We start from the raw sequence: 144179 nt of genomic DNA on the forward strand, positions 1-144179 counted from the left end.
ACTGATCTTTGTACTTTTCTTCAAGTGTTTATTTCGCCAAACTCTTATGGAGTTTTCCCAAAGCTCTATATGCCTTTGCTAACCTGTTGTCTATCTCTCTGTTGATCTTACCATCCAAGGAGATGAGGCTACCAAATAATTAAACTGCTGGACTGACTTGAGCTCTGATTCACCAATGGTGATATGGGGATGATGGAAGACTTCCTGAGGTGCAGGGTGATAGAAGACTTCTGTCTTCTTTAAGCTGACTTCCAGCCCAAAAAGCTCAGCAGCATCTGCAAAGCAGGATGTTAAAAGCTGCAGAGCTGCTTCTGTGTGGGCAACGAGGGCAGCGTCATCAGCATAAAGCAGCTCCCGGACAAGATGGTTTAAGGTCTTAGTGTGGGCCTTCAGTCGCCTTAGGTTGAAAAGGCTTCCATCAGGACAATATCAAATGTAGATACCATCTTCTTCATTGAGGTCTGCCATGGCCCTGTGGAGCATCATGCTGAAAAAGACTCTGAATAGGGTTGGTACAAGAACACAGCCTTGTTTCACACCACTGGTAATCAGAAAGGGCTCAGAAAGTGCATTGCCATATCTGACTTGGCCGTGCTGATCCTCATGAAGTGAGATGATCATTTTAAGGAACCTGGGGGGACATCCTAAACCTTCCAAAATCTGCCACAGACCTTTTCTGCTCACAGTATCGAAAGCCTTGGTGAGGTCAACAAAGGTTACATAGAGACCTTTATTCTGTTCCCTACACTTCTCTTGCAGTTGTCTGAGAACAAATACCATGTCTGTGGTATTCAATAGGAGGGTGGTAACTTAATCACTGAGAAAAATATTTATTGGTAGGCTAAATCTGTGAGGTTGTTTAAGACTAAATGTAAAGGATCATCCTGAGATGACCTTCTGATAACTTTTTGGCTCTGTTTTTCCTTCCTTTTCCTACTGTTTTGAATGCCTTTTTTTTTTTTAAGCAAAAAGTGAGCAGTTCCAAATTTGGTTCTTAATAAACATACATTCACTGCTAAATTGCCATTAGCTACACCAAATCACAGTAACTTTGTGCTAAAAGTTGTTGTACATTCCTATTTATTGTTATCTTTTGTTCACAGAAGATCTTCGGGATAGTTAATTCTGTCATGTGATGGTGTTCCTATCCAAGATGATTTGAATTCAGAATACAAGAATTAAGAAGACAATATCATCAACATTGTGTCATTCCATTTGAGTTTTTTGCTACCTAGCCATTGTCTCTTGTATTACAGGTTCTTGAAATCTGCGTTACTACAGTACTTTACAAAAATTAAGTTCGTGATAAGGATTGCTCTATAATACAGTAATACATGGTGTATATGTAATAGAATATCTTAAATATGCAGGGTATATATGTTGCATCAGCTGTTACTGATTTGGCAGTTCTGTTGAAAGCTGTATCTAGAGGCCAGATGTGGCAGGTAAGAGGCGAAGAATCTCAGGTGGTGTAAATAATGACAGCTTCATTGCCCATAATAGAGCCATGACAATTTATTCTGGTGGAGCAACTGACTGTAAGAGCTAGAATCCCTGAATTATTCTGATCTCAGAAGCTTCACATCTCTGTGAAAGGGCAATATTATTATTCCTGAATGACAGTGTCAGGTGGATTCAATTTGCTCCAATCAGGCTGGGAGATGTGTTACAGTCTCTTTGAAATTAAGGTCCTGGAAAAAAGACCTTAGGATCAAGAATGGGGCAGAAGTAAATGACAGATATTTCCTGCAAATTGACATGTGTAGATTCTTTATGTATTTGCTTTATTTAGAGTTTTAGGGTCAAAGATTTTATGGGATGGATTATTCTTAATTTTTCATCATGTAGTTTATGTGTCTTTTTGTTTTGTTTTTTGAAACATATAGTCAGGTATTTTACAGGGAAACTACTCTTGCAGTATAGCAGTGTGTCACGTTTTATTTCACTGAAGAGGAATACCACATTTGCTTCTCTGACTCCTCTGATATTTCCACTGTTTTCTATGATTTGATGAACTATTTAGTCAGGTGATGAACTATTTGATGAACTATTTAGTTATTGAAAAAACTGCAATGATTCTTCATGTTTTGCTATTAATTAGTCCAAATAGTCTTTTTTATCTTTTTGTCGACAGCTATAGTTGCACAAATCTTCGTTTCGTTTGATTGCACTTCCTGCTATTATTGTTCTTTACAACAGTTTCCCATGGGTTGCTTCTTGCAGGAGCCCCAACCTGTGAGTTGGACAGTACATTACAAAAATAAGTGTTGGAGAACACTGAGGAGAAGATCAAGACAGAGTAACAAGATTTTTCTACTACAAAAGCTTAAATCAGCAAAAATTTTTATGGAATCAAAATGGAATCTTATCTGAATCATACTAAACATCTACACACAATACTTCTCATCTTTGCATTGCTCACTAAAAGTGGGTGATTTACTATTATATCTTAATATAGTTGAATATATCCACCTTACCTATTAGAGTACTTGTGGTGGTTTGAGCAGCTGGCTGCCAGGCACCCACCCAGCTGCTCTTTGACTCCCCTCCTCAACAGGACAGGGGGAGAAAATAAGACAGAAGGGTTCATGGGTTGAGATAAAGACAGTGAGATGACTTAGCAATTAGCACTGTGGGCAAAACAGGCTCAACAAAATTGATTTAATTTATTGCCAATTAAAGTTGATGTGTACAATGAGAAACACAGACAAACTAAAACAACACCTTCCTCCACCCTACCTTCTTTCTTTTGCAATGTTCAATTTCACTCCATCATTGCCAATTCCTCTACCTCTCCCCACCCCAATCCCTGCCCCACATGGTGCATGAGGATGGGGGAATGCAGGCTGTGGTCAGTCCATAACAGCCCCTCTCTGCCACTCCTTCCTCCTCACACATTTTCTCTGCTCCAGCATGTGTCCTTCCCATGGAGGACAGTCCAGCAGGCCAGAGTGCTCCAACATGGCTGCACTACAGGCTGTAGGTCCTGCCAGTAAACCTGCTCCAGTGTGGGCTTCTCTCTCCTCAGGTCTACAGGTCCTGCCAGGAGCAGGGCTTGCCACAGGATCACAATTTCCAGCATTGGTCCTGCACAGGCTGCAGGTGGATCTCTGATCCACTATGGACCTCCATGGGCTGCAGGGGCACATCTGCCTCACCATGGTCTTCACCATGGGCTGCAAGGGAATCTCTGCTCCAGTGCCTGGAGCACCTCCTCCCCCTCCATCTGCACTGACCTTTGTGTCTGTAGAGTTGTTCCTCCCACATATTCTCCCCCCTCTCTCTCTCTCACACTCTGCAGCATTTTCCCCTGCTTCTTCAATAAATTTCCCCAGCTCAGCTGTGGGCTCAGCCATGCACTTCGGTGGGTGTGTTGAAGACAGCAGGAATTGACTGTGTTCACAGCATGGGGCAGCCCCGGCCTCCCCTCACAGAGCCCCAGAGTAGCCCCTGCTGCCAGTGCCTGGGCATCCACATCCAGTACAGGTCCTCTCTTTCTGTAGTATTTTTCTCAATGCTAATAGAAGTTAGAGATCAAAAGTATCTTTAATTTGTATTATATTATTGAGATCACTTAGTTAATATTTTGGGGCTTTTCTTCTTCTGTAGCCTTCTTGACCTCACATCCTCATGCTGAGGAATGTGTTCTGTGAAAGTTTTAAGAGATTTTGTGGACAAATCATGCCTACTTGGTCATCAAGCAAAGCACACCATGAAACTATTTCATCACTTCAGGTCTCTCAGGAGGCTCTCTGGATCACTCCATGCCTTGCCCGTGTCTTACAGTCTCACCAACATAATCAAAGGGATCGTGCCCATCACAAAAACAATTTTATGAAATAAGAAACTTTCTTGATACTTATTCTGAGCTACTGTCATGAAGGTAGTTGGGATACCATGGAGCATGTCTTGCTCCATGGATGTCTTCACACAGAAGATAAAAGAATAATTAATTTCTCTCTAAATTACTTTTCTCTCTGATTCACTATAGACCTTGGCTCCTAAACTACTACTCTTAGTGACATTCCATGATATGATACCATACTCAACCTTGAACCTTGATTTAGAGCTACTTCTGACCTTCAGAAATAGGATTTCAGTGACACTTCTAAAGTATATATGTGTGGAAGAGCAGGAATCAGAATGGGAACGGTTCCAGGAGTGCAAAAAGATATACAGCAATTGAAAGGACTTTATTATATGGACTTTACAGTTATTATGTGTTTATAAATATGCGCATTGTATGATTCCCCCTACACTTGTAATACTCAGGCTTGCCCAGACATGCCTCATGGTGCCTATTCCCTGCTTCCCTGCTTCTCCCTCTGATTGGCTGAGAAAGCTGCAGTGTGGAGAGAGCTACCATTCATCCTTTCCTCTCCCGGTTCCTCCCCGGTTCCTCCCCAGTTCCTTCTTCTTCCCCTGAGTCCCTATCCCTATTCGTTCCCTGGTTGTCTGTCTCATGCTCCACCCCATTTTCTGGTGCATTCCACACCAGAGCTTATAAAACCCTTGCACACCCTCATTAAACCAGCATTGCACCTCAAAGCTCGCTTGAACCCCTTTGTGCAGTGCCGCGATCCTTTGCCCCTCCCCTACAGACCGTGGCATATATGTGAAAATGCTGTGTGTGGTTATTCAAACTTCTTTGGAATTCCGTCTATCCATTTAGTCATCCCTGACAAGTCAGTCTCTATTACCTGTATCTAAGATGTGTTTTAATGGTGAAAGTAACAGGTTGAGTTAATAAAAATTCTGGCGGTGACACCAAGGAATGCTTAGGTGGTGAAGCACTGGAACGGGTTGCCCAGAGAAGCTGTGGATGCCCTATCCTTGTAGGTGTTCAAGGACAGGCTGGATGGAGCTCTGGGCAACCTGGTCTAGTGAAAGGTGACTCTGCCCATGACAGAGGGTTTGGAACTAGTTGATCTTTAAGGTCCCTTCCAACCCAAACCGTTCTATGATTCTATGACTTTAATAATCTAAACAATAGTGACCTTAGGAGAGCTTTGCGTCTCTCATGGGTCCCTGCTAGGATCAGCCAAATAAACCCAGATGAGGGATATTAGTAGGAGACTCCCTGAGCTAATCTGGCCCTCTGATTATTATCCACTGCTAGTGGCCCAGGCTGGCAGCAATGAAATTAATGAAAGCGGTACCAGGCTAATTAAAAAGGACTTCAAGGCGTTGGGTCAATTAGTTAATGGGACAGGAGCACAGGTGGTGTTCACCTCAGTTTCTGCAGTAGCAGGGATGAACGAGGAGAAGAGTAGGAAAATTCATCTTATCAATAAAGATTGGTGCCACTGGCAGAATTTTAGTTTTTTCGATCATGGGGCAAATTATATGGTACCTAGCCTGCTAGAATCATATGGGCTTCATCTATCTTGCAAAAGCAAAAGGACTCTAGCGCATAAGTTGTCGGGGCTGATCAGGAGGGCTTTAAACTAAGTTTGAAGGTGGAAGGGGTTGAAACCATCTGAATCTCTTTCCCCACATGGTGTGGGGTGCACCAGTTCTAGTTCCATTTCCATATGAGGTACCATTTCCGACGGCTGAATGTGGATAGGGAAGGGGAAAACTCCAGCGCCAGGGGTTTCTTCTGGTCCTTACCCTCCCCCAACAAATTATAAGTCTCAAGGGGCTTACAGGAACACCCAATCGCAGGAAGGGGTTAACAACCAATAGGAAGGGGTTAACAAGGTCCAATGAGAAGACCTCAGGACATCTTCCCAGGACACTCCTGTATGGGAGATAACTGAGTCCTTCACAGAAGGTGTCAGGAAGAAGGAGCAGTGACTTCGCAGAAATACAAAAACCCATTTTGAAACATTTAAACCACAGTTTCTCATATAATGCAGATTTACTGCCATAAAACCAGGCTCTCCAGAGATGAGCCTAAGGATGGAAAGTCAGAGTTAGAAGGTCCTGGTGGGAGTCTGTTACAGACCACCCAACCAAGATGATGAGGGTGATGAATTATTCTACAAGCAGCTGGCAGATATCTCAAAATTGCCAGGTCTTGTTCTTGTGGGTGACTTTAACCTGCCAGACGTCTGCTGGAAACTCAGCACAGCAGAGAAGAGGCAGTCTAGGAGATTCCTAGAATGTATAGAGGATAATTTCCTAGTCCAGCTGGTAAATGAGCCTACCAGTGGTGGGACCCCACTAGATGTTCTGTTCACAAACAGAGAGGGGCTGGTGGGAGATGCGGTGGTTGGAGGCCGTCTAGGGCACAGTGACCATGAAATAATAGAGTTTTCAATACTCAGGGATGCAAAGAGGACCATCAATAAAACTTCTATCCTGGACTTCCACAGGGCAGATTTCGGCCTACTCAGAAGACTGGTTCACAAGGTACCTTGGGAAACAGCCCTTGAAAACAAAGGGATCCAGGAGGGATGGACATGCTTCAAGAAGCAAGTCTTGAACGCACAGGAGCAGGCTGTCCCAGTGTGCCAAAAGGCAAGCCAGCGGGGAAGATGGCCAGCCTGGTTAAACAGGGAGATTTTAAAGGAAATTAGGGGAAAAAAGAGAGCTTATCGACTAGGGAAAAAAAGGGCTGGCTACTCATGAAGAGTTTAGGAATATAGTTATGACACGTAGAAAGAAAATTAGAGAGACAAAGGCACACTTTGAACTCAATCTAGCCACTTCTGTTAGGGATAAAAAGAAGTGCTTCTACAAATACATCAATAGCAAAAGGAGGGGCAAGGAAAACCTCCAGTCGTTGTTGCACATGGGGGGAAACATAGTCAGCAAAGATGAGGAAAAGGCTGAGGTACTTAACATCTTCTTTGCCTCAGTTTTCAACAGTAAGACAGGTTGTCCTCAGGACCACTGACCTCCGGAGTTGGTAGACAGAGGCAGGAAACCGAATAACCCCCTGTAATCCAGGAGGAAACAGTTACCTGCTGAGCCACTTGGATCCTCACAAGTCTATGGGACCAGATGAGATCCATCCTAGGGTGATGAGGGACCTGGCCAAAGAGCTCACCAAGCCACTCTCCATCATTTATCAACAGTCCTGGCTCATTGGGGAGCTCCCAGATGATTGGAAGTTGGTGAATGTCACGCCAATCCACAAAAAGGTCTGCAAGTAGGACCTGGGAAACTTACAGGCCTGTCAGCCTGACCTCAGTGCCTGGCAAGCTTGTGGAGCAGATAATTCTAAGTACAATCACACAGCACCTACAGGATGGACAAGGGATCAGACCCAGCCAGCACACATTTAGGAAAGGCAGGTCCTGTCTGACCAACCTGATTTCCTTTTATGATCAGGTGACTCGCCCGATGGGTGAGGGGAAGGCTGTGGATGTGATCTATCTGGACTTCAGCAAAGCCTTTGACACTGTCTCCCACAGCACACTCCTGAAAAAGTTGGCAGCCCATGGCTTGGACAGGGGCACCCTGTGCTGGAGTAAGAACTGGCTGAAGGGCCGGGCCCAGAGAGTGGTGGTGAATGGGGCTACATCCAGTTGGTGGCTTGTAGCAGTAAACCTGCATTATATGGGAAAACTCTGCTTTAAACATGCTTCAAAATGGCTTTTTGTAGTCTCTTTGCTAACACATGCTTTCTTCTTCCCAAGACCCCCGCGACAAGTGTTATCCCATGCAGGAATGTCCTGAGGAGATATCCTGAGGTGTTCTCATTGGCCCCTTTTAACCGCTTCGTATTGGTTGTTAACCCCTTCCTGCAACCTGTAATTGGTTACTCTGTGAATCCTCCGAACCCTTATAAATGTAACCCCCCCAAAAATAAACACTCTCTTGCCTCCTCTCCATGCCCGGTGTGGTGTCTCTGTGCCTGCCATGAGACCACATGGGTGGAGGGAGGGGAAAGCACCTCTCCCCTCCAGGCTCAGGACCTGAAGAAACCCCTGGTGCTGGAGTTCCCTTTCCCTATCCACCTCAAGCTGTCGGAAATGGTTCCTCAGATGGAAATGGAACTAGAACTGGGCCACCCCACGCCATGGGGGAAAGGGATACAGAGTGGCTGGTCACTAATGGTGTCTCCCAGGGATCAGTGTTGGGCCCAGTTCTATTTAATATCTTTATTGATGATCTGGATGAGGGCATTGAATGTACCATTAGGAAATCTGCAGATGACACCAAGTTGGGAGGGCGTGTTGATCTGCTGGAAGGCAGAAGGGCTCTTCAAAGGGACCTGGACAAGCTGGAGAGATGATCTGATTCCAACAGGATGAGGTTCAACAAGGCCAAGTGCAAGGTCCTGCACTTTTGGTCACAACAACCCCATGCAGTGCTGCAGGCTGAGGACAGAGTGGCTGGAGAGCAGCCAGGCAGAAAGAATCTGGGAGTTTGGATTGACAGGAAGCTGAACATGAGCCAGCAGTGTGCCCAGGTGGTCAAGAGGGCCAATGGTATCTTGGCCTGTATCAGGAACAGTGTGGCAGCAGGACCAGAAAAATGATTCTTCCCCTGTACTCAGGGCTGGTGAGGCCACACCTGAAGTACTGTGTCCAGTTCTGGGCCTCTCAGTTCAGGAAGGATATTGAGGTGCTGGAGCAGGTCCGGAGAAGAGCAATGAGGCTGGTGAAGGGACTCGAGCACAAGTCCTATGAGGAGAGGCTGAGGGAGCTGGAGTTGTTTAGCCTGGAGAAGAGGAGGCTCAGGGGAGACCTCATCACTCTCTACGACTATCTGAAAGGAGGTTGTAGCCAGGCAGGCGTGGGTCTCTTCTCCAAGGCAGCTATCAGTAAGACAAGAGGGCACGGTGTTAAGCTGTGCCAGGGGAGGTTTAGGTTGGATATTAGGAAGAAATTTTTTATGGAGAGAGTAATCAGACATTGGAATGGGCTGCCCAGGGAGGTGGTGGATTGACCGTCCCTGGAGGTTTTTAAGATGAGACTGGATGTGGCACTTAGTGCCATGGTCTGGTAACCACAGTGGTAGTGGATCAAGGGTTGGACTTGATGATTTTGGAAGTCATTTCCAACCCAGTTGGTATTTTGATTCTATGAATTATTAAAGGGAGCTAACTCAATAAATACAGTGGCAACTATTGTGGATGAACCGAAATTCCTCTGAACTATTGAACTACAGTTTTGAGCACATAGATTTCCCTCTGAACATGCATCAGGCCAGACTTCGTTTCTAGTGTATCAGTTCGTTAGAATATTTTCTCATGTCAGAATAGAGTTGTGAGTCCTCAGTTCAACTAACACAGTGTTAATCATAATTGTGTAATCAGTATAGATGGAAAAGATACAAACATAGCAGGAAACAGTCAATTGAGATTAAACCCTATGGAAATTATGGGGTTAATCACAATCAACACACATCTTGATAGTAAACTCAAATTGTTCCCGTTGACACTGATTTTCAGTCTGATAATTATCAGACATGGCTCCCTTTTTTTCTTTTAACCTACTTTTCTAGTGAAAACATTTCCAAAGAGAAGCTAGAGGCTGTGACAAAGAGGTCTTAGGGAATTGGCCACTGAATTAAAATTTGCCTTTATGTAAATAAGCCACATCCTGGGAGAACTACCTGTATCTACATGTAGTATCTACGTGTATTACTTTTTTTTTTTACCAGTGCATGTCTATTTTATTTAGAGGGCAAGAAGCTTTCTGTTTTGAGTGACTTAGCTGAGACTACTTATATCTGTGACAGATATGCTGCTGTGAGGCAGAAGAGAAATTGTCAAGCAAATGTATAGTCAGGATAGAAGAGCACCTATATTCTGTTTTCTTCACTATGATGAGCTTAAGAGGGCAAAATCCTTCATGTCCAAGCCCTGCCTCCCCTGTACATCTGACACATATGCCATTTCACTGAGCAGATAACAGAGAACATGGTTTTTATGGCACCATTTTTTGCACCATAGTTCACATAGTCACTAATGGTTCTGTGAACATGTACTATTAAGAAAACAGATTTCAGTCAAAATCAAGATGTATCAATTTGGGGAACATTTCATGAATCACTTCTATTTGAAGTCAGGGTTGTGGACAAGTATTATTGGAATGTTGTACAAATACCATGTGTTTACACAGTAAAACCTGACCAAACCAACTCTTTCAGTCTGGCATCCACATTTGCCCTAATCCCCATGAGCACAGCCATATTCCTATCATACAACCTGTGGCCTCCATTGTCCCTAGAAGACACATGAAACTGAATCTGGTCTTTGCTTAGAGTAGACTGTCCCCAGTGTAAGGGAGATAAATCTACCCTGAAATCTACCCATCCATACGTTTGGAATCAAATACGAAATTGTATCTGAGTTTTGTTTTTTTGTGCAGTTCAAAGCCCTTCATAAATATGACTCATACAGTATTTGGCCTGTAAGATTCAGGTAGGGGTTGTTTTAGTGTTCACTTGAGTTTTTTTTAAAATCCTTGGTAATGCAAATTGAAGTAGTGATACAAAAATTTAAAAATAAAAAAAAAAAAACAAAACCCAAAACCAAACAGCATGAAGAGTTTCAGAAAATTCATATCCAAAAAAATCAAAGCTGAAAAATATCTATAATGCATTTATATAATAACATCCACAATACTTCCCACTGTGTTTATTGAGTTGGCTCCTTTTTATAATTATTTGGCTGTTTCTAGCAAGGACCCATGAGAAGGAGGAACAAAGCTCCCCTAAGGTCATTATTTTTCAGATTAGTAAATTCCCAGCATTCCTTGGTGTCACTGCCAGCATTTTTACTAAGTCAACCTGTTATTTTCACCATTAAAACACATCTTAGTAGATACAAGTAATAGAGACTGACTTGGCAGGGATGACTAAATGGATGGATGGAATTCAAAGGAAGCTTGAATAACCGCCACGCAGACAGCATTTACACACACATGCTTTAGAAGTCTCACTAAAATCCTACATCCAGGTGAATAATAAATAAAAGCATTTGTTCTTTTGGTGGTTGCTGGTGGCTCTGTTTTATTATTTTCGTGATGGATGGCTAAAAAGTAGAAAGCGTGACAGCAGGACATCGTTATGATAGGTGAACATCTGAAAATGTACAGCTTTACCTAGGTATGCCTAAGCTTCTTCCTTGCCCAATTAAAGGTTCAGCCTTTGGTATCTACTAAAATTTGGATGAAAGTTTCATGTGAGCAGGCTGTCTCTCAGGATTTCTATACAGTATTTTCTGCTCTCGCTTAGGCTGAATAGGCACAGAGAAGAGTAAGGGATAATAAAAACAACAGGGAGAGTAGCACTGGCTATATAAAAGCTATATAATTTCAATAATTGAAATGGAAATTAACTAATAATAAAAATAATAATTAGCATCCAAATGCTTTCTTTCCTTTGTCCTCCACAAATCCTTGGAACTCCTTTTGTCTTAATTCCTTGTCTTACTCTTACTTTCCAGTGCTCAGTAATGTATGTTTCCTTTGACCTTTATTTGTAAAGCTAGGCCAATATTTTTAATCAAGTGTTTACAGTCAGATGCCTAAATCTATACTAAGCATCGAAATAAGGCTTGCATTTTAAATGAGCCAAGCACCCAGTCAATAATTGTTGTGGCCTCTCACTACTACTGAAAAATAGCCCAGCTTTTTAGGTGCCCAGTACTCTGCCCAAAAGCTGGAAAATGTTTGAAGCCATTTTGGTATAATTCTTACCTTCACTGTGCAGTATAGTCCTTATGTTAAGAAAAATTCTGCTATCGTGCTGTACCTTTGGTATAAGAACACTGGAGCCTTCATGGCTAACCCACGTATTAGAAATAACTATACATCTCACAGACATTTGTGTATTTTGTGGTTACACTTGCTGTTACAAAACCACTCGAAATCTTATAATTCTGTTGTGTTCAGTGCATGATAAAAAGCTGACTATACAACAAGAAGAAAACCATTATATTATTTTGCTTTTTGTTAGGGAAATAACGTATTATGGATAGGCGCTCTGCTTCTGCTGAAAATGTTTGTTCACCTCTTGGATATGATCCTCATACTACCTGTCTTCCAGCTGTCAGTTCATGATTGAGGCAGGAGCTTGCAGGGATATGTGCGTTGGCTGGAGGGGATGTCTGGAGGAGCTGGGAAGCAACCAGATGACTGACAGCGATTCAGGCGAGACTCGACATGGAGGGGGTAGGTACAGAGAAAAGCTAATCCTATAGAGGGAGTTGAAGGCTTTTTTGAGGGAGGATGAGGGAGGTAGAAAGCATCTGAGGGATTTGCTTTAGAGAGAATTTAAGGTTACATCTGCATCTCTCTGCAGCTGAAGGAGCCTGAGAGCAAGTTAGCACAGCACATATTATCAGTTACACCGCCACAGTGAAGCTGATATGGTTATGTGAGCGTAGCAACCCATGTGAACACTCTTATTCCAGAATTATTAATTCTCTCTTTTCCAGTTTAATGTAAATATTGTGTAAAGCTGAAATGTTGATATGGGCTTTTCTTTAAAAAAAGAAAAAGGAAAAAAACAAGCATTTTTGCCAGTAGAGTTAACGACACAGGAATTTAATTTTATGTAACTGAAGCTGTTTAATTCAGCCCTTGCAGTATCTTGGTGTATTTCCAGCATGTGGACAGCTCTGAGTATACGGTTTTCCTTGCAATAACGTTAATATTAGCTAGAAATGGAGACCTGCTGGAGATAAAACCGATGGCAGATGAGCTTAGCTAAAAGCAAAAGCTACAGTCTCTCAGATAATACCACAAGACAGCTTGAAAGGCTAATATATCATGCAAATGGTGGACCAGAATCATTTAGGCATAGATGGTCTGTGGGCTGTACAGAAGGAGTGAATCTTTCTGTATTCAGCTGTGCGTGTGTGTGTGTGCGCGTCTCACTCCCCCTCCACCCGCTCCTCTCCCTCTTTCTCTCCCAGACAGGCGAACAGACCTGCTTCTTCCTTTGTGTTGCCAGTCAGGTCCTCCCTCTGCAGTCTTACACAGGAAGAAGATTTATAACAGCTGCATGCAATGCCAGTGTCTCAAAGAGACAGTATCACGCCATGTGGAGGATTTTCATATGGGGTTTAACTTTGCTCCACTGAATTGGAAAGGTACATTTTTTTAATCTTGATTATTTTAAACACTTAATTCCTGTGACTTTTATCTCCTGCTAAATTGTGACCTCCAAATACTAGCATCTTTAAATCACAATCTGTTGTCACAGTACTGTAATGGCTGTGATGTCTTAATTGAAAACATGGGGATGTAAGGATTTCAAAAGTATAATTAGGGCACATTTCAATGTGAAGCTGTGAATGCTGTTCTGTGAGATGGGCATCTGATATTTCTGCCATACTGTATCAGAAATATAAGATTCAAACTAGAAAATGAAAATACAGCACACATGCAATGCAACCGTGTACCATATGTTAAGAAATGTGCACCTCGTAAACAGCGGGCTAATTAGCTAGAGAAAACAGAGATGTCTGAATGATGATGCTAGAAATAAAAAGGATAATGAAATATCGAGACAGACTTGTGTAGGAGATCCACCTGGCAGCAACTTGCCAGGTTTATCAAATTAAATGAAATCAAAGGAAAAATTATAGGTGAGAAAAAATGAAAATAACAGCACTGTTTCCCTTTGTTTTAAGCTCTCAGTTGCCTGCTTCTTACCTCCCTGACTAGTGGCATGTGTTATAATTAACGATGAGTGAAGCATCAGAGTCAGAAAAGCCCAAAAGCTTAGACATGTTCCCTAGGCTTGGGGAAAATCTCTATAAAATTTGACAAGGGACAGTTTCTTGGGTTGTCTCTCTTCTATCTCTCTAACAACAAGAATACAAAATTAAAATAGACTTCCTTTTGGCATTCCACTTCTTAGCCTCCGTGCTTCCCAAAAATGAACACACAAAGTTGAATTATTTGATTTCGAGAAATTCCTAAAAGGGCTAGCCACTGCCAGTGTCTGGGTTCTATGTTAGTAGCAGATTCCGTCTTCAGAAGTACCTAAAATCAGAAAATATAAATCCTGGATAAAAAGATCAGGAACAGAGGCAGTTGCACTATGAGTCTTAAAACACTGCACAGCAGGCCATGGTAGGGAAGAGTCTGTATCTAGTTCTTCTAACTCAAATACATACACTAGTTTCCTGTTTCCACCCTGTTTTCCCTCATCCCACAAAAAGCATATATAAACATGTTGTATGCGATTTGCCTTAGGAATTCTCTTCCCAGGGTCAATGAGCTCCAGAAGAGTGTTCACTGTATTCACTCCCTGTTGGTTTTCAGCAGCAGGAGGTCCAAGATATGCTTATTCTTCTTTTTGGAGAAACATAACCAGGATCTAATTCCACTATTCACTCAAACATCTGGTTTTCCTCAAATATTGTCCACCCAAAACCACTCTTGTTGTATTGCTCTTGAAATCTACTATTATCCAGTGTTATCAGTACAATGCTTGCTTTTATTCCTCCTGATTACCAGAGCCTTTTGCCTCCAACTTCTACAGCTAGTCCACTGGTAGTTTTGGTTGATGAAGGCTGCAGGTGGGCTGGCATAAAAGATTCCTGCCCAAGTGTCAAGTTAAGTTCATATGCTGACAGCTGTTTAACCTGTAACAGTGACTGTATCCATTCTAGTGTGCTAGGAATACTGTGTTACACAACTCGGAGTAACATTAGCAAAAGTCCCATGACATCAGGGAATTCAGTCTACTACCTGGCTATTATAGAATTGTTTGTTATTGTTTAAAGAAGCTTAGAGCTGGTCAACAGAAAGGCTTCCACAGAATGAGCTTAAAACCTGACAGCCTACAGAAATTGTTCATAGCTGTGTGGTCTGCTTTTAGTGTAGGATGTAGCTTTCTCCACTGCTAATTAAACCTGTACTGTCTGAACTATTCACATGACATTCTTTCTGCAAATTACTCTGATGCAACAGATAAATTTATGCACACTGTTTACATATGAAACGAAACCTCAACATTTCTTAAGTCTACATGTACATCATCACAGTGAGATGTCATTTTTGATCTGGAAAACAGTATCCATAGGGTTATCTTCCCTTATCTCTGGTCCACTGAGGTTTACGCTGCCTACATACATCACAACTTTTGAGATCTTTTGGGGACAAGATTTGGACAAGCGTCTCATTGAAATCTGTACAGAAAAGGTGACTGTACACAACAGCTCACTTGAAAAGTACCAAACACAGTAAACAATGAAGAGGGACAGAAGTTATACACAAGGCTTCAGCATGCACGTACAGAGACACAATGTCTGTGCATGCATTTGCATTATGCCTACATAGCCATAATGCTAAATAAACAGAGCTTGAATTTCAGCACTGGACCGCTGGTTTTCACACTGCTTGACTTTGTTCTGCTCAGTTTGCCTCGTGCAAACCAGCACCCTTCCAGACAATGCCCAGGCATGGGGATAGCATTTGCCAGGAATCATTCCCAATACCCAACATCATCCTTGATGGTTTCTCTAAAACTGTCTTGGAAGTTTGGCACCATGACACACTCCTCCTGCCACACACCACAGTGTGCTGCAAATTCTCTGTTTCATACTAGAAAAACCCTGTGCTAAAAACCTGCAATGTGACCCTCACTTTATTTCAGACACTTTGTCCCCTTGAGGCGACACTCAAGGCCAAGTGTTATGCAGTGTGCCTGCAGCCACTCTGTGCCATTTAGCCTCACGGACAGAAAGCAGCCCTTAGTCCTATTTTATTTAGTGACATATATAGCCAACAAGACCTTCTGAGTTAAAAGTTACGGAACACTGAATGAGTGCAGTGTTGAGCCACGAGAAAGAAATAAAACTAAGACAAATGGCATATGTCTCATATATTTGTCAGAAAGGTTAAAAAAAAGTATAGACCATATGAGAGACAAATGTTTGCTTCCTTTTGTGCCTTGGAGCACCAAAATATCTCAGTGGGATAAGTTGAGTTTTTCTACAGACTTGTCACACCACAACAAAATGCTTAATCTCCAGAGAAATCACAATCAGACATCTAATGCTCAATTGACTAGGAGAATATTCATGCTGATGTACAAGAGTATATTCACAGAACCAGAACAAAGACCTTCCTATGCAGTTTATGTTATTGAATGAAACTATACAAGTTTCCTCTTTCCATGTCAGAGATAAATCTGGTGTTTATAAGGGGGAAACAAAAGAAACAAACGAACCACCCCACAACCTTAAACCTTATCCCACAAAGAGTTGGGATTAAAGTATAGGGTTGAAGTATTCTGTTTAAATGAATACAACTGTAAGAACTTTGGTGATGCCAACAACCCACTTTATATGAGATGTGGAAATATTTAACCAGGATTAGTCTCAACCAGAGTATGTGCATTTTGCAGCAACAATAGAAACACTGGGAATGCATATAGTTCTAAGAATTCCACATAAGAATAAAATCTCTTCTGATTCATGTCACATATAAAGAGGAATGCTAGCAATAGAACAATGTTTGCAAATAGGGTTTATAAAAGAAATGAAGTTGTCTAATAGAAGCTATCAGCCCACCAAGCTAAACTACCAAGACTGGAAGCCCAGAAAGGATTTAGCTGATTCCATTCAGCAAACCTACTGTTGGTAATGACTGATGTAGATGTATTAAAAAATGTGTTAGATGATGGCCAAAAGACAAACTATGTCAGAAGTATTAATATGTTCTTGAGGACAAATAGTATTAAATAGCATTGTAAAAAACACTGTAGTAACATATCAATTCAGCATACAATCTAGAATTCTCATAAATAAAGCTTCAACCAGTGTTCATGAAACTGCTAAAAGTAGCATGACGTTCTTCATGTTCTTTTTGTAGTTAAGACAACATTTGTGTTGTAGTTGCATGAAATCTGTAACCCGCAATTGCAGAAGTTAAAAAATGCTTCTTTTAGAAACAGCCACAGATAATAGTTTAAGACTTCATCATCAAAGATAAGAAGTTCAAAATCTAGATGATTTCAATGTGTTAAAATAGCTGGAAACACCAGGGCATTATGGAGTTTTGGAAAATAACACCAATGAAACAGCTTTACCTGAAATAAAAGAGTATATTTCCTCTTGTTTCAGAAATAAAAGGATTTTTTTTTTAATAGTGTCATAGGATACTTCAGGTTGAAAGGGACCTCAGGAAGGATTTACTGTAAACTCCTGCTCTAAACAGATTTGCTTAGAGATTTACACACCCTGGTCTTGAAAACCTCAAAGTAGAGGCTCAGAGCCTCTCTGAGCAACCTACTTCACTTCTTGGCTGTCCTTATGCTGAAAAAGTTTTGCCTTGTAATCAGCTGGAAACATTCTTTTTCTCATTCATGTCCATTGTTTCTAGTTCTCCTGACATGTATCACTGGAAAACCTGCTTCCTCCTTTTCATAACTTCCTCCTGGGTATTGGAACGCTGCTCAGAGTTCCCCCCAAAGCTGTTTCTTCTTCAAACTAGACAAGTCTATTTCCTTCTATCTTTCCGTAAGGGGCTTTTATCCCCTGACCTTGTTGATCTGTTCATCCCATAGGTTCCTCCAAAAGGCAACCTGCCCCTCAAGCCCTCCAACTGCAACCTCCATTTGGGTTTCATCTGAAAACTTAATGAGAGTACTCTCCATTCCGTTGTTACTCTGCTTCAGGTTGCAAGAAATATCTTCCTAGAGGATTTGCTCTGGTTTTTTGCCAGACATTAAGACAAGTAAGGCTGAGCAGCTTGTAATCCTCTAGGTTGTCCTTTTAGAACCTTTATAAAGATTTGATGCAGCTTGTCGGGTACATGAGCATTTACGAGTTGAGTTCTCATAAGTAATTCCTGACTTGATCCTTATCTGCTGCTAGTAGTTCCTCTCTTCTCTCTCATGCACAGAGACCTCAAAGAACAAGGCATTGAGCACTTCAGCCTTACCAGAGTCCACTATTGCTGAATCATCCTTTTCATTCAGCAACCATTACATATTTTCCTTGTTCAGCCTTTTATTAGTAATGTACAAGCTCTTCTTGTTGCCTTGATATCCCTAGCAAGTCTCAATATCATCTGAGTTTTGGTTTTGCTGACACTAGCACTACATACTAGTGCAGTGTTTCAGAAATTCCTCCATTGTAGCCTGTCCTTGCTTCCATCTCCCTTATGCTGCCTTTTATGGTGGATCTCTGCCTTGAGTTGGTCTATTGTTGAGAGTACTTGACTTCCTGAGCATCAGGATGAACCACTCATGTGGTTGAAGGAAGAAGTCCTTACAGACCTGCTAGATTCTCTGCATTCATTTGCTTGCCAGAGCTGTCTCCCATGGAATCCCACCTTTCAACTTCCCAGATAAGCTGAAGTCTGCCCTCCCAAAGTGCAGGCTCTGTGCTGCACAGCTTGCCTTCTTCTACCTCCTCAGGATCTTGAAGTCCATTATTTTGTGGTCACTACAGCCAAGGTTTCTATTGATTATCACATTCCCAAACAGTTATCACTAGATAGTGAATGACAGGTTCACCTGGCTGGCCCCTCCAGTGTCTGTATCATAAATTTACCCCCAATACAATCCAGAAGCCTCCTGGATAGCTTGCTTCTTACCACAGTGCCCTTCCAATAGATTTTAAAATTCTTATAAGAACCAGCGTCATAGGATCAAAAGACTTCACTGAGTGTTTCAAGAAGACTTTATCCACTTCCTCTGACCACATTGATCAGGTGGTTGATAACACACTTTCTCCACAGTGGCACCTTCACTGGCCTCTCTGAGACCCACAAGCTCTCATCCATCTCCATGTATTTGAGCTGCTCCTTCACATAGACAATAATACTCCTTGCCTTCTCTGCCTGTCTTTCTCGAAGATCTTGGATCAGTCTATCCTACCACTCCAGCCACCTGAGCTATCCTGTCATGACTCATTGCTTTGATCACAGGTCCTACCACATTATTTCTGTAAGAATAAAACTAAAGTCTCACTTTATAAATGGAACATCACACAAGGATCAGAATAAAACCACTTTTACATGGGAGACTAAAATTACATGAATCCATAAGTTAAAGTACTACTGCAGTTTTGAATTAGACTGAAAATATTGCATATTTATAATATCTAATATCCCTAAATATCCCTACCAGTAAACAGTCAGTGGCATATAACACAAATAAAACAGAAAGGCAGCAATCAGCAGAGACTTCTTCAAAATTTAATAAAAAAACCTTTTCCTCTGAATGATTCATGAAAAAAAAAATAATTTAAAAATTCTAAGCAACTTTTCAATGTACATTTGTTAGTAAAATTATGTTATAATGATGTCTATAGCTGCAAAACTATTAAACTTAAGGTTATATAGTGCTACCATCATCTTGTTTGAAGTAATTATATGACACCCAGCATTCTGTTTAAGTATTTTTAATAAGTTATTGGAGGGTGCAGAACAGGCTCTACACAAAGTGCCTGTACCACCAAGTCCACTTGGTCTTGCAAGTCTAAGCAAGAAGATCCTTTCAATACTGTTCAAAGGCAGGTTAGTCAGCACTGTTAGCATAGAGAAGTGGGAGGGTTGGAGTATGGCAGAGTTGGTAGAAAACTTGATATCCAAGGGCAAAACAGTGTCCTAAGTACTTTGCCCACAGCATTTTTGTCAAGCAGTAAAACATGTGATAAAGAAGGAGAAAACCACACCAAGTAGTGCTTTAGTGACTTCCAAATACTTTCAAAAAAGGGCAGGGATAAACTCTTTCTACTTTATTATGAAATTGAATACATGAGATACTGAAATGTGCCAGCTTAGTGTGCCAGTCTGCAAGAAGGTCATACAGGCAGTAAGAAGGGGATTACAGGCCTAAACCTTAGACTAACTATCATAAGCTCCTGATTTAGCCAGAGGAGACTCAGATATTTAACAGATTTGCAGTGAAATTAATTGAGAAATTAATGTAGAGGCTATCAGTGTAAGGTAGGATATAAATGGGAAAATTAATATGTACTCTTGTTTCATTTTCATTTAGGTTCTGTGAGTGGATTAGTCTGGCTTATACATAGCTGTGTATATTTAGGTATGGTGACAAATATTTCCTAACAGAGGAATATTTCAAATGAACACAGCCTCTTTCCCGAATGGTAGGCCTTATAAATGTAGAAAAATTGGCTAAAGAATTCAGATTCGTTAATATTGCAGGAAGAAGGGAAGTAAACACAAGTGTTCATGATCCTGGACTTTCAAGGACAGGCTGGCAGGTTAACCAAAGGAACAACTAATCAGTTAGGGTAGCCACTTTTACCAAGACTCTTGTTTTCTTGATCACAGTGTGGCTTCTGTTATATAAACTCTCTGCCTTTATAGCTGGTAAGTTATGTTTCTCTTGAAGCCAAGAGGTTCTCAGTACATAATTAAAGGTGAGGTATGACAATAGACTTCAAATACATGAAAAGCTAACACAAAGAGGAAAGCAACAATTTGTTCTGTGTATCATCAGTAGGTGAGGCTGAGAAGTAATGGACTTAAATTACAAAGTTAGGTGCTAGGAAGCAAATTCCAGTCCTAAGGACAGAGAGAGCCAGGAAGATAATGGCATGGGAGATTGTAAAGACTCCATCATTGGAGATTTTTAGAATAAACACCAGTCAGACAGATATAAGCACAGTTTAGTTTGCATTAGAGCTGGAAAATGGAAGAAATGTCCTCTTGAAGTCCTTTCCAGGCCTGTGATTCTATTATTCAAAGTCTGCTTCAAAGAGTAACAGTCTTTAATGTGTTTCAAATGGAATTACATCTCATTCGGATATTTGTGAAATAGTGAAATTAAACGTAAGACTCACTAAAACCTGAAAACTGACATGAGTGCACTACATTAATCTCTCAAGTAGTTCTTTGACCTCTTATGTTTTTCCTTTGGCTTATTCCTGGCATCATGCTTGAGAAAGCTGCAACTTGATAAATACGTAGATAGCTGGCAGTGACTCAAGCTCCTCCAGCTGTGCTCATGCTCGGCCTTCCTTTTCTTAAGAGTTTCATTTCATTTTTAACCAGTCATTAAGCTCATTGACTAGTGTTTAGAGACTAGTAAGTGACAAGCTTAGAGATGGTAAATCATAAAGAAAGTCTGTGTACAAATAAAATGTGTTGCTTATTCATGGTAGCACTTTTTTTTTCTACAATATCTGGCCCCATCTTTGAACAGTGCATGTACTGACACCCAGCATATTGCATTTGAAAGCTAGAATTTGAATAGATTGGGCCAGGTAATGAAATATCAGGAAACTGGACATTTCCTAAATAAAGATTCATACTTGCTTCCTGGCCCTGAGTAAGACATAATCCCTTTCCTCCTGTTTCCATTTTTCAGTCAGTAAACTGCTTTGTAGTTTTCCTCCAGATTCAGCTGTAGCAGTCATGATTGACTTCTCAGTTGAAGTCAGTAGCAGGCATGCAAGCTTCTTCCTCACCATTAGATAACACTGTAATCAATAGAAATTATTTGTCTTCTTAAAAAGAACAAGGCTTTTCTAAGAAAAAAAAATTAACCATCTATACAAAATTGAAAGGAAATGAATAAGCTCTTTCCAGGTCAGTTAAGCACAGGGGATTCTTCACCTTGTACCAGAACACAGAGAAGCTCCTCCTCTTCTACCTAGCCTTGCTATCCTGTAGATAACATCCTGTTGTTCTAATGCAGATTTATTTAATTTTTACTTTTAATACATTTCACTGAAACAGAGTGCCACTGAAGGAGAAATAATAAGACAACTCTTAAAAGTCTAAATAGAAAAGAATTTTCAACTTATTAATGTTAATCAGGAAAAATAATCACCTAGATTTAAAGCATTATGAAATAAATCCTGTCATATTGAAATCATATGTTTAGTATAATGCTTCATGCTATAGAACGTTTAGGACTCACATATTATTGATCCTGGTTTTGTGAACAGCAGAATAAGTCAGAGAGACTTCCATTAACAGCAGTGAACTTGCACCTCTGTTACAGTGAATGAATTTATACCAGAAGAAAATCAGGAAATTTACAATAAGAGCCAAGACAATTAGTTACACAGTGAGTGGTGATAAAGATAGCAGCCTGTGTGTCTAAGTGTGGACTTTACAGAAGAAATGTGAGCGTTCTCACTTCAGTTAAACTATTTAGAGATGTCAAGATTCAGAGCATTGTATTAACTCAAATCTAAATCAGAAAAGTAGGTTAAGACAAAGTAAAATATCAGATTAAAAGAAAATGTTTTGGAAAAAAAAGAGTAGATGAGACAAGCCAGAAAGCCCTATATTCTTCAGTTCTACCATATGCCATAAGAAAAATATATTACGGAAATACTGTGGAAAAATAGCAATTTGGAGAATAAGAAAACATGGAATCTCCCCAAAAGTGAGAGAGGCAGCATTTTAGAGGGAAGAAAAGATCTGAAATATCTCATAATTAAGGAATCTTCACCAGAAAGTATAAAATACACTTTTCCTAGAAGGCATCCACCACTCAGTGCACAATGACTTCTGGATTCTATTTAGCATTCTTCAAACAAGTCTTTTCAGTTAACCAACAAGGGTTTGATTCAGACCAAAAAAAACCTTAGGTTTCTTTTGTTAATTTAAAAAAAGAATTGGCCAATAATCTAGTCTAGAGTAGATTCCTTCTCAATGGACACAAATCAACACTTCCAGAGGGTAGTACATCCCACTTTTCAAATTCCTTTCTTATACACCTCTAAAGATTGATTTGTCCCATCTTTGATCTTTCCATGCCCACTGAGGAAATCTAGAAAATTAACTTAACCAAGACACCTATACTACTACTAAAGATCACCCTAAAGATCAGCTTTGTCTAAAGGTCTTTCTATAGATACAGCCTCTTGAGGTTCCGCATCTACAACATGTAATTGATTTCCTTCTAATTAATAAATATGCTAAACCTCTGAGGTAAAAGAAAAGTTGGATTTCCATCACTAACAGTCTTTTGGACTCAAATTCATGACTGTCTCATTGCAATGGGATTTATTCATTGTGCTGGTACACCTTTGCAAAGGCAATGTGCAAACTAACAGGCATGCTCCAGGAATTGAACATGAAGGGAATTATGATCCCTTCTATAAATTAGATCTACAGTAGTATGAAAGACTAAAGATATTCGAAAACAGGAAAATATAATTTCTTCCAAGTAATGCCATGGTATGGATTCTTGTGGTATGGAGCCCCTCCTTGCCACACCACGTGCACAGTAATATTTTTATTTGCTTCACAGTAATATTTTTATTTGCTTTTGGGAACAACTGAAGAGACAAAGTATTGTGAGTTTAAGTTTCTCTGTATTAAAAGTCTGTAAAAATCTGTTCTTTGCTTGAAGTCTGTAAGAAACCACAAGCAACTCCATATGTCCCTTTCTTTTGTGCTACTTTTGTGCTTTTTATTTTGCAGTGTAAAAAATCATCACTGGAACCTAGTGACAAACCTTGATTAACTGTGCTTAATCTTTTTTCCAGACAAAATTTGAACGAAGAAAGTGTTCTAAAACAAGATAATAAAATGTTATCATTTCTTCATTCTCATTTTATTAAATATGCTCATCTTATTTGCAGAGTCAATCTATCCAGTTGGCATCTTTGTGACGAGACAGAATGCATAAGGAAAAATGGTTTTGAAGCATATGTTTACATAATCTATCTGCAATGGTAATCTTACTGACAGACATTTGTCACTGATCGTTCTGTTGTGGTACAATATAATTTGTGCTCCTTTTCTCTTTGTTACTGGAAGTTAAATGGGAAAACAGATAACTGTAGAAAAGCCTGTAACTTTTTTTTTTTAACTACCATTCATCTCTTAAGTCAGGAATTCCTCCCAATATCCATGAAGTCCTTTGTGACTGTACTTTTTGTTTTCTAGCACAAGAACAGAAATACTCAATGAATTCAAAAGGGGACAAATTTTTGCTGATAAAACAAACCGTTCTCTCACTCTGTAACAGGGCTTTAATTTTCATCAATGTCACAGAATGCTGTTGAAGGTTATAGTTGAGTAAGTTTTAGAGGATTGTTAGATGTTTATATGCCTAGCAGGAAAATATAATATCAGAATATTTACTAACAACAATAGAGTATTTGAAAGGGAGATCAAAATTCACACTTCAGGCCTTAAGCAAATCACAAACTTAAGGAATAGAGATGAGCCATTTAATGAAGCATTTTTCCCATGGTTTACTTCACATATCTTCCTGTGGGAAGCTTGTTGCTAGTCCTCAGACTCTGAATGGCGGACCTAGATAACCTGTTCTAGCAAGATGATTCCTGTGTCCTTATGTAAAACTCTGAGAAGGTGCCATTAATGGTCTCTGCCATTATCTACCCTTGCGCACGCGATATTTTGCCCTAGGAAGATGATAGATGTGTAGGGGTAAGAGAAAAGAATTGAAAGCCTGGAGCTGAATTGGTCTTCTTTTATAGTCAATGGGATGCAAAGGAGAAAAAAAAATTCAAAGGATACCTTTCAACAGACCCAAAAGTCACATCCTTTTTTCACTCACAATAGGTAAGAAAAGCCCTTGGTATATCTGGTGGGTTGACCTTGTCTAGCCACCACATGCCCACTAAACCTCTCAACTTGACTGTGGACTGGGGAGAAGAAAATATGATAAAAGTCTAGTGGGGCAGGGTAAGGACAGGGAGATCACCGTAACAGGCAAAACAGACTTGACTTGGAGATATTAGTTTATTTTATTGCCAGTTAACAGTGAATTAAGATAATGAGGAATAAGACCAAATCTAAAAGCACTCTCCTCTCACACCTCTCTTCTTCCTGGCTCAGCTTCACTCCCGATTTCTCTATCTCCCTCTCCCAAGCAGTCCAGAGGAATGGGGAATGAGGGTTGTGATCAGCTCATTACATTTTGTCTGTGCTGCTCCGTCCTCCTTGCACTCTTCCCCTGCTGCACTGTGGGGTCCCTGCTACAGGAAACAGTCCTCCATGACCTTCTCCAACCTGAGAGCCTTCCTATGGGTTGCAGTTCTTCACAAACTGCTCCAGCGTGTGTCCCTTTCATAGGATGCAGCCCTTTCAGGAGCAGATTGCTCCAGCGTGGGCTCCTCTTTCCACAGGGCCATCTTTTGGGCACCCACCTGACCCTACATGGGGTTCTCCATGGGCTGAAGGTGGATTTTGCTCCATCTTGGACCTCCATGGACTGCAGGAGACAGCTTACCTCACCATGGTCTGAACCACAGGCTGCAGGGGAATCTCTGCACTGTCCTTGGTGTCTGCAGGGTTATTTCACTCACTTATTCTCACCCCTCTCTCTGGCTGCTGTTGTGCAGCAGGTTTTTTCCCGCTTCTTACCTTTGTTATCCCAGAGACACTACCACTGCTGCTCATGGGCTCAGCCTTGGAAAATGGCAGGTCCGTCTTGGAGCCGGCTGACATTGGCTCTGCCAGACATAGTGTAAGCTTCTGGCAGCTTCTCACAGAAGCCATCCCTGTAGCCCATCCTGCTACCAAAAGCTTGCCACATAAAGCCAATACAATACAACTTTTTAAGTACCCCCTGATCTTTTCATGTCCATATCCTTTTCTATTACAACCATGTTGCTGTATAGTCTACGTAATGGCACCACTTCAACTGTCATACCTTGTCTGTTGCACAAAGGTTTCAAAAGCTTCATTTGATACATTTCCAAAATGCTTTTTCTTGATCTATACAGTATTAATTTAGGACTAATATAACTTGATGTATTTAAGAATTTATGTGATACATTATATATTCAAGGATATATAAAAATTAAAATATAATTTGTATATATGTATATAATATATATATAGTTTCTTCTTTTCCCTTAGTTGTATGTAGATTTCTCTAACGGAATAGAGAGCTTTCACTCCAGATGGAATAATCAGGTAAGCCAGAAAGCCACTTAAATTATAATATATTTGTAAATAATATATTTATTTGTGCATAATTTAATATATTATATATTATATGCATTAAATATAGAATGTTTAATATATTATATAAAATATAATCATGGTAAGAGTTTGGTGGGACAACTGGGAAGCTAATCTGTAGGCATAGGTCTGGAATGCCATCTGAAGCATTTCTTGAAGTATTCCCTAAATATTGAACCAGGTTTAATTGTGTAAGCATGAAATTCCCTCACAATGTAATCAAGAGGTAGTACATACTTGGTTAGAAAATAACAGCCCAGTGACAATAGGACCTTCTAACTGGCTTCTAACTGGTTGCTTGAGCTATACTCTAACTTCAGCAGTTCTTCCAAGCTCTCTATTCATTTTTCTTTGATTTTTTTGGTAAGTTTATACAATGCAGATATTCTATCTTTTTCTATCCCCATATATTTTTCTTTTTAAAATTGTCTCTAATTCTTTTCATTGCTATAATTTCTCTTTTTAAAATTAGCTGTTTTTCTTTGATATCAATGCAAAAAATGGTCTAAACTTGATCTTCAGTTGCTTCAGCTGCATGCTTCATCACTGGCCTTTCTTGCTTTTCCTTTATTAATTTAATCTGAAATGCTGGTCTAGTAATCATCTACATTATGGACAACCTCTATTATGATCTATTCATTAACCTCTCATTATCTTCATTCCTGACTTCCAAACTCTGCATAACTCCACTCTCATTATTGGCAATTTTCTCTGCAGTTTCTTAGCTTTGTCCTTGTCTCCTCTAAGTTGTGTCCCCTTCAGTTTATTGTTTTGTTCTTGTCTGTAGGCCCCAAAATTTGGGGAGTCTTTGGATGTCTGAATCAAGGGTGAACAACAGGTCAAGAGTCAAAGTGCTTGCAATCAAATAAACTCTCTATTAGGAATAGTCATGGAAATTTTTAAAGATTTTCAAAGATTCTTCACACTTCACACACACATCTTTTCTGCACAGTTAAAATACTTAGCATTTTTGGTTTCTGTAGTTCTCAAGGTGTTACAAAAGGTGGGTAGAGCTTGTTAGCCTAATTTTTAAAGTGCTAAGGTAGGGTAAACCTAGCATAAGTGGTGGCAAGATCAAGCAAGATCATATCTTGCGAAGGGTAAAATGGCAAAATAACAGTAGAAATTAGATTAGAATATCAATTAGTATTGTAAACTCAGATTATCTACCTGGGAAGATAATCCCAGGTTAACGTTTCCTATCAGCTGTTCATGTCAACTTAAATACATCCTCTTTTACTTTAAAGTAGAAAGTTATGAAAGCACTGCTCATCCTTCACTGGGATACAGTGATATTATACTCAGAGAAGCAGAGAGTATTCCTGTGTTCAAAGTTAAAAATATTTTCCTTTCAAGATGCTGCCATGGAAGACAATCAGGATCAAAACTCACTGCTGAGCTCAGTAATAGAAGGGAGTACTTTCTTACAGTCAAAAGGCTTTTTTTTTCCTTCACTGCACCTGCAGATGAGATAGGTGAACCAATACTGGCCTTCAGATATATTAAATTATGTTTCATTGATGGCAAAATCCAGTTCCCAGCTAATATTCCATTTAGTAGATGGCTTAAAGTGCACCTTAATCTGCATCATGCCCCAGGTTTGACATTATTTGTGTAGGGCATCACAGGTTGATAGTATTTTTTTTCTGCTGACAGGCACAGTTCTCTTCTCCATTAAAGCTTATGGATATTTATAACTCAAAGTGTTCTTGTAGTAGCTGGTAATATAGAACACTTCTCTGCAGTCTACTATTTGACAGCTTCTATTTACTGAGATCTTACTGATGAGAACATCCACAGCTCTCTTAGTTACCAGATAATTGTACCAAGGTGATCCTGATCCCTGAACTGAAGGAAGCAAAGAAACAAAAAGCTGCTTTCTCTGCCCAAATTCTTGTGTCAGATTCTTACTAGAAGTAATAGACACCACCTTACTCAGATAAATAACAAATCAGTTCTAACTTCTTCACCATTTTTTCCTGTTTCTTCAAAATAAATGTAGACTTCCACCATCCCAGACAACAACACTGCCTACATAGATACAAGTGAAAGTACATTTTCTTCATTCTTAAGAACATGGAAACAGTATAAAACTCCACTGCATTAAGAAGTAGAAAATTAGAATCAGAACAAGGGAATCATTGGAAGGATCTTTGGATTATTTCATCCAACCTCCTACTCAAAGCAGGAATATTGCTAACACTAAATCAGATTCACTTTATCGTGTCCTGAAAACCCATACGAGTGGAAACTCCACAACTCCTCTGTGTAATCTTAGTGCTGTGCTGAACTACCATTTTTCAGCATTCCAGTGCTGGAAAATATATTCATAATGCCCTTCTTGAACCTCTCAAGCTGCAGTTTGTGGCCATTGCCTGTCAGCAAGTCCAGGTACAGAATGAATCATAGAAAGACTTGGTTTGGAAGGGACCCTAAATATCATCTAGTTCCAACCCTCCAGCCATTGGCAAGGGATACCATCCACTAGATCAGGTTGCTCAGGGCCCCTTCCAAACTGGCCTTGAACACTGACAAGGATAGGGCACCCAAAAGTTCTCTAGGCAACCTGTTCCAGTGTGTCACTACTCTCTGAGTAAAGAATTTCTTCCTAACATCTGATTTAAACCTGCTCTCTTTCAATTTAAAGCCTGTCCTGTCACTATCTGCCCATATAAAAAGTCCCTCTCCCTCCTTTCTTATAAGCCCTCTTGAGGAACTGGGAGGCCACAATGAGATCTTCTCTTCTCCAGGTTGAACAACCCCATCTGTCTCATCCTGTCTTCATAGGATAGGTTCTTTCTGACAGGGACTCTCCAGTTTCTCCACATCAGCCTTGAATAAGGGGACCAAAAGCTGGATACAATGGTTGAGGTGTAGCCTCACAAGGTAGTAGTGAATAATAAGTTCCTTCAAAAATTCTCCTAACTTAAATCAGTACGCAGTTTGCCTCATCTCTAATGAGAACACACTGGGGCCTTAGATTCAGCCACGTATTTGCTACACCTCCATGGCCATTTGGTCAGCTCACAGCTGTACTGAGTTATTCTGTTCCAGAAACAGAACTTTGAACTTGTCAAATGTGAGCTGCATGGCCTTCCTTTTGGCCCAGTCCTCCAACATCTTAAGATGTCTCTGAATTGAAGTTTTAATATTTACTGTGTGAAACATTTACTTTGATTTAATATCTTCCACAGATTTACTGAGAATTCTTGTCTCATCATTGAGGTTGTTGACAAAGATACCAAATAGTCGTGGAGCCATTGTCACCCCACTGGGTCTAGTGCTGATTACCAGCTTCCACTGGACATCATATGACTGATTACTACCCTCTGAGCACAGAAGTCCAGCCAATATTAAACCTACCTAGGTGTACATTCATACAACTCATCCCTCTTCAATTTACATGTGAGAGTGCTGCTGAGGGCCCCAGCAAAGTTAAGGTGTATTACATCCACTATTGTCACTTCATTCACATCACTAGTCACTTTATCACTGAAGACAATTGATTTAATAAGCATGATCAGTCCTTGGTTAACCTTTGTTTCTTGTTCTTCAGTGTTGTCATGGTTTAACCCCAACCAGCAACTAAGAACCACACAGTCATCACTCCCCCCACAGCGGGATGGCAGAGAGAATAAGAAGAGTAAAAGTGAGAAAACCTGTGGATTGAGATAAAGACAGTTTAACAATAAAACAACAAAAATAATAGTAAGGAAAAGGAAAAAGATAAGAGAGAGAGAGAAAATAAAACCCAAGAAAGGCAAGTCATAAAAATGAAAATGATTTCTTACCATCAACCGACCAATGCCCAGTCACTTCCCGAGCACTGGCCCCCCTGGCATCCTCCCCCCCATCTTTATGTGCTAAGCATTATGCTGTATGATGTGGGATATCCCTTGGATCAGTTGGGGTAAGATGTCCTGATTGTGTCCCCTCACAACTTCTTGTGCACCCCCAGCCTCCTCATTGGTTCGGAGGGGTGAGTAGCAGAAAATACCTTGATGCTGTGCAAGCACTGCTCAGCAGTAACAAAAACATCCCTGTATTATCAGCACTGATTTGATCACAAATCCAAAACATGGCTCCATATTAGCTACTCTTAAAAAACCTGTCTATCTAGACCCAGCACAATTGTTTAGAAATACCATCTAAGAATCTGTTTTCAGGGACTGAGATGAATCTGACCAGCCTGTAACTCCCAAATGGTTATTCCTGACATTTATATAGCTGGGCATATTATTTTCATTTGTAAGAGACTTTTCCAGATTGCTTCAATTTCTTTGGCCACAGGTAAGTAGCAGCTTTACAATCACCCCAGCTGTGTGCTTCAACACTTTCAGATGAATCTCACCCAGGCCCAGGGATTTTAGCACATCAGGATCCTTCAAGTAGCCCCTAACCTGTGACAATTCCACTCTTGACTGCTCTTCTCCTTCCCAAGCATGACTGGCTTGTGCAGTGCTCTGGTCTCAGGCTTTTCCTAGAGGGACTGAGGTAGGGAGGTGGAGAAGGCATCAAGTACTTTAGTTTTATCCATGTCATCCATCACTGCGCTGTCTTCTCCCTTTCATCAACAGTGCCACATTTCCTCTGAACTTTTTGCTCTGAACATTTTTCTATCAGCAAGCTGACAGAATTTCTTCTTATTACTCCTTGTGTCACTGGGCAATTTTAAGTCTAGTTGGGCTTTGGCCTTCCATTACTCTGTGAGTAATGTTTCTCTCTCATATCCATCCTTCTTTGCAATTTCTTGTGTGCTCTCTAGGGTAGCTAATATCAATTTGATAATCATGAAAAAACAATGGTTTCCTGTGTTATTGTATTGCTATTTGCATTGCATTAGTTCTGTGCAGCCTGTGTTTGGTCACAGTTTATGTTCTTGTGCCATGTTTAATAAAGTAATAGCAGATTAACATAGATATCATGGCTAGGCTTTGCGAATGAAGATTTGGAAAGGGCTCTACCCACTTTTGTTACAAGAACGCTGGTGGCTAAAAAGGCCAATACGAGATAGGCACATCCAGTTGGAAAAGGCACAGCAGAAAGACTCCATAGGTGGTATATTCTGCAAGGCACGATTCTTTCTGCATTGTCTTTTCTCCTCAAGAGTGATCCTGTGTGCTTTCTCAAAAGAAGCAGCAGCGTTATAGATGGTGTGTCTCCAGGCCTCCCGATTGGAGGCCAGAGTAGACCAGTTATGTTGATCAATATGGCCAAGGCTGAGATGTTGTTTCAGGGAGTCCTTGTATCTTCTATTTGGGGCTCCTCTCGTGCAGCAGCTGGTGGCGAGTTCACCATAAAGCAAGATCTTAGGGACGCGGTGGTCCTTCATCCTTGAGACGTGCCCTTCCCAGCGCAGCTGTGTTCTCAGCAACATGGCCTCAATACTCGTAACTGCTGCCTGTTCTAGAACAGATGTATTGGTCACATAATCTGACCAGTGGATGTTTAGGATTGTACGGAGGCAGCGTTGATGGAAGCGTTCTAGGAGAGGCAGGTGGTGGCGGTAGATGACCCATGATTCAGATCCATATGAAAGAGTAGACAGTACAATGGCTTTGTAAACACTGATCTTTGTACTTTTCTTCAAATGTTTATTTCACCAAACTCTTTTATGGAGTTTTCCCAAAGCTCTATATGCCTTTGCTAACCTGTTGTCTATCTCTCTGTTGATCTTACCGTCCAAGGAGATGAGGCTACCTAGGTAATTAAACTGTTGGACTGATTTGAGCACTGATTGGCCAATGGTGATATGGGGATGATGGAAGACTTTCTGAGGTGCAGGTTGATAGAGAACTTCTATCTTCTTTAAGCTGACTTCCAGCCCAAAAACTCAGCAGTGTCTGCGAAGCAGGATGTTAAACACTGCAGAGCTGCTTCTGTGTGGGCGACAAGGGCGGCGTCATCAGCATAAAGCAGCTCCCGGACAAGATGATTTAAGGTCTTAGTGTGGGCCTTCAGATGCCTTAGGTTGAAAAGGCTTCCATCAGTACGGTATCGAATGTAGATGCCATCCTGATCATCGAGGTCTGCCATGGCCCTTTGGAGCATCATGCTGAAAAAGACTATGAATAGGGTTGGTGCAAGAACGCAGCCTTGTTTTACACCATTGGTTATTAGAAAGGGCTCAGAAAGTGCATTGCCATATCTGACTTGGCCGTGCTGATCCTCATATAGTGAGATGATCATTTTAAGGAACCTGGGGGGACATCCTAAACGCTCCAAAATCTGCCACAGACCTTTTCTGCTCACAGTATCGAAAGCCTTGGTGAGATCAACAAAGGCTACATAGAGACCTTTATTCTGTTCGCTACACTTTTCTTGCATTGTCTGAGAACAAACACCATGTCTGTGGTACTCCTGTTGGCTCTGAAACCACACTGGCTTTCGAGTAGAATTCCTTCTGGTATAGCGGGTATTAGTCTGTTCAAGAGTATTCTTGCCAGGATTTTACCAGCAATGGAAGCAGAGTAATACCACAGTAATTTGAACAGTCTGATTTAATTCCTTTCTTTTTATATAAGGTGATGATGACTGCATCTCGAAGGTCTGATGGTAGTTCACCTAGTTCCCAACAGCGCACTATAAACTCATGAAATTTAGCACGGAGTGCAAGGCCCCCATGTTTCCAGACTTCAGATGGAATTCCATCAACCTCAGCTGCCTTGCCGATTTTCACCTGCTGTATGGCCTTGAGGGTTTCTCCTAGAGTGGGGGCAGTATCCAATTCATACTTCACCAGTTGTTGTGTGATGGACTGAATAGCTGAGTCTTGGACTGCATGGCTAGTGCTGAAAAGAGTCTGAAAGTGCTCAGACCATCAATTCAGAATGGAGGTTTTATCTGTCAGAAGCATTTGACCATCAGCGCTGAGTAGAGGACTTTGAGCTTGATATGTAGGCCCGTATGCTGTTTTCAGGGCTTCATAGAACCCTCTGTGATCACCTGTGTCTGTGCATAATTGTGTTTTTTCAGCTAGATCGATCCACCACTTGTTCTGGATGTCGTGGAGTTTCTGTTGGAGCTTGCTGCATGCAAGACAAAAGGCTGCTTTTCTTAGGTGACAGGATGGCAGTGCAAGGTGTACTTGGTGGGTGGTTCTCTTCTTCCTCAACAATTCCTGGATCTTTTGGTTGTTTTCATCAGACCAGTCCTTGTTTTTCTTTAGGGAGAACCCTAAGGATTCTTCAGAGGACTGCAGGATGCTGTTTTTAATATGGTACCAGAGTGTTTCAGGAGAGGTATCTGTAGAATCTGTGGAATGGTTTTCGAGCCTAGTTTGAAGATTTGCCTGGAATTTGTTTCTCACTGTGGCTGATTGGAAGTCGTTAACTTGGAGTCTCTTCCTTGGGATACTGCCCCTTTAAGGTTTGAATTTAAGTTTGAAGTTAAACTTACAGCGCACAAGACGATGGTCTGTTTGGCATTCTGCACTGGGCATCACACAGGTGTGGTGGACATCACGGACATCTCTCTGTCACACCAAGACATAACCAATGAGGTGCCAATGCTTAGATCTAGGATGCATCCAGGTTGTCTTCAGACTATTTTTCTGCTGAAAGATAGTGTTGGTGATGGTGAGCTGTTGCTCCACACAGAATTCTAGCAGAAGTTGACCATTATCATTGCAGCTTCCAACACCATGCTTGCCTAATACTCCTTTCAAGGCTTCAAAATTCTTTCCTACTCTGGCGTTGAAATCATCAAGGATAATGATCTTATCATCTGCAGGAACCTTTTAGGTAAGGCGGTGCAGGTCAGAGTAAAATTTATCTTTTTCAGCAGGGTCAGCTTGGAGAGTTGAGACATATATACTAAAGAGGACAATGAGTTGCTTGTTGTGTAGTGGAAGGCGTAGGGAGATAATGTGGTCAGAATGACCTGTTGGCTTCATTAATCATGAAGCTGACTCCTGAGAGATGCTTTTCTGTCCTGGGTTTACCTGACTAAAAGAGTGTGTAACCAGCACCATGTTCTCTAAGGCTGCCTTCCTCGTGAAGGCGAACTTCACTGAGAGCAGCAATGTCGATGCTGAGATGTGACAGTTCATGGGCAATTAGGGCAGAGCGACGCTCAGGATGTCCACTATCCACAGAATCGAGCATGGTTCTGATGTTCCAGCATGCAAGAGTCAATTTGGGTACACCTTTGGAGGCAGGTGCATGCCTTTGTCTTTTGATCTTTGTGTGACTGCATTAGTAGAAGATGTCGCTACAGGGCTTTGCAAACGTGTGTAAGGCCTTTGAGCCTGCACAATGGATTTTTTAGGTGAGATGCAGTGTGCGTGGAACTGAACCCACCCTTTAACCCTAAGGTTCATCTACCAGGGTCTAGCAAGCTTGGACAGTAGCAGTGAGGTCCTCAGGATGTAGGTTTAATTAGAGTGACCTTCTCTTAGATGGATGGCCTTACAGGGCTAAGTGAGCTCCGTCTGCCCGGGTTTAGAGTTGTCCTTCTCCTTTGTGTGCTCCGAGATTCCCCCTCTCATCTCCCACGTGGGCACAGTCTGCGCCGGTGAAGCGCTCCCCCTCTCTCTCTCTCTCTTTCCTTTCCCCGCCTGGGGCTGGGGCCGGACACGCGCGCCCCAACATAGGTGTATATATACAGATATATACAAAGACAGGCAGATACGTAAAAACTCATTTGTTAAAGCTGACCAATTTAAGGGTCTACACCAAGCCTATAGGCCACCAGCAAGTCAAACTTTTCCAGGTAGTAACAATGCTTGCATTCCTTCTTATTAGGAAGAAACTTATTTGTAATATTTTAAGTAGTTACTTTCAAATCAAAACATAGTAATTGTGTTCTAGTGCTGTGACTTCCCTAAAACCCCTACTCGTAGGAGCCTACTGTTCAAAGCTGCATGGCAGTCCAGTCGCCCTAATTTATTTTTCACATTCACCTTAGAGATATATGAACCATTATTCTAGATATTTTCTCTTGATCCTGGTTCCTGCATTTCTCTCTCTAACTGACCAACTTGTTTAGAGGCTTTCAAGTTTTTTCTTGATCCTTTACTTAAAAACTAGCATCCAAAGGAGACACTAAAGATCCCTTCACCTTTTAAATGTCAAAACTACAGTTTCACTCTATCTGCAACATTTTTTAAAAATCTTCTTACTATATAAGATAAGTTGGATTTTTTTTTTTTTTTGGGGGGGTGTGAAACATTGGTTTAAATGTTTTATTTTCTTATGTTTTAGAAAAATGCATTTTCTATTTTGAAGAGACATATCATGTCTAGAAGTAAATCTATCACTATTTTAGAGTGTAAAGTTTGAAGACTGAAATGGAGAGAAAATGCTTCAGTTTCTCTGAGCTTTTTGTTCATTCATTTGGCTCTTAGATATAACATTTGTGAAAATAAATACACTTATTTTGTCTCTTTCCTCCAGTTAAGGATCAAACTTATGGAAGAATGAGAAAGTATTTTCTACTCACAGCTTAAAGTAGCTCTGCCACATAAAATCATCTACTCATAGAATCGTTACAGTTGAAAAGGACCTATAAGATCATTGAGCCCAACCATAAAACTTCAATTATTTCTTAACGTCTGTGTTTAATTTGACAATAATTAACATAGGAATAGGAAAAAAAAATTACTTTCCCTATATATTTAAATAGAACCACCTAGGAAAGAGTGTTTTCTGTACTCAGTTTATATCTGAGTCCCTCAGACACTAGGCATTTTCAGCAAAGTGTGCCATAGCTTCTTTCCACATCACCAGAGAAGATGTAAGACCACACTTATGACATCTCTAATGACACACAGAGGAAAACAATTCTTGGAAAGTTACAAGGCCAGGCTAAAATTCCAGAGAGCCGGTACCTAAAAGATGTCAAACATGATGACATAATGACAATATGCAAGAACCTATTCTTGGTTTATATTTACATGTTTTTTTCCAACATTATTAATACTATTTTAAAGTTCTATTTGTTTTACAGGCATGATTAAATGTTATTTACATACAAACTACAAGGTTTTGTAGTATTTGTAAGGCCTTTATCCCACCTGGCTTTGAGATATTTGACAAGTTATTAAAAAGGAACTTAAATCCTATAGCCTTATAGTAAAAAGAAAGAGGTGGAGACAAAAAATAACCCTTTCATACTGACTTTATACTACAGAAATGAATTTTTTTTTTAAATTTTGTTTCCATACTCCTTTGATAGGTGCCAGAGTTGGCAAATGGATGTTAATTACCAGTGTATGTCTCAGCAAAATTGAATGAAAATCAATGTTAATGTGTCTTCACCTAAACTTTTAATATTGTTCCTCTGGAGGATCAAATTCAAATAGCTCCAGACAGCAACCTCTGCAGAAACAGGTTAATTTATGACTCAAATGTGTAACTCCACACAAATAGATGTGTACAGAGTTCAGGAGCAGACTAGCTGTAAATTTATACTTGGGAGAAAAATACTCATGTAAAAAAAAAAAAAAAGGAAAAGATTGAATAGTTTTCTCCTATCCTATCTCTGTTTGTCAGTGGAAAATGCAGGATCACTGGGACTACACCACTATATGAGAATTCCAGACAAATCACCCAAACTCCAACTTATATGCTTTCTTTAATTTTAAAGGCTTTGGAATAAAGTGAAATTGTAAGAGTTAATGAATTTGTTTAACAAAACTCTGTGGGAATGGTGATGGGTCACAACAGTAATGAAAAAAATAAAAACACAGTGACCCTGATTTTTCTCGTATCACAAGCAGTTTACAGAAAACAGTGTTTCTTACTGTGTCCATGGAAGTTTACATTCTAGGTATTAAAGGCCTTGGCAAGGTGGAAGGAAAAGCAATACAAAAAGGTTATTCTTTAGAAAAGAGACCATTGAGGTGTCAACCGGAAGCAGTCGAATATTGAGATCAGGCTGAAAATGCAGTGTGGGAGCCTTTTGAGGAGAGCAGATTTATTATTATTACAATTTTCACATATTGCCAAAGGTACAGAGAAAATGAGGTCACAAGAGACAAGAGGCACAAAACTGTGGTTTCTTTTATACGAAAATGACTCTCAAAGGCTTTCTTAAACAAGAGTGAAAAATGATGTACTTATTCACTGAGCATTGCTTTAGGATCCCAAGCAGGAAAAGAGAAGTAGCACATAACTGAAGATGGCACGTAACCTTTCACAGAACATGCGGATGTTTTTCATCTGCATTTCATAGTGTGATGGCACACTCCTCAGGAATGCAGCCTAGGCTCCTTAAACACCTTAGGACTCCACATCTTCAAAAAGGGATTCCTAAGGAGAGATATGGGGAGGGTCTATAAGTTCTTTTTCACCTGCTCCATACAACTCATGAAATAATTATTGTCTAATTCTCATCACAATGACTAGGAGTAGATAATAAAAATACCAGCCAAAGCTTGTAGAGTCATCATCATCATCATGGCTGGGCTTCGCAAACGAAGATTTGGGAAAGGCTCTACCCACGTTTGTTACAAGCGCGTAAGGCCAATACGAGATAGACAAGTCCGGTTGCAAAAGGCACAGCAGAAAGACTCCTTAGGTGGTATATTCTGCAAGACACGATTCTTTCTGTGTTGTCTTTTCTCCTCGAGAGTGATCCTGCGTGTGTTCTCAAAAGAAGCAGCAGCGTTATAGATGGTGTGCCTCCAGGCCTCCCGATTGGAGGCCAGAGTAGACCAGTTATGATGATCAATATGGCCAAGGCTGAGATGTTGTTTCAGGGAGTCCTTGTATCTTCAGGGCTCCTCTCTTGCGGCAGCCAGTGGCAAGTTCACCATAAAGTAAGATCTTAGGGAGGCAGTGGTCCTTCATCCTTGAGACGTGCCCTGCCCAGCACAGCTGTGTTCTCAGCAACATGGCCTCAATACTCGTAACTGCTGCTTGTTCTAGAACAGACGTATTAGTCACATAATCTGACCAGTGGATGTTTAGGATTGTATGGAGGCAGCGTTGATGGAAACGTTCTAAGAGTCACAGGTGGTGGCAGTAGATGACCCATGATTCAGATCCATATAAAAGAGTAGACAGCACAATGGCTTTGTAAACACTGATCTTTGTACTTTTCTTCAAGTGTGTATTATACCATACTCTTTTATGGAGTTTTCCAAAAAATACCAGCCAAAGCTTATAGAGTAAACAGAAGACAATACATTTTTACTGAGGGTATATACCTTCACTGGAACTCATTTTTACAACTTAGTGACTTTTGTGTGGCAAAAATATCACAGAAAAATCAGATCCATTTGGATGAAGGCTGCATAGAAGGTTGTTAAACAGCCTTTAGCATCCCTAAATGACTTATTCTTGGAAAGGGGGGAAAATGCTAGTAGAATTATACTTGCTGTCTTACAGTGGATCCCTTCTTTAGCAGTCGCTATTGAAAACTGGTGAGATGGACCTTTGCTCTCACCCAGTGCAGCTGTTTTATGTTAATTAGCCTTTCTCTTTCTGCTTTTATTCTGCCTTTTCTTTACTTTTGATTAGGGAAGAATTTGTCAAGAGAGGGATGAAAATAGGTGTCCAGATCTCAGTGACTGCCGGTCATAGTGTCTTTTTCACCTTTGAACTTTTTTCCCCAAATTTTTATTGATGAACAATTGTTATTAGGTCAAATTTGCTATGGTTGCTGCTTGTGTAATTTAACTTCTCATTCCTTGTTTGAAACTTTAAGCTTATTTTTAGGATTGCTTGTAAGTAAAAATAATGTCACAGAGAACAAAATTAGAACTACATTTTTTGTCTAATAGCAACATGGCCATTCAGTTTGGCATTATAATTACTGTCTGTTTATTGACCCTTTCATTTTTTAATATGAGTATCTATAATTTCCTGGAGGAGTGAACGACAAAAAAGTCCTCAATGGCCAACAAAGAACCACATGTTTATGCTGAGCTTCTTGAAATGTTTCTGTTCATTGTTTTTATTTGAAAGGTTTTGAAATAAATTGTTGCAAAAATGTGCTTGGGTAAACTTTTGAGAACTGAATGTCATTGTCTTTAAAATACTTCTGGCCAGGGAGAAGGAGAAAGACATGCTATTGACAAATGCAATAATTTTACAACTGTTTTTCAAAGAAATAATTTTTTGAAATATTTCTTTTTCAAAATATTTTATCAAACCAAATTTTTTTGAAAATATGGGCTATTTTTCATAATTACATGAGGCTTATTCTCCCAAGTTATTTATGCATTTCTAATTCGCAAGGATTTTTATTCAGCTACAGTCAACATTACAGGGGGAAAGTTCAGCAAATCATCTTGAATGCTTTTTTAGAATATATTTAATCTACTTAATTTTAAATGTTTGCAGCTCATAAAACTTGATCTGGCAAATTTAGAATCCTTTTTTATGAGCTTTTGAGGAGAAATCACAGACATTAAAAAGGAAGACTTGGAGGGGAAAAAAAGGAGACATAGTTGTTTTCTCTGTTATGCAATATAGCCTCTCTCTCTTTAAAAACATCTGTGTCCCAATTTATCTCTAAATAGTGCTTATTCAGTATTTAATAGATTTCAAAACACTTTGCAAGAGGGATCAAAATTATCAGATAAAAGACAAGGAAGTGATTTGTCCAATCTTCAGCACAGAATAGACCACATATCGCCTAAATTTAGTCTACTAGTCAAGTCACTAAATGACACCAACTTTCTGAATTGTCTTGTAATTGTAAGTAAATTCCTCATTCTGACTCAGAAATATTGCAACACTGTTAAACCCAGACTGAAGTACTCTTCTGTTTTATAAGGGCGGGGGTTAGCAGTCTGCAGTGTGTCTGTGATACCTTATTGTGCAGTAATATTCGTGATTGGTTTGATTAAAAATGTAACATACAGGTGCCTGATAATTCTGAAGGGTTAACAGTGGCATACAGGCCCAGAGTGTTTGAAAACTCTGTATGCATGAGTTTTTACACACATGCATATGACTGTACATATATATGTCTATATATGTGCACGTACGTACATACAGGAATGTACAACAACATATAGCACAGTCATATAAATAATGAGTGATATCTGTGGAGAAATTTGGAAGCCTCAACTGAAAATCTCAGTATAAGTCAAAAGGATTATTATAAAGTTAGAAAAGATGACAGAGGGTTATTTTTAATATAAAACTGTCAATTTTATGCTAAAATCTAGTTTCAGGTTTCTGTAACAAATCTATCATTGACAGTTTTACTTTTTTGTGATAACTCTGAGAATTTCTGACATTTTTGTGACTGTTTTTTTCAACTTCTTTTGAGATTGTTGAGACACTATTAACTATGATCTGCTTTTAGGATTACTTAGAGACATATTCTGTTCCTCTTTAGAATAAGAAAGCCAAAGGATAGTCAGTCTTCTTCCAGGAATTCAAATCCCACTTTCCCTAGTCTGAAGACACCACTGTCTTTTGAGATCACTTTTAAAACAATAGCACCCTGAGGCAATGGGCCAGAAGCAATAGTGTCTGCAATTAGTGTCACATTCAATCCAGACCAGGAGTATAATGTGTTTTGTTTTTACAGAAACCTTATGGGCTATGTAACTCAATTTTATGATGATGTTTTAAGAATTCCCCAGTCATATACTCTGAAAAGGTCTGTATGCTCATTAAAGAAAGGGTCTTTGGTATCTTAAGGAATTTGGACAGAAATTGAATATACGTTTAAAGTCATCTGCCAGAGAAATTTAGCATTTTTAAAGAAAGAAAATTTGGTGGTGAAATAAGACAGTAATATTTCAGTGGAATAAAACAGTGGCTCTAGAGACATTAGTATAAGATGGCAGTACAAATAGCAGGTTAATTTCTATTATTGATAAATTATTTTAACTGCTGTGAAAGCTAAAGTTTTCCATCATGATTTCATTCTGTAAACACTTGTGAAGAAACTGTTTTACACCATAAAGGATAAAGCCATTCTAAGCAGCAGATATCCAGTGCAGAAGCAGCAAATTATAGACTTCTAGAATGAAATTCTGGCCCTAGACAGGATAGGGCAGAAATTACTTCAGTGGAGACTACATTAAGCCATGTGCTTCAAATACAGAGGAGGCTTTTACCATAATTGAGGCTGACCCTACTTGCAGTGAAAGTCCAGTTTCTGTATCAAGCCCAAAACATCTACACCTGCTTAAATGATAGGCTTCAGAGTCTGCTGACATTTTTGCTGAGCAGCAGCTAATTGGTTCAATTGTTAATGATTACCACTAGTGATGGCATTTGCCTTAATGGACTTTCAACGTTTTCATGTGGAGCTTCATCTGATTTAACTATCACTTCTGAAACTCTCTGTGGGTTTATCTGTGCTTCTGTGAATATCCTGGCATCCCAAGCTCTTTAACTGTTTCTGTCCTTCCAGTTCTCAGGTGGTCTCAGGGAAGGAGCACCCTCTCTCCTCAAGACTCTACACGATCCAAGGTGCAACACCCGAAGTCATGCTTAGTGTGCAGAGCCAAATGAAGGCATGTGTTCTGCATATGCCAAAGTGGCTGTTTGAGTTTGAGCCTTACTTTGCTTGCAGTTCACACTGTCAAACTTTCTTGTCCCTTGTCCTTACCATTGTAGCTTTTGGTTGCGACTTTCACAGCCAAGTGCCATACCTTTTAGTATGACACCTCTTGTGAGGACACTAACAGCACAGGAATTTAAGTACTGGGAACTAAAAAATTTGTAGTGGAGAGACAGTGCGCAACTTTTAAAAGCATTTTTCAGATTTTCTGACTCCTTAAATAATCTTATACTCTCATAGAGCAAAGTCAGTCAAGTTAGGTCAAACATTTTCAATGATAGATTAATTAACCTGTGTCATTATTTTGAGTGGAAATAGGTTAATAAGCACTCAACAATAGAGGCATCTTCCATATCTGAGCTTCCAGCTCCATCATGGTAACTGGCTGTGCTTCTAGTCCATGGTTTAAGAGACCTAATTGAGCTTGCACTGAAATGAACAAAAGAAAAATTAGCATGGTGTGTACTCAGTTGAACAACTTAACTGGAAAGTACCCTTCGAGTACTGAAAGGCAACAATAAAGTCTTCCCAGTACCTTCTCTTTTCCAGGCTAAATAACTCCAGCTGTCTCAGCCTATATATAAAATCAGTTTATAAGAGCTACAACTTTCTTTTTTTTGTGGCCTTCTCTAGACTCGCTCCAAGAGGTCCATGTCCTTCCTGTGCTGAGAACCCCAGAACCAGACACCGCACTTCAGGTGGGATCTTAGCATCTCACCACAGTGGAGTAGAGGGGGAGAGTCACCTCCCTTGACCTGCTGGTCATGCTACTTTTTCTGCAGCTCAGGATTTGGGGCTGCAAGTGCACATTGCTGACTCATGTCCAGCTTTTCATCCACCAGCACTCCCAAGTCCTTCTCAGCAGGGCTGCTTTCAATCTGTTCATCCCCCAGTCTGGGTTGATACTCGGGGCTGCCCCGATCCAGGTGCAGCACCTTGCACTTGTGCTTGTTGAACTTCAGGATACTCCCATGGGCCCACTTTCTGAGCTTGTGCAGGGCCCTCTGGATGGCATCCCATCCTTCAGATGTGTCAACTGCACCACTCAGCTTGGTGTTGTCTGCAAACTTGCTGAGGGTGCATTTGATCTCTTTGTCTATGCCATTTATGAAGATACTAAACAGTACTGGTCCCAGTACAGACTCCTGAGTGACACCACTTGTCACTGGTGTCTGTCTGGACATTGAGCCTCTGGATGTGACCATCCAACCAGCTTCTCATCCATCAAACAGTTCATCCGTCTCTCTCCAATTTAGTTGTGGTGGACCATGTTAAAGGCCTTACAGAAGTCCAAATTAAATATTTGAAATTGTGTAAAGAAAAAAAAAGAGATGTCAATGCCAAATAGAGCTCAGTAGTGAATACACTTTTTTTATTTTACATATTAGGAAACATTTTCTTTTACTTTTTTAACTTTTTAAATTTTTTAATTTCTTCTTCGTCTTCTTTCTAGGTGCTTATATCACGTTTTAAGGTTCTTTAAAACAAAGAGTGAAAATGAAGTAGGAGTACTCCTGTCTGACAAGCAATATATGAGTTCATTCATTTGGTATTTTTGAGGATACTTAGGAGTAGTCCCAAGAATATGTGCAAGAACTAGTTACTACACAAATGCATTGTGAAGTGAGCTGCATTTATTTGTCATTTATTGTGTTCAATGATCAGAAAATGTGCTCATTTTGAGGAACCCACTGATTGTGTCCACTGTTGATAAAGTTAACATTACACAGATGTCCCTGGTAGTGCTTCAGAAAAAGGTCAGCTATATCTTTCTCACTGAGTTTAAAAATGACATCAGCAGAGATGCTAAAGGTAAGTCACTGTCAAAGTAAGAAATTAACTTCTTTAAAAGATTTTAGTGATTCCTAGTCTTGTTTTTATTCCTATGAAAGGGTGTTGTTGCTTGTAATTTCCCGGTGGAAACAAGAAAAGAATGAAAAGGAAAGGACTTACTTTAGTGATAATACAAGCAACTTAGGTTGTATGTGTGTTGGCTTTTTTTTACAAGACTCAAGAGGAGCAAAAAAGTAATGTATCATAGCCTCAAGGGAAAGCAAACCAACTGTCAGCTTGAAGGAAACATTGGTTAAATTATTTCCTATGAAGCTTTTGTTAGACCTCAAGTGCAAAGAAGCCACAACATGCCTTTGCATACACAGATTCTATTACAAATCATCTCTGCACATTTATTTATGTATAGCATGGACCTATCTCTTGAGTCGTAACCATGGTCCTACCTCAACTGCTAAATTAAAAAGACCCTTAGTCTCTCAGTTACTACCAAATAACACTATCCTCAGTAAAGTTCTTTGTTTTTCTGTCCCTTTTCTGTCCCTCACTTAGCCATACCATTCTTCTGCTTTGGCACTTTTTTGCACACTGTGAACAGTCTACAGTTCTGTGCTTGCTATCCCTTTTTATTCCAGTTTTTCATTCCCCATAAGCAAATTCACCAATCAATGAGCAAAACCCCAAGGTGATACAAACCAGATATCTTCTAAAAATAGATAAAATAAATCCAGATCATCCACATCCTTAGTTTCTCGAACACTAATCCATACAAAGTATCCTATATAGGTGATTGCTCTCAAAATGAAAAACTAATCTTCTGTTTCTATTCTGTAAAGGATTTGTTCTGATATATGTTCAGCCTTGCCTCAAGCATATGTTTCTTCTCATTCCTACTTACAGATATTTTTCCACCCTAGATGAACCAAAACCCATGGAATGATGCAGTCCAGAACAGAGAGATTTTCATTCTGTATGTCTTCAATTGGACCAAGCTTTATATTGTGTCCTAGGGAGCCACAGGCTAAGATTTACCCCAGGCCAAGTGCCTGCTCTGCCTTCAGCGAGACTTCTCACAGGCAATTACAACTTCCTTGTGGACATCTTTTGTCTTATCTTCCAAGTCATATGTACCGCATGCTATTCCTGAACCTGCCTGGGAATGTGCTCCTGTAAGGCTCGGGAATGTGCTCCTGTAAGGCCCATGAGCATGGTACCATGCATCTCGACATAGCCTGGACAGCAGATCAAATGAGGTGATCTGCCCCTCTGCTCCTCTCTGGTGAGACCCCACCTGCAGTGCTGCATCCAGCTTTAGGGTCCCCAGCACAGGAAGGATGGCAACCTGCTGGAGTGAGTCCAGAGGCTGGCCACCAAGTTGTTCAGAGGGATAGAGCGCTTCTCCTATAAGGAAAGGCTGAGAGAATTGGGACTGTTCAGCATGGAAAAGAGAAGGCTTCATGATGACCTAATTGTGGCCTTCCAGTACTTGAAGGGAACCTACAAGAAAGATAGAGAGAGACTATTTACAAGCACATGTAGTGACAGGACAAGTGGAACTATCTTCAAAATGAAAGAGATCAGGTTTGGATTAGGCACTAGGAAGGAGTTCTTTACTGTGAGGTTGGTGAAGCACTGGAATAAGTTGCCCAGAGAAGTTGTGGGTGCCCCATCCCTGGAGGTGTTCAAGGCCAGGTTGGACAGGGCTTTGAGCAATCTGTTGTAGAAGAAGGTGTCTCTGCATGTGGCAAGGGGGTTGGAATTAGATGATCTTTAAGGTCCCTTACAACCCAGGCTATTCTATGGTTCTATGATACCTTGTTTCAGTCTGCCACAAAAGGCCCTTTGCAGGTCATGCTGAGACATATCTTAGACAATGGGTTGCATTTCAGAAATCTACCACTCATCAAAGCCATGCATAATCCATGATCAATGAAAAAAGTAATTATTCAGGAGATGCTGCTTGCATTTCAATAACTGTATAGGCCATTTTCCTTCTAGGCTGTCTCAATTGCTGAATATTTTCTCCTCATGCGGTAACAATCACATGTTCAGCACTCTTTCCAGCAGCATGAAGGCTGCTTGTTGATATTTCTAGCACTTCTCTTTCGTGTATGTCCAATTGAACAACTCACTGTGTAGAGGTGGACATATGTTTCTCTATGAGTATCATAAAAGTTTATGCTCAGGCCACCCTCTAAGCTATCATCTTCAGGACCCTAATGAAGTTTACTGCCAGGGTAACTAGGGTGAAAATGTTCCAAATAATCTGTCTAAATTATTCTCACAATGTTCAGGAATAAAACTACCTGCCTTTTTTTTTGTTCTCAGGATTGCACCATGAGATAAGTCAGCATCTGAGTCAGAAAAGGGCTATCTCACAAAGAAGAGTAGCACATTAATCATGTTGACAGTGAGAGCTGTGCTCCATAGATAGCAGCTCTATGTTTACTGCCATTACAATTGGTACTCATCATTTTAGGTACAGAATGCATCCTTGTCTAAGGAGGCAGCTGTTCACGGACCAGTATCCTGAGGCAGAATGCAATCCATAAACTTCTGAAAGAGGACCATCCAGGCCCAAAAAGCATCCTTTGGGAGCAGAACAGGTCATCCAGGGATTTTGTTGTGTAACCATGGAATTGGATCTTCCACAACTTTTCCAAACATATGACATTCAATTTTCTGAATCAACAGCAAAACAATTTATTCCACCTTTATTTTACAGATTTCTGCATTATCCTGAACCATGAGCTCCTATCCAAAGTCTATAATTACCCAGGCTCCACAAGGGCCAAAGCACACTGCCGTTTGCCAAGCACTGAAAAATTTATTACCTATCTCAGTTTGGGATTTGACAGATCTGTTACTGTTTTAGGCCACACAGGACACTTCTGTGGTAAAAGCAGAAGCTTTCTCTGTACAGGGCTGCAGAGAATCAACCTCTGTTTGGAGCTGTGTTAATGTGATGGGCTGATATTTAGAATGACTTATTGATTGTGAAAAGGAATTCCAAAAGCATAAGCAAGACATGTTTCTGCTCGCACCCAGGTGACCTAGTGTAGCCTCCTTCAGGTAGTCAAATACCATTTCCTCACCTATCCGAAAGGCAGACTGAGATTTGCTTATCTATGAGGGAAATAAAGATAAAATCTCTTGCACCCAAGGGTCTCGAAAATAAAAGATACTAGTGTTTTTATCTGCTATTCTCTTGGAGTAGGCATGTCAGATACATGCATTCAGGAAGCCCTTAATTTCCAGCAGCACCTCACAAAAATGCAAAACAACAGCCTGTGGATTTTGTTCAGCTGACTGTCCATGGGCTTCATCTCATCTGCAGCTGTCCTCAAATCTCCACAGTGAGCATGTCCTCACCCCACACAGGATATGAATTGTTATAGCTCGCAGGCATATAACTATGACCCTCTACCTTGAGCAATTTACAGGCCATCAGCTTGGTTGGCCAAGCAGATGACTGTTACACTTAATCCACTGAGATGGAGAGCTGTTTCCCACAGCATGCAGGGGATATACCACTTTCTGCTCAAGTCTCCAAAATCTCACTTAGCAGAATATGTTCCATTTGTTTAAAGAGGTAGAGAGCTTGTCCTCTGTCTAGCAATAGTTCTTTCCTCCTACTGGCTCTGTACAACTCAGGTGTCAGGTGTTGGGTTGACCTTGGCTGGATGCCAGGTGCCCACCAAGCCACTCTGTCCCCTTCCCAGGCAGACGGGGGAGAGAAAATAAGATGGAAAATGACTTGCAGGTTGAGATAAGGCAGTTTACTAAAGCAAAGGCAAAAGCTTGTGTGTACACAAGTGAAGAGAAAAAAAAAGGTTTATTCTCTACTTCCCATCAACAAGTGATGTTCAGCTACTTCCTGGGAAGTGGGACTTCAGCACCTGTAGTGGTTGCTCCAGAAGGCAAAAATTAATTGCAAAAAGGAATGCCCCCTCTTCTTCCTCCTTCCCTTAGCTTTTATGTCTGAACTGATGTCATATGGTATGGAATATCCCCTTGGTTAGTTAGGGTCAGCTGGCCTACTTGTGTCGTCTCCCAGAATCTTGCCCACCCTTGATGGCAGGGGCGTAAAGTTGAGAGACAGTGCTGATCCTGTGCTCAGCAGTAGCCAAAACACTGGCGTGTTGTCGGCACCTTTCCAGCTAACAATGCAAAGCACAGCACCATGAGGGCTGCTATGGGAAAATGAACTCCATTGCAGCCAGACCCAATACAGTAGATCATGCAGCACAGACCCATTTGTCTCAGAAGCAGCTTTGCTGTTTTCACTAAAAATATCCTCAAGAAAATTCAGCCAAATATTAAAACAACAATGATTCTGCCAGCAGTTTTTTTCAGTATAACAAAATTATGAGCAACTGATCTCCTCACCTTCTTTTGAATAGTTGAAAGTCTTTTATAATAACAATTACTCTTAGTTCCTTGTGTAATAAGAGCAGATTTTCTCTCTACACATATAATGTGCTGTGGATCTTCCTACTCCTTCATATTAAAACGTCTCATTCATTTTTTTTAAATCTCCATTTTTTTTCCCAATTCTTTTAAACTTTCTTTGGAGATCTAAACTGAAATTTCAATGGAAGCTATACCAAGATATTTTTTCAGCTTACCTACTGCTAATCTTACTCTTAATTTAGTTGATGAGCTTCAGTACTTAATGAAAGGTGGATTGTTTAAACAATTGTACTTCTGAGACTTGGTGGATATTTCGCACCTGGCTTCCTGCTCTAATGCCTGCACACAAAGGGTTGGGTGAACTCGAAACCACTTGATACATCTGCATTTAAACCCATGGTTAGGCTGCTAAAGAAAAGTGACTTTAGACTGCCAAGAACTAAATTTTAGGCAGCTAAGCTTGCAGAATAGAATGGGCCATAATATGTAGTTTATTCCTCAGAAAATGTCAGTATAAATAAGTAATGTTTGGAAAACATATAGCATGAGGATAAACAAAGGTCTGAGTTTAAAAAAATCAGGAATTTGACAAAGGTTCAGACTTGAAGGCAAGTAGTCAACACTTTCCAGCAGCTGTTTAATTCTGTTTCATAAAATTGTAACTCAGATATTTGTGAAAATTGTATTAATCACAACAAATTTTTTCCAGCAGTATATATATAAATATAATGAAAAATAAAATAAAATGAAACTAAATAAGATTATATTTTTCAGAGAACTCCAAAAAGTTTCTGTAGGATCCACCCCACTATATGTTGATTATATTTGTATTTTCATTATTAGGGGCCTCTGGTGGTCTAGTGGTTAGAGTGCCTGACTCTCACCTCTGCGACCCGGGTTCGATTCCCGGCCCCCTGGGCAGGTGGAGCTCGTCAGCCTTGGTAGGCAATCCACCTAAGAGAAGGTCACTCTAAACAAACCTACATCCTGGGACCTCACTGCCACTGTCCAAGCGTTGCTCGGCCCCGGCAGATGAACCTCAGGACTAAAGGGTGGGCTCAGTTCAGCGCACGCTGTGTCTCACCTAAAAATCCACTGCGCAGGCTGGAAGGGTTAATGACCTTTCCCAAAATCTTCGCTCGCGAAGACTGGCCATTATATGTATCAGAGATATTTTGGTTAGCTAGATTAAATTTCTGAGCAATCTGCAAGGCAGTTAAAAGAGCTAATAAAATGACCACATAGAACAGAAACCAAAAATACTTCTCTTGTTTGAACTACACATATGTTAAAAATGAAGGTACACTTCTTTTATGCATACTTCCAGTTATACAGAACAAACCCCCTGATGATTTCAGGAAACAGCATATGGTCAGCTTGATTTCTTTTAATCTTATTTTGCAGCTCAAAAAAAAGTTATCAAATGGTAACTACTATTTTTGCCTCCATCTTTTTATTTTTTAAAACATCCTGTATTCAGATTAATTTTACTTGCTCTGTGTTTCATTTGCTAACAGACAAAAAACTTCAAGAGCTCTAGGAAGTGAACTGATACAGAACAGAGTGTAGTCACAGATTTGTAAAAAGAAAGAAGCCAAATACTATTTGATACAATTAATTTCCAACTATTGTTTCTGAAACTCTCTTCAGTGCCCTTTCAGCAACTGCACATTCAGGAAGCTATTACTCTTCAGCAGTTAGAGAATACCACTGCCACAAAGTTTTGCTCAGTGAGGGCAAGGCTGCTTTCTGCAATGATGTCAACAAACAAGTGCTGTTCTTCAAATTCTGACCTTTAAAAAACATATTATTAAAACTAATACATTATCTTACAGAGACTGTAGAGCAAGCAGGAAAGAGGCTTCTCTTTACTAGAAGAGATACCACAGCTCTGTACTGAAAGCTTCCAAACTTTGCAAAAGTGCCAGTTTTTCATATTTAAAACTGTTTTGCGCTAGCCTTGTTAGCCATGCCTGGGTAGGTGGATCTGCACTAAGGAGCAGGTTTTATCCAATTCCCAGATGAGCTGAGTAGCACAGCTGGTTGAAGACAGTTAATTGCTCTTCATGATGATTAGAATGTTGTTAGGGTTTTCTCAGAGGGAGAGAAAAGAACATGCATGTGGTTTGAAAGGTCATGGTGGAAACAAGATATAGCAAGCACAAGACAGTGTTATATTGACAAGTGTTTATCATAAGAAAACACACTCAGCGTTAAAACCTGCTAGCTCTTCCAGTTGATTACAGTGTAATACAGTTTCATAAAATAACACTATGATTATGTGTCCCTTTGTAAAATCACATTTTTTCTCTTCTGAAGAAGTTTGCCATTTTTATGGTTTAAAAGCAATGCAAATACGCTAGAAACATCTTAAAAAACCCAAATAGTTTGCTACCTTCATTAATTTGCTTCTGGAAGTGAATGTATTATATTCTATTAAATATTTTGTCTGTATACGTAGAAACCACATATATGTTATATTAATTACCATTTTATCATACACAGTCATTAGTAAGTCTCATACTATTGATTTGGCCATGGATTATCCTTTACAGAAAGGACACATTTGAACTGCCTCAACTAACATTGAGAGCTGGGCTGCATTCAATGCCCTCTTCAATATCCAGGCACAGCGGTACATCCAGTTCTAGAACTGGAAAACAGCACTCATGATCTAACGGATCTGCGCGGATCAGTGGACTTCAAATCCAGAACACATGCAGTACAAATGATTAATGGAAATGAGAAGAAAGATATTGCTATGATTATCCCATATACAGTAAAAGGGTAACCTCTGTAAATAGGCAGAGGCTCTTTATTCCATTTGACCATCCTACACATTAAGAAAAGCTGGTCATTCTATTCTTTCCAGATGTTTATGGTGGATCATATCTGCTTTTTCTCCAGGATACCATGGAATCCAGCAAAATAACATGCACTGTTTTGTTCTTTTACCCCGGATGGCCAATAAATTCCAGTGAATATGAAAAGGAAATTCAAGGTCATCCTTTGAAGGATGCTTGCTCAATCATACCTGTTTTAATTGCTCTTGATTCTCTTTGTCTCCAGATACAAGTACTTACTGAGCTGAGCAGTTTTATCTACTTTGTCCTGAAGGTTTCCCTTAGGCTGACCAGGTTTTCTTACTCAGCACTAACATCTCTAATTTCTGCTATTCCTGTGTCCCTGGAAGGTTGCACATAAATAATTTTGAAGAATCCGTACACTATAATATGAGCCAAAAAGAGACACGAGACACCTTTGTATGCACTAGCCTCCTTGTCCTGTCTTCTGACTCGGCCTCAGATTAGGCAGATATGATGTGGGTTTTTTTTAGCCAATGTTTCAGAAAATCAGAATTTAACCTAGTTTGTGGCAGATTTGTCTTCCACACCTTTTCTCCACACTGTTAAACTGAACTCATACAACCCGGCCTTCAAGTCGCAAGTCTTTTTCCTTGTAGCTGTGTGTTGAAGAAATTACGCTATTAGTTCTAAAAGCACTGAGTTCAACAGGTCAAATTCATCTCGAGGGTGACTTTGACTTCAGTGAGAATGCCATAGGGAGGCATTGGCTCAGCATGTCTCCCATGTTTACTAATCACAGGAGCAGCAGCAGTCCTCTCCATTTGAGCAGTGCTGCACAGAACTTTCATTACAAAATAACAAAGCACAGCTAACTCAACTTTGAATTTAGTTATGGCTTCATTAAAATTTTGCAAAGTTTCTGACCGAGCATGAATTTTTATAGTGGATGCTTTATGGATTCAGCTGAGTTTCAGTGTGCATTTTAATCCTAGACTCACAGGGAAATACAAAGAAATGCAAATGGCAAACAAACTTCGATATAAATGCCAAGAAGACAAATGCTTGAAATTTTTCAGTTCTAGTGCTGCGAACATTGACCTCATAATAGTGATTGTTAACCAGATTCTGCTTTCCTTCCTCACTGGATGGGGAAGGTAAGGTTGGTTATCTAAACGAAAATGCCTAGGTTAGGAATGTAGGTTCCTATATAATTAAAAGTAAACCATTTTGGTGAATACTTAGTGCCCTTAAGTTAGGAATCAATTCCCGTCATGATGACCCATATCACGAGTGTCCCTAGAGGCACCTCCTCTCTGTCCAGTATCTGCATTTTCAGATATTGTGGAGTGCACTGGACTTGCAGTCTACAAAACATTGTGCAGCCTTGGTCCCCACATATATCCTGTTCATGTCCAGATTTGGAGACAGACCTGCATACAGACTCTGCTTGTCCACCTGCGTTTCTTTGGGTTGTGTGGGAAGCCACAAAGGCAGGAGTTCTGTGCCTATATCAGGACTCCTTGCCTCAAGTAGTTTAGGACCTGAGATCTCTTTAGATTTTATCGGATCTCTTTAGTCCTTCTGAGGCTCTGTCTGAAGACATTTTAACTTTACCCGAGATTCCCTGACTTTCTAAAGAAGTTTAATAATGTGCAGGAACAAATCTTCCTACTAATGCAGGATCACATGCACAAATTTTCTAACCCTCTACTCCTGGTTGAAACTAATAAGCAACCACAACATAGTATCAAGGACATCTCACAAACATAACAGACACATATTGCTTGAAATCGTTGTAATAGTCTGGAGCCATCCTGTATCTTTAGGATGATCCCTCATTTCAGCATCAGCTTACTGCTCTCCAGGGATTCTGCATCCATTGTTTCCTTTTCTGCTGGGGTCTGTGTATGTATGTGGTTCCCTTGGGAAGGAATCAATAGAAGGTTGCAGACAATGCTTGCGACAGGGAAGAGTGTCCTATGGGACTTCCTCAGCACAGCACTTACTCTTCTGTTTTAAAGGAATGGGCATGGAGTAGGTTTCAGTTGGTTTAGTGCACATTTCATTGTGTTTGTATCTGCCATGATCTTATTCTCTAGAGACAAAAGCAAAGCTAACTTAGACCCAAAAACTGTGTCTTGTGAGCTCTCTTTTCTCCACCCTAAAGCCAAACCAGATGCCTCAAGAGATCTGTATCAGTGAAGTTTATATGCTGTGCATCCCCTTGGCAGGTACATGTGACTCTGGAGGGGACTGAATCAACCAAAAGAGAAATGGCCTAAATGCTTGCTTTAACGAAAAAACGGAGTTAACCACAAAAGCAGAGTTTTTGAGAGCACTTTAATGGTTGCCTAGCAAAAGCCTGTACGACTTGAGAAAAGGTATGTAATTAATAGTGCCTGTATCATATTTTACTTTTAGGAGGCCTATTCCAACATGCCACAGGTGTAAAAATCAAGCAGGTATTTGACAGGGAATACTCATTCAAAAATGGAAATTATAGTAAACAGCCAGAAGCTTAGTTTCTCACTTTTGGTGTTACAAGGAGGACATCAGGTGTTAAAAATTACTGTTTAGTTCAAGAGCCCCCGGTGGGGTCAGGGGGATGTCATAGAATCATAGAATCAACCGAGTTGGAAAAGACCTCCAAAATCATCAAGTCCAACCCTTGATCCACTACCACTGTGGTTACTAGACCATGGCACTAAGTGCCACATCCAGTCTCATCTTAAAAACCTCCAGGGACGGTCAATCCACCACCTCCCTGGGCAGCCCATTCCAATGTCTGATTACTCTCTCCATAAAAAATTTCTTCCTAATATCCAACCTAAACCTCCCCTGGCACAGCTTAACACCGTGCCCTCTTGTCTTACTGATAGCTGCCTTGGAGAAGAGACCCACGCCTGCCTGGCTACAACCTCCTTTCAGATAGTCGTAGAGAGTGATGAGGTCTCCCCTGAGCCTCCTCTTCTCCAGGCTAAACAACTCCAGCTCCCTCAGCCTCTCCTCATAGGACTTGTGCTCGAGTCCCTTCACCAGCCTCATTGCTCTTCTCTGGACCTGCTCCAGCACCTCAATATCCTTCCTGAACTGAGAGGCCCAGAACTGGACACAGTACTTCAGGTGTGGCCTCACCAGCGCTGAGTACAGGGGAAGAATCATTTTTCTGGTCCTGCTACCACACTGTTCCTGATCCAGGCCAGGATGCCATTGGCCCTCTTGGCCACCTGGGCACACTGCTGCCTCATGTTCAGCTTCCTGTCAATCCAAACTCCCAGATTCTTTCTGCCTGGCTGTTCTCTAGCCACTTTGTTTCCAGCCTGCAGCACTGCATGGGGTTGTTGTGACCAAAAGTGCAGGACCTGGCACTTGGCCTTGTTGAACCTCATCCTGTTGGAATCAGATCATCTCTCCAGCTTGTCCAGGTCCCTTTGAAGAGCCCTTCTGCCTTCCAGCAGATCAACACGCCCTCCCAACTTGGTGTCATCTGCAAATTTGCTAATGGTACATTCAATGCCCTCATCCAGATCATCAGTAAAGATATTAAATAGAACTGGGCCCAACACTGATCCCTGGGGGACACCATTAGTGACCAGCCACCAATTGGATGCAGCCCCGTTCACCACCACTCTCTGGGCCCAGCCCTCCAGCCAGTTCCTCACCCAGCACAGTGTCCCTGTCCAAGCCGTGGGCTGCCAACCTTTTCTGGAGTGTGCTGTGGGAGACAGTGTCAAAGGCTTTGCTGAAGTCCGGATAGACCACATCCACAGCCTTCCCCTCATCCATCGGGCGGGTCACCTGATCATAAAAGGAGATCAGGTTGGTCAGACAGGACCTGCCTTTCCTAAACCCGTGCTGGCTGGGTCTGATCCCTTGTCCATCCTATAGGTGCTGTGTGATTGTACTTAGGATGATCTGCTCCATAAGCTTGCCAGGTACTGGGAGCTCTCCAGTGAGCCAGGACTGTTGGTAGATGATGGAGAGCAGTCTGGCGAGCTCTTCGGCCAGGTCCCTCATCACCCTAGGATGGATCCCATCTGGTCCCATAGACTCATGGGGATCCAAGTGGTTCTTTTGTCTCTCTAATATTCTTTCTACGTGTCCTAACTATATTCCTAAACTCTTCATGAGTAGCCAGCCCTTTTTCCCATAGGTGGTAAGCTCTCTTTTTTCCCCTAATTTCCTTTAAAATCTCCCTGTTTAACCAGGCTGGCCGTCTTCCCCGCCGGCTTGCCTTTTGGCACACTGGGACAGCCTGCTCCTGTGCGTTCAAGACTTGCTTCTTGAAGCATGTCCATCCCTCCTGGATCCCTTTGTTTTCAAGGGCTGTTTCCCAAGGTACCCTGTGAACCAGTCTTCTGAGTAGGCCGAAATCTGCCCTGTGGAAGTCCAGGATAGAAGTTTTATTGATGGTCCTCTTTGCATCCCTGAGTATTGAAAACTCTATTATTTCATGGTCACTGTGCCCCAGACGGCCTCCAACCACCGCATCTCCCACCAGCCCCTCTCTGTGAACAGAACGTCTAGCGGGACCCCACCACTGGTAGGCTCGTTTACCAGCTGGACTAGGAAATTATCCTCTATACATTCTAGGAATCTCCTAGACTGCCTCTTCTCTGCTTTGTTGAGTTTCCAGCAGACATCCAGCAGGTTAAAGAAACTCACAAGAACGAGACCTGGCAATTTTGAGAGATCAGCCAGCTGCTTCTAGAATAATGTCACTGGCCATTGATTGTGTGTGGAAGATCCTCAGACACTGTGACAATTGCACACAGGTACATAACTCATGTATTTGGTAAAGATATCAAGCGAGTTGTTGCTGTTGCATATGCAGCCAGCACGAGGGCACATTTAAAATAGGGATACATTTAATTTGTACTGCATGTATTCATTCAGCAAAACCATTGTGATGACAGCAAGGTGTCAGGATGTTCTTTTACAATGATCAAGAATCCCTCTTTTGCCACCTCTTTGTGGTGAAATATCTCAGGTTGCACTGGCTGTGCTAACATAACAGTGTCTCATGGCTATGCTGATGGCTCAGTCATTTGGAATCCCTTGTATACGCAGAATTTTTTCTAGTATAAAAAACCTAAAATGGTCATTTTTATGCAGGAACATGATAGAGGCTGTACAATTTCATTCAACAGAACCACCTGATAAGTTCACAGGAGATTCCCAAACTGTCTTTTCATAGCAGCCTTCCACAGTCCCATCACTCTTCTACCCTGCTGGCACCAGCCCCTGCCTGGGATCCTACCTCATACCTCCCCCTTGGGTGCTCTCCCAGCTCAATCCCAAAGACAACAAAGTTCAGCCACGTATCCTGGGTACCCAATAGGCATTTATCAAAGAATCATACAATCAAAGAATAATTTAGGTTGGAAAAGACCTCTAAGATCATTGAGTACAACCATCAATCAGTACGATTGTGTTCACCACTAAACCATGTCTCCAAGTGCCAGATCCACACACCTTTTGAATACTTCCAGGTGATTCCCTGGGCAGCCTCTTCCAATATCTGACCACATATAGTAGATTGACTCTGATTCTGTTTACACCAACTACAGCTTTGCAGAATTATTTTGACTTGCAAATGTTGTATGTATGCTACAAAGGACTTGATATAATTTTGAGTTTACTGCATTTTTTTCACTGAAAAAAATGAAACCGTAGCATTACACTAGTGATGAGCTTAGAAGGCATTGGCTGGTTTTTCTTCTCACATGCTACAGTATTAAAATATAATAATGTAGATGGCCCACCCTGTGGTTTCTGTAGACTGAGCCCACTGAGCTCCTCATGTTCCTACTTCATGCCAGAAAATCGAGAAGCTACTAGGACTCAGAGGCAGTCCTGTACTCCTACCTCAGAAAAATGTGATTTCCCAGGGAGTCAAGAATAATGCATGAGCCAGTTCTTACACCAAGTTTAGTAGTATAAATACATAATAGTGCAAAAGAAAATCTTGGATTTTCTCTCAACCAGACTATAAGAATAAGAACCTCATAAATGTTTATTTGTATCCAAACAAAGCCACCATTCAAAGCTGATATTTTAAACCAATTTCCAGAACCTCTGGTTTATAGCTAATTTTCGACTCTTTCATTAATTTTTCTCCTTTTGAGTACTACACTTTTATTCAAGTATTCCTTGACTCAGTAAAATTCTGATGTATATGGTATAATTAAGGGTATAGTTGTCAGAGTATATCTCCATAGTTCATGGCCAACAACAGTGATGATATAAATCAGTGACAAAGAACAGTATATGTAGTAGCAACAGGAGCTCCAAAAACACAAAAACTTTAAATCATGAGCTGAATAGCCAAAACTCAGAGCATACTGGCAACTGGAAGTTCCATCTACAAATTCAACTCAACTGTGAATTTGAAATGCAATGTAAATACAAGTCTTTGGTTAAAATGCTTAACATTTACCAAGTTAGAGAAAAGACCACAGGGGAGTAATTAAGAGTGTTTTTAACTAGATATTTTTCACTTGTTATGCTGTATCTATAACTGTTAGTTTCAGTGAAAATTAACTAGTTGAAAAAATAAAATATTTGAATAGCTGTGACATCCATGAAAAAGAAGAGATGGTTCTGTTTCAGCCAGAATTGTGAGCAGACAGCAATCAAAACTTCTCAGTTTCAATTGCATCTTTATACAGCTTTGGAAATTTCTTCTCAAAACACATATAGGGTAAAGGCCTTAAAAAGCCTGTCTGAAGGAGGTGATGAAACAGAGGAGAGACATGAACGATGGCACAGTGGAAAGAGATGCAACAGGTGAGACACAATGCTAATCCTCTCTTAGATTCTGAAAATCACAGGTCTTCCTAAAGTAGAACTTCAGTCTAAATTATTTAAACAAACTTGCTGGTGAAGTTTTGCTGGATTTATATGGATGAGCAAAAATAGTCCATATGTGCTTATGCCCAGTTTAAGTGAGAAATGGAGAAATGAACCATATGTCTGAGCACATTCAGAATTGCACAAAGATCCTCAGCAACACAACTGTCACAGTTGTCTCCAGCATCCTGGTGAGCAGTTACATTTTACTGCATCTTACCTTGCACCTAAATAATGTAGGTCAGGTTCTCCACTGTTTAAAAAAATTACCAGAAAATGACTGAGTGGTGTTTTATCACATTTTATTTCCTCTCCATTTAGAGGGATTGTCATTACAGAAATGAAAATAGCAATATAAACCTTCAATAAAAATAAACATAAAAATCAAAATGAAAAATATCAGTGGAAGGAATGGAAAGCCTTGATAATTGCACCATGAACTTTCTCTACATGAAACCCTTTCCTGCCCAAACTTTGTAAAAACAGCCTTGTGGTAATACAAGAGTGGTATATATTTATCATATCCTACAGAATCGGAAGGGAAAATAGATCTATTTGTTTCAATTAAACACTCTAAATTGTACCAGGGTGCAGTAGTACACAATTGTATGTATACACCTGACACACAGGCAGATCAGTTTTACCATTTGTTAAAAAACTGTTTATTGTCAGAGATGATGGAATTTCTTATAGCAAGAAAATATAATGGTCCTCTATGGCTGTGTAATTACTTTGTGACGTTCAAGAACTATACAGAAGATAAAGTAACAACAGAAGATATCTAGATAATTTAAAGAATTTCTTTATTTAGAAAGTACAAGGGCTTTTAACTACCTTTAAGTTAAAGGTGTCTTTTAAACAAGTACATGCAGAATGAATTCAGTTTGTAGTAGTTACAGTTTCCTCTGGCACCCCAGGAACAGTCAGATAAGGCAGTGTGTCCAAAAGCAGCATTTATGCTAAGGAATATGGCCAGTGAGGGTGGCTGTGCTGTAAAGCTCATGCAGTCAAACATGGTCAAGGCATCTACTCACCAGCAAGGGAGGGTGCAACAACCCCCCAGGTTGTTTTCCACTCTGTGCTGCAAACCATGGTGAGCTTAAATGGAAGTGAATTCAGCACATTTTATCCCCTAGCGTGTACAGTAGGTTTTTACCAAGCTTCGAACAGACTGTTGCATTTTCTAAAGTCCATGGACTGATTGACATGCTTTGCCTGAAGGTTGTGAATATGGCAGAACGAAAGAGCCATTACTCCTACTCTTGTTGGTGGGCTTATTGCCAAGACTGAAAGCCCCACTCTGTTTTTTGCTCCAGGTTTCTGAGTTCCTGTGACTTCTTGCTTTTTTGCAGTAAAATAGTCACAGTGAAGGCATGGAGGAAAGCCCTCATCTCTCTGCCTGTGCTGCAGGCTGCTGTGGTTAGGGCAGGGATGTGGGTTTCAGACATTTCAGCTCAATGGCATTGGGCTCCAAAGGAGTTTTCCACCTCCTGGGCAGATGTTCCAGCCACTGAACTGTAATATGAGAAACAGGGATTGTGTTCTTCTCTTATCTAAAAATAAAGCTTACTGAGGGCACTCTGAATTGCTCCTCAAAGGCAAAGTTCTCGCAAAAATAGCACAGTATAGCTGATTTGAGGTGCACAATGAGGACGTATGCCTACCTACAGGCAGCCTAATATGAGCACTGCAAAAGGTGTCATAGTGTCTATCCTGAAGTATTGTAAATCCTTTGCTGGATACAGGGGTCTGCCTACAGTCACACTTGACACGCTCGTCAGAGTGATGTGGCTCAGATAGGAGCGTTAATTTGGTTAACACGAATGGCTAATCAAGGCAGCGCATTCCCCATTCTTGCCCCCCAGCCCCATTGCAGTTTGTGTTTTATATTCAGTGCAGTAGACCATGAAGTAGAACAACAAAAATCCCCTCATACCAGTTGTGTAGGCCACCTTCTTGGTCCAATAAAACTCCATTATTGTTAATGTAGGCTTTCACATTAATGATTGGGCCTGCAGGGTTTATGGCAGTGCTACAAACTACAGCATTTTGATGAAGATTTGCTTGATGCTCCTACAACTGTAGTGTATATTCTGCTAACGCACATTTCCACATGGAGCCATTAAAAATATATATATGTCCCACAGAGAGAGTGGGTCAGTAAACAAGTTTCAAAGGCTTGTTTCTTCTTCTAAGGCCAGGTCTGCAAGTGACCTTCTTGCACTTCAGTTCCGTGGAGATCACATGCTGCAGCTCCCGCTTTAGATCAAACCTGAAGAAGAGGGGAGTTAAGTTTACCTGCTCTATGAATAGAAAGTACTTCTATTCACTGTAATTACTCTTGGTCAGAAAACATCCCTTGCACTTTTCCATTTTTACTTGTCTTTTCTTACCACATAAAGGGTTCATTTTCCCTCTCCAGTAGCCTGTGTTGCTGAAAAAAAGTGTATTTGCTACAGGGCATTAGGAAACATATTCCCAGGTTGCTAAGAATTCATTTTTGTTTGCTTGGAATAAAAGCATGAGAACAAATACAGCTAGATTAAAATGAAAAGCATTGCCACAAAGCAGAAAGCACACATAGTGGTTTTTCTTAAGTAGAAGATATACCTTCAGCAGGAGGCCTGATGGGATTGCTTTAGGCGATAGCCTCAACGAGTTTCACTCCTTGGAACTTTTATCTTAATAGGGCTGCAGTCCTCATATGTAATACTTACACAGTGAAGCTTGGCTTCCAGTGCTGCTAACTTTTCGTAGAAAGGAACAAGATTTAAAATCATACCTGGTAAAGTTCACAGTATGATGGGTTTCCTTCAGAAATCATCTTTTTAAGGAAAATATAAAAACCTGTAAAATCTATCAGATGACCATTGTATCAGATAACATTATTTGGATTGTTCTAGTCACTGACTTTTCGCAAAACTGAGATACTCTCATATCATTCAGTTCCAGAATACACAAGATAAATAGCTGCTGCTGCTTCTATGCAGCTGGCCTGGGGACTGCAGGAGCCAGAAAGAAAGTGGCTGGGTCTACAAACTGTGGGAAATATTCAACTTCGTGAGGTGATTCTGTTTCCAGGCAAGGGTTTTCAGGGATTAGATAAAAAAAAAGAAATAGAATGGCATGGACTAAGAGAGACTCTAACAAACATCTTCAGCCTAATGACATGTCATGTGGAGGAGACTCCTCATCTCCTTCACTCTCTAGATCTTAGCCAGTGCCGTGTGAGCCTCCCCACTTCAGCCCTTATGGTATAACCATGTCCATGTGCATGGAGGATTTTGTCTGCCTGCAAGATGAGATAATTTTAAAATTTAACAGAAGAGCTACTATTCCAGAAAATAACTTCCATTCTCAGTGGCTGTGTCATACTCTTTCTTTTGTTTACTACAGATATATAACAACATAAAGTTTGGCAGGTGTTCTCACTAAAAGCATGACCATTTGTGATATTTTGGTACATTTGTAGAGATAAACTTTCATATTGGTTATAATTTGATTCCTTTACCATAACCTCAAACTTTATTAAAAATATAAACAAGAGTTTAGGTTTTATCCAATGTTTTCCAACATGAAATGTGTACAAACAGTATTAAGTTAGTAAAATATTTTATTTCCCAAAATAATGTCTTGAATGGTAACTGTAAAATTAATTGCAAACATCTCATCTGTTGTAAATGCTACAATTATTCCATTCACTAAGATTTTTTTATAGCACCCCTGTTCCATTTCTGCTCTATTGCACTTTTATAAAGTTGATTTGGAAAATAAAGAAGAAAATTTACAGCAGAAAATATTAAGATAGCTAATTTAAGAAACAGAACAGCTTTTCATTGGCAGTCATGTGACTGGTATTCATGACTTACTGGTAATTATATCAGAGATAATACATTACAGTTAGAAAATTTTCTAATTGGCTTTAATAAAAAAGAATAGTCAAAGCAGATGAAAAGAACTGAAAAGTATGCTATTGGTATCACTAGCTAAAATGAGCAAGAGCCATCCAACTATCTGCTCAATTATCTTTAGCATCTCCAATCTTAAGAACTCAGATCACTTAAAAGTGCCCCAAGTTTGAGTACGTATTACTCATAGCTTTTCAGTGTCTCACAGTCTGCCAGTTAGCAGTGCACAAAAAACTGGGAGGGTACACGGCCGGGACAGCTGACTCAAACTTGACAAAGGGATATTCCATACCGAAGAATGTCATACCCAGTACATTAACTGGGGAGTGGAGGAGTGTTTGCTGGGAGCTGCCAATTGCTCCTGGTGGATGGATTTAACATCGGTCAGTGGGAGGTGAATAATTGTATTGTGCATCACTTGTTTCTTCTGGATTTTATTTCTCTCTCTCTCTTCTTTTCATCGCAGTTATTATTATTGTTAGTATTATAATGGTTACTTTTAAAGTTTATTTCCATTATTAAAAGATTCTTAATTTATGGGTTTTATCTTTTTTTCTGATTCTTCTCCCCATCCCACAAGGTGGGTGTGGAGGGAGTGGCAGGGTGAGTGAATGAGCAGCTGTGTGTATTCAGCTACTGGCTGATGTTAAACCACGACAACAAGCAACAGTTGCCGTCACTTTTAATCTTGTGTTCAGTTCCTTGTGCTTGGAGCACCCACGTAGGCATTATGCGCATTAAGACTCTCAGCAGGCCAGAGGTTTGTGATGGATCTGCTTAGTTTTCTTCTTATAGCGATCTCCCCAAAGTGAATTTTTGTTAGAACAATGGCTAGGATCATTATCTTTAATGACAGAAATCTCCAATTGGTGAGGTGTAAACAGAACAAAGCAGAAAGATTCCTCACCTGGCCCACAGTGTCCTTGCTTCTGGCTCTCTCTGCAAAATTGAGTGTGTACCACTTGCCCTTGTACAACTCATGTTCTCCCTGCCATTCCTGGATCCCTGCTGTGGCTCTTTGTTTCTGTACCCCACCGCCTCTGCCACCTTCTCCCTCTCCAAACAGGTTCATTTCCCTCCAATTTCTCCCCGAGCTCCAGGAAAATGCTTCTGAGAGGACTATGACATGAATTTAAACAGATGAGACAGCTGTGGTCACACCTGGCCACACCACTCATTTCACCTAACTTAAATTCACCTTTCCAGACATGCAGGAGGAAGGCACCAGGCTATACAGCAGGCCTGGGAGAAGTGAGGTGGTTGAAACCCTCCCGCTGAAGCTGTGGGGATCTGTGAAAGAGAAGGAACAGGGAAAGAGGGCACAGAAGAAGTAAAACAGTCATGTTTAAGACTCCACAATAAAAGAGGTGGAATTCCCACATTCTGGTCCCTGTGGTAGTATGGTTTTTATTTCAATTCAGAGTGGATATGGCAGACAGGACACTGCTTGCTGCACTGTGTGCTCCTGGCTTGCAGATTGTCTTCCCCTGTGAGAAGTGACCATGTCAGGTGAAACTTTCCTCACTCCTGCCCCTGGAGCAATCCTCCTGTGTTACAGCTGCAGCAAGGAGCTGGCAGTCTCTGGCTCCTGCAGAGAGGATGCCGGCAGCAGCAGGAGCAGACAGGCAGGTCACAGCAATGGAGGAAGGAAAACCTCCTATGGAGCAAAGAGGCTGTTGGGAAGGTTGCTACACCTCTGAAAGACACAGTATTTTATTCAAAGGCATTCAGCTAGCTTTGAGTTAAGAGCTGCCAAAGTGCCAAAACATGCCTTCTAGTCTTTTAAGCATTCTAAGGCATCTTACATTTCTGCCTAAAGACTTTCTTATCTACAAAAACACGTTCTGCACCATGTTCAAGAGAAGTGCCTGAAACCTTGTGGATAAATTTCTTTCAGGCAGCTTTGTCTATCATGCTGGTAAATCAATTTAAGAGTCTTGATGTTGAAATCTTAGGCTCAACGCCTGTCTCTGCAGCATCTTCTGTTACTATTCCTCTATTAATTATAGTTTTTCTCTAATTCCTGGAGATGCTTCAACCAGCTTGACTATTAAACATTTCTCAGGAGTATCCTATAAAACTGGTTGTATTTAATTTTTGGGACTTGCAGTTATGTTGACCTTTATCCATAGGAAGCAAAGGGACCAAGAAATGAGATGGTCTCACAGAAAAGCTGTGAGAGTGGGGAGATCCAGCTTTCAGGTACAACCTCGTACTTCATTAATTTTAGCTCTTCCAACCAACTGAATGGCAAAACCTTGGTTGCAAAGTTCTTCTCCCTCTAATTAATTCATCTCCCAAAAAGTGTTACTAGGGATTTGTTTCAGTTATGAATTCAGAGGAGAACAATTATATTTGGTTTTGCACTTCCTCACAGATTTTAATGATAAAGGAGTCCTCCAAACTCCCCAAGCCTGGCTTCCAAGCCTTTCTGCTGGTCACCTTGTCCTTCTCCCACTTTCACAGGTGAGACAGAATAAACAGTAACTAGTAGAGGAGCTGAGTACTGATCTTAACAACTGGAGAGATTAGAGCTTTCTGCCTACTTGTCATTTCACACTCCCTTGCTCCCTCACTCCAACGCCACCCTCTCTAGCCCTTGACTTCCATCCTGGAATGGAAATTCCTGTTGGTCTAGGAAAGTTTGGCAGGAAGTCCTGTTGGTTCATGCTGTACTGCTGCTCCCAGTGACACTTCTGGACTACAACTAGTGAAGGTCCCTGAGCATCTCCTGGTTTTCATCTCTGTGCATCTCTCTGACCACCAGCACCTTTCCCCTCGTCAAGATGCTCACCACTTTCTTTCCTGGTCCTCTTCTCTCCAAGACCACTTTTTTTTTCCTTTGGAAACCCTACTGTTTTGGCCTCCTTTTCTTTATGAATGCCCCAAACCAAGGGTTTTCCTAATCTAGTTTATATGCAGAAGCATGATCTTTATCCTAACTGTTGGTCCTGTCATGTTTCTCTTTGGTAATGAGAGGGTTCGGGACATTTCACTCCTATTTAGTCCAAGTGCTGGGAAAATTTAGAATCAATCTGCATTGTCTGCAGCTAGAAAGCAGTAGTCCTCATCTTGAAACCTCAAAAGTACAATTTTGGACTTTGCCAAAACACACACACACATACACCCAATTATTTGGCACCTATTACCCTTCACTTTTTAAAATATTTTTCACCTGTGACACCCACATATATTTACCCTTTTTCAGTGAAAGGGTTCTCCAGCACGAATCAGGTCTATGCAGTTAGTCCTGCCATTTCACAAGACAGTGAAAGGGCTCCTACCCCCTAACCTGGACCTTCTACTACACTTCTCCTAGACTCCCATTTCTTTGAAATACATTTTAAAGAATTATGCTTGCTGCATTCCATTTCCTCTCTTCTTCCCATTTAATTTGCTAGTTCAAAATAGATTGCTATAAAATTATACTACTTGTATGTTTTGTAATGATCTCTTTTCAGGTAATGAAAAGTAGGGGTAAGCTCTGTCAAGTGAGTCATAAGATAATGCCAGGCAATTCTCTGCCTGAACACAATTGTTCAATCCAAGTGCAGATACAGATCAAACTACTACACAAATTTCTTTCCCAAATAGCTGTGAAAAGAGACATTTAGATTTCATTTCTGACCCTCCCAGGTTCTTACCTCTATTAGAAAAAGACTGTTAATCAGATGCCTCTTCAGTAGAACTGGAGGGGTGCTTAAGCGATTAATTGGGTCTTTTAGGGGAAGGGATATACTTTAGAGGCTCACAATTTTTAAAAAGAGTCATTTAAGATTTGCAATAAATGTAAGCATTATTTAGGGTGGTGATAATTCTCCAGAATTTCATCTGAATGCACTCACCAATTTATTGAGTGCTGAATGTCTAGACTATAACCTGGTAAACAGGTAATTACATGCTTAACTGCATGGGCACAAAAAACTTAAAAATGAGTTAAAGGCATTTTTTTTGTTATATAAAGCACCTGTAAGAATGGGTAGTTCTTCCATTTTCTTTTAAGTTCTTGGGTAATATTACTTCACCTTTGCTTGCTCTCTTCAGTTTGAGATTTCAAGATCAGTTGCAAACCATGTTGTTTGAATCACATCACAACAGAAGACAGTGAGAGTTGTTACCTAGAGAAGCTGCATAGCCTGAAACAACCCTTGTAGTATACCTAACCACAAAACAATGGAATGCAAATTTGCATGCATTTTCATAAATTTGAATAAATATCTGGATAAACTATTATAAACACAGATTTTAGTTTAAATTGCACTGCAACAGAACTACAGTTTATCATTATTCTTTTTTTTATTTCAAGTTTTCTTCATTAACCATAGCCTAGAATAGTTTTAAAATAGTAAGAAATAACTCTTAAAAGAAAAAAGGAAGGAATGTTTCTCCATAGTGTTCACTCATATCTCACAGTGTGTTCTTCGTATATTGTTATCTGAGTTTTCTTTTGTGAATAACCACATGATTGTGGCTACAGTGTAAAATTTCCACCTGACAGTCGAATGCAGATATGGAATTTGCCCCTAGTATTCCTGTTCCGTGGTGCAACAGAACTAAAGTACAGATAGGATCAGGGAATATTTTTCTGCAGCCTCATGGCTCTAGATTTTGGGTTCATCCAGCCCTAGTAAACACAGATTGATAGTTTGGGGGGTAGTTTGGTAATTGCCATCTTTGAACATTTGAACCTCAAGAAAAAACACTAGCTGGTTGATCAAAATATGGATCAAGGCTCTTATTTAAAAACAAACAGTAATTAGCTGGTGTAGACTTTCTAAGTAGACCAGCCCGACAGGCTCAAATATTCCTGCAATGCCCCTTTCTTATCCCACGATATTAATTTTTTCTTTTTTAAGAAAAGTATATCTAGGCAGTTTCACTTTTTTTAAGAAATACCCTTGCACCTGAATCTCACTGTTTGTTAGTTTCTCAGGCATCAGAAACATTGGAACTGGCAGGTTTCTGTTTGCTCTATATCTGTCACATGGGTTCTTCTCACTTTACACACCTTTTTTCTGTGCAGAACTTGTGGTCCTTCCTTTGACCAAACCCCACACCTTTTGAAAATCTAAGAGTGTAGCACAGAGTTGGTTTATGTCATAAGAAAGTGATGGTCTCCACTTGGGAATTTTTGCAGAAAAATAGCAGAAAAATCCCTATGTAGACATAATAAACTGTTCCATTTATTAAGTGATTAGTTCAGTGATGAGACTGAACACAACTTGCACAACTGTCCTCATATTCAGCTTTGAAAAAAAGATTCTGCAGAGCAGTGACAGCAGAGCCATTGTAGGTTGCTTCAGCTGAGTAATGCACAGACTCTTTCACTTCATAGCAATAGGCTTGCATGCATCTACACTTACACTGAAACTTCAGGAGATTGGAACAATCTTCATTGAATCCAATGGAACTTTTTTCATTGATTTTGTTTTGTTTAACTGTTACATTAAAACCGTATTTGGGCCACAGCAGCACTTAATAAATGTTCAGATCCTGTAAAATGTATTGACTTTATTTATATTATCAAGCAGGGAGTCCTGGAGTCTGAAGAAGCTTCTATCTGTGTTAAATACCAGCAAGACTGTCCTTGGGGTTGGCCTAAGACCAAGGCAAAGCTAATTTCTGTGCAGAAGCTTAAGGTGATCCCTTAGGACACCTTCTAAGAGGATCTTTCTGCAGTGTAGATGAGCCCAGACTGGTATAGAGAAGAGTTTCAGGCGACAGACTTTTGCTGTAGCTGTCATAATGGAGAAAAATACAGGAAATCCAGCTCCATCAATTCCAGTACTTTATACACCTTTGTGTAATTTTACTGAGAATGTGATGTTCCTAATTAATTAAGGTGGGTTTTTTTAGAGATGGTTCTTCTACATCCTGAAAATATTCACATAGCATATAATAAAATTATTAATATAGATTTTCAGATGGAGAGCATATTCCATAATGTTTTGGTTGTAATTGCCTTAACAGGCTCATAAAGATGAAAACCAGTATCTGCCAAAGGGAAATATTTGAGGTCCAGCATCCCAACCATTAATTCCAGGAAACACGACCCACCGAACAACCCAAAGTACTTTCAGGAAGAACATGTGGAACTGCTCCAGGTTTGTACACATCAGGGCACAGTGGGGACTTGAGCCTGGTGTTGTGAGAGTATCCATACTTCAACAGCTGGAATTAAAGCAAGTAGTAAGGAAACAGTTTCTGTAATAGCCCGATAAACACACACCAGATTTAGAATATTAATTAAAGCCAAATAACATAAACTCTGCTGCCTCTCAATTATCAATAGGTTTTTATACATACTTTGTTACTACCTTGAAGAAAATGTGACTATTAAACCAATATGATGTCTATTCTCCAATGACTTGAAAAGATACCAACATTTGAGTCATATTTTTGTTTATTGTGAGTCCACTTAAACTTTTCTCATTGTGAAAAGATTGTAACATGGGTGGGCATCAGAATACTCCTAGAGGGCATTGGTGTTTGTGAGAATCAGGTCCTTAATGTTGAAATTTCATGTAAGTATGAAAGCTGCAAACAGACAAAAGAGTCAGTCGCATGATATACATGACACATATAATAAAACATTTTCTAGGGCAATTTCCATTCTGATGTCTTCTTTCACAGATTGCATTATTAAAAACGGAAATGGAAAATACATATTTAGAATTAGATTTTTCACAGATGAAGATACAGTTAATTGTGCCTTGTAATTCATGCAGAGGTAGAAAGACACCATATGACTTTAACAGCAAAGAACCATCTGCATACCAAGGGATGCAAGGACTCCTACTTAGTTCAGGAAGCTTGGGGGGACAAACAAATCACAATATCATCTGGGACCCTATTGTAAGCACCGGTACTCGCCACCTTAAAGCTAGAGGAAAAATCTGCATTCCCTTTCGTACATAAGGGAATAAAACATTACAGCTTAATATGCACCTCCACTGAAAAATAGGTGCAAAGCCTTGTGTTCAGATGGTGTGGAGACAGACTGTAGCACAGAATCTTCTGCCATAAAATTTCACGTCTAATCCTTTGCCATGACCAGCAGCCACAAAGAGGCATCATCCACCAAAGACTGTGCAAAAATTTTTCCACCCGCTTTTTAAAAGCACAAAGGCCCTGAGAACTGTTGAGACAAACTTTTAGTTTTGGTTTTGATCTTTTTGTTGTGAGAAACTAACTCCATATATAGGTATAAATTTAAATAGAATAAAATTATAATTTATTAATTTCTGTACTTGTTGTCAGCTCATTTTTCATCCTACATTTAAATATGTGATCTTCCCTGACTGCCATATCATACCAATAGAGAACTTCAGGATATATTGTAATTTCAGCAGGTTTTTTTAATTACTGAATTTAAATATTACTTTTTCTGGCCCTTCTAGAGATGCTTACACAACCACATGTATATGAACATGTGCACTTGCTCTTAGTCATGTCTGTGACTTAAAAACATCCAAGACAGAACATTTGAAGCTGGTTTTTGTAGTTTCCTCTCCTATCCTTCCAACTATTACATACTTGTTATGTCTGGATTATTTCTCTGAAAGCTCTTTCCATGTGTCATATTTTGATGGTTCCTCCCCTTGGAGCACTGGTTCACAAATGTCAAGCCTGTGATGTGTTCATCCAGAGAGATCCTAAACAGCCAAAGTTTGGGGTGGATGTAAGAATATGTTCATCATCCTCTCTGCAACCACAGTTAGGCACTTAGAGTGAATGCAGCCAGAAAGAAGACAATATTTCCCCCTCTAACAACTCAATCAAAAAACCTGGCATACCTCCAGAAAACAGAATGGGAAGGGTCCAAGGTGTCCAAATCAGTCTCCTGGCTTATAGAAAGTTCTGCTATAAATACTATTTATTACTTCATCACTTCAGGAAAAAAAATGTACCACAACATGTTATAAACTACTTAGAAGCTGCTTCATGAGCTTTTAAGCCACCCCGTCACAGGGGCAGCAACCTCTGAGAAGGAGGCCATAAGACAGATAGGAGAAGAAATCTTGTCAGCTGTCTGACTTTAATACAGTGATGTTTTAGAGTCAAAACCCTAACACATAATTTTCTTTGCAAACAAGCATTCAATATACAGTCAGCTCTCCATTATCCCTGGCAGATTATCCAGTTTGCTGATGAAAGGTGCCACAATTGCAGACATCCATACTGGCTCTATTCAGGCTAGCCCAGGTCTGGCAGAGCTTATTAGCTTAAGCTCTGCATAAATACTTCTGTACAGCTTCCAGAGCCAGCGCCCGGGTGCCTCCACATCGTGTTGCTGGAACCAGCCTGCTGGGGAGTGCAATGCAGATACGTCCAAGTGAGTCCACGGGAAGCCAGCTCATGTCAAGCAAGGTTTCAGAGTTTGGCAGCCTTATGTGAACACTGGCTCACATAGGGGTTAAAAAGACAGATAGTTTTCTGTAACTAACCCTTTTCTTGCTTGTTCCCATTAATTCATTAGCATAGATATTGTGAGTTCAGCCTTAGGCCACAAGAAAGCTCCCAGAAGACTTTAGCCTTAGCCAGGGAATGCACTGAGCATCATCTAATTAACCCCAACCAAAAGCAGGTCCTGGGGACTGTGGCGAGAAGGGAGAGCCAGGGCCATGTTGCCAAGTAACTGTGGGAAGAGTCCTGGAGCTGGTTCAGCACCTTGCTCCCCTGTATTCCTGTATTTCAAGTAGAGCCACAGAACTCTCTCTTTAGGAAATTATAAACACGAACAAATTCAGTGTTTGTGGTGTCTTTATCGAGCATTTAAGCAGACCCTGATTTCTTGCATTTGCAGGCACATATGCATTGGAGCATATTGAAGTTACTAAATTTTAAAAAAGCTTCAGTGTAATTCAGGATGGGAAATATCACAGAAATACAACCCTCTGCTATTTTCAATCCTTGTGCCCTTTCATGTTTTGCTCTGTTTGCTGAGATACCCCCAAAGCATGTTAATTATTGCACAGATGTGAGATTTTTTTCCACCAAATTATATTGACATTATCAGCTCAATTTATTTATTCATCCAAATGGCTGTCAGCTGCAGAGAGATTTGTGTTTTTATTACTCACCTATGCCAGATTCAGACTGGTGACTAAAGGGTGAAAGGTCCCACATTAGATTACTGATCTCTTGAGCCAGCCAGTCCTTCAGACCAAGCACTTTCTAATGCATATTTTGTACCACACAGTCACCTCACTTTTCAAGGTGACACAGTCACAGTTTTTTTTAAAAAAGGCAAATAAAAAGAAGGTGATGTTCTTAACTGCAAGTAACCCTTTTGTCTAAGTTTCATTTCTGGGGTGATATCTCTCCCTTGTTTCTAAAATGCAGCCAAACATCCCAGCTAAATGAAAATGAAGAGGAACATATGCAAGCTTCCCTCAATTTTTAGGTATATATACGTATACATATAGGTATAGGTATATACACACATACACGCACTTTTGCAATGCAAATATTAGTATTTTCAGGAAAATTTTTGTTAAATTATTTATGTTAACTGCATAGGAAAAAATGATTCCACCAAGACTGAGAAAATAAAAATAAAGTTATTTCTTCCAGAGTGGTCCCACTGAAACAAAATGCTTTGGTTTATTGAGCAGGAATGTTTCATTTGAATCACAGTGATGTCAAGTTGCATCTGCTCACCACCTCATGGGAATCCCACTGGCACTGTGATGCAGATGCTACCTAACTCCATGATTTCTCATGAACTTCCTGGGCTGGTTGGGGTGCTCTGTATCTTCTCCTATGGGCAAGTCATGCAGGAAGCTCTGAGTCACATGGCTTGCAACTCTGATGGTAAATATACTATAGCAAATTAGCCCTTCCTGTAACGCAGGGTAAAATATGATGAGCAAAGTACAATACCCATAAAGCTTTTCTTTGGAACTTGAAGAGTTATTATGCATCAAATATTTCAACTTGATTCAATGCACTGAAATAAAGTATTTCAACCTGGGACTGCAGAAATAATTAATTTCAATTAAAATCCTAATTTTTAAAGTATTGCATTATGTATGAATTGATTGTTTTAACTTTCTGATTCAAATAAATTTAGATATTTTGACTGCAGAGAAGAAAAATGGGGCTGAAATTCCTGGGGTATTTTTAGCTATATCAGATAATCTAATTCCTACTCAGGTATAACTCAGATCGTATTAAACAAATTTTCACTTCACATACATTGATTCTGATTTTTATCCTACCATAAGACATTTCCTCCACTCATATTTCCTCACACTCCCTATGTAGCAAGCAACAGAAATGAGGGCAGGACAGAAGATGAGGGCATACGAACCTCTTCTCACACACAGCTTGATATCCAGAGGGAAACTCGGCAGGACATAAAGCTTACATGCACAGAGTCAACAAATCTGCATTCCCTTATGCACAGTAACCAAAAGAACCTTATGGTCAACTTTGGCTCATAGGAATTCAGAGATATATCCCATACTGCCAGAAGGATAGACCAGCAAATTTAACACCAAAGGCTGCAAAGCCAAGCTGCCCAGCCAACATGAGTGTACTATCTCCACATGCACTGGTGAGTTTGCAACACGAAATAGATTTGTGCAAGAAAGGGGAGGTTGGTTTTTTGGGGGGGGACATGATGATTTCAATTTAAAATGATGGCAACAACTTTGCAAATATGTGATGAAGGGTAATAGTTAAATAGAAGTATAATTTTGATTAGAAGTAAGGAATTTGAGGAGGTCTAATAGTAGTTTGGGAGACTGAAAATGACACAGAGAAGAATTTGGGATAGAGAGCACCGACGTACTCAGTGTTAACTTTTTCAGGATTTCCCTGATGCCACAGAGAGCACATGGCCTTGGGCAACAAATATCTGTTGTTTCCTAGCCTCACTCTTTTTGCATTTTCCAAATCCTCACTAAGCAGTGCAATTGCACAAGTACTTCATGGTCAAGGAGAGATCAGGAAAGAAATGTAATTACTCTTATGAAGACTCCTCTTCATAAACATTTTTCAGCTGTTGAGGTGGATAATATGGTCCTAATTACTTAAATAAGTCACCAGTGTATAATTTAAAATTGAGACCTAGATTCAACTGACTGTTTTGACTGTTTACAGTAGAAGTAAATGTGGCTAAGAATGGCACACACTTTCCAGTTTGCCTACGGCAGTAAAAACCCCTCAAGCCAGCCCTGTCAGGAGTGGTGCTGACATGCATTAATGGTGCAGTTACCAGTAGGTAATTTAATGCGATTAACAGATCTCATCACTAGTCCTTAAGGGAGTGCACCACATTGCAAAATTTCAATATGCAGCTCGTAATTGGTGCAAGACCCATTCAGCCAGCAGCATCAGCTATTCTGATTTAATCTTACGCAGTTTATACTGCACCATGATTTTGTAACAATTGCAAGCCGAGACCTGACTGACCTTCTGCCCTAACAAGTGCAACACTCACAGCAAAGTTACTGGTCTCACTAACCAAGCCGTATGGCCAAAAGCTCTGGAGGGGAAAGATAAATGAACTCCCTCTGTTGGTGGAAAAGGAAAAATAATACTAAAAACTTCCAAATTCACAAAGGTTATTTTGCCTGTATTTTTTTTTTCCAGCAAAACTTCATATAAAGTGGATTTGAGGATATACAGAAATGACAAAAAGGACCCGTAAAAAGGAAAAGCAATTGTTATAATATGCTTAATAAAGAAATTATTTCAAGTACTGCCAAATTTTGGAAATTGTTTTTGCCTTTTCTTCTGTGAGAGTCTTGCTGGAAGGGCTAATACACTCTGACGGGCTCTGCTATGTCAGAAGAAAGACAAAAGACAAAAGGAAAATCCAGCCTTATGAAAGCTGCATCATTAAAATATGACTAGATAGTGATATCCCTAAGCAAATGCAAACTGCTCATTTTGGGCAGGAAAGGCCTGCAGTCTGGTCATGCTGGTACCAAGGGATTTGGTTAAATAAGACAACAAATTGCTGAGGATGACCAGATTGTTGCAACCCTCCCATACCTAATGAGCTACACTACAGCCATGAAGAAACAGGTTATTGCTGGTTTTTTGGAGAAGCATTAGCATTTCTGGGGTGGCAGCTGCTTCTGTAGGACAACAGCAAGTTAAGTCCTTGTGCTGCCCAACTCACTGGTAGCAATAGGAACAGGAAAGTGATCTCCAGCTCAATCTCCCATGTCCCTTCCCCTGAAGCACATATTTTCCTTCCATTCTTATCTCCTGGTGTAAATCTTACTGCTTGTACCCACATTATGATAGTTGGTTCTGCATGCTTCATCTGCGCTGGGGGTGCAGTAGATGGAGGTAGGTAGTTGCACTGTAATTTGACCTGCACTCAGGTGATTGGTTGTAGAGGGGCTGGCAAAAACCCGAATATCTAGAGAGCTAGGTAGAACATCAGCAGTAAAAAGCGTTGAGAATTGCCAGGCAGGCTATACATGTGACAGGCACTTGTGTGTTCATGACAAGTAAGTTGTCAGCGATGGCATCTCCCTCGCTAATCGCACTTAACATCCCGTCCTTTACAGGTCTTTTAATAAAAAAGCTTGTTTGGTATTTGAATTCTTCATGGACATTTATTGGTCAGAGTTATGGGAAGAAGCTAAGCCAGGAGGCCAGGGTCTTGTTCACTAAGCTTCCTGCATGTACTGATGTATAACAGAATGTTCCTTTCTATTTTAGTTTATTTGCTTAATTAGAACTGAAGAAGAACTCACCTTTGTTGTAAATGGGTGTGTTTCACCTTAATATATAGATCTCCTTATGATAGTCACAATCTTTGCCTGCATTCCTGTCAATTCCATAGAAGCTTTCATTCTGTTCTTACCTGCCATGGCTACTTTGTACCTCACCCCATTTCTGCTGCATCATCTGAATTTTCAGGGTGGTTTTCAAAACAAATTAATTTGCATGGTTTCCATTTATGTCAACTGCACACCAACCTTATCACCAGAAAGCAATAAACAAACAAAAAAGAAAATGTGCTTTTTCTCTAACCAGTTGAACTAAATAACCACCATCTTTCCAAAGAAGTAGCTCCCCTTAACTTAAATTTTGAATGCTTAAAACACACAACTAAATCACCTAAATGCATCATGTCTACAAGTTCAATAGATGGGCTAAAAAAGTAATATAAAAACTGATTAAGATTATGATCTACTGCATTTCAGAAATGAACACCTAAAGAAAGGTAAGGGTTGATTTTCTCAACAAGTAAATTATACAGAATCATAAGTATATTTTCTATCTGCACATCCTTAACAACAGGGAATAGCATTGCCAAGTGGATAGAGAAGACCCGACTCAGGACCACAAATAGCCTTTGTGCTGAATGATAGAACACAATATATCCCTCTCTGAAAAAATAAATGTACGATGATAGGGGCCAAGAATAAAAAACAGTAGAGTGCACTGTTGAAAAAGAATAGTCAACTGCCTTCATGTTTTTAAAAAAAGAAAAAAACCCAACCTTAATACAACAATTATCATTAAGAGTGATTTTTCCACCACCTAACTGACAAGTAAATTATCACATCTGTACCTGCATGTTGAGTTACTGCTTCACCTTCACCAGTAAACAAAGAAGGGGGAAAATTGCTTTCAGTGAGAATTTTTTTTTCCAAAGAGCCAAGCTGTTTGTGCTTTCTTCTCTTTTTCTTTCTCTATATGTTTTGTTGTTGAAAAAAATCAGATATAATTAGATAAAGTGGTAGCGTAAAGCCAGGAGAGCTTTTTCTAGAAATCAGGAAAATTGTGTCTCATTTACTGTTATCCCTTCGGTTATCTCCCTTCATCAATGCTTTATTCCTATAGCCTTCCCTAAAAATATGAAAAGGTTAATTAATATTTAATAAAATAAAAGCCTTTATTCTGTTTTATTGAATGCTGAAGGGGTATTAATGAGCAAATGGCCAGTGTTTCCGGTCACAAATATGTAGAGCCTATGGATCCATCTAAATTCAGCTCTACTTCCCTTCTATATTTCCTGGCATTTGATAAGAGAGAAACTTTAAATCTTTTTTTTTTTTTCTCCTTACAACTCTTTTATGAAACAGATATCTGGGGAAATTAATTTTTAAAAAGGGAGGACAGTGTTCTTACTACAGCTTTGTCAGAAGACAACAATAATTAGGTATCACAAACAAACATACCAACATAGAGGAAGCTCATAGTAAAATTTTAAAAAGCTCCTAAGATGCTGAAAACATCAGTCTGATGAATTACATCCCAACAGGGCCTATTTTTCATCAATGGGAGCCTGATGTAACAGGCTTGTATACATACATTCACGGAACAAACATCTAAAGGTAGACGAGATGAATCCCCACACAAGTATCCATAATTCTGCTTCCTTCTACACCCAAAGGTGTCTCAGCATTGATGGAGGAAAACACCTCTTATGTGCTTGCACCCATGGAAGATCCAGAAACCACTGGCCCTTCCCTGAGAGGCTCCATCCAGCAGGTTTTGTTGGAATCCTCCCAGCAGACTGTGTCCCCGAACCATCTCAACCCCCATCCCGCTGTTAGACTATTACAAGTGTAGAAGCCCAAGACCACCAGGTGGTTCAACATTCCAACACTGCCTCACCAGCCTTGGCAGGTCCCTCAGGTGCTCCCAACCCTGGAGAACCTACAGTCAGGTGTTTGTGGCTTGGGTGCTGTAGGTTGCAGCCCAGGGCACGAGGCTGAACTGCCACCAGCCTAACAGGTCATGAAGGTGCCAAGGAGCTGACACAACACCCCACTGGCAGCTCCAGCTGGCAAGACAGGGTAAAATTCTGACTGTGCTGACCTCTGGGGTCATGGCTAGGCTTCGTGAACGAAGATTTGGGAAGGGTTCTACCCACGTTTGTTACAAGCACGCTGGTGGCTAAAAAGGCCAATACGAGATAGACAAGACCGGTTGCAAAAGGCACAGCAGAAAGACTCCTTAGGTGGTGTATTCTGCAAGAGAAACCACCACAGCTTGTGAGTTAGGTAGCTCAGTGGGAAGGATGCACAGCCAGATTGCGAGAGTCCTGGATTTACCTCTTTTTCCTTTATTTAAATTATTTTTTTCTCATCTGGTAATCTGTTCCAAGGTGACAATATTCTCACCCTATCCTATAAAAGCTATTCCATTATACAGACCCCAGAATTCAAGGTGAGCAGTGAGGAAGAGAGGTTACACACTACTCTGGATCTTCTCCTCAAGAAAGGGAAGAGTGCCAGCCCCTTGCTGTTGCAGTTATATATGTCTTTTATGTGAAAAAGCCATTAGAACTGAGACTGAAATCCAAAATTCATGACAGGAATATGTCTCTCTTTCTTTCTAGCTGACTGTAAAAGCAGAGTATCTAGCAAAGGAGCTAATACAAAATGCAGATACTGAGTGTCATGTATGGAAAAGGAAAAAATTATTTGTGATTTAAAAAAAGATTTAGTATCAGTTTATACCGAAGAAGAGATCCCTTTTTATTTATACAACTATAACTCCACCTGCCTGGGATTAGACTTGATGCACTGCAGACTGTCCTTCCAGTTCTCCTGTTCTACAGATCCCAGGGAGTAGTTCCTGTCACCAGATTCTCATGACCTGCACAGACAGGAAGCTTTTCCCTCCTACCTCCCTGCATTTTGCAGCCTCTCTCTTTCAGGTAACCCTAGGAAAAGCAGAGGGTCATCAGGACTGAGAAGCACACTCTTAAAATACAGTGAAGCACACAGGCTGCTGCAGCTGCAGGACAGTATAAGCTGAATGCTGGCTTTAGCTTCATTTTCAAAGAGCATTACGGTCATGCAGTAAAACTCAAGCTAAAACTTTTTTGTCTTTTACAGTACCTAACATTATTTAGATTTCCAAATGAAAGTTTAAGCAACCCACAGTTTTGCTTAGCGAATACAGCAAGCTTTGGGGATCACTTTCAAAAACACCTCATTTGCATCAATTCAGCTGATTTCTTCCTTGTTGGTGAAGATGAAAGTGTGCTTCTATCTCATGTTTTCCTCTACTTAGACAATGAGGCACTCATTTCTTTCAAAAAAGAAAAAGAACTAGATCAGCAAACTTGTTCTCCCCTTTTCCAGTGTTTCTTTGACTGTGTAATTGAAACGCAGGAGAAAATGCACAAAAGCAAGAGGCACAGATGTTTATATCACAGGTACCTCAAATAACTTAAAAGTATCCTAACTGTGTATAGCCTCTGAATATATTTCATGCCTCACTCACTGAGAATTAGCATTGAAAGTCATCACAGCGAACACAGGGAACGGGATGAATTTCAATCTACTGCAGAAACCAGCCACTTATGTTGTTTGATGTCATCTGCAGTCACATCGCTGCAGACATCTTTTGCAAGACTAGTAAAAGAAACATTGTCATTTTTGACATGGCTGCCTGTCCCTCTTCACTGCTCGAGTGACAGCATTCATAGCACTCTTCCCGTTGCTCGGTGTATATAACAAATCCAGGTGCAGAGATGAGTCTCCTAGGCTTCCCTTTGAAGAATGTCAGATCAGCTCTGTTTCTTTTAAAACCGCTCCCTTGGACCAGCTGACATTTCTGCAAGCCACACAACACTGAGGAATCAAGATTTCAGGCAACTGATACCACTTTGGGGACACACAAATGGTAATCTAGATGCAAGCTACAAAGCCAAAATTAACAATACAAGCAACTGAATGTCACTGGGATAGGAAAACACACTGCACCATTGAGATAATTAAGGAAAAAACAGGTATCAAACAGGTGAAATACTTCACACTGAGCACTGCTCTTATTGGCCTCCTCACTCATCAAAGAACATCAATATTGTGTTAATGAGCCACCCTGTGCAAGCTGTACCAAAGGGCAAAATAGGGGATTTGTGGTGATGTAAAGGAGAGAGATCAGGCTACCTAATTTTAAGCTCTTATCTTAAGCGCCCAAACAGGAGCCTCATCACCTTGGGCTCTTTCTGCAGTGAATGAAGTGTGGAAGAAGCAGCTCCAGGGATGCTTTCAGCCTCTTGAGGTCTGAATTGCCTTCTAGTGGTGCCTCTCACTCTTCATTTGTCAAGAAGAAAACAAAAAACCTTAATTTAGGAATCTCTGACCTTCTCCTCCAAGCCTTCCTCATCCTCCCCTCAGAGGCCTAAAGCTCTATTATGCTTCAAAAACCCCAGAGCAGCACTTGAATGCTGGGATGCAGCTTCCTGCCTAGGGATGAGGCTGAGTTAACTGCAGTGGGAAGGGAGATGCTCAGGGAGTTATGGTTTTGTTCAGAAAAGAGTCTAGAACTTGCCCCAATTATCCAAAGTTGTATGCCTGCTAAATTGGGCTAGAAATGAGTTGAGAAATCTTAGCTCATATGATGGATCAGTAGATGGATCAGTAGTAATGCTTCTTGCAGTGAAAAATAGGAATATTTAAAGCCTTCCCTGGAACTACAACATTTCTCACACTAGCCTTGTAGAGAAGCAAGAGCTGAAGTAAACCCATATGTGTCAGTATATTTCAGATTCTCATGGGCATCTGGGTAGAAACAACTTTTGAAGAGATTGGTTCAAAAAGTACTTTTCGATCTGTGCATTCATGGCCATCTTTCCAGAAACCAGCCTCTCAATGAAAATTAACATAGTTTTTTGTCTGCAGGTACATATTTGGGGTTTCTGTTGGTTTACAATTTAGAGATTCTGACTAACCTAATGAAATCATTTCATCAAGAAATGTCCTCATTTATACAGGCAGCTATATACAACCAAACCCAAGTTATTTCTCTCCCACACCAATGCTGTACAGATTGCTGTACATTGCCTGCAAAAACCTGCAAAAATGGATTTACTTTAAAAAATTTAGACATATTAAACACTTGAGCAAACAAACAGAAACAGGAAAAGGAGAGGAGGAAATAAAAGTAATAAATGAAATTTAATTTAGTCTTTTATTTTATCCTAAATGGAAATCACTGCAACAACAGAATCAGTGGAATTTTTTCAAAAAAGACAAAGTGTACCTTTTAAGATTATGTTAAAAAATGTTTAGGAAACACTGTTCTTGATCATGAATAATAGAGAGGGGTTAGGCATTGCTAGCTTTAGTTGAGGCTGCCTTATCCTGTGCATAACCAACTTTTCCAAGCTTCTGAACTGGGCAATATAAAAGCTCAAAAGGGTGAAGAAATTAAGATGTTGTTAGTGCTGTCTGTGAATGTGATGGATTTGTGACTCAGAAAATCTGACACAGGAGGAGGATCTCCATCTTGCTTGAAGATCATCCACACATCCTGTTGAGAACTTAAAAAAAGTAGAGAAGAAACTGAAGCAGAACAAGGGGTATAGGATTTTATCAGTCTGTTGTTATTCGCAGCTACATCTGCTGCTACAATTTGAAAAGACAACTTATTTTTTTGAACCCAGATAAATTTTCTGCTTGCTTTCAATGACTGGTTAGCCTTAGAAAATTACTTTTAAACTGAGTATGCCCACAATATCCATGCACTGGGAAAAGGTGGTCTACTGGAGAGCAAAAAAAGGGCTCAGCAGTTGCCCTGAAAGTTTAGTATCACTTGATGCTCCCACTTGAGTGGGAGCATCCATGTGCCGGCAGAGCGGCTGTGCTCACATGATGTGCCAGGGGCATGCGAGGATGCTGAAGTGCACATGAACCGAGACACAGCCCAGTGAGGGGCCACCAGCAGCAGCTCTGCCAGAGCCTGATGACACACACACAAAATGTGTTTGGGGTTGTTTTTTTTCCGTGTATGTATGCAAGCTTCAATGCCTGGGCCGAACTTCCCAGCTCCCATCTGCTGTGCACAGTGTGAAACATCTCACTGTGCAGGAGCCAGAACAACCATGCATTCCGCAGAAATCCCACTCACACTCCATTTCACTATATTTCCAGAGGCACTGCTTGTGCTGACCCCAGGAATGGGGGCAATTTGCATTCATACACCAGAATCAGAGGTTTAGGCACTGCCTTCCTCCCCATTTTCACCATTTGACCTGTTGTTTTTCTCCAGATTAGCTGATACATATATTGCATTATGCTTCCAGTGGCAGAGAGTACATTAAGATTCAGGGGATTCTCTGTATCATGTGCATTTTTCATTACAGCTATTGATATTATGTATTAAAAGACTAATGATTTGGAGTCTTTAATATCAGGAAATGATGCTTCTAATGACGCATCTTTGACCTCAGGCCTGGAGCCTGCAGCATAGCTTCCTTGTCTGTGTGGATGTTTCCTAGAAGCCTGGATAGCTAGTGCAGCAGCTACTTGAGCCTTCACCTTTGTCACTGTGGTACTTGATGTTCTTCACGGAAGAGCACTGACTGCTTAGAAAACGAACCAGGGCACTACAGGTATTTGACTCAAAGCATGTGGCTGGTGATGGGACCAGCTTCATTCAGTATGTAAGTTGTCTGTAAAAAAGAAGTTTTATCTAAATTTCCTCTGGTCTGCTAAATGCACTGAATTTTGTATCACACAGGAATAGCTTAAATCCACTCAGCAAGTGGATGAAGAGGAGAAGGCTGATAAAAACACGATTGATCTACAAGGTGCACTGTATCAGTTCATGCTTCATATGAGTGGAAGTCATTGTATGCCTGGGACCTCGAGTTTTTTAACACAGAAACTTAAAACTTCAGACCTGTAAGCTTTTTCATGCTTTAAGACAAAATATGAATATTCAGCTCACTCTGAGCTGCCTTATTGTTTTGCTGGTAACTTGATTTCTTTCATGTTGCAGGAAAATTTTCTTAAGAAGAGTACCAACATGAATCTTCAGCATGCAGATGATAAATCCCGCCTTCAAGGGAGCCATAAGAAAACATAGTTATGTAAATAAATGTTTCAAAGGCCAGTGAAATATTAGGCAGACTGAACAACCTTTTTTTAAACAGTGTTTCAGTCACACATGTCTTGACTTCACTGGCAAATATCTTGCTGTGTAAAGTTTCATTACCAAACTCATTTCTATAATCCATTTATTGGTCTGGATTTTTTTTCTCTGTAGGTTTATTTACTGTATACAAACAGATGATGTAAGGCTTGCCTTAGGGAACTGAACTAACATCATTACTCTGCAATTTATACTTTTTATTTTGTTTTTTTTATTAAAACTGCCACTTAAAAGGACCAGTTCTGAACCCCTTCATTATTAAAGAGCTCCTCATGTGCTCCAAGATATGAAGTACTGATCCTGCAAAACCATAAACATGTCATAAACATGCTTAATTTTATACACTTTGAGTGACTCCATTCAATTCACAATGTAATAGGGCTCACAAGTTGCAATTCAGCAGAGTACTCAGAAATATGCCTAAAGCCACATTTGTTCGGTAAAACCTTTCTGTGGGTGGATTTTCAGTAATATACTCAAGCATATATTTAATTTTAAGCACATGCTTAAAGTGCTTTATTGAGTTGGGGCCACCATGTCTTGAATGAAGCATGTCAATAAGCCTATGTAGTATGGTCTATTACTTCATATGAAAGGCAGTCAAATATGTATTTCGAAATATATACAATGCAGAAGTTAAATCAGTAGCGTAAAACTTTATTTTGTAAGATACTCAAAATCATTACTGATTAAAAACAGTGTGCTCCAGGGCATATACCCCTTTCTTGGTTAAGATCTTACAGGAATGCACTACATCTTCAGTGGGAAGAGAGATAGTTAAGAAACAGATCTCATATTATATACTGATAATTTAGGTATAATCTGTTTTGGCAATATTTTCTCAATTAATTATTTAAAGATACAGTATGTCCTCACAGAATCATAGAAGTTATAAGGTTGGAAAATACCTCTAAGATCATCGAGTCCAACTGTTAACCCAGGACCGCTGTGTCCACCATGAAACCATATCCCCAAGCATGATATCCATACACATTTTGAACACTTCCACCACTTCCCTGGGCAGCCTGTTTCAGTGCCTGACCACCCTTTCAGTGCAGATATTTTTTCCTAAGATCTAATAAAAATCTCTCCTGGTGCAACTCAAGAACATTTCCTCTCATCCTGTCACTTGTTACTTGGGAGAAGAGACTGATGCCCACCTTGACACAACCTCCTGTCATGTAGTCAAATAGAAGGATAAGTTCCATGGCCCTAACTTTTCTCCTGTTCTAATAAATATGGCATTTCACAACAGTATTGAAACAACCTTTTGTAGTCACTTAGAATATTTTGTTTTCTCTTTAAATCTTAACGAATAGTAAAATACAACGGCAATTGCATCCTCCCAGGTACTCTCCTGTCACCTAGAAGGGGACAAGGTTAGACTATTGCATATACAACTGCATAAAGTGGTTACAATCTTGTCTTCAAGAGTCCCTCTTTCTCCTGACCACAGTAGAGAAGCTCCAGCATCTGCCTCAGGAAAGGCAGCCCCGTTCACTGTGTAATCACATGGATAAAAAAGAACATTGCAGAACAGAAGGGCTTCTATATACAGTGCCAAAAGATATCAACTCCTCCTGGAAAAAAAACTCTGCTGATTGACTAAGACAAATTAAGAATGAAAGGAAAATAAGCTTGAAGGAACAGTATTAGAAAAATAGTACTAGAAAAACAATAGTGTTAGAAAAGACCTCTGCACCAGTCTCAAAATTATATATCTTGCAACCTTTGTATGAAGATTTAATAACAGTAATTTCAGATGAGCTGCATAGTTTACTTTATCACTTTTCCACAAGAGATTTACAGGTCACCCCAAACCTATGTCAAGAAACCTTTCTACTACAGTGTCATGCAGTCTTTATTAATATTGCAGACTGTTCTGAAAGTTTCAGCCAGAAAGATATGGACTGAGATGAGGGAATTATGAAGGAAAAAAAAGGCACAAAATTGATTATTAAATGTTCAAAAGACTAATAAGTGGACAGAGTTGAAAATAGGCAATGCTGTGTCATTCACATGACAAGAAGGTGAAGAATATGAAAAACAAGCACAAAGAGAGATTCTTAATGCCTTACAAACTAGCAATATCATTAAAATAAGATAAAATAGAGAAAGGTTTTCTACAGTTTAGCTGTCAAGAAACATCCCTTACTGCTAAGACCTATTAATATCTTTTCCTGGAGAAGTGGCAGAAGCCCTAGCACCAATTTAATACTAACTGGAGAAAAACGGAGAACACTCTGCAGAAGAGCAGCGCTCCCCACGGTGGTGTGCTGAATGATGAAAGAGGTATTCGCCTGACACCCAGTGCTACAGCATTAATGAATCTTCATTTTCTGAGTCTTTCCCCTTAAAAATGACAATATGCAAGCTCTATAAAACATTACAGGCTCTCTTGACTGCTCTAAACTATACTGATGTGCAGGCAGATGTTTTTCACCTGATCCAGATATTTTTTCCTACATTTTTTCTCCTTCTGCAGCCCTGCTTTTCCTTGCAGGGTGGTGAATGGGAGCCAGGAGTACACTTGTGAGAGAGCAGCTGTTTTGAACTGGAGCAGGCACACCTCTGCCAGGGTAATACAAAGAGCAGTTAGAGAGCCACTGACAGTTCAAAGTGTCTTGCTTTCATTATGCTGCACCTGCCATCAACCTCCTTACATCTGTTAAATTCCCTTCAGAGGAATGTTGTTTTTATGAGGAAAAATGAATAGCTCCCTTTTACTAGATGAAAACCTGTAGATGCATGAAGTTAAGACAATTATTAATATTAAACTAACATCTACCATTTAATAGCAGCTTCTCTTGAGACTAAAACAGTGACATGAAACACTATTGTTGCAGAAGGAGAGACTTGCTGCTTACTATAAAGCAATGCTCTGCTTACGTGTGTGGAGCCACATGTGACAAACTGTGGCAGCTTTCATAGGTTTAACGAGTCTCTTCGGAGTTCCTCTCTCTCTGGTTAGTCATAGGCAAAGCAAGGAAAAAGCTGCATGCAAATACATACCTCATGTGAGTAGCTGCACACCAAACAGCAGGAAGCATAATGAGCAGAGATGGGTTTTCCTGTGATCTCTTTTCATTGCTTCATATACGACTTGGAAAAAAAAAAAAAAAGCAGGCCAGGAAACAAAGAATAATCTGAGTCTTTTTGGTTATACCCAAAACCCAGAGTGCAAGGTGTGATATGCAGTGACGGGCTTCAAACTCTCCTTTTTATCACTGGTCACTATGGCAGACCTTGATGATCAAGACAGTATCTACATTTAATATCATACTGATGGAAGCCTATTCAACCTAAGGCGACTGAAGGCCCACACTAAGACCTTAAATCATCTTGTCCGGGAGCTGCTTTACATTGATGATGCCGCCCTTGTGGCCCACACAGAAGCAGCTCTGCAGTGTTTAACATCCTGCTTTGCAGATGCTGCTGAGCTCTTTGGGCTGGAAGTCAGCTTAAAGAAGACAGAAGTTCTCTATCAACCTGCACCTCAGGAAGTCTTCCATCATCCCCATATCACTATTGGCCAATCAGAGCTCAAATCAGTCCAGCAGTTTAATTACCTAGGTAGCCTCATCTCCTCAGATGGTAAGATTAACAGAGAGATAGACAACAGGTTAGCAAAGGCATATAGTGCTTTTGGAAAACTTCATAGAAGAGTTTGGCGAAATAAACATTTGAAGAAAAGTACAAAGATCAGTGTATACAGAGTCATAGTGCTGTCTACTCTTTCATATGGATCCAAATCATGGGTCATCTACCGCCACCACCTGTGTCTCTTAGAACGCTTCCATCAACGCTGTTTCCGCACAATCCTAAACATCCACTGGTCAGATTATGTGACCAATACATCTGTTCTAGAACAGGCAGCAGTTACGAGTATAGAGGCCATGTTGCTGAGAACACAGCTGCGTTGGGCAGGACATGTCTCCAGGATGAAGGACCACCACCTCCCTAAGATCCTGCTTTATGGTGAACTTGCCACCAGCTGCCGCAAGAGAGGAGCCCTGAAGGAAAGATACAAGGACTCCCTGAAACAACATCTCAGCCTTGGCCATATTGATCACCATAACTGGTCTACTCTGGCCTCCAATCGGGAGGTCTGGAGACTATCTTTAATGCTGCTGCTTCTTTTGAGAACACACGCAGGATCACTCTAGAGGAGAAAAGACAACGCAGAAAGAATCGTGCCTTGCGGAATATACCACCTAAGGAGTCCTTCTGCTGTGCCTTTTGCAACCGGACTTGTCTATCTCATATTGGCCTTTTTACCTACCAGTGTGCCTCTAAAAAATGTGGGTAGAACCCTTCCCAAATCTTTGTTTGTGAAGCCTAGCCATGATGATTATGTTAGGAACAAGTGTTCTCAAATGGGTCTTAGTCTGAAGAAAGTAAACTAATTAGTGTACCCCTAAAACTTCCTGTTGCATGTTTGCTTCTCTAAACTCATTCACAGCCTACACTGCATTGACAGCAAGAGGACGCAACAGTACTCCCTTTCTCAGTAAGGCTGTAAAGAAACTGGCTCAACCCTTCCTTGTGGTGGTCCTTTTCATGGCACTGACTAGAAATGTTGTGTCTCAAGTTCATTGGGATATAAGATGACAGTTTTGCTTCTAAAGATATACCAAATGGTAGTGAGGTCTGGCCTTGTGTTGGTGTGTAATGAGGGATGTCATTACCCATAAGAAATACCATTTATAGAATCATAAAATCATAGAAAGGTTTGGGTTAGAAGGGATCTTAAAGATCATCTCATTCTACCCCCTGTCATGGGTAGGGAACCTTTCAGTAGACCAGGTTGCTCAAAGCCCCATCCATCCTGGCCTTGAACACATCCAGGAATGAGGCATCCACAGCTTCTCTGGCCTTCTCAGGGCACAACTTCTTCTGTGTTTCTTCAGTGCTTCACCACATTCATAGTAAAGAATTTCTTCCTAACATCTAATCTAAATCTCTCCTCTTTTAGTTTAAAACCACTCCCCTTTTTCATATCAATATCTGCTGGAGTAAAAAGTTCCTTTCCATCTCTTATAAAGCCCCTTTAAGTACTGGAAGGCCACAGTAAGGTCTCCCTGGAGCTTTCTCTTCTCCAGGACCAGTAACCCCAACTCTCTCAGCCTGTCTTCATATGAGAGATGCAAACAGCCCTCTTGTCATCTTCATGGCTGTCACAGTACCTTATTATCGCACTTTAGCTTGTATGACTTTCTCAAAACTCTGGTTGTTTTCAGCTAAAATTTGTCAGGGTAACAGTCTGCAAAGAGTTCAAAGCTTTCTTCATGCACTGTTTTTTTTGTTTCTGTATTACCAAGGTAGAGATCCTGAATTCAGGTTTGGAAAGGATAATTACTCTCTCTTATGCTTTCTATATGCAGTTATGCACTGTGTGGGTAGTGATGTGGATTGTACTGAAATTTAAGTTCCTGGGGTATCATTCAGCTTTACAGGCCACTTATCAATCTAGTCAATGGAAACCATTATATTTTCTACTATGATCAACCCAAAGAGATAGTCAAAAACATGAACTATAAAAAATCTTGCATGACAGGATGATGTCCCTCAAGAAATTCTTGCCCATCAATTATCACATTATGTGTGCTACCTAAACCAAATAACTGCTGTTATTAGTCATCGGCAGCTATCTTTGGTTCAAGAGTTATTTGTCAAAGTGGAGTAGCCTCAAATTGCCTATTTATTGCTCTTCTTGTTCAGTTTTGGCTTATCCACTCTTTGTTCTTTATCAGTGCTCTTCTCAGCCTTATCATCTCCTCTTCCCTTTCAAAGATCCTTGAATAATTGCTTTCTCTAATCCTGTCCTGTTTTTCTAGGTACCTGTAAGAGATGTGACTCCTGTTCTCAATTGTGTCAATAAAGTGTACTGGACTGTACTTATTAAAGTAGGTACAATAAAATAATTACAAATAGCAGCAGAATATTGAGTTCTCATTGAAAGCTTCTGTCTGTATGGTAAAGTAAGTCCCAAGTTGTCCCTGAGACCAGTAACCACATAGTCATAGCAGCCTGCTCAGAGAAAGTCTATAAAGGATCCATTAGCTCCAAGGTTTCAAATTAAGAGAGGCTTAGCAGCATAGACTCCTGTATCCATAAAAATCTGAACATGTTGGGGCCTTCTCAGGAGGTCTTCAATCATCTCTGCGGAGATGGCAATAAGACACTTTGTTAAAACTGGAATATGAGCAGCTCCAGACCCAGTAATAGCAATAGCCTAGAAAGCATTTTATCTTCAATTTTTCAAGGTGGGTATTTCTTTTTCAGAAGTGACTAATTTGCTTTTTTTTTTTTTAATTGTAAACAAGACACCATTTTTAGATGTAATTAGTACACTCCTTAAAAATTTTGCAAGTGAATGCCACCAGGAAAACAATCTTTATTTCTGGCTTCATAAAGGAATAAGCTTTCTGCAACAGTCCAGCATGTATGTCATTCTGTGCACTGGTCATCTTACCACTTCAAAATAGGCTAACTATTGACCAGTCTCCACTGAAAAGGACAGAAGAAGAAAATTCTCAATTATTGTTAAGCTCTCACATGACTAGTAAAATAAGCTTTCCATCATTTTGATGAGACTGACCAAATTCTTTGTTCTTCGCCATCATCCATAAAAAGGAAGCAGCAAAATGTCAACAAGTATGAGAAATAGTGTGGGAAAGGACTGTTTATTAAATCTTAGACACAGAAGAATTTTGACTAGAGCTTAAAATGAGACCAGACCTTACCTTATAGAAAGCCACCTGGAAACCACAGAACTGTTTGTTTAACTTTGTGGTTGATTTTTCAGGTCCTACATTTGCACGCTATCCATGAATCATCAGTTATTTTTCAATATCTCATGTGTATAATCAGTAAGTTCTTGCCCCAGCTACCTCTGCTTTTGTGATTGTTTTGAGATACCTGTAGAGAACCACCTTCTTTGAGTCTTGTTATAAGGCACCCATACTTATTCAGTATAAACCATTGCTCACAGACATATGTAATTCAAACTTCAGTAGACTCTAGATTTTAAATATCCTGGAGTAATTATTGTCACTAACTGCCTCAAGCTTTTAAAACAACCTTGAGAATTCACTTACATATAGTAGCACTGCTACTACTGCCTGGAAATCCCAGTAATTCCGAATGTAGCCTCAAAGAGAACAGATATGCTACAGAGCTGACCAAATATCACCATCTTTTTATCATATGTTATTAATTATTGCACAAGAAATGCTACCACAATACTTACTACCTTGCTTTCCTTGGTAGTAAAGGGCAATTGTAACTGTCTTTTCACTCCAGGGAGAAAAAAAAAATCACATTATTATGAGATTCTGTAAAAGTATGCAAAAAGCTATGGTGAAAAAAGGGTGATAACTACCTGATTAGGTATGTCATCGTGGCATAGGAACCTGTAAATAAACAGAACGTCAAGGTAATCTAGTAAAATAAAGCATCACACATCCTCAAAAAGAAAGAATTTCTGGATTATTCACCAGTCATGAAATCAATAAGCATCTACTCAGTATATCAAATTCCTAGATGATAAATGCTACTGTGGGTAAACTGAAGAGGAAATAAAGATGACTGTTTTGTTTCACATTTAGGTCCAAATTTCCAGTACTCAAATTAAGACTTACTCTAGTCTTGCTTACTTAGACAAAAAGCTGCAACTTTTTAAAACAGAGATCAAAGCTTAATGGTAGAATTAATAAATAAACTGCAATTGTCACATTTAGAAAGGTGAGCCAAAGGACATGTGTCTGAGGTGGCAAGCTTTCTCCTCTGAGTTGCATGGCTGCAGGGAAAAGACATAAAATGGGTTACAATAGCAGCCTTGCTTCATTTTAAAAGTGGGGCCAGTGAAATTTCAGGTTAGTGGCAGTTCACTCCTATCTTCGTGAGGCAATACTTTGGCTACACTGTAGCGCACTTTGTGATCTAACAATGAATACTTAAACAGAAAGTATGCCCCTGTAATAAGCCCCCACAGTAAAAAAATTAATATTAATGCAATGAAAAAAATTGTTCTTCCTTTTGAACCCAGTGAGGACTGCAAAGACAGTCATTATTAAAGAATTCAGCTGGTTGCAAAATTGACCTTAACCTGGAAAAAGCTAGGCAGAAGCAGAGGAAAAACTGATTAAAAATTCAATGCAGCATTGCATGGCCTTGGTAACCTGGGACTGGGGTACTCAAGAGCTACTGACAGCTTGCATTTCAAAGCTGATTTGTAAAGTTGCCAACAGGTCAGTAATCAGTAACTTTACAGAGCATGCAGCTGACACAGAAAGCCAAAAAGGAACAACAAAAGACATAATTGGATCTTAGGACCCAAAAGATCCCATGAATGCATTCATTTTTGCCACTACGCATGCTGCATGTTGCGACAAGATATGGTTATAATGAAGGTGATTTGCATATTTTTCATGAAGTTTGGATGCACTGAATTATAAAAATAACCCCCTAACATGAAGCTATTTCACTGGCACTTGGAAGTCTTATTTGAAACAGTGACAGAACCACAGAAGTATTTAGTGATGAAAGAAAAAAATTTTTAAAAAAAGTCTATTAGGTCATCACAGGCATCTGCCTTCAAATGCTGAATTATTTCCTTCAGTTTATTTAGAAGTTGTTCATATTTACCAAAAGAAAGAAACAATACAGGAAACCACTGAAGTAACCATAGACAACTTAAAACTTCACAGCACTTAACTCTTTGGACTCAAATAGGAAAGTTCTTACCCAGTTGCCACTGATTTCGGGGAGCTAGAAGTTTTTAAAAGGACTAAGTGTATTGTCTAAGGGCCTACTGGATAAAACTCCTTCCCTTTAAGGTCCCCTTGTCCTTCCTCTCCCTGCTTGTCATCAGCCCTGAGGACTGGATATCATAGTTCATATGCAGAGGTTTCCAGGTCAATGACCGTATGCAAAGCTCCATGCCCTGTCACAAGGTGCTGCATCTGTCTTCTCATACATTTATCTGGTAGTTTTGTCTAATATGGGAACTGCAAGCTCTACTATCTTCTTACTTTGTGTGGTACCATCCCAGATTTCCAGACACGGAGCTCTTGGAAACACTGGCAAACGGCCACAGCTGTCAGAGACTTGGACTGGACATGCACTGGTGTCAGACTTGAACTGTTGGACTGGGCAGAGCCAGCACTGGCAAACTCTGTCCTGTTCCCAGTCCTCTGTCATAATAGCCAGTACACAAATAGCAGCTGGACTCGCAGGAGGCTTGATGCTGTCACCTCCTTCTCTCTCACAAGGCAGGTGTCTGAAGACTCTCCTTCTGAAGCATGGCTGTAGGGACTGAACCCGTATGTGAGCAACGTGGCTCTTCCTGGTGGCCTGTCTTTCAGTGTGCTAGGTTTTGGCAGGCCTTAGCCTCAGCTCAGCTGGGGTCTGCGCAGTGTGAGGGGAGTTAGACTGTTACGGTGTGACTTAGACTGCCAGTGTCATGCGTAGCCTTCCAGACCCACCAGCAGCAAGTCAGTCACACGACCATGAAGACCCTCACTCATACTCCTTATGGATGTCTCCAACCAGCCCTGGGACAAAAGTCATGCTTGAGAAGGCTAAACATGGAGAGGCATTTGCATCACACCAGAAACACATTTAAATAGGTCTGACTCAGAACAAATTATATTTTATAACAGACCTGTTGTCATAGTCGTAGTACTGTATGCAAATCTTTCAGTTCTCCTTGGGAATTGTTTTTAGTCCTGTGCCTGGTCTTTCTGACAATCAGTTTGTGAATATCTATCTCTCTATCTACAGCTATCATGTATTTCTGCTAGGATGTTAAAGTTTTATATTTTCCGTATTCAATTCAAAGAAAAAATATAAATATTAACATAGAAGTGCATATTCCTTTGGTAATTTATCATTATTTTGCTCTTTTCAATATGCTAGTGATAAGTTCCAGTTTGAGGATTAAATCATTTATTCTTAGGGATTTTTAAGAGTTCTTATTTCCTACAAGTTCCATGCAGGAATTAAGCTGTGAGTGTCAAAATTTGAATACGCAAGCAATCCAAGGATTTTTGGATCCTCATTTATTGGAAGAGCAGGCTTCTTTACCGGGCCTTCAGAGTAAATAATGGTCAGCTTTACATTTTTGCTCTTGAAGGCATTTTCTCTCGTGCTTGTAGGAAAAAAATCGGTTTGCTGTTATTAGATAGAAACTACTACTTCTGCCTTTTAAACTGGAAGATGTAACTGGCAAGAGTCAACAACATGAAAGAAGCAATGCCATGAGTTTTCTGATGTGAACCTTGGATGCAGCTTTTGCTTGTTCGCTCTGCCAGGTATGCAGCAGCAGAAATGTAAGGCTTGTGTGAAAGGAGACCAATGTCCGAGATCACCCACAGTGACATGAATGCATTTTTCCTCTATGGTTTCCTCAAAAAGTATTAGTACAGCAGGAGGTAGGGGAGTGAAACAGGGTTAGGCATGTCGAGGCATTAGGGGGAATCTGCATAGTCTTCCATGGTTGTTTTAAACTGGGTGATATCAGGGCTTGATGTGATTATAGCAACACAAAGTGTCACAAAATGAATATAAGTAATACAGTTCTGTCATTACAATGCCAGACTCACTCTTCTATCTTCACCAACTCATTCTGAATGCAAATTTATTCATACCAAGCTCTTGTGAAGCAAGAATGTGATTTATTTTTGAATATGCAAGTGCCAAACTTTAGAGATGGAAGAGATATTACACAAAATATGGTCAGAGGATATAGCTATAATTAGTGAGGGAAAATAAGAAACCAAAATTGGTGAAATCTTCCTAACAATCAGTAGGAACCTTGTGTAAGGAGCACAATTGCCTGTCTCAAACACTGTTAAGACCACAAGGGACTTTGCCATAGTATAAGCACAGAATGGAGCAACAAGATGGCACTACATCCAGGCCTGGCAGAGGTGAGATCTGGCTAGCACATCCTGAGTAATGCATCCAGACAAAAATTGCCACTGTGGAAAGTTGTGTAAAGAAGCACATGCTTGTATGTATATCTCTGGTCACACAAAGATCATCCCAAGTTATGGGACAGATGTCATCTGGAACCACCAAAGCTCCTCCCAAATATGCCTCTGTGGATACCTGGAACTTGAACTGTAAGTTGAAACACTGTAAGGGGAACTTGAGATAAGATAAAGGTAGTACTATTGACTGTTACCTCAGGCCAAGGGGGAGGTTAACACAGCTGGGGAAGAAGAATGTATCACTGATAATGGACACAAAGAATGCAGAATTTATGGGCCACAAGGAAACCCAACTGGCAACTGTGCTGAACCCAATTCAGCTCTGACTGGGTAAAATATAATTCTGACAGGGGGACATCATGACCACTGACTCAGGGCCACTGACCCAAGAGATCCACTGACTCAGAAGAAGAAAAAGGCTAAGCATTTGTCTAATCAGCATTAGAAGCAAGGGAATCATTAAACTAATAGAATAAGAGAACTGTGTAGACAGTGAGCATTAATTCCTTTGTTTACAAAAACGTACAAATAGTGAAAAGGACCCCCAGCACTGAGAAGCCCAGGGTGAAGAAGGATCAATGGGATGTGCTGGATTCACAGGTGGTGGCTATCTTCTGCTCGAGCGAGCTCTCTCTTTCTCTCTCTTCCCCCTCCCCCCTTTTCTGTTTCTTTCTCTCTCTTTCTATCTCACATTTACTGTTAAATAAAATCTATACTATTGACTTCAACATATGGTCTTGTTTGCATGTTAATTCAGGCAGAGGCATGAATCAGATCTTAACACCTTGTACTTTCACAAGCCACATCCAAAGGCCTAGGCATTGAAAACATCGCTATTTGTGGAGCAGCTGGCTAATGAAACCAGTGCACATACTGAGCTGAAGGTACTTAAATCCATTCAAGCCTGGTTTTAACTGAACAGGACATAGAACCAGTTTGGATCTAGGGCAAATAATTTCTCACTCTAGACATATCCTTCCAGGTCAGAGGGCAATTTGTTGACACGAAAGGAATAGGAGGTCTGGTAGCAACTTGCAGCCTACACTACTGCCAGGTGTGACACGTAATTTGCAGTGACTTTTTAGCCCTTTCTACCAGCGTTTGGAAGGAAGGCATGCTGTGATGTGCAGGCATGCATGGCTAACTCAGCCACCTAGGGGATGTGCATATCTTGTCAGGTACACAGTGAAGGAGGCAGGGCTCCACAAGAGGCATTCTTCCTTGCCCTACAACACTCCTATAAATAAATAAATTATTCCTATAATTTATTAAGCTGATGGCCTGACTCCCATTTTAAAAACTGTTAGTAACTGATTTGTTCACTAATGTGTTCACACACACACAAAAAAAAATCTGTGAATACATGGGAAAAAGTCAAAGCTTGCAAACCCTCCTTTGTTTCAAATACTAATCGAGGTTGCTAAGAGACAATAGTGTTGACATCTGTTGCATCATTTCCAAACCCAGACATTAAACTCAAAGAAATTAATAGTCAAGGGTTTAAAAATCTCATAATAAAATCTGAACATACAATTCCTATCCAATAGAAACAAACACACTGCAACTCCTCCCCTATTCTCACCTAAAACAGTATTATCAGCCTGATTTTTCAGAAATACTTAGTTCTTACAACCCTGTTAATATTTCAAAATGAATTCATGATTGTTGTTTCAAAAAAACCCTAAGCTTTGTTTCCTACTGGCAGTTTAAATGAATGCCCTTCTTTGAAAGAGAGCATGAGAATTATTTATGTGCATATTAATGTCATGTATTGATCTAGTCTTATGTAATTTTACTATTATTTGATATTGTGGTTATTCGTTAAGGGCCAGGTATATTATATGATTCAAAAGAAACACCACTTATTAATTTTTAGCAAAATAACACACAGCAAATTGACTTTGAGATATTTCTTAATTAAATACATCCCCTAAAAGAAAATACTTGGGTGGGATTCATCTCATCTAATTTTTAGCCATCTGAAAGTTGAGTGCTTAGCCTAAGCTAGTCACTTGTGCCCCTCTACAGTAATGTAGAGAGACTGCAATAGAGAACAATTCATCCAGTCTATCTCAGACACCTATCCTAAAATGGGATGAATTGTCATTTGGAGGAACTTACCTTTCTCCATTTACTATAAGGGGAACCTGGACAAATAGCTTAGATGAAACTCATAACTTTAAATGACTAAATGTAGTGAAGATGAATTCTACTCTAAGTCAATATAATACAAATAATACATAAAAGCCACAATGCACAGGTCAAAGTTAATGCCATTGTGATGAAATATGTATTTTCTTGGTTTTGGTAAGAAGAATGTAGGAGTTTTGCATGTCAGGAAACTTCAAGATTTGCAAGGGCCCTAAACTATTAATTTCCTTGCTTTCTATTCTGCTAGTTCTAGTGAGTAGCTACTTTGTTTATCATGGAAGTCTTTTCATGTGGCTTTTAAAAAAAGGATTAAGTGGGTTTTTTGTGTATGGGAGCAGTCATAAGTCCAGAAGTAAGAACAGTAGCATCTGTTGGATTACCTGTGACGTATGCTAAATCCAGTCGCGTCTTTGAAGGCATGGTAGTGATTGTGCTATCCACATTTCCACATTAATTAAAAAAAAGTCATTATTCTTCTATTTTAAGTAGAATCTCTTCCCTCAGCTACAAGGGCTTTTTTGTGAAAGAAGACATGTCCAGCAATATTACCTTGGTGCTCCCTGCCTCACATGTTGAGATCCTTTCCCAGTTCTGACAGTCTCCTTCCTGGGGCTCCCTTCCCATAGGGTTGTCTCTCTGGGCCCCCAAAACCCTGCTGGTCACCTCCTCCTCTTCCCCACCTTTTGGTGAACAGTGAAGAAAGGATGTAGCTTTTCAAATACCAAGGAACAGATGAAGCAGTCACCTGAGGACAGTAAGTTACTTATTGCTGCTTCCAGAGGATATCAGAGTCAAACTGGTCAGAGAAGCAGATCCTGCAGGATCATGAAGAAGTGCCAGCTATTTTACTTGTTCCCAAAAGTTTAAACTACAAAATCTGTAAATCTTCAACGAATAAAATTACCTTCCTTTTAATTCTTTAAATTTTATATGTATTTATTTGTATTGTATACTGGTTTCATGTGGGATAGTTAATTTCTTCTCAGTAGCTGGTCCAGTGCTGTGTTTTGGATTCAGTATGAGAATAATGTTGATAAAACATTGATCTTTTTGTTGTTCCTAAGTAGTGTCTATCCTAAGTCAAGCACTTTTTTGTGCCTCATGCTCTACCACTGAGGAGGAACACAAAAAACATGGGAGGGTCCATAGCTGAGATGGGATATTCCACATCACAGAACAACATGCCCAGTACATAAACTGGATGGGGGCTGATCAGCTTTTGGAGATGGGGGCCTGGCACTGGCAAGCAGATGGTGAATAATTGTATTGTTCACTATTGTTTTTTCTTGGGTTTTATATTATTATTGTTGGTTGTTTTGATTATTATTGTTATTGTTATTTACTCCTATTATTATTATATTTCACTTTGTTTCAATTATTAAACTGTTCTTATCTCAACCTACAAGTGGTTTTTTTGATTCTCCCCCCCATTCTACTGGGGTGAGAGGTGTGTGTGGAGTTGAGTGAGTGGCTGCATGGTGCTTAGTTGCCAGCTGCTCTTAAACCATGACATGTTGCCATATTAACTGTTCAGAAGTAAAGCAACAAGCCTGAAATTTTACTATTTCTAAGCAAAAGTATTTTTGTTAATTTAATTTGTTTAAAAAATAAGATTTGGATGGAGCAGAGTTTTAAATCATTGTCACCAGTTTTAGTGTCTCCTCCATAATAGTTCACTTCACATGGGTACTACCAAACTTAAAAGTTTTACTCTGTTCATTGCAAATGTAACTTTGGGATAGAACATACTGTTTGTTCAGCAAATACATCTGTGTGTGTGTTTTAAGTAGACTAAATATACATAGACTTTAGGTAAATATAAATAGACAGTATACATAATAAATTAGAATGGCCTTGACTACCCCCTCTTCTGAAGGAGATTTGTTGTAAATTGAAATTCTGACTATCAAGAAAGTTCACAAAAGCTGTTTGAAGATGAACTTCTTCAAGGAAGATCCAGAGAAGACTCAGTAGCAAGGGCAATACTGTTCAATGTGGAAAACTGAAACACAATGTTGTTAAAAAAGCAAAGACAAATACAAATCAGTGAACACAAATATTTTTCTAAAGCTTTCTGCTTTCTCGGGTAGATTTCCTGAAAACAATCGATAGAAAGCCTGGTTAATTCATACTAAAGTCACATTCACTGAAGTCCGAAAACATGGCTTGGACTACCTACTCCTTAGTGTATAAATTACTTTTGCTTCATGCAGTGGCAATGATGCTGGAACAGGCATGGAACCGGGAGGCACTTTGCAGCCTCAGACAGGCTTGGCAGTAGCTCTTCCATAACTGAATGCCATCAAAAGGGAGACTCTTTGGCATGCACATGTAGCAAGGCAGGCATCACTTTATTGTCCCAGTAGCGTTAAAGAATTTTGGTTTTACATTCTCACTGCTAATATCATCAAATGTTTATGGAAATACCTAACAAATAACTAATAACACACACACATGGGCTAATGAAGATTAAAAGGAATAAGAATCTCTGTGAATTTTTAACTTGAAATCTAAAGAAAATTTTATTAATTAAATTTAATGACACTGAATATTTAAAGTTGACTTCTGTTTGATATTTTATTTTAACATTTTTTAAAATGTCATTTTATAACTGTATATCTTTCCTTCTTCAAATTATCAGCAATATTATAATAAGAAAATCTTGGACTGAATTGGCAAAACTCCTTCCTGTTGGAGACACCACTGATTAATTTGTCCCAGTATCCAATTCATCACATTGATTAAAAAATCCTGTTTAGGTCATCACTGGAAATATTTCCACTGTTCACATTTATAGCACATTAAATCCCAGTATCTCAGAGTCTTTGGAAACATTAATGAATCTTCATAGCTTAGGTATGAAATATTCCCCATTTAAAAAAAAAAAAGTAAACTTTGTGACATAAAACCAAGCTTTAGTTAAATACCCATTGCTTCACTCAATACAGGAGATGACTAGATGAAATTCTCTGACCTGTTTTATGCAGAAACATCAGACAAGATGATCTAATGGTCCCTGATGGCTTAAAAATCTATGGAATTGCCAAATAACTTCTGCAGGGCCACAGGATGAGTGACTGAGAGCTATTGAATTGGACATATCAATAGGAAACAACTGAAAAATTGCCATGTTCCTCTCTATCAGTATAAATACCAAAAATATAGAAGAAAATTATTTACTAGGAAGAATTCTTATCTCATTATATTTGATTATGATACACTATTTCCAGGGACATTGCTCTTAACAAGTGAGACTACTTGTTAATTGGTAATATTAAAATTTTGCTAAATCTATTCCCTGATGGATTTAAACCTTTTCAAATTTACACAAAGAACATATGTCACAATAATAAATAATGAAGCATATACCTGGATGCATAATCCCACAGTTCTATTTGCAAATGCAAGTGAAAAGAAAGCTCTGTAGTCCTCTCTGAGAGAAAAATATCTTACGTAATATTATGGCAAAGCATGGTCCCTAATGACCTGCAGTGTCAGATGTTCTGACACTGTCAGACTTCTAACAAGGTCACCATGAAGAAGAAAAACACTGTATAGTAAAAGAATGAAATAGTCAAGAAAATCTAGATTAACATTTTACTTTTGGTTTTTCTTTGTGAGAACACAGCATTGATTATTAAATGTACAGTATATTTTACAATGAAGTCTTAACTCAACTACTTTGAAGGACTATATTGAGTCAAAGTATTTAACTGTACAATAAACTTGAAATTGTTCTTGCTGTATCTTAAGAACTCACTTGTAAATTCATTTTATAATATATATATTTAATGCAGTTTGCCGTAGACAAATCTTTGCAAATATTTTCCCCTGTTGTCAAAACTTTCATCAAAGAGAGCAACAGTAGAAGGTATTATTATGTAATGCTCTGACACACACATTGCATCAGTTCTGCTTTCAGGTGGAGTTTTACATATAATTTCTTGTTTTTCCTGTGACATACAGCTCTGTGTCTGTGTCTGTGATCCTCCATCTGCTGTTATCCACTACTTAGCTGTCGCATTTTGGTATGTGCTTGCTGAAAACTCTGGGTGACAGAAATGTTATATCACCGTTGGAGAACCAGTTGCTTGAAGAAAAAATAACACTCAAACCACCTTGCAAACAGCCCACTCAAGCCCAGTTGTGTTTGAAACCTATCCCTCTCTGAGGCTGACATCCTTTGCAGAGGGCACAGATGTCATCCTAGTGTTGAAAAAGAGCTGCTGTAAAGAAACCATAGCCTCTATTTGTCTGTTCAGTGATGGATTGCTATTCAAAACTGCAAAACCACGCTGCGCATGAGATTCCCAGCCTGCACTGAGACAACATGGTCTATTGTCCTCCTTCCCCACACATTAAGGGTAGATTAGCTTTAGAAATAAAATGAAGCTCCTGAAGTCACTGAAGGCAAAGTATTTAATTAGGTCCAGTGATTAGTTTTAGGTCATGATTACTTTTCTACTGTGCGCAGTGAGAGACAACATAATGAAGTTGCCACCATTTCTAGGTTTTTGAAGACAGCTGTCACAGAAATGGCAGAAATTGTTCCAAAGCACAGGACAACTTTCCACAGAAGGGTGAAAACCAGGGAGGCAAACATTTATTTAGGATTGGAGCTCAGTAAATGATGCTAACATTTCATAAGGGTTTCACTGGAGCACAGTCTGATCAATATCAGAGGAAAAGTCCCATCCTTGAGTCTGCTGTCACACCTCTGCAACTGCTGTGCAGAATCTCTGTCAGCAGCCTCACCAGCCTTCATGTTGCTCGAATCACAAAAACAGGTTAGCTAGAGGTTTTTAATCAATATATTATTAATAAATTTTAGGCTATGACAATTATTAATAATTTTTTCATTTACAAAACTGTGCAATTTGATCTGTAAGTACAATGCCTTCCATCTCCCATTACCAACACAGGGACCAACCCAAACCTGATCTCAGAAGATTGGTTGCCAGATCCATTTAAAGTTTCTGCGTGCAAGTAAGGATAAACAGTGAAGATGGATGCCACTCCCTGTTATTTGCAGAAGACAGGATGCCATCAGGGAAGGTAATGGTCTGTTAGCTAGTCTGTGAGGGCCAAGCAGGGGACAGGAGAATATGGACATGCCAGAGACAGTGGGAGCAGCAGGGAGGGGAAATGCTCCTGGAAACGGGACAGCAAATTGAGTGAGACTAATGTAGGGATCAAGAGGGATGCAGAGGAGAGGCAGACAAGCGTGAAGATGAGGACATGGAGTCAGAGTGCAGGTGAATGTGCTGTAACAGAACAGAGGAAAATGCCAAGTAGGAAATTGTGAGAAGAGGAGGAAGTATGGTGGTAAAGCAGATGCTGCGGAATGGGAGCTATGTGAAACCATGGAAAGAAAATTCAAGCAGGTCACTGCTCCTGCAGCAGGGACAGAGAAATCTGAGCCTCAGGAGTTCCTAGCAGATAGAGGTTCTTGGATAAGTGAGCAGAGAGGTTGCATTTCTGGTAGGGTTTTTAAGAATAAACTTTTTTAAAACCTGCAAAAATGCTAAAAAGGAGATAAAAGGGACATTTTACACTGATGTTAAAATTACTGACTATTTTGGAAGCTTATTTTTTACAGATAAGCCATTATTCTGAGAACTGGAATTGTCAGACTTTGTTTCAGAGCTATCGTTACAGTATATAAGCCAATATAAATCAAGTAATTGCCATTGTTGTCTTTCTAGAAGGACCTCACTAGAGATATATGCACTTACATGGGATAGTTGTGAATAAACTTAAGCCAGATGGATTTTTAAGGTAACACACACTTCTTCATTCTGTTACACAAGAAAAATCCTTCTCTAGAGTTTAAGACAACCAATGATGTCAGAGTGTGTTAATACTGTACAGTCCAGTGGCTCTGCCAAGATTTATCTTTTAAAAGTTTGCCAGTGTTATAGTGTACTGCTATTTTACGGTCCAGCAACTTCCAAGGTTTATCTTTTTGCAGAAATCCATATAAAAGTTACAGCATCTTGGACAGTTTTGATAGGAAGCATCCATAATCACTGAAAGATTGAAAACTATTTGAAGCTGGACACACTAATTATCTTCATTGCTTTCACAGCAGGTGTCACCTTTTACTTTAGAAATGCACCATGTCAGAGTCCCCTAAGAAGGGAGACCAAATTTCTAGACTGATGGAGAGCACTGAATAAACTTGAGGGCAGATGGTTTAGAAAAGGTTTCAGTTTTCCATGACTTTTTCAGTTGTGGTCTACACATTAAAAAGAATAAAATTTATGCTGAGATTCTATCTAAATTGCCAGAACTTTTGTGCTACGGAGGAAAGCCTTAAACACGCTGTACTCTTGCTCAATGACACCACGAGTCAAGTAGAAACCGGGTTGAAGGCCACTGAATCTTCCTCTGCGAAGGAGAGGAGAGAACAAGGATCAAGAGCTGGCTAAGCTTTGGTTCTAGTTTGTTCTCTCTTTAAGCAGACCTGTTCATCCACAAAAGAGGAAATAATCTTTACTAAAAACTGATCTGGTGTAGGGTGGCCTTTAAGAACTGAGAAATTGAAAATAAATGCTGAGGAGCAATCAGATACCTGTTCTGCTGTTGCAGTTTCAAAAATATTTTCAGTCCTAGCGGTAGAATTGTTACATCGTAGCAAAGCCAATATATAACTGTTTTATTAATATTTATTTTTAAAAGATCTCGGTTTTTCAGGCTGCTTCATTTTTAGTACATACAACACATAATCGTTCTAAGTCATCATGATAGTTTTGAGTTTTCTAGAATATCTGTTTTCTAAATATTTACAGAACATGAAAATTACACAAGATATAGTTTGTCTTACTGTGTTTATATAGTCATTGATAAACCACTGGGTTTATTCCAGTTTAGGAAAACTGGATTTTTTAAGGACTTCTCACAGACCATTAGTTGGGATGTTATGCAGTAACTTCTGAGATGGCAAAACTTGAATTGGACAACTTTATTTACATGGCTTAGTAGAGTCATTCCATATACTGTAACATGTTCACAGAGATATTTTTTATGAGATCTTTTTCAAAGTGAATATAGGGTGGCACACTATGTGATTTTATTCATACATCATTCACCAAATCACTTTCAATCACTTACCAGCAGTCTTGGTCAATTAAACAGGTCCCAGCTGACCAAATGACGGGAAACATGATCTTATCTCTGTGAAAGGAGGATCCAGGGAACTACAGGCCTGTCGGCCTGACCTCAGTGCCGGGAAAGTCGTGGAGCAGATTATCCTGAGTGCCATCATGCAAGATGTGCAGGACAATCAGGGGATCAGGCCCCTCCAGCATGGGTTTAGAAAAGGTAGGTCCTACCTGACCAACATGATTTCCCTTTGGGACCCGGTGAGCTGCTTAGTGGATGAGGGAAAGGCTGTGCATGGAGTCTACCTGGACTTCAACAAAGCTTTTGATACTGTCTCCCACAGCATTCTCCTGAAGAAGCTGGCAGCCCATGGCTTGGACAGGTGCTGTTTTTGTTGGGTTACAAACTGGCCAGACGGCTGGGCCCAGAGAGTGATGGTGCTGCATCCAGTTGGTGGTCGGTCACTAGTGGGGTTCCCCAAGGCTCAGTACTGGGACCAGCCCTGCTTATTATTTTTAGCGATGACTTGGACAAGGGGATCAAGTGCACCCAAAGCAAGTTCCTGGATGACACCAAGTTGGGTGGGAGTGTTGAACTGCCAGAAGGTAGGAGGACTCTGCAGAGGAATCTGGGCAGACAGGCTGGGTCAATGGGCTGAGGCCAATTGTATGAGGTTCAATAAGGCCAAGTGCCGGGTCCTGTACTTGGGTCACAACAACCCCATGCAGCACTATAGGCTGGAGGAAGAGTGGTTGGAAATCTGCCTGGTGGAAAAGGACCTGGGGGTGCTGGTTGACAGCCAACAGAACATGAGCCAGCAGTGTGCCCAGGTGGCCGTGAAGGTCAATGGTATCCTGGCTTATATCAAAAATAATGTGGCCAGCAGGACCAGGGAAGTGATTTCCTCCCCTGTACTTGGTACTGGTGAGGTCACGCCTTGAGTCCTGTGTCCACTTCTGGGGCCCTCACTTCAGGGACAACATTGAAGTGCTGGAGCAAGTCTAGAGAAGGGCAATGAAGCTGGTGAAGGGGCTGTAGCACAAGTCCTTCAAGGAGCAGCTGGAGAAAAGGCAGCTTGGGGGGAAACCTTATCAATGTCAATCTCTTCTTCTGGGTAACAAGAGACAGGACAAGAGGAAATGGAGTTTTAGATTAGCTATCAGGACAAATTTTTTCCTTGAAAAGTTTTAAAAGCATTGGAATGTGCTGCCCGGGGAAGTGCTGGAGTCACCATCCCTGGAAGTGTTAAAAAAATTTGTGGATGTGTCACTTGAGAACATGGTTTAATGATGAACATGGTGGTGGTGCTACACTGACGGTTGCACTCAATTTTAAAGGTCTTTTCCAACCTTAAGAATTCTGTGATTCTATGATTTGCTGGTGCTGCTCTTACTATCTGATGTCTGTAAGCTTTTTTCTGCAATGTTTCAACTTTTATGGTAGGTTTGAAACATTGGTTTCACAAATACTAGCTGAGATGTAAAGGAGGAACTTCTGAACACTCTTCTAATGGAAGATGCATAGATTTCAAAGAGGTGATGAGACATGCAACGGAATCCCAATCAAAGAATTAATTTCAAGATCACAGGTGAAGGCACAATACTCTAAAAGATACATTTTTCTACATGAACAAGTCAGGCTGCATCAAACTCTCCCTCAAAGAATAGAGAAACAAAAATAACTTACAGCAATGAGGTGTTGTAGCAGAGTAGTAGAAAACTCTCGTTCAGGTGCAAGAAATATGTGATAATGTGGGTGTATGTGAGTGCATGGGAGGATGCACCCATGTGAAGACCTGACTATCTTTTGTCACTCACAATTATACAGTGCTGTTGTCCTTTATGTGACTCCTTCTGTTTCAGGCAACTAAAGACACACGTGAGGAAAATGAAGAGTCCAAGATCATTTTTCAGTAAGGCAATATATGTATTATTGTTTGAAATTCATGCCTCAAACTATATGTAGAAGTCATCATCACTGTAGAAGACAAATATCCTTGACCATGAAGGAAAGATTTAATCTCCAAAATGTATGGGGTTTTTGTCCTAAATCAGATGTCAGCTGCAGTTCTTCTTATTTACCCATTGTCCATTAGTTCCTAGTAATTCAGTCTGTATGAAATCATTTTCTTTGAAGTCTTTTGCCAACTCATTAAATGTTCTAAACTTTCCAGTACATGGATTTATGAGCAATTAAGAATTTCTCAGACTCAGTAGTCAGGAAATATAGCTCATTATCTGTTGCAAAGGCATTTGGCCAATTTAAGGAGATTCTTCAATTGAAAAAATGTTGTTTCCTAACAGTGTTACCCAGTTTCTTGCTTTTCAGATATTTTGTCCCAAACATTTTCTTTCACACCCTACAATGTCTCTAATCTGAACAGCTCTTCCATTGAAAAAAATTGCTATATTTTACCTAGCTGTTTTCAAACGGTAAATTTACTGATCTCGTCTAAAGGCTCTGATATAATGGGTGGAAAAACTCCATTGTCTGAATGCAGGTCTTGAGACATATATTCAGACAAATGTTTTACCTTATTGCCCTTTTCTCCTTATTCCTGGCAATATATACACAGTATGTTTGTGCTAACGTATTTTCTCCAAAATCCAAGGTCCTGCAGTTCCTTCTGCCAACTCTGCCATTTATTCGAAATCTCTATTCTTAAATGGCAATTTTCACTTTAGACCTACAGGAAATGTATCTGAGTGTGTCACTATATAAAGTTAGATTTTCTGAATCTTTCATCTTCTACCCCTTGGATAATTTTCCTACTTGTGTTAAAGTAGCGTCATTTCTGTTGAAAGACTGCTCTTTTTGAAATTTGTCACCAGGTGGTTCTCTAAACTTTATTAGCAGTTTCTAGCAGTACCTTTTATTTACTGGACAATTCTTCAATGCTTTAAGTTGCTGGTGGTGTTAGCAAAGCAATCACACAAGCAGTTTTGAAAGATCTATTATCTGGGTGCAATTTTTTGTGAATGGACTTGCTGCTCAGACTATGTTCAGTGCTGTTTGTAAAAGCATCACAAAAAAACAGTGTCTGAGTTAAGACCTGTACAAAACCATTTAAGTAATGCTAGAGTCCAGCCAGGGCCAGCTCTCAGCTCTCTGATATGAGCAAAAGATGAAGTCATGGTGCAGAGCAAATCACATGTGCTACTTGGTCACGCACAAATCTCAGTAACGTCATTCATGTACAGAAGTGCTTGCAGTTTCAAATCCGATTCATGGTGAAAGTATTTACTATGCTTATCCTCAGTTCTAGGTAAAAATCTCAGACATCTTTAGGAAAAAAAGTGAAACCCCCCCAACTTCTCTTTGGCTTAAAACAAATCACAATTAACCAATTTATTAAACTATTTTCTTCGGTGCTTCCTGAACAGAATTTCTGGTTCTTTGTAACCCTTAAACTACTGCCTGCCTGAGTCTTCTTTAGAAGGTTGGTGAAAAATGTCGTTGTATTTATTTCCAGAATGTGTTTTAAACTGTTGACTAGTACCTACACTTTAACTTTTTCCAACACCATGCCAGACCACCTTAGGCTTCCCCAAATCTACAGGTATCTGTATGCAAGATGTAGCTATAACCTTTTACTAAAAGCCATCAAATTTTTAATTTCATCAGAGTTGCATTGTGCACAGGCAGCTAATCACTATTAAATTAATAAATAAATAAAGAGAGGAAAATAAAATACATTTAGTCTATTTATAGACAAACGTCCAAAACAAAAAAGGAACAAAAAGATTTCACGGTTTATTTTCCTTCTCTATACGTGACAAGGAGCCTGCCTTCTGTCACAAACAGCTCCTACTTCTAAAGGCTATTGATAGGAAATATTAACAGCATTTTACCACTCTTCTTGATAGTATTGTCATACATATATCATATATACATACTGACATATCATCTAGATGTATATGAGTATAGATGAATGTATGCACATGAAATATGTACATATACATGTTTATATATGTACATATATATACAGAAATTCAGGTACTTCAAATGATAATGAATGGTTTCCCAGGCCTCTGTAGTATGCATAGTATAGGGTACAACCACCAGTTTTTAAGTATTTCAATTCTAGCGAAAATAACATTCTGTATGTAAAATACTCTCCTTCAAGGTAGATTTTCTTAACAGCCCTTTTCACCCAAAACTGCTTGCCTCACAGTAAGATCTTTCAGTTTCAGTTCAGATTAAAGAAATGAACCAATGAGAGAAGAAACAAAATGCAGAATAGCCCATCTCTTTGTGTAAAACATATACAACACACAAACACTGTCAACAGCCTGGTGTCCCGTCCCAGACATTTCTAGCAACATGTATTAATAAAAAGCCTCTGTATCCAATGACAGCACCTTGTTAAAGCTCCAACATCAATCATGTTTTTAAAGGAATTTTGTTTTGCATGTCCCTAATTGAATCCGTTGAAAATATGCCAGAGAGGTGAGACACATTCTTTGATTCTTTTCTCCTCTGGCTCTTTAATTACCCTTCCCTGAAAGGAACAGACATCGAATAACAGAAAGACTATTACAGGAAAGTTTCAATAGAACACTGAAATATCTCACTACTGAGGTTTTTAAGGGATAACATTTTTACTTAAATTATCTTGGATAGACACAACTTTGGAGAGTGAAAAGGTAAAACCACTGGTAGAGCAGCTGCCTGTTTGATGTCAGGTGCAAGCTTGAGAATTATCCACATGGCCCTGCCTGCAGAAGAAAATGTACTCTGACAAGTGGAGGTCAGATAAAACAGTTCCTCTTCTCAGCCCTCTGTTGGGCCTCTCACTTATTTTACAATTTTTCTCTCCTACCATGACTGTCTTAATTGTGACGCTTTTGACGCATATGAAGAAAAAATGGCCCAAATTGGCTCTGACTGCTGCACTCCAAAGGGGTCAGTATACTGGAACTTGATTTTTTCAGAGAAAGCTTCAGCCTTTGCTGCACAAATCAAAATTTAGCTAAGAAATTTAGGGTTTTCATTTCAATTAAGCGGGAGTGCAGCACTCTGAAAACCATGTTCACTGCATATTAGCACATAAGTAACATAATTATTTCAATACCTTCAAAAGAATAATATAGCAATTTTGTTCATCAGTCTGCCACTGTATCCTGTACCTTTGGTGATCTGTTGAACTTTTGGCTTTATCACATATGCATGCTAAACCCCCTCGAATATTTACACAGTACAGTTATTTTAAGTAAAATAGATTTGTCACAATTCTCTCACTCTCCTTGCTGTTGCCTAACAATGGCAGGTGTGCAAAGGCAAGAAACTGCTAAAAGCCCCACTTTGGCTCCACGCAGAACACATGGAATGAAAACTGAGAGATGGAGCCAGATGCCGCAGAGGTAACATCGTCTCTCGTTTATCGTCTCATCTCATTCCTCAAGGCAGCCAATCTTCTATCCCCTCCGCACCACTGACAGTAATCCTATGCGAAGCAGTGTCACCATGTAACCATTAAAAAGAAGCAGCAGTAGCAATAATACTCAAGGTGCCTTTCCTATCTTTCCTTTTAGAAAGCTCAAACTTTGCTACATTTTGGGAAATAAGAACGGTTAGATCTGCTCTGTGAAATCCAATCTTCTTTGCAAAAGGAAACAGGCAGAGACAGAGCTACTAGCAACTGTTCTGATTTTTAAAAAATCACGCTGGCAATATTACAGGGAAAGATTACAGATAGTTGTGTACATGTGTACAAGCACACAAACAGATAATTGAGAGACAAGAACTACACTGACTTTTTTTGAGAAAGTACCATATGAAAAGATAATGACTAAAAACTCCAGACAAGTAGTCCCTACAAACCCCCACACCTGGTAAGCTGTAGCTCCCATCTACCATCCTCCTTGCTTTTCTCAGTGCAGTTTTCTTTGTACAGAAATAGTGCATAATAGTGTCATCATCATATTCAAGCACACTGTTGGGATTTAGACAATAATGCCTCTTCAGGTTGTCAGTGTGAACATGAGGCACACTGATGTGCAGACATGTGCAGAGAAAACGTAAAGTCAGAGGCATGGCCAAAATGTGTGCCTGAACATCAGCCTCTTTCAGCTTGAGGGGCCCATGTGTTTGTATAAATAGTCATATCCTGACAAAGGACACACGTGCTTTCCACTCTCAACCAGTGAAACTGTGTCATGGGCACAATTGCTTTAAGTGTTGTGTGAAGGAGTGTACCACCAACTCCCACCTCAACCTACCAGACATTAGCTCACAGACATTGCAGGCGTCACTTGCACCACCAGTGAAAGTTTTAAACCCATCACCTTACTTCCAGAAACAGGGTACTATGCCCCAACACTCATTCACCATTGGAAGCAGGGCACTACTGCCCTTGTTCTGGTCCTAGCTCCATCAGGCCGCTCCTTCCTTCTCCTACAGCTGCCTTCAGGACCTCCAGTGTCTTTTCCTCCAGCTTCCTTCTTTTCCTCCTTCTCCTAGAAACATTTACTGCTCCATGTTGGTCCTTGTAGCCTGCTAAGCCAAGCCTAACCAGTTGCTTCCTGTATTTTCCCTCTTCTCCTGGAGACATCTACAGGCCTTATGTTGAGCAATGTCCCATAAAGAAACAATACTGAGATCACTAGTCATAAAGATCAGTCTCTGGGTTGACAGTCTTCTTTTAAAATCCATTTGGATTTGCTCCTGTGGAAAATTTTGTCTCTTGGGACAACTTGACAATATCATCTTTCCCTAAATAAAATACCAGGATTCAAGGCAGGTCTCTACAAATATAGACCTCAGCTGCTCATGTATCTGCTTTGACAAGAATAACTATTAAGGTGATAAGATCTTAAGGCTTAAACAACCAGAGGACAGCTTATCTGAACATGCTAAATAACACATTTCCTGTCAAATGTTTTCCACCCCTGTAGAACAGAGCTAAGAAAATCCTAATTCCTATGAAAATATTGGTGTATATTTTTGTGAATCAGTTCAGAAATGCATCTGAGAAAAATATTTCCACTAAATATTTTTCTCAGAAATACTCTGCCACATAATTCACCCATGCAAAAGGATGTTTAACCTCAGGTGGTGAAGAACCCGATTTAGCCACAATACATTCAGTGCTTTTGTTAGATTAGAGAACAACATTCTCAACAAGTCAATGACTCTAAACAGCTGAATTCTTTCTGACCTTCCCACTTTAAATACAATTCATGTTCAATTATTTTCACATTGGGGAAAGGTAATAAATATTCATCTCCAGGGGAATTATTTGGTTGGACTATCAATTCCAGAGTCAGGCAGCCTCAGGACTTACGACTAGCAAGTCAATCAAAATAGCTACTTCATTTAGATACTGCCAAAGTTCAAATCCACACAAAAGCCTTATTGGAAACATTACTTGAACACTGAGACAGAAGTTCATGATGGTCTCTTCAGTCTGGGCTTACCTTCTCCTGGTGGGAGAAGCAGCACTGCAACATGTTCTAGGGAGCAAATCTGCATCCTTCTCAAGAGGTCCTAAGGAGGACCTAGCATACCACTTCTCACCTGGCTATAGGTTATGATTTTCCACATGTGCTGTATATACAACACCCTGACAATGCTTTAAAAGAAGACCTAGGAGTCAATTTATGCATTTTATATTACAATTACTGTAATTAAAATAAACAAACAAACAAAGCAGACAGAACCTCGTGGAAGGAGGCGGATCTCTGTCTCTTCCCTTCAAATGCCCTTACCCCTTGACTTCTGAGCCCAGCTCTAGTCTGATCTCATAAATCCTGTAGGATGGCTTCCACTGTCTCACATCTTCCCCAGGATCTCCCTTTGGGACCAGGTGAGCTGCTTAGTGGATGAGGGAAAGGCTGTGCATGGAGTCTACCTGGATTTCAACAAAGCTTTTGATACTGTCTCCCACAGCATTCTCCTGAAGAAGCTGGCAGCCCATGGCTTGGACAGGTGCTGTTTTGATTGGGTTACAAACTGGCCAGATGGCTGGGCCCAGAGAGTGATGGTGCTGCATCCAGTTGGTGGTCGGTCACTAGTGGGGTTCCCCAAGGCTCAGTACTGGGACCAGCCCTGCTTATTATTTTTAGCGATGACTTGGACAAGGGGATCAAGTGCACCCAAAGCAAGTTCCTGGATGACACCAAGTTGGGTGGGAGTGTTGAACTGCCAGAAGGTAGGAGGACTCTGCAGAGGAATCTGGGCAGACAGGTTGGGTCAATGGGCTGAGGCCAATTGTATGCGGTTCAATAAGGCCAAGTGCCGGGTCCTGTACTTGGGTCACAACAACCCCATGCAGCACTATAGGCTGGAGGAAGAGTGGCTGGAAATCTGCCTGGTGGTAAAGGACCTGGGGGTGCTGGTTGACAGCCAACAGAACATGAGCCAGCAGTGTGCCCAGGTGGCCGTGAAGGTCAATGGTATCCTGGCTTATATCAAAAATAATGTGGCCAGCAGGACCAGGGAAGTGATTTCCTCCCCTGTACTTGGTACTGGCGAGGTCACACCTTGAGTCCTGTGTCCACTTCTGGGGCCCTCACTTCAGGGACGACACTGAAGTGCTGGAGCAAGTCTAGAGAAGGGCAATGAAGCTGGTGAAGGGGCTGTAGCACAAGTTATATTAGGAGAGTCTGAGGGAGCCAGGGTTGTTGATTCTGGAGAAAAGGAGTCTCAGGGGTGACCTTATCACTCTGTACAACTACCTGAAAGGAGGCTGTAGCAAGATGGGGATTGGTCTCTTTTCCCAGGCAACTCATGATGGGACAAGAGGACATAGAATCATAGAATCATAAAATCATAGTATCATAGAATGGCTTGTGTTGGAAGGGACCTTAAAGATCATCTAAGTCCACCCCCAGATCCCCATGCGACCTGCCCTTGAACATTTCCAGGGATGGAGTAACCACAGCTTGTAGGGGTAACCTGTTCAAGCTGTACTAGGGAGGTTCAGGTTTGTCCTCAGGAAGAAATTTTTGCACTGAAAGGTTGGTTAAGCATTGGAATGGGCTCCCAGGGAGGAGGTGGAGTCACCATCCTTGGAAGCGTTCAAGAGATAACTGGGCATGGCACTTAGTGCTGCGGTTTAGTTGACATGGTGGTGTTTGGTTAAAGGTTGGACTCAATGATCTTGGAGGTCTTTTCCAACCTTAATGATTCTATGATTATAAGGTTGTAAATAAATCAAAGCAAAGGTACAGATAGAGACCCAAAAGCATACAGCTTCGATCTTACCTCCCAGATGGTTAGCACTCCAAGTCCCTCTCTTCTTCTTCTCCAGTTGGTAAGCAAAATGTGGTGCTTTGCGTTAATTTTTTTCTATTTTGATTTTTCCTGTCTTCAGGGTCCTTTAAGTTCTTCTGTACTTCACTCCAGTCATCCCTTTCAGTAACAGTGATATCCGACTTTGTTTAATCAACAAATTTAATATGTACCCCAGGAATAAGATGGGACCCTTGTAGTGTTCTATCACTGCTTCCACTGCTTCCACTTTTGCAGTCATAGAATCAGAGCATAGATGTTGGAATGGACCTCTGGAGATCATCTGGTCCAGCTTTCCTGCTCAAGCAGGGTCATCTAGAACATGTTGTCCAGGATCATGTCCAGATGGCCTTTGGGTATCTGGGCAATCTGTGCCAGTTCTAGGTCACTCTCACAGTAACAAAATGTTTCCCACTGTTCAGACAACTCCTCCTCTGTTTCAGTTTGTGCCTATTGTTTTTTTATCCCTATGTTTCTGTCACTGGATACCATTGATAAGAGCCTGGCTTTGATCTCTTTGCACCCTCCCTTCAAGTGTTTATATACATTAATAGGATGCCCCTGTGTCTTCTCTGGACTAAACAGTTCAAGCTCTCCTAGCCTTTCTTCATATGTGAGGTGCTCCGGTATCTTAATCATCTTTGTGGTCCTTCACTGGACTCTCTGGAAGAGCTCCATACCTCTTTTGTTCTGAGGAGCCCAAAATGGTGCCAGGTACGGCCTCATCAGTGCTAAGTTGAGGGGAAGGATCGCCACTGTGATAGCTGATACAGCCCTTGACTTATCCATTTTAAAATTCTGGAATTATTTTCACATGTTCTCCAGCTTAATTAATAATTTCCTGTCACATAATTCAGTGCAGTTCAGATAAGAACATAGGAGTATGAGAATGGTCATAGCAATCAGACTAAAGGTCTATCTGTCAATAGCCCATGTCTGTGAAAGAGAATAAAAATGGGGTGAGTATGCAGCTTTACTTCCCTTCAGAGTGTCTCCTTACCTCCATAAATGTATGGTTTACAGACTTCCTAATCAGAATAGGTGTCTATATATTTAATAGCCTTGAGAGACTTTTCTTCAATGAATTTTTTCTGATTGCTTTATGAATTTATGTAAACTTCAAGCATCAACAACATTCTGTATGAAGGAGTCCTTCGGATGATGTGTGGTAGATTAGATCAACTGTGTTTTCTGTGTCTAAAAATAAGCTGTGTTGCCAGGAATAGGTAGCAGACTGGTCTGGCCAAATTTATCTTCAGCAAACCTTTTTGCCTCTTTACCTTCCACTTATCTCCATGTCTTCAATTTTTCCTTCCTTGAACTCAGACAGAAGTGCCTGTCTCTATTAGATCACTTTTTCTGTTTGGTTAAATATAAGTGCTATTCTTCAAACCCCTTATACAATCATACCCTGCTTAAAAATCTCTTACAGGCTGGATCATGAACAATCCCACTTCTGACTATGCATCAGCTTTCAGAACACTGAGCAAATTCAGCTCTTTTGAGTTTTGCTCCCATGACACATATAGTAACTTCAGTTTCATCCTCATTAATAACTACTGAATCCTGGTCTCATATTGCTTTGTGGAGCCCAATGTTAAGGTCCCATGATCATTTTCTGAGTGCTGAACTCATAGGTGCTGAACTCATGTTGCAGATTTGGAACAATAATAGGGCTCTTCCATTTTATCCAGGCATTCACCTTTGAGTATTCTATTCTGCTTCCAAATGTGACTGAAATCAGCTGATAGATTTGAAAGCTGTAGCATGAACTGCTGGAGTGAGGCACAGGACTCAGAGAATGCAAAATTTAGGTGGTTTTTTTTTGAGAATGCATAATCGAGTTTTGACTGTTGTCACCAGGTATCCCTTCCATTTTTACCAGATTGTTTATTCTCAGATTACAGATAAACTATTTCTGTTTCATTAGAACTAGTACTGAAATTACAGACTTGTGGCAAAGACTGAATTTTATACACCCAAGAATTATAACCTGGAACATCTGGAAGTGTTAGTCATAAAAAGTTGCTAATTAAGGACAAAAAAATTATCATAGAGTAGAACGATAGAATGGCTTGGGTTGGAAGGGACTTTAAAGGCTATCTGGTTCCAGACCTCCTCCCATGGGCAGGGACATGTTTCACTAGACTAGGTTGCTCAGAGCCTGGTCCAACCTGGCCTTGAACACCTTCAAGGGTGGGGCATCCATAGCTTCTCTGGGCAACCTACTGAAGTATCTCACCACCATGACAGTAAAGAATTTCTCCCTAACATCTAGTCTAAACCTACCCTCTTTCAGTTTAAAGACTTTCTCCCTTATTCTGTCACTACATGATCTTGTAAATAGTCTCTCTACATGTTTCTTGCAGGCTCTCTTCAGGTACTGGAAGGCTGCAATTAGGTCACCCCAAAGTCTTCTCTTCTTCAGGCCAAACAATCTCAATTCTCTCAGCCTTTCCTTGTAGGAGAGGTGCTCCACCCCTCTAATCATCTTGGTGGCCTCCTCTGGACTCGCTCCAACAGTGCAATGTCCCACCTGACTTGGGATCCAGCACTCCAGGTGGGGTCTCACCAGGGCAGAGGAGAGGGGGAGAATCACTCTGCTTGGCACACTTCTTTTGATGCAGCCCAGAACTTGTTTGGATTTCTGGGCTGTGAGTGCACATAGCCAGCTCATATCTGGCCTCTGTTCATTCCCCAGTGTGTATCTGATTTTCATGTCCTAGTTTTGGTGGCAGGGGGGACTACAGGGGTGGCTTCTGTGAGGAGCTGCCAGAAGCTTCCCCCACGTTCAGCAGAGCCAATGCCATCTGGCTCCAGGATGGATCTGCTGCTGGCCAAGACCAAGCCAATCAAGAATGACAGCAACACCTCTGTGATAACATAAAAGTTGTTGGGCAGATGAAAATTGCAGGCAGGGAAGAGAGGAGTGAGAACATGTGAACAACTCTGCAGGCACCAAGGTCAGTGCAGAAGGGGGGGGGGGAGATGCACCAGGCGCTGGATCTGAGGTTCCCCTGCAGCCCGTGGTGCAGACCATGGCGGAGCAGCTGTGCCCTTGCAGCCCATGGAGGACCATCGGGGGTGCAGGGATCCACCTGCAGCCCATGGAGGACACCCACTCCAGAGCAGGTGGATGACTGAAGGAGGCCGTGACCCCATGGGAGTCCCATGTTGGAGTAGGGTCCTGGCGGGGACCTGCTGACCAATGGAGAGCAGAGCCCGTGCTGGAGTAGGTTTTCCTCATAGGATCTGTGGCTCTGTGGGGGACCCAAACTGGAGTAGCCTGAAGGACTGCACCCCATGGAAAAGTGACCCACATTCAGCAATTTGTGAAGAACTGTTGCCTGTGGGGAATACTCACAATGGAAAAGTTCCTGAAGGACTGTCTCCCATGGGAGGGACCCCATGGGGAGAAGGGGAAGGGCTCCTCTCCCTGAGCTGTGGCAGAAACAACCTGTAATGAACCGAATGCAACCCCCATTCCCTGTCTCCCTGTACCACTGGGGGCAGGTGAGGGGGAGGTAGAACTTGGGAAGGAAGGAGGGGTGGGGGAAAGTGTTTTTAAAACTTATTTTACTTCTCACTCTCCTGCTCTGATCCTGTTAGTAATAAATTTAATTAATATCCCCACTTTGAGACTGTTTTGCCTGTGACAGTAATGAGTGAGTGATCTCTCCGTGTCCTTATCTCAGTTCATGAACCCTTCATTATATTCTCTCTCTTCTCTCCAGTTGCAGAGGGGACTGATAGAGTGGCTTTAGCGGGTACTTGGTGTCCAGCCAGAGTCAACCTATTATGACACCAAGGGCTGCCCCAACCCAGGTGTAGCATCCTGAAATTGGTCTTGTTAAACCACATGAGATTCCTGTGGGAAACTTGTCCAGGTCCCTCTGGGTGGCATCTCATCCTTCAAGTGTGACAACTTTACCACTCAGCTTGGTGCCATCTGCAAATTTTCTGATGGTGCCCTCAATCCCATTTTCTATGTTATTAATGAAGATAGTAAATAACACTTGTCCCAGTACAGGGCCCTGTGAGACACCACTTGTCACTGATGTCCATTGGGACTCTGAGCCGTTGATCACTACCTTCTGGATGGAACCATCCAACCACTTTCTTATCCATCTAAAATTTCATCCGTCAAATCCATCTCTCTCCAATTTAGAGAGAAGGATGTTGTGAGGGGCCATGTCAAAGGCTTTACAAAGTCGAGATAAATACTTCTATAGCCCTTCTCTTGTCCACTGATGTAATCATTCCATCATAGAAGGTCACAGGGTAGGTCAGGCAGGACTTACTCTTGGTGAAGCCGTGGTGGCTGTCTTGAATCCTCTCCCTGTCCTCCATATGCCCTGACACAACTTCTAAGATGATCTGTTCCATGTTCTTCCCAGCTACAGAGGTTAGGCTGACAAGTCAGTAATTCCCAGGGTTCTCCTTTCTACCCTTTTTAAAGATGGGTTCCAAGTTTTCCCTTTTTCCAGTCACCTAGGACTTCATCTGACTGTCATAGCTTTTCAAATATCATGGAGAGTGGCTTGGCAACTACATCAGAGAATTCTCTCAGGACCCTGGGATGCACCTCATTTGGTTCCATAGACTTATGTACATTCAGGTCCCTCAGGTGATCATGAACCTGATCTTTACTAACAGTGGGAGGGACTTTGCTCCCCCAGTCCCCATCTTGCTGTCCATCCACTCAAGAACTGTAGGAAGAGAGGTTACCATTGAAGACTGAGGCAAAAATGTTGTTGAGTGTCTCAGCCTTCTACTCATCCATTGTTACCAGCTTACCAACTTTGTTTATCAGGGGATATACCTTCTTTGGTCTATCTTGCATATAGGCCTAATCGAAAAGTAGGTTCATTATCTCATGAAATGAATAAAGGAAATGCTAAATTTTATAAAATGTTCTAAATGATGAGAACAACTCTCTTATTTGTGCAAAATCTATATGAAAATCTACCATAGTACTTAACTGTTTTTGTGGTTTCACCACAGCCAGCAACCAAGACCCACGCAGCTGCTTGCTCACTCCCCCCACCAGCAGGACTGGGGAGAAAATCAGAAGGGTAAAAGGTAGAAAACTCATAGGTTGAGATAAGGACAGTTCAATAGGGAAAGCAAAAGCCTCACACACAAGCAAAGCACAAGAAGACAATAATCCACTGCTTCCCTTGGGCAGATAGGTGTTCAGCCATCTCCAGGAGAGCAGGGCCCCATCACCTGTAATGGTTACTTGGGAAGACAAATGCCATCACTCTAAATGTCCTGCCCTTTCTCCTTCTTCCTCCCACTTTATATACTGAGCATGATGTCATACGACATGGAATATCCCTTTGGTCAGTTTGGGTTAGCTTTCCCAGCTGTCTCCCCTCCCAACCTCTCATGCACTCCCAACCTCCTTTGCCAGCATGGCAGCATGAAAAGCAGAAAAGGCCTGGGCTCTGTGTAAGCCCTGCTCAGCAATAACAAAAACATCTCTATATTATCAACTCTGTGTTCAACACAAATCCAAAATATAGCCCAATACTAGCCACTATGAAGAAAGTTAACTTTAGCCCAGCCAAAATCAGCACAGCTGTTCATAAGATTTAATCTAGCTTTGAAATGTATGTTGCCAAGAATTTCCAGAAAACTGTTCTAACATAAAACTATGAGTACAATTATCAGAATGTTTACTCTGTAGCCTCGCCACCCACCCCAGGTTATTTATGTGCCCATCCTTGGGTTAAGAGTAGGTTAAAATGAAAGTACTTAAACACACTCTGCAAATACATACCACTAGTAAGCATGAATGTTAGTCCTGCTAAATAGGACAAAACAAGCCAAATTTTGCTCCTATTCACATAGGATTGTGAGCAGATGACAGTCACAAGGATTCAGTCTACATTTGGTTGTTAAAATGATGTTTTATTCCTTGATAACTGACAAATGCATTATTTGTGAGTTTTGAGTCATTATTTGTGTATCACTGAAAGTTAATCTTTCACCTACTGCTATATTAGCCTAAATTGATAAAAACTTGTGATTATTTCTTTATTCATTCTTTGATATTTTTTTAAAGTAAAATTATTTCCATGTCTTCATGGAAAATTCCTCTATAGCTGTGGGTGGAAGGAATGAAGCTGGTTAAGTAATTCTGAATTCATTTTAGAAAACTTCTCTTTTGCTACACAGAAGTATATTTATGTTTTTAATTAAAATATAAAGAGGCTGTAAATTGCTGGTCAATTTTATACTGTTCTGTCACCTCCCATTAATGCAAATATGGAAGATATATTTCATAAAATAAATATATGGGGCAAGGATTCATGTGGCATGCTGAGAGTCTCTCTTTTTACAGTACCTAGCATAACACAGCTGTAACCTAGCTGATGTCTCTCAGCTCTACAGCAATATAAATGTTAATAAATTCCATCAGTTAAAACGTGATGTTCAGAGAAGGATTACTAAACAGGTACTTACATAAGCATTATCAGATAGTTGTACCTATTTTATATAACTGATCAATCATTAAGCACAATAGGGAAAAGAACAATGCACAGGAGACTTGCATGGGATTTTGCTTTTTTATATGTAGACTAACAACTCGGATAGTATTCAGAAGAGACACAAAGATTATAATAATCAGATTTGCTTTTTCAGTACTGTCACTGTTATGGGGTTAGCTGCACATCAGATCCCTCCTCAGTCTCTCCCTATCTCACGTGGGCCTTCCTGAATGGCAGATGAGCTGCTCCATTGCCCCTGAGGTTAAATCCTGCAGATCTCTGACTCACAGCCTCGTCCCCAGCTGCAGAGGACTACCCAGCCAGCCGTGACTCCTGTGCTGAATTTAGTGCTTGGGTGGGACTTTTTTTTGGTTTGACTTCTGTTAGCAGATGCAATGACTCAGAACAGCTTTTTCAACACCTCTGTGCAGCACTAAGATCATATGACAATAAAAAATATCCCAAAATCAGAAGCAAATGAGTAAAGGTTATGTGATCTAAAACTTAAGTAGGTCTAATTCATGTCAGACACTATCCCTAGAGGACAGAAAATCTAACTCTGTATTTCTCTTCTCTCCCTTCTGTTTCAAAGCTCAGGATTTTTCAGATGTGCAAAACCCCTAAGAGGAAGTGAACTCCCAGTTATTTCTCAGCAAGATACTCCAGCAAGGGACACGTGAAAATCATTGAAAAATCTTATTTCTTCTACACTCTTTCTATATTAAAATCTGTTTAAATCTGAAAAGTTTCCTACATGGTCTCTTTACCAATCCCAAAAAAATCAATCTGAGTCAGCTCAAAAATCTTTTAGATATAGAATTTAAAAAACCCTACAAAATAAAATTTTAAATAGCCTTTTATTCAGTAGGTTAAAAAAATGCCCTAATAGTAGCATGATCAGAATTCAAGAAGGACAAAAGGTTTTGTTAGGTTAAGGCACACGGCCATTTTTCCAAACAGAAATTATCAAGGAATATTATTAACTCACACTTCTGCAATCACAAGATTTCTGTTTAGTCACTTACAATGCATGGATGTAAACACACAAAACATGGAACTCAGGGTCTGGAAGAACCACCTCATTCTGCAAGATTTCTCAAAGTGAGGAATGCAGCCTTCTGCAAAGGCCACAAAAATGAACTGAAGCTGGCAAAGATGGGAGCAAGACATGCATCTCTGAGTTGTTCTTCGGGGTCCTAAACAGTGTAATCCCAGAATTATTCTTTCAGGTTCTCTCTTGCTAGAGGAAGGGAACTCTGAAGTATCATTTACGCAATAGCTGGGAAGCTCCCTTCACCTTAGCAACCCCTGAAAAGTAAAAAAAAGAGAAAGAACCCAAGAAATACCCAATGGATCATAATTTATTTAATTATGGACCACCTTGACTTTTAAACTATTAGACTGCTCAAAGAACATTTATAAGAGAAGGCAGAAAACCCATTATTCATATCTGCATGTAGTGGTTTGGTACACCCAGTATTATCCTTTTTGCAAAAAGTGACTAATGTATAAAAATTGTGAATTGCTGCCCAAAAGGCAGATTTTTCCATAATTGATCATTAATGTGTTCCTTGTACCTTCTTCTGAAACAGCCAGTATTGACTGCTGTCAGGGACAGAATAATCTATTAGGCAAGCTCATACTGAATCAGAGTAACATGGTGATTCCTAAATGTTGTTGTTGCTAAACTTTAAACAGAATATTAAGTATTTATTTAAAGAGATAGGAAAGCAGTTTTTAGTCAAATCCTATGGATTTCACAGATGAATATGTTTGTTATTATTGCCATTGTTCCTTTGTGGAGGGTCCTGATGATGATTGTAAGATCTAGCAATTTTTCATCCCCTGCCCTTAGCTGTACCTCTTGTGCTATTTCAAACAAAAAACACAAAGCACTGACCCTCCAGAAACAGAACGTCATTTGGGATGAAAAATTCTGTCATTGCATTGTTGTAAAGACACAATTTAAGAGAGCTAAAATAGATATGCAAATCCTGATGACTAGTATTCTGAAACATGCCTGCAGGAACATCAGGTAGGGTGCAATCAAGGAAGAAAAATGTTGCTGTTCTAGGGATAACACCTTGAATTTAAAGACAGGGCTCCAGCTGAGGGCTGAGAAATGCAAATTCCCATGTTAAACTGATCATTCATATATATTTAAAAGCAGAGACTATAATTCAGAAAAGCACCATACATATTCTTAAATCCCTTTTTCCTGGGAAAGAAGAGACGTTCACCACGTACCTTCACCACGTACCTTCCGTGATTGACGACCATCAGTGAGAAGAGTCTGCGGCAGAGCGAGAAAGGGGTACTGGTAGAGCTGGGGTATTTGACTGAAGCAGCTACACGGGCAGTTGCTTCCAGTATTAACATAATTATCCCTCCTTTCCACTGATATAACTAATTTATTTTACAGGGTGTGACTTTGCTAGTTTTGCAATGTACACACACCCAGATCTCACTGGAACCGTCCAAATATATCAACATCTTTGTCCTAACAAAAGGCTGTAAGGGTCCTTTTCTTGAATAGTTTGCTAGGTAAGGACACTTTCCAGAACTGGAAACAAAGAAAGAAATGCAGAGAAATATAATGCCAGTTGAATTCCAAGGATAAAATAAAGGAAAAAATGCAGCAGGTTGCTTTTCACTGATGAGAATCAGTTGCCTGACAGTTTTCCTACAGAACAATAAAATACATATCTTTAAATGAATGGCCAAATTTGGATGATTTACCAATGCCAAGACTCACAAACTCCTTTTTTAAGTGCCTGTTTCTCAAGTCAGTCCTGCCATACAGGAGCAGGGCAGATGCCAGCTCCAGCCATGTGCCCCAATGCACCAGCACACACCAGTCATGTACCAGCCTGTACCCAGCAGCCTGGGCACCTGCTCAGGGGCAGACATGCTTCCCCCGGTGGCACGGGAAGACAAGCAATGCACTCCTGGGAGAAGACTGATTGGAAACAAACCTACAAAATTAGTGGTGTTCCTGACCTTATTCCCAGTTTTCACCTGAGATGCCTTTAGTGAAATGCAGTAATGGAGCAGCTTGGAGCTGCAGACAAGCAGTACTGGTGTGTCAACAGCTGCAGAAGTTCATCTGTGACATTGTAGGTATTGTATAATGCAGATCTTATTGGTTCCTTCTAGCTTCAAACCTCCAGAAGGGCCTGTGATACGCAGATAATATAGATTTTATTTAGAAAATAGCTCCCACTTCAGGAACAACAATGACTTGGATGAAATCAGCCATAAGTGGAGTCACTATATTTTGCCAGTGGCTTCAAAGTAAGCATTAAAGAAATTATCACTGTTAAATTCTTTTTGTCGTTTCGAGAATTCCAATAAATTCCATTTACATCAGGGCTTTTGTCAAAGGAAATAATGTAATCTATTTTGTTTCTCTGTTAAGTGTGTTTACCACACTAATTTTTTTTGTGTAGTAAAATACAATGTAGTTTGAATAAAATGTTATAATTTGATTATTTTCTGCATGGTCACCCAGTTTAGCAAGTTGTGATGGAAGCTTTGTCAGGTTTCGGTGTATTTTAATACTTCAGAAAGGTTTACAGCTTTTTGTGACAAATATTAGTATCATTCATTTAATGTCTTGAAGAGGCGTGAAAAAATAAAGAACAGAAAGAGCTCATGGGCAAGAAAGAAACAATTTCCAAGGAAGATGTGTGCTCACAGAAGTAATGAAAGTTCTAAAGAATAGATTTTATAAACTGGAGTAATGTTTCCAGCAGTAGAGTTAATGGCACACATGATCACAGGATCGTTAGGGTTGGAAGGGACCTCTGGAAATCATCCAGTCCAACTCTCCCACCAAGACAGGGTCACCTCGAGTAGGTGACACAGGAACATGCCCAGGTGGGTTTTGAATGCCTCCAGAGAGGGAGACTTCATGACCAGGGCAGCCTGTTCCAATACTCTGCCACCCTTAGTGTAAAGTTCTTCCTCATGTTGAGGCAGAACTTCTTGTGTTATAGTTTATGGCCATTACTTCTTGTCCTGTCTACACATGCAATGTCTATACATACAGACAGACTTGATATTATCTTTCCATTTTTCCTACAAAGGCATAGAAACTTGAACAGAACTTGGATGGTTGAATAGTGACACCAAAAGAACTTCCTGAAACTGACCTTTCTGGGCTTGGGCAAAGCCTGGATATTCTGAGACTGAGAAATATGGAGAAAAAGGCAATATTCTGTAAAAAAATAGCATTCAAAGAAGGTTTTTCATAAAAGATAAGAATATTTGCTTCTGCCTTACTATTTCAATTTCCATATAAGAAATTATATCAAACACAGAATACACTGACCTTTTGGAACCAAACATTTTAATAACTTCCTGTGAGACTGGATTAGAGATACATACATGCATAAATATCCCTTGTGAAACCTTCCAACTTTGTTGACTCAGCACTGTCTCTCAGAAAATCTGTTCTGCAAGAATTTCTTAATTAGCTGTAGCCCCAAATATCACCCACATGTTAACAGGTGAAAAAGTGAAATGGCAGCATTCTGCCCTGCTTTGGCAGGTATATGTCATGCAGATGGACAAGCAAGTGGGCAATCAAACATAGTTTCATGCTTTGCCTTCATTCTACTTATAAAACATAGTGATGAGTCCAAATTATTCCCCAAATGTAGTGTTCCGATGTCCGCTTAACCCCTTGTGGTGGTTTGGGCTAGGCCTTCCTTGGTGACCAGTTTGTAACCAAGGAAGGGTCCAGATTTACCCAGTATTCCCTACGATTTTTATGTAAGCCAGATTATAAGAAGAAAGGAGGAGAGGCCTTCGCTCTCTTTCCTTCCGGTGGCTTGGAGGTGCAGGTTCCCTGCTGTCGGGTCTGCCGTGTTGGGGAGCGAGGCCTGGTTAGGCCTTGCCGACCTTGGGAGACGGAGGTTGCCGGCGATCGTTCCAGAGCGACTCTCGGTTGTCCCAAGGAAAGTGTGAGATATTTCCTTGCTAACTCTTTTAGTTACTAGATCTCGGGCCACTAATCGGGATATATATATATATATATATATATATATATATTTTATTTTGGTTTTGTTCCTTTTCCCTTCCCCCTTCCCTTTCCCTTGGGAAATTGTATATATTTTAATTGTATATAAGTGTAACATAGGTGTAAATATATTTATATATATATATATCACTTTAGCTGTCTCTCTCTCGTTTCGCGTTTTCTTGGTTGTTTTTTCTCCCTCTTCTCCCTGAGGTTTGGAGGGGGGGGGAACTCTTCTGGTAGGGTTTGGAGACTTGGCAGGGAGCCAGCTTCAAACCATATCACCCCTAAAATAGCCAATCCAAGTACTAAAATCTCTTTGATTTGTAGTTTTCTTTGTCAAAGTCATAATGACAGGTAAGCCACCAGTACCCCACTTTTTTTTCTTTTTTTTTTCCTTTTATGTGTTAATAGAAAGTGTCATTTCCAGGGATATCAGACAGCTGAAGCTTAGTGTAATGAGAGAAGCAAATATTGGGACAGAGAAGCTGGTCTTTGGAAAGGACTCAGTGTACAGGAAAAACTTGTCATATCATTAGACCCTTGAGGGAGAATTAAGAGTGGAAGAAAACTGACAATGAGGAAGAGCATTAGGAAGGATGGCAATGTACAGTCTATCTTCTCCCTCATGCTTGGGGTGTGTGTAGGAGATTTAATATGAAGATTGAAAAGAATGGGGATAGGTGTGATACCACAGCTCTTCACTACAGTGAGATTAAACTATCACAGAGCACTGAGTTAACAGTTCCTCTATTTAAGAAAGAAAAAACCAAAAGGCAAAAGCAAACAAAGACTAAACTAGTAAATTTATTTGCCTGAGCTGATGGATGGATGGCTGATTTTACTGTAATTTCTCTGGGCTTTGTATGCCATTGGGAGACTCAAGAGAGATGTATGTAAAGGAGTGTAACAATTTCGGATAGAAAGGACATAAATTATCTGGCTTTTCCACAGCACATCATCAAATAACAGCTGTTTGGTGGTGGGGTCACTCATTGACATGCTGAGAAGCTCTAACATGCTTTCTCCCCACTTTTGAGCACATCAGAACTTTCAAATTATCATAGATGTCATTATATTTGATTACACAGCCTATGAAAAAACAAGGCAGTGGATTTTACTGGAATACAGTACCTCTGGAAAAGTCATTCACAGAAGGTTTAAACTCAAGTTCCTTCAGTTTCACAACCATGAAAGCCTTTGCAAAGTGGATCCTCATCTTCTGCTGCTGTCTTCTCCCTTGCAAAGTACAGGAAGATCACAGTTGCTGTAGCACTACATCTTTATGGAAGAGGGTGGTATAAATGGCCTCGCCATGGCACTTCGGCTGAAAAGGTCATTGAAAATGTGGAAACACCCCTAAAAAATTCAAAGCACATCATTACTGTTTTTATCAGTGAATTTTGAAGGAAACACATGATCTCAGCCCAGACATGCAACATCTAGAGTTTCTGTCTCTTTCTGGAGACCTAGATCAAATTTAGCACAGGTGAATGCATAGCAGAGACTTATGTTTTTGTGCTCTCATGCTGTATTCATTCAGTTGTAAGAATCTGACAATAGCAGTGTAGAAAAGACATAAAGCATCTGGCTTCTCTGCAGTCTATCAGCAAACTACAAAATGTCATAAGAATTGCTCAATACTAGGAAAAGGATGGATGCACAAAATTCCCATTTTAGTAGCCTTTACCATCTTGAGGAGGTAACACTGGCAGGAGAGAAAAGTGAATATAAGCCTTTACCCGAATACAAAGGCAAGTTTGCATTGGTAAAATGCTCCCTTTAAAATCTTTGGAGATTTTAGTCTAAAAATTACTTTTATCTTAAATACCATTTAATTAAACAAGCCTAGACACATGGATATCTTGGGTTCAGGGGGATTTTTTTTGGTAGCACAAAATTTAGGATTTGGTCTGACAGGAAGCTTTTTCTGTGCCAGTATATTTAATTACACTGATACAGTTAACTATTAGCTCTTCTGGTCTAACTCTCCCATGTGAGCAGAATAGGAGTGTTTTAAACCTTTTCAGATAGCTTGAAAATTGCTTCCCAAGTGGCAAACTGAAGTGAGTGGAGGCAGCCCTGTGCCCACAGAATAAACTAATTTTAAACTCTTGTCCTATCTATATGACTTTTTCATGTAGAAAAACCCCTGAGACAAAAGTGCTTTAAAGTCTATTCCATAATACTTACTTCAGTATAATTATTCTTAAATGCTAAGAGTGACCACATGAGGATTAACCCAGAACAGTCAATATGGAAGTGCCTATATATATGGACACTTGTAGGTACTTTACTCTTTCACACCTAACGAAGGCAGCAAGGTGGTGTGGACTGTGGTTCAAAGCGGGAGACAGCAAATTTAATGAGGGCACACCTGGATAAACAATGTGACAAAATGAATTAAGCTACCTAAAATGTCTTCACAGATCCAAGTTTTGTATGTATCAACAAGAGATTGAACAAAGTAATGCAGTTTCTTTTCTTGTATGGGGAATTTCAAGCCTTCAATAAATCCCTCATAGACACTAAGAAGAAAATTGGGTAGTCGTTGGGCAAGTGGTGAAGAATTGCTATGGATTAGACACTGGCGAAATAACAAAACAAATAGTCAATTTTCACCTTGGCAAAGCCTCTATGCTAAATCAGTGTTGAAAATACTCATCAATAAATCAGGAATTAAAGAACAGCAAGATGTAATCACTCTTGTAATGCAAATAGCAATTAACAACAATATTTGCATTTGACACAAAGCTCTGAGGATAATAGAAGCTGGAAGTGCCTGTAAAGAATCCCACCAGTAGACAAATGGGAAGCACAGCAGCAGATAAAATCTGATCCCCAAATCATCATCATGCCTCAAGGGATTAGCTGCATCCAACATTATTTACAGCTGCCTCAAAGAGAGGAATCACAGCACTCCTCACTGCCACCCACAGCCTGGGTCTTGTCAGTAAGTCCTGAAGGGGCCCAGAGGCCACCCCATCCCTGGTATGTGGGCTTAGGGGAAGGAGACAAGGAGCACAAGCTTGGAGGGAGCGAGGGGGAATCCCCTGATGCAGAGCAAGTGCATGGGCCACCCCTCCGTGTCCCTTAGCTACAGAGAGATACAGGTGCCACCACTTCAGGCTTTCTGAAGGGAGTTAAGAAGAAATTTTCTTTTTGAATACATTATTCCATCGGGTGACTTTGATACCTTCTCCAGTATTAACTAGTGTCAGCCACTGCACTGACTCAGAGAGAAGATCTATGCTGTTAATGCCACACTCCTCTGATGAGGAGAATGACATGGAAATGTCCCAAGTCCTCAGGGACCAGCAAATTGCTGCCAGAAGTCGTTCTCATTCCAGCTGGTAGCAGCAATCCCTGACTCTTGCCATTTAGACTGAGAGACATGCAAAGGAAACAGTCAAAAGTCTCGCAGCCTGGAAAAGGCAAAAGTGCATTTTCACCTAATTAAAAACTGAGACAAATTAATAGTCTACAGTTCTTTTGGTGGTCCTTTGATTTGAGACACCTGACAAGGGTTATAGTTTTAGAAGAGGAGTGCTCGGCTCCTTTGAAAAATCCAGCCCCTAAGAAGGCAGCCTGCATCCCCTGAGGTGGGAAACCTTCTCCATTCCTCCATTACCTGCCATATCCTTATTCACTAAAATGTGAATCAACACCTTGGAAAGGGAAAAATGTCAAAGTGCTGACACCATTAACAAATACCTTGAGCTTACAGTGAATAAAATGATCAAACCACCAGTTTTGGGGATTTTATCGGCGTTCAACTTCTGGTGTATGTACATCTACATGCAAATTGGAAGACAAAAAATACATAGATGTTCAGTTATTTCAAAATAACAAAAGAAAGCCCCAAACAAAGCTTATATATATTCTGAAAGCGTATACCATCTCTCGGAGGGCAAACTGCCCCCCTCACTCCCCATCACGCATCCTGATGCCTCCATCTTTTCCCTGGCCAGCAAAAGCAGGTTTCACAGCAGTGCCACTGCTCATGGTGCCCATGAGGGCATTGCTCCCTCATCTCACCACCTCTGCCCTGGGCAGAGCCTGCCTGCCACCACGGGCAGGCAGCTCCAGCTGGTGGGCAGTAAGACAATGCAGCATAGCACTGTCAGGGCGAGGTGGGCAGGTTGACATGGGCCAGGACAGCTGAGAGGCAGGAATTACAAACTTTGCCATGTTAGACTGTGCTGATCTTCTCCATAGCCCCTATATGCAGGAGAGCAGCAGGGTTCAGTCTAAGGTGGGAGACACTGAATACAAGTTGGATTTTAAGGACCACATGTTGAGAGGATTCAAAAGCATGAGAGAAATACTACGAGCAAGACTAGAAAATCTCAGGGATCTGGAATAGGTGAGTGGGGGTGAAGCAGCTCAGGGCTAATGGGGAGGAGGGAGGAAGAGAGTACAGAGGGAATAAGAGCGGATGAAACAAGCTTCTGTCATAGTCCAAATACCATGGTCAGAATAATAGTGCTCTGAAGCGAGGCTGAAGGTTTTTTACTCAGCACTAAAATAAAGCATTAGATAAAGTTTGAAGAAAAATTCCAGAAAAAGCCGTGATTTAAATGATGCCCATCTGTTTCTTCAAAGAATGCAGAAGAGGATGGATCCCTGACCATTAATCATGATATATAAGATGATAGTGTTTAAATGAGTTCAGATTGAAAAAAGTATATATATTTGACTTGTGGTAGAGGCAGGGAGGACTTGCCTCACCTCTGAGCTATATTTTTAAAGCTATGCCTAAGGTGAGCCTTTAACATAGATCTCTGTCACTAGAGCATCAGCTGAAATATAAATACTGACTATTTTTTAAGTGTTTTGAATTCAGGAACTAAAAGCAGTTCCCCCTGTTAGTAGTCCAAATTTTGTTAATTAATTTAGCAATTTCACTAGCTTTTTGTGTGGGGACAGTATCTAACGTAAATATGCACTGAAAAAATATCCTTTTCTTGCAGAAAATGTTTTTCAGCATGCAGGAAAGAAAGGTTTTCACAGAACTCTAGTGGTTCCTGCAGTATTTCCCCAGCTGTGTGTTTCACCTTCTGCAGAGGTTACCTCTCTGGCAGCAGAGCAAGCAGGAAAGGAGGATGTGTTTGCCTTGGCCAGCCCAGCTTGCATGGGGAGAGACAGGGAATCTCAGCTCCCACAGCAGACTTTCCCTGCAGCAGCTGAAGCATTGACACGCGATCTCTTCTGCCAGCTCTGTTATGGGGACGTGATTTCCAGCAGGGAGAAAATTAAAGATAGTTGGGGACTGAGCCATAAAAATCAGTTCTGCAGTTCATTGACATTTGTTCTTAGTACTTGTTCATTAATTCATTTGTAACCATCATTTCATTTTAGATGTTTGTTATGTTTTTATGAATAAAAAACCATTTACACTCTCCTGTCTATATAGGCAAGGAACTCCTTTGCACTGGTCTTTTCTATACACACATTTTGTTAAAGGGAAATACTATATAAATTAAAGTTAACCTTTGCCTTGCCAAGATAAAAGATGTTTTTAATGCATTACAGTCCCAATAGGGATAAGGTAGTATTTATTTGGACTCATTTAATCCATTCTAAGTAATTGTAAGTGAGGAACCTTACACCAGGCAATTGATGGATATTAAATTACAATTCATGTGTCTACAAAAGAATGGCAACTTGGTTAAAAACACACCTTTTCCCAGGGGAGACTGTAGTAGAATTCAGAGAGTAAATTGAATTATGGCAGCTAATGAGTTACAGCCCTTCAGCTCCAGTAACTCTTTCTCTGCATATTCTCCTGCAGGGAAGGACACATGTCTCTCCTCAACCCCTGTGTCTCTCAATCCCTGGCAAAACCCCTGCACAGCTGGAGCAGAAGGCAGACAGCCCAGGAGGGCACTGGACACCACCACACTGGCATTGCGGGGCTGAGCTCTGACTCCTCAGCAACTTGCTGAACCACCAAAAAAGCAGCACCTTGACAAGCCTGGTAATCTAGACTGTTTGGCTACACTCATTGGCTAGGCACATTAGTCCAATTTACACTAAAATGGTTATGCCATTAGATTAAACTGGTTTACATACATTTTACAGAGATTTAATGGTCATCTTTAAGAGGCAGGGGAGAAGACGAGTTTTCTACCATGCTTGACATAACAAGAGGGTTGAAAGAAAACTAGGTAATGCCAGAATGGAAATGTGACTCCCCCAGTAACAGTGAAAATAAGCAGGGGACACAATGGATGCATACCGCTAGAAAATTTTGAATAAGTTGTCTTCCTCAAAAGTATGCTCTAATTTTCTCCTGGATATGGGAACTTTTTGCTGAAGTCTCCAGGCTCATGCTATGTAAAAAAACTGGAGGATCCAGTGATTTCTCTACCTTCAAAAATTGATGCTTGCTCATAATTGAATTTTAAAAAAAGGGATTATGAATTCATTTAAATATGTCCATAAAGAGTCAGTATTTGTTTAACTAAATATATATGCATTAATATGCTCACATACTTCTGTGAAAAATTGCAGATACAGAAGAAATTAAATTTATCATATACCTTACCACAGTATAGTGTTCATTAAATCATCTCCACCATGATCCCGTGCATAATACACAGCCGTATATGTAATATGTGCTATAATATGTGGTGGCAGATCACAGTTTTATACATCAGTCTTAAGCTTTCAGCAATTTAGCCAGTTTAGGAGAGGTATAGGAACGCTTGTCACATCCAGGAAGGAGCCTGGAGACAGGTGATGCTGGCACCCTCACTCCTTCCCAGCTGGAGTTCCCTTAGGAGAGCCACTGTTTAAACAAATTCAGGCAAATCCTCCCAAAAAGCACTAAAGAGCTGAGGCAGACCTGGAGAGAAGGGGAAAACTGCAGCTCCTTCCCCATTATGCTGCAGATCAGGGGCTGGGATGACACACTCGGTCCCCACCACCTCCCGCTTCCAGCAGTGCCAGAAGTAGGTGCAAGAGGGCATCTCGCAGTCTCCGAGGTCCCCCGATGTCAGCAGCTTTCTGCTCTGATAAAGGTCAGGAGTGCTCACTCCCGGGCCCGGCGCTGTGCCGCCAAGGTTCGCTAGCCAGACTCTGCTCGAGGGAAAGGCAAGAGGCACTGTAGGGCACATATGCTTTTGTTTATTGAACTCTGCTTGCCCGTGACCCACTTGCTGCTGCCGCTCAGACACGCTTTCTGATCCCAAAATTCTGGCATGGTATTTTACCTCCATCAGCCTCAATTTCCCAAACACATGCAGTATTTAAAATTAATAAATAAAATTAATGCATTAAATTAACTTACATTTGGATCTGCAAATGTCAAATTTTTTTCCTGTGGTTATGCAGCTTTTTGGGGATAGGAATTAAGGGGGGGGGGGGGCTTCCAGTTTATACTATTTTTCCATAACAGTTTCACTTTAGACTGGCAACCACACACCCCAGAACAACACTGCCTAGACACAATCAGAATTTCATCCCCTGATTAGAAAATGGGCTGAAAAACACCACTTAAGCTTAACTACAGAAATTCAGATTCTTCTGATATAATGGAAATAAACAGGTAGAGACAGAGAGAAGGTGAGAAGAGAAAGTGGAGAACAAAAGGTTCCCCCCTCCAAGCCCCTGAAATGAATATTTGGACATATTAGCCCTTAACAGTTTTATATGTGATATAATATTCATAACCCTTTTTATCACAGTAATCCTTTTTTTTTTTCAGCAATTTCCATACCATTTTCAGTCCCTACCGTATTGGAGAATGGTTAAAAGAAAAAAGGTCCATATAAACTATTCAAGACAATCCCCTTGACACCATTGTAATCTGCTGATAACTGCTTTGACATGTTTCATAAACCCTGAATAAAAAAAGGAGGAAAAATGTGCCACAAAAGCCTGTGGTACGACTTTTAAAATTCTGCCTGCAAACTAACAGAAGGGGAAAAAACAAAACAAAAGTGTCAAAATCTGTTATATTATTATTATTATTATTACCCTCCAATCTAAATCCTAAAATTATCATTGTGGAACAGTGAAGATCTATCATTTAATCCTAACTATTTTAGTCAGTTTAGATATAGTATTTAATTTATGATAATATAGGATATCACATATGATAAACACAAGCTATATAATAGGGTAAGAATATGAATAGTGGTTTAACATATGTGAGCTGATATTAAAGGCAGTTTTGATCAATTTAGCATTAGGCTAAGTGAAAGTTATAGGATTAGAAAATGTCAGAGATACAAGAAGACAAAGATGAAGGGGGACTTTGGGTAAAAAGAAGCAGCTTGGATGACAAGTAGCCAACAAAGACAATTTTTTGCCTTTCCTCATCTGAGATAACATGGATTGATTATATCCAATTAATTTGCATAGAATGAAGAGTTCCATTTATTGACCAACCCAAAAGGGGTTCAGTATTCCTTGTTCAACCTTTCCTTGAAATTTAGTTGCCAAACACAAGTTACGTGGACATTCAACTGAGTAATTCCTTTCTTAGTTTCTTTGAAATAATCTTAATTTTGATCTTCAGTATCTCCCTCTGGTTTTTACTGTTTCTTCTCTTTTGTATTCACATTATCATTATCGGGATGTATTTTTATCACTGTTGCATGTTAATTCTTCATATCAAATCTGTATTGCATGTCTATTTTTCTACTGCATGATGGGATTTAGTTGCTAAATAAAACGCCTTTCAACTGCCATTATGAAAGTCTGCTCTCTGATTTCTTGAACTTCTCATTTCCCACTTAATGTCTCAGGGTCAACAGGAGAGGGAAGCAGAGACAACTGAAGTTGTTGCATTTTTGCAATGTTTGCATTGTCATGGACACAACAAACTGTCTTTAGTGCAAAAAAGAAATTCTTCAGTGTGACAGTCAGTCTCTGCTGCTCTCCAGTGACTCCTCTCTTGGGGAAGAGTAGGACGTACATGAGCAGGGCATGAGCACAAGGGGATTGAAAATTCCCTTCAGGAACAGATACCATCTATATCAGTCACAGCATTTTATCTACAAGTGCAAAGGAACAATGAGATCTAAGCCCAAATATTTTAAAGAGCAAGTACTATGCAAAGTGTTGCTTTAAAAAAGGAACTGTAATCTAGCTCCTAGATGGCAACTCGTGAGGTTCACTGTAATTTTCAAATAGTTGAATGAGAGGAGTCATGTAATACAGGCAGCATTCCTCACACACAAACATATATTTCAACTTAAAAAAATAAAAGAGAGAAAACCCAACAAAAAATCCACAAACACCTCAAAACAGTGGGTAACTTTGAAGTCAGTTATTATTTCTGCTATCACCACCTGAATATGCTTTTTTCCCTCCTCTGTCACTGCCCGTTGTCACTGCTGGCACAGAACGGAAACAGCTGAAGAAAGCAGAACTAAGACAGATAAAAGGGTCAGTTTTCTGAGACAAAAGATGATATCACGTCGAGACAAATTACAGAGGTGCTGTGTCTAAATGTGTTGAAGCAATAACTGCTCTACAACAGCCATATCAGCAGGGCTGCTCTGAGCCTCCTGCTCACGCACGCTGCATGCAAAGCAGGGCCCACAGCCCAGCGCCGCGATTCAGGTCACACACAGCGGCAGCTCCCCGGCAGCTCGGGAGACAGCTACCAGGCCACCTGCAGGCCATCCTACTCCGGCACGGAAACAGCTGCAGAAGAAGTCATTGGAAGTGACAGGTAGCCCCGCGCTGCAGGGCAGAGCCCCAGCCCGGCGCCGCGCAGCCGGATCCGTATCACCAGCACATCCGCAGCACACCCCCGGTGCATCCTCAGCTCATCCCCAGCGCATCCCTGATGCTTTCCCAGCGCATCCCCAGTGTGTCTCCAGTGCATTCCCAGCACATCCTCAGCACATCCCTGGCGCATCCCTGGTGCACACCCGGCATCTCCCCGCGCGTCCCCAGTGCATTCCCCAATCCCCCAGCAAATCCTCAGTGTATCCCCAGAACATCCCCCAGTGCATCCCATCCCTGGCTGACTCTGCTTCCGTGCACCCTGTCCACCTGAGAGTTGAGAGGATAGGAGAAGGAAAATATGTTTCTTCCAGGTATTTTTGGTTGTGTTTTTTTTTGGTGTTGTTTTTTGTCTGGTTGGTTGGTTGGGTTGGGGTTTTTTTTTGGTTTTGTTTGTTTTTTAAACTAGTTAGGAAAAATACAGGAGCTGTCAAGAATGCAGTGTCTTCAGGTCTTGAAAAATTGCTGATCAGTTGAGCAACTTGAGATGTAAAGGGTAGTGTAGTGGGTTGACCCTGGCCAGATACCAGGTACTCACTAAAGCCACTCTCTCACTCTCCCTCTGCAATCGGACAGAGGAGAGAGAAAAAAAACAGCTAAGAATTCATGAGTAGAGATAAGAGCTGGGAGAAGTCACTTAGTGATTACCTTCATGGGCAAAACAGACTCAAAGTGGAGAGAGTACTTATATTCATTACTAACAGGATAAGATCCAAAGAGTGAGAAATAGAAGAGTCTTAAAAACACCTTTCCCCACCCCTCCTTTCTTCCACGTTCTCCCTCCTCCCCCCCAGTGGTGCAGGCGGACGGGGAATGGGGGTTATGGTCAGTTGTTGTTTCTGCCGCTGCTCAGGGAAAGGAGTCCTTACCCTGCTCCCGTGGGGTCCCTCCCACGGGAGACAGTCCTTGATGGACCATCCCGGCGTGAGTCCATCCCTCGGGCAGCAGTTCCTCCCAAACTGCTGTCACATGGGTCATTCCTCCATGGGGTGCAGTCCTTCATGAATGAACTGTACTGATGTGGGTCCCCCATAGGGGCCACAAGTCCTACCCTGGAAAAACCTGCTCCAGAGTGGGCTTCCCTCTCCACGGGCTGCAGGTCTCCGGCAGGACCCTGCTCCATCTTGGGCCTCCCATGGGGTCACAGCCTCCTTCAGGCATCCACCTGCTCCAGCAAGGGCTCCTCCATGGGCTGCAGGTGGGTCTCTGCATCCCGATGGTCGTCCGTGGGCTGCAGGGGCACAGCTGCTCCACCATGGTCTGCACCACGGACTGCAGGGGCCTCAGCTCTGGCCCCTGGAGCATCTCCTGCCCCTCCTGCAATGACCTTGGTGTCTACCATGTTGTTCCCATGTTCTCACTCCACTCTTCCCGGGCTGGAATTTTCTTCTGCTCAACAATCTTCTGTTCTTAAATATGTTATCACAGAGGCATTACTATTTCTCCTAATTGGCTCAGCCTTGGCCAGCAGAAGTCCCTCCTGGAGCCGGCTGGCATTGGCTCCATGGGACAGGGGAAGCTTCTAGCAGCTTCTAACAGAAGCCACCCCTGTAGCCCCCTCTGCTACCAAAATCCAGCCACAGAAACCCACTACAGGTAGTTAGCACCTGTGAAAGATCAAAACCTGCTAGCAGGCATACTGTTAACCCTGACAGAGAAAACAGGACAGTTAGCACTCCTAGAAGAGAAAGGTGCCATGGTTGTCTGGAACAATGGTCACAGAAGGGATAAAAAATACATATGGATAGATCAATCATGTATGGATATATGGGCAGATCAATCTATCTCACAGCACATTTTCATTAGCTTTCCTCTTGAGTTGCTCTTTGGGATGTTCATTTCTTGAAACAGTATCAAGCTTCAATAGCAAATGGTTTTATATCTTGCTAAGGCAATTAGTTGCTGGAATTTATATTTTGCAATTATTTGCTGGAAAAGGGAGATCAGCCTCTTCCACATGCAGAGCTAGGACACCTGCCTTGACATTATTTTTGCCCCAAGACACAAAGCTGTCTTGTTTCTGGAGCCAAGTTTAGGCAGATCTGATTTCCCATTGCCATGCCAAGTTGAATGCTGGTGGCACAACCTCCTGAAAAGGGACCAGAGTTTTATGAACCAGTTCAGAGAGTACCTGTAATTTTTAGCAGTTGACATTACCAAACCAGGTTGAATTGCCTTCAGTACTAAAATTGCTAGGGCTAGAGTAAATTAATCTATAGGGTTGTGGCACAAAATTGAAAAAGGAGCATCAGACTACCAGAATATTGCTCACATGATGTGGTTCTGACAAACAGAGACAATCTAGAACTGAAATCTTCACCCAAATCAGTCATACTGTTATAATCTCACCCCTGTAGAAAAGATCAGCACCCCATTTTCTGTGCCATGCTGTGCTGCCAGTGTAACGGCAAGGATTGCTGTGCAGCAGCAAGCACTGGGATGTGTTCAGCACTTCTGACCTAGGAAGGAGCTTTTTCAGTTATAAAATTGTTGAAGACTGGAAGTTCTGGGAAGGTTTTGGGCCTTCAGTAAATGAGTTATTTTAGATGCATATAATTTAAAGATGTGGAGACTTTTTTTCCTTATCCGAAGACACATAAGCTATTCAGAATTTTCCACACCTCCAGATGGATACCACGAGTTCAAAAGATGGACAGTAATTCTTGGTTTATTGTAAAGGCCTCAAAAAAATCTAATTTGTGGAATAAGAGATTTTTGAGAACTGGAGAAAAGAACATGTTTTATGCTTCATCTTTATGGCTCTGACATACGGATTTTATTCTCCCAAGGGCATGAAAGTAGATACAAGTGTTTGATCCCCCAAAAGGAAGGTGAGTTAATTGCCAATATAGGCAGGATGCTTTGAGGCCTTGAGAACTCCTAACAGTCCTTGGAACACTCGATTATCCTTATAAGTGTTGTAATTATTTGGGGAGGGAGAAGAATATTTAATCTGCAAACAAAGAAATGTCGGTTACGTATTGTGATTGCCTTAAAAACCATTTTTGTTTCTAGACTTCTATGTTCCAGCCACTGAAGAGCTGGCAATGGGAAATTCAGAGGCAATGAAATCAATTTATCAAAATTATTGGTATATATATATATATATAGTGATCAGAATATTTTGAAAACAAATACATAGATCATTAAGTGCTTATTTTCCAAATATTTTGTCTCAGTCTTTGTTCTTTTGTCTTATTCCATTGATCTTGAAACCATGATAATCAATATCTCTACTTTTAAAAACATTTTATATGAGGGAAATTACTTCCATTTACTTTAGATGAGTAGTTTTGCCAGTATTAGTAATACACTCCAGCATAGACCAAGGGTTAATGAAGAAAAGAATATGCAACCAAATCTAGGAAATAGCAGAGCAATAATTTCAAAGTAGCAAGGTAGAATACTAAATCTCATCCCAATTCTTTGAATCCTAGGGTGGAATTATTAACACCCTGGGGGTTGTTAAAGCATCTAGAGAAATGATCAACATGAAACAGGAGTATGCAGTATATCTATATGCAGTATATAGATCTGTGGAGTGAAATGTTTTGCTTCTGTAGCAGATCTTAAAAAAATTCATTTTTTCCTTTACAAATAGTTTCTGGCTTATAGTCACCTTGAATTGTGCAGGTTCTGAGACTGTTTTCCAAATCAGATGCAATAACATACTATAACTGGAGTCTCTGTTTTTTGACTTGTAGTAATCAGAACATAAGTCAAACGAGATCAATGGTCCCTCAGGAATGCTCACATCCAAAATCTAATTTAAGACACTTGTTCAGGAACCAGATTCAGAGACCCCTATCTTTGCCACTCCCATTGGGTGTAGAGTTACCTTTTCATTGAATTGGTGGAACCCTATATTCAGCTGTTGTATATCACCTCCCAGAGAACTGAATTATCTCAACCTTGGGGTGTTCGGCACTTAATTCAGCATGTTGAATTTTGTGATTAGAGGTGGATGCTCAAAAGTTATTGGTGAACAAGCTCAATGTTGTCATTCATCCTCCTGCTTCTGTGTTATCTCTGAGGTCTTCCCAAAATGAAGAAGTCCTTTAAATTTCAATACATGTGACACAAAGATGTATCCTGTCATTGGAAATTATGCAAAATTATACTCTTGTAACATAAAATACACTGCTATACAAGTCCTTTTACATTAATGAAATATCAATCACAAGGGTACAGGTAAAGGACAAAGGGTTACAACTTCCATATGCTCTGGAAACCTGGAGATACAGGTTTCCTGTAGTCTCAGGACTGCTTTTATTCACCTAAATGTTTTTATGTGACACAAGTAGGTACACCATCTAAAAAGACCTATTCATGAGTGTAGCCCTACAAAGGGGTGGGGGCTGCTGGAGAATATTTCAATAAATTACTTCACTATATTGTTAATTTTATCTTTAATAAATGTTATTGAATAAACTATTACCTAAGTAGCAGTGCCTAACAGAGAATCTGGATTCAGATCTTGAGTTCTTAATTGCAGAAAAGTGTAATTGCCTTGACAATTTTGTTATGTCATCAGGTTTGAATGAATTATAAAATCATGGAATCATAGAATATCCCAAGTTGGAAGGGACCCACGAAGATCATTGAGTTCAGCTCCTGGCTCTGCACAGGACAGTCCCAAGAGTCACGTTATGTGTCTGAGAGCATTATCCAAACACTTCTTGAACTCCGTCAGGGGTAAGTTTTCACATTAGTTTCTACAAATGTTCTATAATTTTCCTATATTGTAAAAGCTGATATGATTTCCTCTTGCTGATGAGGTCTGCAAGATTTTAATCAAAAACTCTTGACAAAGATTACAAATTAGAAATCATTCTGGACAACACTTCTGTAGTCAAGCTTTCAAAGCAAATTCCACCTTAAAGCTTCTTCGGGTCTGCGAAGATACTTGTTCATCTTTCAGTTGAGAAATTTTGGTAGTTAAAGGCTGTCATAAGAATTTCTTAGGATTCAAATGCTGGGATAGGCTAAGCTCCATTTCCTCTAGCTCTCTTACTTTTTAGAGGTATAGTTTGAATTTTTGCATACAGGTGTTCTCAACTATTCAGCCTATATTGATCCTAGCTAATACTTCAAGAATCAAAAGAACTTGAAAAACAAATGTAAAGTCCTTTGACTGGATAATTATGTGATTTTTCTTCTGTCTCATATTTGTGTCAGTGGTGACTTTTTATTTTATGCAACTGTACCTAATTTTTTAACCCTCTTTTTTTCTTTCTTCTCTTCTTGTATGCTGAAGCCATGTGCAGACAAGTTCCACAGATAGTGGCATAACTGTGTCCTTTGTTCATTTTTCACTTTATCCCTATCAATTTTGCTAGTAGACACTTTTTAACTTTGTTCTTATGTAATAAAGGTTAAACAGTAGTACTCAATTTATTTTATATCACAGTTAAGATGCCATTGAGATTAATAGGAACAATTCATACCCTTTTGGAAGTATTTTATCTCAATCTCTAGGATTTGTTCAAATGACACAACATTCTGTTCCTGTTAGTAACCACAAAAATGAGATATTTAGATTTAAGTGACAGTTAAGATTTTGCATAATTTTCTTTTTCCTGAGCTAGAAGAGAGATTTGTCAGACAAATAAGACAAAAATGTGGGAGATCATACAGGTAATCAAAGCATTATAGACATACAGTCATACTTAAGACAGCTATGTTTTGATATAACCACAGGTATCAAAATTCCTAGCTTGGACAAAAGGAAAACCAACCAATTTCAATAATGTCTTGAAACAAACTGTCTAATACTTCAGAGTTAGGTTCTTTTACTTCTGAAAAACTTCCAGTTAAAAAATGAAAGTGTAAGTGACAAAAAATCATTCTCAGTTGAAACATCTGGTTTCTACCTATTCCTGCCAAGGGCCTTACCCATTCCGTTATCAAGGTCTTCTTGTTAATCAAAAATTCAAAATCATTCTGAAAGAATGAAAATATGTAAAGAAAGATTACTAATGGAGGCTCCCCTATCAATGTTGTCCCTTAAAAATATTAGATGTCAAAATGAAAATTGTATACTAAAAGCCTACTATACATGAGACAGAGAAGTCTTTTTGTGATGCAAAATTAATGCTTTTGCACTTGATAGAAGTAACTCATTTGTTTATGATGGGCAAAGTGTAAGGATTTATTATACTAATTTCCTTGGTTTCCAGTGCTCAGCTTTTGTAAAAGGTGTGATACATGCATAATCAGGCAGCAGTTTCGTGTGCTTTCAATTAAAATTTGTTGTTTGTTTTTATAATTTACTGAAGATTTGAAAAGCAGAAATAAATAACTTAGCAAAATCTATCAGCATTTCTTCTCTTTTGCAGGCAAGCAAAGAAAGGGGGACATTCTTGCTACATTGAATTCAAGGGCAAATTTCCTGGCGGTTTCGAAAGAGCTACAATTTCACCCATGGCGTCCTGCAGTGATGTGCTCTACTGCAGCTATTTGTGTGTACATTTCCCCTTCTCAACAGTTTTCCTGGACTTATGGTTCTTGCAGTACCATAGTGGTCTCCACCAACTAATGCAGGTTTCACTCTCCAATTGCTCATTCCCTACCTCCAGGCTCAATAGCTCCCACCCTGACTGCAAATCCTACCCTCAGTCAGCACCTGGCCCACACCTCCTGCCCAACCCCTCACCTGTGTGAGATCTTCACGAATGTATAAAACTATATAAAACACATGCATATTACAATAATGGTATAACATTATATAGAACATTTACTGCATCATCAAAGCTATAGTTACCTGTTAGGATATAATAATTACAGTTACAGAGAACTAACATAAAATGTGTTATATTCAGTCAGTTAAGTGGCCTGTCACAGAACACTGGATTTCTTGAGCTTTGCCCATTTTGTTAGTGCAAAGTTTCCCCAGTTTGCACAGCACTGGGGCTACTGTTGGTCCTAGTCCAATTTGCTTGCCTGCCTTTTTTCCAAAGCCAAGGGATGTTTCTGGCTGCAACCATATAAAAATATGTATAGATGTGGATCCTTTTTCTGTATCCTTCTCCTGAAAGCTGAAAATAATGGTCCAGCTGTCTGTCCCTTTTCCTACTTCATATCCTAAACTCTCACTGAGATTTCCAGGCACCCATGGGGACTGTTATCATTTTGCCCTTCAGGGACTTGTGATCAAAGTGAACAATCTTCATATTAATCTAAGAAATGAATCTACCTTCTTCACTTAGAACCACAAGAAAAATGCAAAGTTGTTAAGATGTTTCAATCCATACTTCACTGAAAATGACTCAAATCAATGTCAAGAATATAGGCTAAACAGAGCAAGATAGGTGTATGCCCAACTAACTGTCAGCCTGGGAATATCAAGGTGAAGTAAAGCCTGTCAATGAAATGTTTGCTGGTTTTTGCAGATATGTTGGAAATTGTTAGTGGGGAAAGAAATTATGGGTACATGATTATTCACCTTCAGTTATGGCCAGCTCAAGTTTCAAATTTTAATTTATTCAATAGCTCACAGTAAACTGTCTCACTTTCAACTGTTGTATTTAGGTAAAGTGAATTGGACCCAAATAATCCAGCTGGAGACTATATCTTCCAGGAAGTGATTCTCAGGAAACTAAGAGGAGTAGCTCAGAACAAGTACAACATGATGGGGGTTTGAGCATTGTGGGAGGTCAGTTGAAACTGATTGATTTCCTTCACTTGACTTCCAAGAATTAACTCTGGGTCTTTCAGAGTTGTGAATGAATGAATGAGGTATCCCACAACACCTATTAGGATGGACTTTTTTCATTTTTTTTAATCATCAATCCCAGAATTGAAAAATTGATGATATGACCCCAGCCTTCCCCTAGTTTTCCACCTGCAAGTCCACTGAAATTCTCCATCTTCATTCCTTGTTCTTGGAAAGTTTCAGGTTAAATGTTCTCCATTGTCTTTAGTCTAGTGAATAAGTGTTTCTTACATTTCTAATTTATTCTGAGACATCTTCTACTATAAATAGGAACACTTCCTTCATATTAGTATGTAAAAAGTGAATGAAAAAATGCCCCAAATCCTCCCATCAGGCACAACCCATTTCTATTATCACCCAATCATACAAGACATAAAACTTCCCTCCGTCCCCTTTTGTTATCTTTGTGATCACATCTCCTGTTTACTTTAGCAAGCTCGACTTTGCCTCCACTATAGGTCTCCTGAATGACCAGTCCCAAAATCTTTCTTAAACTTGCTGCTGCTGGTGCCTTTGCAGGTAGAGTCTAAGAAGTCACATTCACCATCCTTCCAGAAAATTCTGCAGGAGTAGCAATTGTTCAGCTGGGTTTCTCTGGTGCAGTCCATCCTTTTCTTATTCTAGAGCATGAATGAATCAAGATCTCTCCCTTTTCCAGACTTAGGTGAGAGATGGGAGCAGGTGGACAGTAAGAGTGGAGGCAGAGTAGACGGTATATGAAGTTTTTGCCAGGAGACAGATTCAAGTATGGCTGTAGGCAGATGCAGTGAAGGGTACAGTGTACATCTGTGAATATTGAAAGTGTGTGTGCAGCAAGGAGAGAATAAGAGAGGATAAAGCCCTGAACTTCAATTCTTCCTTCTTAGCTTCTGCTCTGAAACCCAGTCGCTGCCCTGTTGTTTCCCAGCCTACTTTTCCCTTCCTCTCCTAAACCCTGTTGACCTCTACTCTGTTTTGCTAAGTCCACAAAACAAGTTCCACTAACTTGGAAGATAATTAAGTTTTATTCACAATGCTGAGATGACTCTGATGGGATCTAGACACTGGTGTGAAAAAGGGCAGGATTTATCCTTTTGCCATTATCATTCAGAATCAAAAAAATATAAATATCATCCGTCATGCTACAACAGCTGTTTGCTGCCTTTTTGCCCTCTATGCTTATTGTTTGAAAATTTAGAGGGAAAGCTCTGAACATATTATGGCTGGAAAGAACCCCAAGGCCTTGTGCAGCACTGAGTTCCCATAGGCAGGCTCCTTCAGCCTCTCTATAAAGTTTAAGCATACAGTACCAGGTATTGCCCATTGTTAACTTCCTGGATAGAGCTCTTGCTTCAAGCATTCATACTTGACGTTATTTTTCCTTCTATTGACTTTTCCTTTGCTATATGTATATTTTGTTTTCCAAGAGGAAAACCCTTTTTATTTTGCAAGAGTTGATGATAATTCTCCCTTCTCTCCTCTCATTACTCAGACTTTGAGGCTCTGGAGATAACTGTTCTTATACCTGTTACTGCTGTCTATGGTTCACTGTTGTTACCAGAGAGTAATTTGACAGAGCTAAGCTTATGTGAAGCCTTTCCCATTTGCTGTTATTCTGTCATGTGATTCACTACCATTCCACCCCACCCTGCTAATGTGAAAGAGTGCTCCTAAAAGGTTCTTCCCATTTCACTTAACCACACTGTTAAACTTTTCTTTTTCTTGCAACCCAGCAGAGAAAAACAGTAGAGTATAAATTAATTAATTAATATCTAGCCATAAAATTTCACAAAGCTGGACTCTTCAGGATCTCTGTCAGGTCTGGTTGAGGGACTCAGAAATTTTTGGCAAGACAGGGAGGGATGGATATTTGCAATACAATTGCTTTGCTTCTCCCTTCAAGGTAACCTAATTCATTAGACTTAGTTTAAATATTAGGCCTTTGCTAACCTAGCTTATTTTGACTGAAGTGGGAGAGTTTCACAAGTAGCTCCACCAGCAGATTGGAAGTTGCAATATCCAAAAGAGTGGCAGTGAGAATAAGCTAAAGACAAAGAATTCAAGGCAGCATAGCTGCAAGCTATGAAAAGATACATGTCCACAGTCAAATATAAAAATATATCATGAAACACCCACTACACTGAAAGGGATAGATACACACTATTCTAAGACATTTAAGATACTACATTTTCAGAGAATCACAGAATACGATGCCAAATTGGAAGGGACCCACAAGGATCATCAAGTCCAACCCTTAGCCTTGCATCAGATTATTCCCAAGAGTCACACCATGTGCCTGAGAATATTATCCAAATGTTTCTTCAAGTCTGTCAGGCTTGGGGCTGTGATCCCTTTCCTGGGGAGCCTGTTCCAGAGCCCAACCACCCTCTGGGTGAAGAACCTTTTTTCTAATATTCAACCTTATCCTCCCCTGACACAGCTTCAGGCCATTCCCTCAGGTTCTGTTCACCACAGAGAAGAGATCAGTGCCTGTCCCTCTTCTTCCACTCACAAGGAAGTTGTAGACTGCAATGAGGTCTCCCCTCAGTCTCCTTTTCTCCAGGCTGAACAGACCAAGTGACCTCTGCTGCTTCTCATATGGCTTCCCCTCAAGGCCCTTCACCATCTTTGTTGCCCTCCTTTGGATACTTTCTAATACTTTAATATCTTAACTGCACACAATATTCAAGGTGAGGCCACCCCAGTGCAGAGCAGAGTAGGACAATCCCCTCCCTCGACTGGCTGGTGATGCTTTGCCTGATGCCCCCCAGGACACGGTTGGCCCTCCTGGCTGCCAGGGCACTGCTGACTCATATTCAACTTGTCATCAACCAGGACCCCCAGGTCCCTTTCCATGGTACCGCTTTCCAGCCTCTCATTCCCCAGCCTGTACGTACATCCAGGGTTGCCCCATCCCAGCTGCAGAATCCAGTATTTTACCTTGTTGAACTTCATATGGTTGGTGATTGCCCAGTCCTCTGATTTGTTGAGGTCTCTCTGCAGGGCCTCCCTGCCTTTGAGGGAGTCAACAGCTCCTCCCAGTTCTGTGTCATCTGTAAACTTGCTTAGTATCTCTTCCAGTCCTGTGTCCAAGTCAATTATGAAGGTGTTGAAGAGCACAGGGCCCAAGATGGAGCCCTGTGGAACCCCACTAGTGACGGGTCTCCAGTCTGATGTTCCCCCATTCACTATTACCCTCTGTGCCTGACCCATGGGCCAATTGCTCACCCAGTGCATGATGGGTTTTCCTCTAAACTGAAAAATTTTTATTCTCTGTGTGTATGTTTGAATATAAAGCGATTAGGCAAACAGTTTGACCCATATGGTTATAATACAATTATCATTTGGCTGGGAGCCCACCTGGCTGATGATTTCTCTTACTGTTTTGTAAAGTGAAATAACAAAATTCCCAACCCTTTGAAGGCATTTGCCTTTTTCTTAATTTTAATAGTCACCTATTTATTTTCTTATCAGGGGCAAGCACCCAAACTCTGATCTAATTTTCAAATACTGACTAATAAGGGCAAATAAATGTGTGGTTTTATTCTGGCAGAACTTTAATGGATAACAGAATATTAAGTAAATAAGGTCCCAATACTGCCATGTAGAATAAATGCTTCATCATTAAAAGAAATGAAACTGTTTGTTAAAAGAAATAATATTCCAAGTGCACATCTGACAGATTCTGTTTCAACATAAGAAAAATGGAATATGAGTTAATATTTCAACATATATTTTACAAAGGGTTGCACGAATTTTCTATGAGAAAATCCTAACCAGAGAAACATGCCAAAAGGAAAAGCTTTGGCATTACTAGAAAACTGAGTTAATGACTACTGAGTTTTAATCAAGGAGATGGACTGAAATCAGGCTCTGAAAAGTTGTGTCTGAACATCTAAATTACTTACTAAAATTCTGACTATGCAGGTACCTATAGCCAAATATCAAAGCGTATGGAAGGTGTCTGAAAATGACTAGCATACTCTGAGCTGCTGATTGCAATCAAGTTCTGTATAACCTTTTAAAAGCAAACACTTATCAAAATTCAGTTCATGTTTTGGCGCTATCTAATGTTTCTGTCTTCTTAAATGAATATAACCTGAAGGCAGCCACTCTGCACCAAGAACAGGATCCAGGCCAAGGTGCAACTGATTTCATTGGTAATATGCTCAGCATCTACAGAACAACTTTGGAAAAATGTTTATTGTCATTTTTGTGCCAAGATCCCAGTTTGCATGCTGCCTACTTTCCTGCTGTTTGGCTTTTCTTAAACCTTATCCGGGATGTTCTCATTTCCCTCAAAATTCCCATCTACTATAGACTCGCTTTTTTCACTTACCTTTGAGGCTGGCTCCTGATCCTTTCTTATTCTGTTTGAGTCAGAGTCTGGCAGCTTTTGACACTCACTACTACATCTAATTAAAACTATCTCTATTGATCCAGCTCAATCCTTCAAGTTCTTTCTAATCAAAGACCTGGTAGCCCAAGCCAGACTTTGCAGCAGCATGTTATCCTACAATCACGCCTATGAAGGGAGGCTGCCTATAGAGGACAATGCAGAGCTACATCTATGGAACAGTTATTGTCCAAATAGGGCCATTTTCTGCCTACAAAGAAAACCTGAAGATTTTTGTAGTGAAATGGTAGCTTTTTGTGGTCAGCTCTTTCTTTTTCCTATATGAGCTTCCTATTTAAATCTGCTGAATCCAAATGTCTATGGCTATCTAAATAAGCACTGACATGCAATATAGTTAAAATAATATGTTGTACATAAAATCATATTTTTTTATTCAATTGAACCACTTCCCTGCCTACATATG

At 40.3% G+C, this 144179-nt stretch overlaps 3 long non-coding RNA genes across 3 annotated transcripts in view; 2 read left to right on the plus strand and 1 right to left on the minus strand.

Annotated features, from left to right (window-relative positions):
• The first annotated feature begins 11977 nt into the window (after positions 1 to 11977).
• On the plus strand, positions 11978 to 84261 carry LOC113990536. The gene is made up of 8 exons (XR_003541652.2): positions 11978 to 12077; positions 12824 to 13000; positions 25695 to 25751; positions 52516 to 52665; positions 56987 to 57073; positions 67015 to 67148; positions 80503 to 80666; positions 80764 to 84261. It is a non-coding gene; the product is annotated as an uncharacterized LOC113990536 (long non-coding RNA).
• A 15414-nt stretch (positions 84262 to 99675) lies between these two features.
• On the plus strand, positions 99676 to 105068 carry LOC120324088. Its single transcript, XR_005565092.1, has 3 exons — positions 99676 to 99842; positions 101202 to 101387; positions 103031 to 105068. It is a non-coding gene; the product is annotated as an uncharacterized LOC120324088 (long non-coding RNA).
• A 17085-nt stretch (positions 105069 to 122153) lies between these two features.
• Positions 122154 to 144179, minus strand: part of LOC120324087 — a 50516-nt gene continuing 28490 nt past the window's right edge. Inside the window, exon 4 of the long non-coding RNA XR_005565091.1 lies at positions 122154 to 123281. This is a non-coding gene — a long non-coding RNA (uncharacterized LOC120324087). The remainder of the gene's footprint in view (positions 123282 to 144179) is intronic.

This window comes from Pipra filicauda, unplaced genomic scaffold (genome assembly GCF_003945595.2).
Source record: "Pipra filicauda isolate LSUMZ 115617 unplaced genomic scaffold, ASM394559v2 scaffold41_size5083284_pilon, whole genome shotgun sequence".
NCBI classification, from domain to species: Eukaryota; Metazoa; Chordata; class Aves; order Passeriformes; family Pipridae; genus Pipra; species Pipra filicauda.